Source organism: Rutidosis leptorrhynchoides, chromosome 4 (genome assembly GCF_046630445.1).
Source record: "Rutidosis leptorrhynchoides isolate AG116_Rl617_1_P2 chromosome 4, CSIRO_AGI_Rlap_v1, whole genome shotgun sequence".
Taxonomy (NCBI): domain Eukaryota; kingdom Viridiplantae; phylum Streptophyta; class Magnoliopsida; order Asterales; family Asteraceae; genus Rutidosis; species Rutidosis leptorrhynchoides.
The window spans coordinates 240964443-241108621 of record NC_092336.1 but is presented as its reverse complement, the minus strand read 5'-3'; positions in this window follow the sequence as shown (position 1 = coordinate 241108621).

The following is a 144179-nucleotide window of genomic DNA, read 5'->3' as shown; positions in this document are numbered from 1 at the left end:
TTTTATTTTTAATTGATTTAATTTATAACATTATTTACATGTTTCGGTAAAAATAATAACCGAAGTAAAAAGTAAAAAGTAAAAAAAAAATAAAAAGTAAGAAAAGAATACTTACTGGTAGTAATTCTTCAAAGAGAGAATGAGAGAAATTTTGGTATGAGTTTGAATGAGAAATGAGGGGTATTTATACTTGAAAAAATTAGGTAAAAAGAATAAAATAATTAAAAGAAAAAGAAATATTTAATTCTTAATGGCATTTTAAAATTAAAAAGTATTAAATGTTAGGTCATGGGATAATGCACAAAATAAAATAATAAAAGTAGTTTTTCCATTAAAATTTTTAAATAAAAAGTAATTTATTTATTTATTTATTTATTTATTATTTATTTTAAGGATTTTTTTTATGTAAATAAACAAATTTATTTAATGTTTTTCCAAGAATATTTGTCAATAATATTTTATTTTTATTTTTTTTATTTAATTAATAAATACAAATTTTGCATAAAAATAATAAATAATTCGGTATTTTGTATTTTTAATAATAATTATGATTTTAATTATTAAACTATAGTTTTAGTAAGTTTGTAAATATTATTACATTTATATATAATTGGATTTATTATATAGTTAAATATATAATACATTAACTAAATAATAAAAGTGATACAAAGTTTATATACTTAGGTAAATTATGTCAAATTATATAAATTAATAATATATTATTTATTTAAGCGTACATTGTTGACTAAAAATTACTATTCGGTCAATATTTAATTGTATATAACAACCCTTAATACATATAGTCAGAAATATAACCCTAGGGTTAATTCAGTAATTTAGAAGTCGAAAAGTGAGGGTTGTTACAGTACCTCCCCGTTAATAAAAACTTCGTCCCGAAGTTTTAGGTAGACTTCTCGGATGCATCAGCGGTTGAGAAGAGATGGGGATATTTCTGTTTCATTTGGTCTTCACGTTCCCAGGTATGTTCGGGGCCTTGCGTGTTTTCCAAAGGATAGAATATTGTTTTGTTTCAAGCGTTTAAGTCATACAAACCATAATCTCTATAGGTTTTTCTATGAAGTGCATTTTATCATTAATGCAGAGATCATTAAAAATGATGATGTTATGCAAGTCATTTCAGTAAATTGGATACATGAAATGTGTTATGAATAATATTGAGCTCATTTAAAACCTTGAGCGTTTATGCTGCAATATTAGGCAGACAAAACAGAGAGGAGTTCATGAAAATCATAGTCATGAAATTTGATAGAAATCGTCATTCTTTATAACAAGAATGATGAATTAGAGTTTTATCGACATTAAATAATATGGATAAAGTAATTCGATTATAGAAAGAGTATAAACGAAGCTATCGTAAAAGAGTAAATGAGAAAATTAAATGTTTGCCTTAACTTTTGACGTAGTTACGATTGATTTCCGGATTTCAAGGAATTAAAGAAATCTTCGAAATCTTCGAAATCTTTATAAGATTTGATTTTTCGGTAATTACAGAAATTAGGATTTTCTTTAATTAAAGGCGGTGAATTGCCTCGATTGCTGTGTCTGGAATTTTTGCTATAAATTAGCTTCTTCCGTTTCATTATCTTCACCACTTATATACTTTCTTTCTCAATTCATACTTCCAAAAGTTTTGTTAATATGCTCAATCCAGTTCTTGTCTTTGACATTATATTGGTTATCGCCACAATCATCCTTCTTTTCCAACTCCCACTAGAGGAGTCTGTTTACTTCTACTATGCTCTAGAATTTATTGTGTTTTTAGTTCTCCCGTGTCTTTATATTGCTATACGCATTGATATACACGGTTTGTAATTTCAGTGTTGTTATCGGGATTTATATTTTCCCTTATATGTCGAAGCTTCATGCTTTTGTAAAGCAAGTAACGGTCCAGAATTCGTAGGTATGAAGTTTCGAATGATCATGATATTCAAAGCAGAAGGAAAGGTAATAGCACAATTTGATTTGTCATATTACCAGAATATCCAGAAAAGACCGAATTATCAAGAAAAATATTTTCTTGATATGTTTAGAGTTTAAATAGATAAGAGTCGTGTAACATGGCAAATGATGATTATAAAGTCTATGAATCATCATCTTCCATTAAAAATTTAGCATGACTTACTGTAATATAATCACATTGGCCTGACGTCATTATATTATACTAACTCATGCTTCAATTCCCAACACTACTTCAAATCATTCATAATTTAAACTTGAACTTTACAGAATATAGAAACTAAAACAGTTTCCTTTATGATGTGATAAAGATATCGCAAAGAGATAATTAATTGCTGACAAGAATCGTTATAAAGATATCTTCAGAAATATAGAGGATATTTATAACGAAAGATACAGTGATATCTCAGAATTTCTAAGTTCCAATGACGAGGAAAATTCTTTTGTTTCCTCTGCATTTAATGCTACCATATCTGAATCATTGGTTATCAATCCGAGATGGTTTCAAGAAATTTTATTTTTTTAGATGATTAAACGCTGATTGTAATCGTCAACGGATCTAATGGTTAACGAATAGGCGTTGTTGATGATAATTTTGGTGGTTTGATGTGATAATTCATCATAGAATACGAATGAATATCATTCATGAATGTAGTGATCTTTAGGAAGATAACACCTGCTAAAGCTTTACTTGAATTCTGGTATGTTAATTTCAGAATGTGTAATTAAATTTGTATGAAAATGATTGTGTATCACAGTGAAGGCAGTGAGTATAATTAATGATTTATGAATCGAAATTGAAGAATGTACAGTGTATTTATGTGAGATGTAAATATTTCTCGGGTATTACCTACCCGTTAAAATATTTTCACAATTAACAGTTTTTACAATCTTTATGAAGATATACGTTCATATATGTATTCTTCAGATATAATCATTGATTTAATGAGTTAATATATATTAAACTCATTTGATTTGCGGTTTGGAACGAGAGTAAATAATCTCCAAAATCTTAGAGATTTCATAATTGTTGCGAAATATTTCGCTAATGAAGTTATGAATCAATACATTCATCGTTATACTTGATTTATTATGAAATGGAGTTTATTGTACTGAAGCAGTGATTAACATTTGTTAAGTCATTCGCGAAGGGTGTACATCATAGCATATTAGTGATATGAATTAACCAAGTAGTACATACTAGTTGAGATTCTCACGTAATTGCTTAGTACGACAAGATTTATTATTATTCCAAATCATATATATATAAGGTATACATATATAATTCTTCACGAAGAATGAGTCAATACATCTTAACTCTTTATTGCTAATATTCCTTAGTATCTATGGGGCGTATCATGTTGATGTTTGAGGTACTGAGTGTGTTGTTGAGGCGTAGGATGCGAATGTTGTTGTTGATGAAGCTGATGCTGTTAGTGGTGATGTTGATGGTACTGATGTTACTGGTGGTGATGCTGGTTATGCTGCTGGTGATGCTACTGGTGTTCGTAGGTTTCGCACCAGATTTTCCAGAGCCACTACTCGAGCGCGAAGCTCGTTGACTTCTTCTATTATTCCGGGATGATTGGTGGTTGGAACAAGGGGGTGAATAAGATCTAGAATCTTCGATATTATATATTCGTGATGGGATACCCTGGAAAGAAGAGAGAAAATGGTGTTTCGGACTGGTTCGCCGGTAAGCGCTTCAGGTTCTTCTCCAAGAGGTGAATTCGGTTGGTGGAAGGGATCAGCTTCTTCTTGTCTCCATTGATTGAGTCGGCTACCAACCCATCCCCAATTCATCCAGAATAGATGATGGCTGATTGGTTCGTTTGTTCCGGTTACGCTGCCGTGGGAGCTTGAAGAGTTTGAGAAATTCATATTATATGTTTGGAATAGGGTTTGATATAAAATGGGTATTGAATACCGAATGATATATTCGTCTCCTTGAATACGTATTTATAGCAAAAAGATTTCCGTAATTTACGGAGGAAATTTAGGATAAGTGGTAGACAAAGTTTATAGACATGATAATATATGATAAGATATGATGTGTCATCCATTTATGTAATAATGGTGGTATGACGTGTTGAGATTTGTATCCAGATATTGATTAAAGAATTTCAATTCGTATACTGTGATAACCCAATAATATTTTCCGGTTCGCAAACCGATGCATAAAGGCATAAGATACGTGAGTGTTTGAAGTAGTAGCAGGAGCTTGTGGACGAACCGTTATCTTCAATAACATATAGAAGTTTGATAAACTTGATAGGTCATAAGTTTGAAAAAAAAATTAAGTGGAATAAAGATGAATATGATATAAACGAAACACTTTATTTTATTAAGAACAAGGCTTTAAACAAGCCTTCTTATTACACAATTCGGGGATAGAAATAGTTTAAGGTCTAGCCTTTGCATAGATAGAAAATAACTAGGAAATATTAAGATTGAAGTAGTCTTCATATTTCTTCTTCTCGTCCTCAACCTCCTTCATAAACTTCTCAAACTTGTCGTTCTTCTCCTTTTGTTCCTCATGAAGATACTCGATGTTATCATAAAGATTGGAAACATCATTGTTGATTACATGGTACTTGTGGTCCCTCATAGAAAGTTGATTATTCACGCAATTTTCCTCCATCTTCAATCTAAAGTCAACATCTTCTCTTAGGTAGGAGAGATATTGCTTCCCCCATCGGGCATTTCTTGTAAGGGTGCAAACCAAAGTCCACATCGGTCATGGGATAAAACAAATGTATGTATATAATCTCTTTCTTTAGCTCAGTATTTTCCTCCATGAGCTTCTTGATCGCTAGGTCTTTTTCCTTCATTTGAGTATCGATCCTTGCAATATGGCGAATAAGGTCATCGGTAGTTTTTCGCAGATTCATGAGCTCGTACTTGGCATCAACTTCATCGTAGGAAGGAGATCGGGATCTTTTCTTTGACGGCCCAGTTTCTTCAAGACATTTCCTCTTGTCTTTATTCCTTGGGGTTGGATAGTATTCAGGAGACCCATGTAACTTTAGAGTAGTATTTGGGCTATAATTTGGTGAGGGAGGATCACTAAAGTCATAAGGTGGACTTTGGACTGGTCTTTCTGTGGAAGACCTTTCAGTATCTTTTTCGGTTGGCTTGAAAAGATTCATTTTGGTCGTTTGATGATAATTAGACATCCTAACATTAGGAAGGATATTTTGATTAGAATCTTTAAGCATAATCGTTAAGATTATGGGGCAATCCTAAGTGCTTTAATTCTAAGGCAGGAAAGGTTATAGTTTCCTAGATTGCTAAGGCACCCTAGCTAACAAGTAAGGCACACATAAAAATGCAATCCTGGTTCTCTATAACAGCCTGGTTATGCTCTGATACCAATCTGTAACGTCCTCCCAATAGGGTCTGGAAGGAACGTCACTAATATCAAAACATACCAACATATTATAATAAACGAGAACAATACTAAATGATGAATTTAACTTTAATGAGTACGCAGCGGAAAATGAAATATCGTTACAATGACAGGAATAATAATATCGTAAATGTTCACATGCAGAAGTAATAAATGCGATATCTCTTGATCCTATGTCCAAGTAGCATCACATAAGTAGTAAGTATAAGAGCTTGAATCAAACAGTACCTGAGACAAAACATGCTAAAGTGTCAACCAAAAAGGTTGAGTGAAGTTCATAGGTTTAACAAAAAGTTTGTCATTGTTTTAGACCACAAGATTTAGTTTGTAAAGTTGATCTCCCGCAGGATCAAAAAGTTATGCCAATGCGTGATATTTAGACTAAACGTTCAAGTTTTTGCCCCATGACAAGTTGTGTCTGTCCTTGTCGGTTTAATTTCATTATTAAGTAATACAATGACTTGGTCAAATGTATCGGGGACGTTACTCCCGATAGGCCAACCCCTAATAATTAAGCATGCCGCAGCAATTAAAAATATCACTGTAGGGACTTAGTCGGACATAGCCGGGTATAGCATAGTTTAACAGTTTGGTACTTGTGTCTAACGTGTAAAAAGTAAAAACAGCATGTGTCTCACCCCAAGTAAAAGTAAGTAAGTTTGCTAGCAATAAAGAGGGGCTATGAATTCACCTTAGTAAGTAGAGAGAGAGTTATTCCTCAGAATAAAGAGTTGAACGAGTGAGCAGAAAAGTCAATCTATTGACATTTAAGAGTAGTTAAGTGTTTTGCCCATGTTTAAGTTTAAGTATGTATTTGTTTTACTAAGTTTCTATTCCTAATAAGTTACTATTTTTATAAAGTTTCCATTTTTAGAAAGTTTCTTATTTTACTAAGTTTCTATGACTAGGGAGTTTCTACTTTTATCAGTGTTTTCCATTTTAGGATACTTGCCGTATTAGATAAGCTTCCAATCACCCCTTTCCCTTCGAATGACTAATTTAGATCTAGGGGCTTGAGCCATAGGACCCATTAAATTGGAAATCCAAACCCTCTGTCTAGAATCTCATAGAAACCATTCGTCAAGAAAGTTCGAAGATCTATACATCTCTAATACATATCCCAAAATGTTTTTATGTTACAATATAAGTAGTAGGTTATAGGTGCTAGTAATAGTAATAGTGTATACATGTTATTTATTTTATTTTTAATTGCATATAATTTATAACATTATTTACATGTTTCGGTAAAAATAATAACCGAAGTAAAAAGTAAAAAGTAAAAAGTAAAAAAAATAAAAAGTAAGAAAAGAATACTTACTAGTAGTAATAAATAATTCGGTATTTTGTATTTTTAATAATAATTATGATTTTAATTATTAAACTATAGTTTTAGTAAGTTTGTAAATATTATTACATTTATATATAATTGGATTTATTATATAGTTAAATATATAATACATTAACTAAATAATAAAAGTGATACAAAGTTTATATACTTAGGTAAATTATGTCAAATTATATAAATTAATAATATATTATTTATTTAAGCGTACATTGTTGACTAAAAATTACTATTCGGTCAATATTTAATTGTATATAACAACCCTTAATACATATAGTCAGACATATAACCCTAGGGTTAATTCAGTAATTTAGAAGTTGAAAAGTGAGGGTTGTTACAATGCCACTTGTTGGATTCTGATAAGTCAAAATCCAAATATGAAATTGAATGAAAATGGTTATTCTGTGGTGAACGGATACGTGCATCGGTGGATGTAAGTAGGATAGGAAATGACTGTTGAATCAGATTTGAAAGAATATACAGTGTAACTTATTAATGTGAAATCTAAATATTCCTCAGGTATTACCTACCTGTTAAAATATTTTCACCATTAACAGTTTGTACAAAAGAATTTTTAATTACAATCTTTATGAAAATATATATACATATATATTTTCTTCAGATGTAATTATGGATTTAAGGAGTTAATATGATATTAAACTCATTTGATTTACCGTTAGAACAAGAATATATAATCTCTAAAACATTAGAAATTATATAATCGCCTTGAAGAATGAAGATAATTGATGTAGAACGATACGTAGAACGATGATTATACTCGAGGTACAAAATGAGATGTTGAGGTATGGATTATTGAAGGTACTGGTGCTATTAGTGATGGTACTGTTAGTGCCGGTGATGTTGTTGGAGCTGGTAAATTTTGCACCATATTCTCCAAATTGATTACTCGAGCGCAAAGTTCGTTGACTTCTTCTATTATTCCGGGATGATTGTCGGTCGGAACGAGCGAACGAATAAGATCTAGGATTTGAGATAGTATATAGTCGTGACGAGATACTCTAGAAATGAGAGAGAAAATGGTGTCTCGAACAGGTTCGCCGTAAGTGCTTCAGGTTCTTCGCCAAGAGGGAAATGTGGTGGATAGAAAGGATCGCTTTCTTCTTGTCTCCATCGGTTTAGTCAACTACGAACCCATCAGATGAATTGGGGATGGCTGATTGGTTGATTCATTCTGGTGACGCTGCTTCCGGAGCTTAGGTGAACATCCATGTCGGAATAACTATCAGAATCCGAGGAACTCGAACTGGTTGAGGGATCCATATCGTACGATCAGATAAAGGATTTTTGATAAGAAATAGATTATAGGATGTAGATTAGTACCCTGCAATACATAATTTACATATGCATATATAATACTAAAATCCCATAAGTTACGGAGGAATCTACGAAAGCGGTCAAGCAAAGGTAACAATAACAGATACGCTAAGATATGAATTTATCTATACACTGTATATGCAATAAAGGTAGTAAGACGTGTCTAGACTTTAAAGATGATAAGCAAATAATTTTTGACACTAAATGATAAGCAAAGCTTTTGACATGCATACACAGTCGAAGTCCAGACTCACTAATGCATCCTAACCACTTATCAGTTAGACACAATAATGCAGACCTGGTTCGCTAAGACCACTGCTCTGATACCAACTGTCGTACCCCGTCCTAATCCATCTGGACGAAGTCATCAACATTTGGTCCCATTGCGAGGTACTGTCCTAAGTATGCCATGAGCGACTCCATGTAATGTTTTTAAAATGAGCAAATGCACAGCGGAAGATTTCTTTCATACCTGAGAATAAATATGCTTTCAAGTGTCAACTAAAAGGTTGGCGAGTTCATAGGTTTATCATAAAACAATAAAATTCATCATTTTGATAGACCACAAGATTTAAATGCTGCATGGTACAAATGGGCCCTAATCCTACACCCACCTGTAATGTACATGCGATATCTTTTAAATACAGTACACCTTTCTCTTGTACGAAATCCATTTTTCATAAATCTTAGTAACCGTACACATATCTCGTGCACAAAATTTAATACACATAACCTGTGTATAAAAATCATTCTCTCGATACATAACATTCACATCAATTGGTGGCAATTATCATGTCCACATAATTCAATGGTGGCAATTATCATGTCCACATAATTCATTGGTGGCAATTATCATGTCCATATAATTCAATGGTGGCAATTATCATGTCTACATAATTCAATAATAATCCTCAGAACTTTTGTCTGCATAATTATTTATTCGAGGAATGTTTTACTTGTGTCTATCTCGTCAAATATTTATAAAAGCATTTCATAAATTCGCAGTTCAAAATATATTTCAAAAGCATTTAATAAAGCAGTTGTAAAAACAGCGCATGTATTCTCAGTTCCAAAAATGTAAAGAGTAAAAGAGAGCAAATGAACTCACTATACTGTATTTTGTAGCAAAAATACATATGACGAAACTGAACAATGCAGGGTTGGCCTCGGATTCACGAACCTTAGAAACCCTTTTTAAAAAGAAATTGCACCAAGTAGTGACCCGAACTTTTCCATTTTATATATATTAATTGAGATTGATGTTTACATGATTAAATGTTTCCAACATGTTAAGCAATCAAACTTGTTAAGACTTAATTAATTGAAATAGGTTTCATATAGACAATTGACCACCCAAGTTGACCGGTGATTCACGAACGTTAAAACTTGTAAAAAAACTATATGATGACATATATATGGTTATATATATAGTTAACATGATATTATGATAAGTAAACATATCATTAATTATATTAACAATGAACTACATATGTAAAAACAAGACTACTAACTTAATGATTTTGAAACAAGACATATATGTAACGTTTATCGTTGTAACGACATTTAATGTATATATATCATATTAAGAGATATTCGTACATCATAATATCATGATAATATAATAATTTAAAATCTCTTTTGTTATTATAAACATTGGGTTAACAACATTTAACAAGATCGTTAACCTAAAGGTTTCAAAACAACACTTACATGTAACGACTAACGATGACTTAACGACTCAGTTAAAATGTATATACATGTAGTGTTTTAATATGTATTTATACACTTTTTAAAGACTTCAATACACTTATCAAAATACTTCTACTTAACAAAAATGCTTACAATTACATTCTCGTTCAGTTTCATCAACAATTCTACTCGTATGCACCCGTATTCGTACTCGTACAATACACAGCTTTTAGATGTATGTACTATTGGTATATACACTCCAATGATCAGCTCTTAGCAGCCCATGTGAGTCACCTAACACATGTGGGAACCATCATTTGGCAACTAGCATGAAATATCTCATAAGATTACAAAAATATGAGTAATCATTCATGACTTATTTACATGAAAACAAAATTACATATCCTTTATATCTAATCCATACACCAACGACCAAAAACACCTACAAACACTTTCATTCTTCAATTTTCTTCATCTAATTGAACTCTCTCAAGTTCTATCTTCAAGTTCTAAGTGTTCTTCATAAATTCCAAAAGTTCTAGTTTCATAAAATCAAGAATACTTTCAAGTTTGCTAGCTCACTTCCAATCTTGTAAGGTGATCATCCAACCTCAAGAAATCTTTGTTTCTTACAGTAGGTTATCATTCTAATACAAGGTAATAATCATATTCAAACTTTGGTTCAATTTCTATAACTATAACAATCTTATTTCAAGTGATGATCTTACTTGAACTTGTTTTCGTGTCATGATTTTGCTTCAAGAACTTTGAGCCATCCAAGGATCCATTAAAGCTAGATCCATTTTTCTCTTTTCCAGTAGGTTCTTCCAAGGAACTTAAGGTAGTAATGATGTTCATAACATCATTCGATTCATACATATAAAGCTATCTTATTCGAAGGTTTAAACTTGTAATCACTAGAACATAGTTTAGTTAATTCTAAACTTGCTTGCAAACAAAAGTTAATCCTTCTAACTTGATTTTTAAAATCAACTAAACACATGTTCTATATCTATATGATATGCTAACTTAATGATTTAAAACCTGGAAACCCGAAAAACACCGTAAAACCGGATTTACGCCGTCGTAGTAACACCGCGGGCTGTTTTGGGTTAGTTAATTAAAAACTATGATAAACTTTGATTTAAAAGTTATTATTCTGAGAAAATGATTTTTATTATGAACATGAAACTATATCCAAAAATTATGGTTAAACTCAAAGTGGAAGTATGTTTTCTAAAATGGTCATCTAGACGTCGTTCTTTCGACTGAAATGACTACCTTTACAAAAACGACTTGTAACTTATTTTTCCGACTAGAAACCTATACTTTTTTTGTTTAGATTCATAAAATAGAGTTCAATATGAAACCATAGCAATTTGATTCACTCAAAACGGATTTAAAATGAAGAAGTTATGGGTAAAACAAGATTGGATAATTTTTCTCATTTTAGCTACGTGAAAATTGGTAACAAATCTATTCCAACCATAACTTAATCAACTTGTATTATATATTATGTAATCTTGAGATACCATAGACACGTATACAATGTTTCGACCTATCATGTCGACACATCTATATATATTTCGGAACAACCATAGACACTCTATATGTGAATGTTGGAGTTAGCTATACAGGGTTGAGGTTGATTCCAAAATATATATAGTTTGAGTTGTGATCAATACTGAGATACGTATACACTGGGTCGTGGATTGATTCAAGATAATATTTATCGATTTATTTCTGTACATCTAACTGTGGACAACTAGTTGTAGGTTACTAACGAGGACAGCTGACTTAATAAACTTAAAACATCAAAATATATTAAAAGTGTTGTAAATATATTTTGAACATACTTTGATATATATGTATATATTGTTATAGGTTCGTGAATCAACCAGTGGCCAAGTCTTACTTCCCGACGAAGTAAAAATCTGTGAAAGTGAGTTATAGTCCCACTTTTAAAATCTAATATTTTGGGATGAGAATACATGCAGGTTTTATAAATGATTTACAAAATAGACACAAGTACGTGAAACTACATTCTATGGTTGAATTATCGAAATCGAATATGCCCCTTTTTATTAAGTCTGGTAATCTAAGAATTAGGGAACAGACACCCTAATTGACGCGAATCCTAAAGATAGATCTATTGGGCCTAACAAACCCCATCCAAAGTACCGGATGCTTTAGTACTTCGAAATTTATATCATATCCGAAGGGTGTCCCGGAATGATGGGGATATTCTTATATATGCATCTTGTTATTGTCGGTTACCAGGTGTTCACCATATGAATGATTTTTATCTCTATGTATGGGATGTGTATTGAAATATGAAATCTTGTGGTCTATTGTTACGATTTGATATATATAGGTTAAACCTATAACTCACCAACATTTTTGTTGACGTTTTAAGCATGTTTATTCTCAGGTGATTATTAAGAGCTTCCGCTGTCGCATACTTAAATAAGGACAAGATTTGGAGTCCATGCTTGTATGATATTGTGTAAAAACTGCATTCAAGAAACTTATTTTGTTGTAACATATTTGTATTGTAAACCATTATGTAATGGTCGTGTGTAAACAGGATATTTTAGATTATCATTATTTGATAATCTACGTAAAGCTTTTTAAACCTTTATTGATGAAATAAAGGTTATGGTTTGTTTAAAAATGAATGCAGTCTTTGAAAAACGTCTCATATAGAGGTCAAAACCTCGCAACGAAATCAATTAATATGGAACGTTTTTAATCAATAAGAACGGGACATTTCAGTTGGTATCCGAGCGTTGGTCTTAGAGAACCAGAAAATTTGCATTAGTGTGTCTTATTGAGTTTGTTAGGATGCATTAGTGAGTCTGGAATTCGACCGTGTTTTCTTTAAAAATGATTGCTTAACATTTTTGTTGGAAACTATATATTTTTAACATATGAATATTATGTGATATATTAATCTCTTAACGTGTTTGATATTATGTGATAGATGTCTACCTCTAGAACAAGTCCCATTGACTCACCTAATAATAATGAAGAGTCAAATGTAAATTGGAATGATTTGTGGACTGATTCACAAGTTCCCGAAGAGGAACCGGAAGAAGAGTCGGAACCGGAAGAAGAATCGGAACCGGAAGAAGAATCGGAACCGGATGAAGAAATAGAACCGGTGGGGGAAATAATAAAACGGTTAAGTAAAAGAAAATCCTCAACCAACCGACCAAAGTTAATTATGGTCAATGGTGTTTCCGCCAAGGAAGCAAAATATTGGGAGGATTACCAATTCTCCGATGAATCGGATTCCGACGAGAATTCCGATGATGTTATAGAAATTACCCCAACTGAATTTAAAAAGGCAAAAGAAAATAATAAGGGAAAGGGCATAAAAATAGAGAAATCTAATTCCAACCCCGATGAACTTTATATGTATCGTCAACCCCCGAAGTCCTTAAGTTGTAACAATGACCCGGGAACCTCTAAACCACCAGGTTTTTCTAAACCAATGTGGACAACGACGGCTCGTATTAGGGGAACATCATATATCCCTAGAAACTTGGCAAAACGAACCAAAACCGAAGAAGAAGAAACGAGCGAGTCGGAATAAGATAGTTGTATTCGTGTGGTGTAATATATGGAATATAGTGTTCTTATGCTTTATGATATATGTAAAAATTGCTTGTATTAATAAGTATTTTTTTTATGAATCTAACTCTTGTCTATTTTACAGTTTAAAAACACAAAATGGATAGACAACCCAATATTTTAAGAGACCTACCCGGAGACATGATTGATGAAATCTTGTCTAGAGTCGGCCAGAATTCTTCGGCACAACTATTTAAGGCGAGATCAGTTTGTAAGACATTCGAAGAACGTTCCAAGAATGTCTTGGTTTATAAGAGACTTTCATTTGAAAGATGGGGGATATCACATTGGGAAACCCATAAGTTACGATGTGTTTACTTTGACGCATATATTGCGGGGAACCCAAATGCTATTTTACGCAACGGGTTAAGAAATTATTTTGACTCAATATATCCGAATATTGGACTTCGTGATTTAGAAAAAGCGGCTAACATGCAACATAAAGAAGCATGTTATGCTTACGGATTAGTAATGTTCGCTTCTCACCAAAGTGAGAACAAGAACATCGGGCTACAACTATTAAACAAAACGTTTCCACAAGTGACGGAGTCGGTAATTGGGGTAAGAAATGAGGTTTATAGATTATTACGGGACTGTTGGACATTACGTAACCCTCGTCCCTTTGATGACGTTACAACACGCTGTCTTATCAACGGCCATAACGGTTATGTTGCACAAGACCAAGGATGGGAAGTAGTCCTAGTAAAACCAGAATGCATGACTTGTTTCTGGACGTATGAATTACGTGTCTTTATTGCCTTTGCTGAACGACTTGTGTACTAGCTAGAATTGTCTTCACAACTATCTTGTATCAAAGTTATTGTGTGCTATATTTCATGCTTTATGTAAAATAAGCGGTATTGTAAGTTTATAAAATATTGTATAAAAGTTTGAACGCGAAATATTATTATAATCAGTTTTTCATATAGAATTGTAGTAGTTGAATTGTATATTAGCTACTAAGTATGAACTTAACGGGTAGGTACTACCCGAATTTAAACTTATAAAACGCTAATATGAAGAAAAAGCTTTTATAAATGAGTTCATATTATGCTACGAAATACTATTAACTACTCTTAATATTCTGTATGATTAACTTGTTCCATTTAACTATTTTAAAGGAAATGGCACCGACTACTCGACACACTGTGAATATGAATGAAGAGGAATTCCGTACTTTTCTAGCTTCAAACATAGCCGCAGTACAGGCTGCGCTACATACCAACAATAACCTTGGATCTAGCAGTACAGGAAATCGTGTAGGATGCACCTACAAAGAATTCACTGCCTGCAAACCTTTGGAATTTGATGGAACCGAAGGACCGATCGGATTGAAACGGTGGACCGAGAAGGTTGAATCGGTGTTTGCCATAAGTAAGTGTACTGAAGAGGACAAAGTGAAGTACGCTACGCATACCTTCACAGGTTCTGCGTTAACATGGTGGAATACCTATCTAGAGCAAGTGGGACAAGATGATGCGTACGCACTACCGTGGTCAGCATTCAAGCACTTGATGAACGAGAAGTACCGTCCCAGAACCGAGGTCAATAAGCTCAAGACAGAACTTAGAGGGTTACGAACCCAAGGATTTGATATTACCACGCACGAAAGACGATTCACAGAATTGTGCCTATTGTGTCCGGGAGCATTCGAAGATGAGGAAGAGAAGATCGACGCGTTTGTGAAAGGATTACCGGAAAGAATCCAAGAAGATATAAGTTCACACGAGCCCGCCTCCATACAACAGGCATGTAGAATGGCTCACAAACTAGTGAACCAGATTGAAGAAAGAATTAAAGAACAGACTGCTGAAGAAGCCAATGTGAAGCAAGTCAAAAGAAAGTGGGAGGAAAACGGTGATAAGAATCACCAATACAACAACAACAGCAATTACAACAATTATCCCAACAATCGCAACATCAATCGCAACTACAACAAACGGCCCAACAACAACAACAACAACAACAGCAACTACAACAATCATCCCAACAACAATAATAACCGCAACAACAACAACAATCAGAAGCAACTATGCCAAAGGTGTGAAAAGAATCACTCGGGGTTCTGCACCAAATTTTGCAACAAGTGTAAAAGAAATGGTCATAGCGCGGTGAAGTGTGAGGTCTACGGACCAGGGGTTAATAGAACGAAAGGAACAAATGGTGTCGGAACGAGTAATGGCGGAGCAAGTAGTGTCGGAGCAAGTTATGCCAATGTAGTTTGTTATAAATGTGGAAAACCAGGCCACATTATTAGAAATTGCCCGAACTAGGAGAACACGAATGGACAAGGCCGTGGAAGAGTTTTCAATATTAATGCGGTAGAGGCACAGGAAGACCCGGAGCTTGTTACGGGTACGTTTCTTATTGACAATAAATCTGCTTACGTTTTATTTGATTCGGGTGCGGATAGAAGCTATATGAGTAGAGATTTTTGTGCTAAATTAAGTTGTCCATTGACGCCTTTGGATAGTAAATTTTTACTCGAATTAGCAAATGGTAAATTAATTTCAGCAGATAATATATGTCGGAATCGAGAAATTAAACTGGTTAGCGAAACATTTAAGATTGATTTGATACCAGTAGAGTTAGGGAGTTTTGATGTGATAATCGGTATGGACTGGTTGAAAGAAGTGAAAGCGGAGATCGTTTGTTACAAAAATGCAATTCGCATTATACGAGAAAAAGGAAAACCCTTAATGGTGTACGGAGAAAAGGGCAACACGAAGCTACATCTTATTAGTAATTTGAAGGCACAAAAACTAATAAGAAAAGGATGCTATGCTGTTCTAGCACACGTCGAGAAAGTACAAACTGAAGAAAAGAGCATCAATGACGTTCCCGTCGCAAAAGAATTTCCTGATGTATTTCCGAAAGAATTACCGGGATTACCCCCACATCGATCCGTTGAATTTCAAATAGATCTTGTACCAGGAGCTGCACCAATAGCTCGTGCTCCTTACAGACTCGCACCCAGCGAGATGAAAGAACTACAAAGCCAATTACAAGAACTTTTAGAGCGTGGTTTCATTCGACCAAGCACATCACCGTGGAGAGCTCCTGTTTTGTTTGTCAAGAAGAAAGATGGTACATTCAGGTTGTGTATCGACTACCGAGAGTTGAACAAACTTACCATCAAGAACCGCTACCCACTACCGAGAATCGATGACTTATTTGATCAACTACAAGGCTCGTCTGTTTATTCAAAGATTGACTTACGTTCCGGGTATCATCAAATGCGGGTGAAAGAAGATGATATTCCAAAGACTGCTTTCAGAACACGTTACGGTCATTACGAGTTTATGGTCATGCCGTTTGGTTTAACTAATGCACCAGCTGTGTTCATGGACCTTATGAACCGAGTGTGTGGACCATACCTTGACAAGTTTGTCATTGTTTTCATTGATGACATACTTATTTACTCAAAGAATGACCAAGAACACGGTGAACATTTGAGAAAGGTGTTAGAAGTATTGAGGAAGGAAGAATTGTACGCTAAGTTTTCAAAGTGTGCATTTTGGTTGGAAGAAGTTCAATTCCTCGGTCACATAGTGAACAAAGAAGGTATTAAGGTGGATCCGGCAAAGATAGAAACTGTTGAAAAGTGGGAAACCCTGAAAACTCCGAAACACATACGCCAGTTTTTAGGACTAGCTGGTTACTACAGAAGGTTCATCCAAGACTTTTCCAGAATAGCAAAACCCTTGACTGCATTAACGCATAAAGGGAAGAAATTTGAATGGAATGATGAACAAGAGAAAGCGTTTCAGTTATTGAAGAAAAAGCTAACTACGGCACCTATATTGTCATTGCCTGAAGGGAATGATGATTTTGTGATTTATTGTGACGCATCAAAGCAAGGTCTCGGTTGTGTATTAATGCAACGAACGAAGGTGATTGCTTATGCGTCTAGACAATTGAAGATTCACGAACAAAATTATACGACGCATGATTTGGAATTAGGCGCGGTTGTTTTTGCATTAAAGACTTGGAGGCACTACTTATATGGGGTCAAAAGTATTATATATACCGACCACAAAAGTCTTCAACACATATTTAATCAGAAACAACTGAATATGAGGCAGCGTAGGTGGATTGAATTATTGAATGATTACGATTTTGAGATTCGTTACCACCCGGGGAAGGCAAATGTGGTAGCCGATGCCTTGAGCAGGAAGGACAGAGAACCCATTCGAGTAAAATCTATGAATATAATGATTCATAATAACATTACTACTCAAATAAAGGTGGCGCAACAAGGAGTTTTAAAAGAGGGAAATTTAAAGGATGAAATACCCAAAGGATCGGAGAAGCATCTTAATATTCGGGAAGACGGAACCCGGTATAGGGCTGAAAGGATTTGGGTACCAAAATTTGGAAATATGAGAGAAATGGTACTTAGAGAAGCTCATAAAACCAGATACTCAATACATCCTGGAACGGGGAAGATGTACAAGGATCTCAAGAAACATTTTTGGTGGCCGGGTATGAAAGCCGATGTTGCTAAATACGTAGGAGAATGTTTGACGTGTTCTAAGGTCAAAGCTGAGCATCAGAAACCATCAGGTCTACTTCAACAACCCGAAATCCCGGAATGGAAATGGGAAAACATTACCATGGATTTCATCACTAAATTGCCAAGGACTGCAAGTGGTTTTGATACTATTTGGGTAATAGTTGATCGTCTCACCAAATCAGCACACTTCCTACCAATAAGAGAAGATGACAAGATGGAGAAGTTAGCACGACTGTATTTGAAGGAAGTCGTCTTCAGACATGGAATACCAATCTCTATTATCTCTGATAGGGATGGCAGATTTATTTCAAGATTCTGGCAGACATTACAGCAAGCATTAGGAACTCGTCTAGACATGAGTACTGCCTATCATCCACAAACTGATGGGCAGAGCGAAAGGACGATACAAACGCTTGAAGACATGCTACGAGCATGTGTTATTGATTTCGGAAACAGTTGGGATCGACATCTACCGTTAGCAGAATTTTCCTACAACAACAGCTACCATTCAAGCATTGAGATGGCGCCGTTTGAAGCACTTTATGGTAGAAAGTGCAGGTCTCCGATTTGTTGGAGTGAGGTGGGGGATAGACAGATTACGGGTCCGGAGATTATACAAGAAACTACCGAGAAGATCATCCAAATTCAACAACGGTTGAAAACCGCCCAAAGTCGACAAAAGAGCTACGCTGACATTAAAAGAAAAGATATAGAATTTGAAATTGGAGAGATGGTCATGCTTAAAGTTTCACCTTGGAAAGGCGTTGTTCGATTTGGTAAACGAGGGAAATTAAATCCAAGGTATATTGGACCATTCAAGATTATTGATCGTGTCGGACCAGTAGCTTACCGACTTGAGTTACCTCAACAACTCGCGGCTGTACATAACACTTTCCACGTCTCGAATTTGAAGAAATGTTTTGCTAAAGAAGATCTCACTATTCCGTTAGATGAAATCCAAATCAACGAAAAACTCCAATTCATCGAAGAACCCGTCGAAATAATGGATCGTGAGGTTAAAAGACTTAAGCAAAACAAGATACCAATTGTTAAGGTTCGATGGAATGCTCGTAGAGGACCCGAGTTCACCTGGGAGCGTGAAGATCAGATGAAGAAGAAATACCCGCATCTATTTCCAAAAGATTCGTCAACACCTTCAACAGCTTAAAATTTCGGGACGAAATTTATTTAACGGGTAGGTACTGTAGTGACCCGAACTTTTCCATTTTATATATATTAATTGAGATTGATGTTTACATGATTAAATGTTTCCAACATGTTAAGCAATCAAACTTGTTAAGACTTAATTAATTGAAATAGGTTTCATATAGACAATTGACCACCCAAGTTGACCGGTGATTCACGAACGTTAAAACTTGTAAAAAAACTATATGATGACATATATATGGTTATATATATAGTTAACATGATATTATGATAAGTAAACATATCATTAATTATATTAACAATGAACTACATATGTAAAAACAAGACTACTAACTTAATGATTTTGAAACAAGACATATATGTAACGTTTATCGTTGTAACGACATTTAATGTATATATATCATATTAAGAGATATTCGTACATCATAATATCATGATAATATAATAATTTAAAATCTCTTTTGTTATTATAAACATTGGGTTAACAACATTTAACAAGATCGTTAACCTAAAGGTTTCAAAACAACACTTACATGTAACGACTAACGATGACTTAACGACTCAGTTAAAATGTATATACATGTAGTGTTTTAATATGTATTTATACACTTTTTAAAGACTTCAATACACTTATCAAAATACTTCTACTTAACAAAAATGCTTACAATTACATTCTCGTTCAGTTTCATCAACAATTCTACTCGTATGCACCCGTATTCGTACTCGTACAATACACAGCTTTTAGATGTATGTACTATTGGTATATACACTCCAATGATCAGCTCTTAGCAGCCCATGTGAGTCACCTAACACATGTGGGAACCATCATTTGGCAACTAGCATGAAATATCTCATAAGATTACAAAAATATGAGTAATCATTCATGACTTATTTACATGAAAACAAAATTACATATCCTTTATATCTAATCCATACACCAACGACCAAAAACACCTACAAACACTTTCATTCTTCAATTTTCTTCATCTAATTGAACTCTCTCAAGTTCTATCTTCAAGTTCTAAGTGTTCTTCATAAATTCCAAAAGTTCTAGTTTCATAAAATCAAGAATACTTTCAAGTTTGCTAGCTCACTTCCAATCTTGTAAGGTGATCATCCAACCTCAAGAAATCTTTGTTTCTTACAGTAGGTTATCATTCTAATACAAGGTAATAATCATATTCAAACTTTGGTTCAATTTCTATAACTATAACAATCTTATTTCAAGTGATGATCTTACTTGAACTTGTTTTCGTGTCATGATTTTGCTTCAAGAACTTTGAGCCATCCAAGGATCCATTAAAGCTAGATCCATTTTTCTCTTTTCCAGTAGGTTCATCCAAGGAACTTAAGGTAGTAATGATGTTCATAACATCATTCGATTCATACATATAAAGCTATCTTATTCGAAGGTTTAAACTTGTAATCACTAGAACATAGTTTAGTTAATTCTAAACTTGCTCGCAAACAAAAGTTAATCCTTCTAACTTGATTTTTAAAATCAACTAAACACATGTTCTATATCTATATGATATGCTAACTTAATGATTTAAAACCTGGAAACACGAAAAACACCGTAAAACCGGATTTACGCCGTCGTAGTAACACCGCGGGCTGTTTTGGGTTAGTTAATTAAAAACTATGATAAACTTTGATTTAAAAGTTGTTATTCTGAGAAAATGATTTTTATTATGAACATGAAACTATATCCAAAAATTATGGTTAAACTCAAAGTGGAAGTATGTTTTCTAAAATGGTCATCTAGACGTCGTTCTTTCGACTGAAATGACTACCTTTACAAAAACGACTTGTAACTTATTTTTCCGACTAGAAACCTATACTTTTTTTGTTTAGATTCATAAAATAGAGTTCAATATGAAACCATAGCAATTTGATTCACTCAAAACGGATTTAAAATGAAGAAGTTATGGGTAAAACAAGATTGGATAATTTTTCTCATTTTAGCTACGTGAAAATTGGTAACAAATCTATTCCAACCATAACTTAATCAACTTGTATTATATATTATGTAATCTTGAGATACCATAGACACGTATACAATGTTTCGACCTATCATGTCGACACATCTATATATATTTCGGAACAACCATAGACACTCTATATGTGAATGTTGGAGTTAGCTATACAGGGTTGAGGTTGATTCCAAAATATATATAGTTTGAGTTGTGATCAATACTGAGATACGTATACACTGGGTCGTGGATTGATTCAAGATAATATTTATCGATTTATTTCTGTACATCTAACTGTGGACAACTAGTTGTAGGTTACTAACGAGGACAGCTGACTTAATAAACTTAAAACATCAAAATATATTAAAAGTGTTGTAAATATATTTTGAACATACTTTGATATATATGTATATATTGTTATAGGTTCGTGAATCAACCAGTGGCCAAGTCTTACTTCCCGACGAAGTAAAAATCTGTGAAAGTGAGTTATAGTCCCACTTTTAAAATCTAATATTTTGGGATGAGAATACATGCAGGTTTTATAAATGATTTACAAAATAGACACAAGTACGTGAAACTACATTCTATGGTTGAATTATCGAAATCGAATATGCCCCTTTTTATTAAGTCTGGTAATCTAAGAATTAGGGAACAGACACCCTAATTGACGCGAATCCTAAAGATAGATCTATTGGGCCTAACAAACCCCATCCAAAGTACCGGATGCTTTAGTACTTCGAAATTTATATCATATCCGAAGGGTGTCCCGGAATGATGGGGATATTCTTATATATGCATCTTGTTATTGTCGGTTACCAGGTGTTCACCATATGAATGATTTTTATCTCTATGTATGGGATGTGTATTGAAATATGAAATCTTGTGGTCTATTGTTACGATTTGATATATATAGGTTAAACCTATAACTCACCAACATTTTTGTTGACGTTTTAAGCATGTTTATTCTCAGGTGATTATTAAGAGCTTCCGCTGTCGCATACTTAAATAAGGACAAGATTTGGAGTCCATGCTTGTATGATATTGTGTAAAAACTGCATTCAAGAAACTTATTTTGTTGTAACATATTTGTATTGTAAACCATTATGTAATGGTCGTGTGTAAACAGGATATTTTAGATTATCATTATTTGATAATCTACGTAAAGCTTTTTAAACCTTTATTGATGAAATAAAGGTTATGGTTTGTTTAAAAATGAATGCAGTCTTTGAAAAACATCTCATATAGAGGTCAAAACCTCGCAACGAAATCAATTAATATGGAACGTTTTTAATCAATAAGAACGGGACATTTCAGTAGGGATCGAACCCGAGACCTCTAGCTCACCAACACAACACCAACCATTTTTCTGTTTCTATATTTTTGTCTTAATACACGACATATATCTATATAACCCGTATCATCTCTATAACGTGGCCCAATTTCCCTCGGCCCAACAGCAGTTTAATAAACCCAAATTTGCATAAGCCCAGTTATCAATTAATGGCCCGATCCGATAACAAAACAGTTCACGGCCCACTAGAAGAGAACCATGATGGCCCAACAGTTTCTATTAAAAATAAAATGACGTGGCCTGGTTTCGAACCTAGGACCTCTCGTTAACAGGAAACACTCCACACCACTCCTCTATTTGGTTTTATCTGATTAAATTAGAATCTAATTAAATATAAACCGAAATCTTTTCTGTTCTCTAATATCTTCTTCAAAGGCAACCAAGAACTATTCATTTTTATACATCATCAAATCGTTACGATCATCACCTCCATCATCATCACGATCATATCATCATCATCATGATCATTGTATCATCATCAACATCGTCATCATTCTAATCCCATCATCATCTTATATTGCATTTACATATCAATTATCATCATCATTGCTCAAATTATAGTAGAATAAAAGTCACAGTAGGAATGGAAAAAAATAGCATAGACAGTGGTGTTTAAGTGGCGGCTCACAATGAGTATATATAGAAACAAACAGTTGCAGGTTAGTTGTCTTTGTTGGTGGTTATTTAGTCAAAACAGACACCAATACAGATAGTGGCAGTAGCAGTTTAAGAAACTTCGAATTTCAAAACAGAAAAAGAACACAGGAGGTTTAGGTGATAGTTCACGATGTGGTGAGGATTGGTGACTAGAAGGTGACGTCCGGTGGTTTTATGAAAGTCACGGTGGGAGGTGGTTGTATGGTGATGGTGTACGATGATGCAGGGTAGAGGATGGTGTCATGGCGATGTCTTGTTGTTGAGGATGAAACAAACAACTGGGTTCCGTTTATAATGTATGTATATGTCATATATATTATTTATAGAGAGAGAGTGATAGAGAGAAAGAGAGAGGTGGTGAAGATGGCCGTGGTTGGTTGTTCTATGATGGCGTGGTGGTTTCTGTGGAAGTCGGTGGTGGCCGGGATGAAGCTTGTGATCGAGTTGTTGAAGAGAAAATATGATGGGAGGTGGTGATAACTTAATTCAAGCATGTATATATGTTATATATATATATATATATATATATATATATATATATATATATATATATATATATATATATATATATATATATATATATATATATATATATATAAAGTGATTGTTAGTAATGAATTTCAACATCCAAAAAGTAATTGAAGTAATATCACGTGAATTCATTTGCCTATAAGTTACTTACAGTTTTCGCGAGAAGTGTATCGTGCTCCGTTGTTAATCAGTGGCGGATAAAAGTGTTCAGAAAAATTCCATAATTTTAAATTTAGTATATTTATTTATTTTGATCATTATGGTATAAAATTCGATCATTAACTATTAATTAAAATTTACATTAATTATTCACTCCCAACCCCAAGTAAAATATAAAAGTTTTAAAATTAAAAAAATAGTTTCTAAATACATTTTTAATAAGCCTAAAATTTATATTACTCATTTTCGGATCACAGTTTATTTTGGAATCATATAAGTTTGAATTTTACTTAATATCAATCTGAACATCAAACGAGTATTACAACCATTACTAATCAGGCTCAAAATCATTCATATTCAATATACTATATGTATATATATAAATACATTTTAGTATTAGGTTTTATTACATAAATAAATATTTTAAATATATATACATAAATTTTAAAATATAATCTTATATATATTTACAAGTAGTATATATATATATACATATATATATATATATATATATATATATATATATATATATATATATATATATATATATATATATATATATATATATATATATATATATATATATATTTACATATAATAATATTTCTCATTACATCTTATATTATTTTATTTTGCATATTTATTAAATCTTATTTTATTTCAAATTATATTTAAATTTTTAAAATATATATGTATGTATTTATATATATATATATATATATATATATATATATATATATATATATATATATATATATATATATATATATATATATATATATATATATATATATATATATATATATATATCTATTTACAAATAGTTGTTCGTGAATCGTCGGGAATGGTCGAAGGTCATTTGAATATACAAAACAAATTCAAAATATTCGAGACTAAACATTACAGACTTTGCTTATTGTGTCAAAATAATATAAAGATAAAGTTTAAATTTGGTCAGAAATTTCCGGGTTGTCACACTTCAATCGAGGGTTTGGTATTTTCAGCTAAAGTAACGCGTAACGCCATTTGATTTCTGATTCGTGCTTCCTTGTGTGCTTTAGAGATTATTGCGTCTGGATCAGGTTCAAAAAACAATGGCCCTGGTCTAGATCGGGTTTGGGTCATACACTGGGTACGCCTTTTTGTTTTTAATTTTAAGCAGATAAACTAAATTTCTAAGGTAAACTACGGTAATTCTCATGCAATCTAAGGTAATCTTAATCTAAGGTAGTCTAATTTAAAGTAATCTAATTTAATTTAAGATAATCTAACTATGCTAAGGTTGAATATGTTTTTGGTTCTTACTACTGATTCCCTGGTACTTCGATTCGATAACAGAGCTTCGCAAGAACTATTCAATAAACCAAGTGGCCAGGCTGACTACAGAGAGGTAGGATCCATTTGGTTCCAATATAATTGGAGACTGTTCGAAAAATCCAACAACCAAGTCCGTGGTCTTTCTTAGACACCACTAAATGCTTGTGAATGAGTTTGATAGAAAGCAATATTATTTGATACCAAGTCCCCGGCAGCGGCGCCAAAAATTATACTTCCCCTTGATATGGCCCAAACGGACGGTTTTATTTGTGTGGTTTCGTCAGGTCGCAACACGTCAGAATCAGCCACCAAGAAGGGGGGGAGGGGACTATTTTAAATTTATATTTAGCATGGCCTAAATCATACTACCCCTTATTATGAGTAAGGGAAGTATGACCTAGGGTCGTGTTTTTAAGATATCAGTAGAATCGAACCTATATTTAAAGCTTAAGATAATTATGATGGAGTAGTGGTTACCTAATTTTGGGTTTTTTCTAGTTTATAAGATAGATAAAGTAAATGCAATATTCGTAATTTAGATATGGTTAAAACAAGTGCATACTATGATTTCATCAATTACTCTGCAGGAATTATGGAATGCTGGCTCATGAATAGGTAGAGACCTTGTATTCATTACACTGGTCCTAAACGCCCCTGTCATAAGACATGTCACTGGGTAATGCGATAGGCTTGAAGATTCTGAATAGACAGCAATGTCCCTTACCCCCGACGCCCGTGCAGTCTGACTACAGGCATACACGTTCAGACGGCTCATCCAATTGAGCGACTCGGTTGGGTGAAGTATTAACATTCCGCAAAGGTCTAAACTTTCTTAAGCATAACAGAATACAGGGTTTACCATATCCGAGAGACGTGATGTGTTTCAATACTTTCGTTAATGATTGGGTTTAAAAGATAGTTAGGCCCTTAGAAAGAGTCCAACCATAAAGAACACCATGGCCAAGTCAAGTTGACTTCCATGAACACGTTCGGTTATCCTAACGGTCTAATCCTTTATGTGCTTAAACAAACAGTTCCTTAATTAACCAAGAATCCCTCAAGCGGGGTGCAATGCATGAGACCGCGTTAGGGTGCAGTGTACTAATCAGCACTGACCGGGTTCCATGGTCTTACTTAGCAGAGGTTCAGCTTACAACAACCTTTGTGCTTCAGCATGCACGTATGAAGTTTATATGCTTCGTGACTACACTAGCATGGTCTGGGACTGACAATGTACTAAGGGTCTAGTAAGATGTTTCACTACGAAAGTGTCCTCAGTCGGAGTCCAAAGCTTGATAGACTTACTTCAACCGGTGTGCCTTAGTCGATCTTACGTTGTATCCGATAGACTTATCTTACCAAGGGGTGACACAGATAGTGTACTCTAAATCGGGGTTCGCGACTTCCCAATAACAGAGCCAATAACTACGTTCTATTAGTTGGAAAAGCGATTGAGTTTAAAGCATAATCGGAAAGCATTTTGACAACATACATAAACCATAATATTATTTTGGCATTATAATTGGTTATATCATAGCATACACTAAAGATAACTACTCGCTAATCATGGCAACAACATCACAAAACATAATGATAGAAGACATTATAATAAGATAAAGGATAGAAGTACCAGTAGATTAAATGAGTTCTGAATATAAAAGTGACAACTTCAAACTCCAGACCGCTCCTAATACAATCTTCGGCGTTCTTCTCCGGGTACTAGATTTCTCGCACGGAGCCGAAGACCTTGAAAGTATGACTAATATTGTGCAAGAGAGAGAAAGAAGTGAATTGAAGTGTGTGTTGGAATGAATGATAAATACCCTTTAAATAAGCTTGAAATTTGCTTGTAAATGGCTGGCAGGCCGTTTGCAGTGGCCGTTTGCTAGGCCAGCCCATTTAACGTGCCCGTTTGATCTGGGTGTTGTAACATCCCATTTTCAGTTACGTGTTATTTTAGACACCATTTGAGTTACGAGGTATGTAATTGTATCTTTTGACCCCAAATAAAGTTTAAATTAATGTTTTAGAACCTTACCATTAGAATGTAGACCTTATTACGTTTCCAACGATATTCGATTCATAAAAAAACAGAGCTACGGTTTGAAAGTTACGACCAAAATAAGTGTCAAACAAATACGAAAAATGGACCAGGTGCAATTTACGGTTGGCTGGGGTTCTTCAGCGCCCAAATGGGCGCATTTTGGCGGCCAACTTTTGCGGCCCGGCCGTAATTTGCCGCCAGGAGGCGCAAATTGCAGCTGGAACGTATTTTTGGTAATTTTCTTGATATTTTGAGTTTTAATGAGGGGTATTGTCTTTTCACTTGGGGGTCGGTTTTGAGCCACTAAAACTGATCCAATCTCATTCTTATCCTCATTTCATCTTCTCAAACACTCTCATCCATTTCTAGAGAGGAACCCATTTTAGAGAGAGAGAGAGAGAGAGAGAGAGAGAGAGATAGAGAGAGAGCTTGATTTGAGGAAGAAGAAGAGTGAATCGGGTCAAGTCACGAGACTTAAAGTTGTTCACCTCATTCACTGCTACGTTGTGGTAGTGTTGGTAAGTTCTAAATCCGAATTTCGTTGTTAAGATTCTTGTTTGACTTAGGGTTTGTAGTAGTTAGGGTTATAAACCCCATTTCTCGTGATTTTAGGGATTTTTGGGTAAGATTCATGTAAGTAAGCCTAAATGGGTGACTTAGGGGTTTGATTTGGGTCTTGCATGTGTTGGTTTAAACATTATAACACTTGTGTACTTGTGATTTTGGTGTTGTGTTGACTTGATTTTGGGTGTAAACCCTAATTTGGGTCAAAATGGGTTTTGTGTTGAAATGGGTCAAGTGTTCTTGATTTTTGGTGCCAAATGATTATTTTGAGACATAATCACTAGTTGTTAGTGATTGTAGGTGTTTTGGGTGTAAATTGACAAGTCAAAGTGAGTTAGACCCTAATTTGGGTCAAAATGGGTCAAGTGGGTATTTTAAGTCAAGTAAGCTTGATTTGGTGTCAAACTAAGTTTTGAGTCAAGTTTTGGTAATCAAGTATGTAAATACTTGGTTTAGGTGTTAATTGGTATTTTAAAAATATAATCACTAGCCGTTAGTGATTATGGGTGTTTTTATGAATTGTGTCAAAATGGGTTGACTTTGATTGAGTCGAATTTTGGTAATGACACTAATTTTGAATAAATGGATGTTAAACACTTTTGTTAAGTGTTAAATGACGTTTTTGAACGAAAATAATTGTGGGAAGTGATTTTTGGTTAAAATGGTATTTTAACATATGTCAAACGTGGTCAAGTGCAATATGGGTCAATATTGCACTTGTTGTTGTTTTGGTGTAAATGGCGTTTGAAATGGTCACTACCTAAGTAGTAACCTAGTGTCGGGACCTATGTTGGTCTAATTGGTGTCAGGTATAATTTGAGTTAAATTGTACTTTGTAGAGTGGGTTTGAACTACCAACCGAAGTGGTAATTGGCTTGTGTCCATTAGGTGATTAAATGGGAGGGTTTTGGCGAGCAAGGTGTGATCCCTTGGCTAAGGGATGATTTTGTTGGATTCTCTTTTAGAAAATGTATATTTATGTGCATAGTGTACCTATATGTGTATTATAGGAAAAGGCTTGCTCGGTTGCGCTTGGAGGCAATTTACATACATGACTTGTGCGGGCATTCTAAGGTGAGTGGAATAATTATGCATGTGTGTATGTAATGTATTTACTTGTGTGAAATGCGATGTAGGATTTAAGTTCGGGCGTACGATACCACATCGTGTTGGCATGGGATGAGGGTTTAAAGTTCGGGCGTTCGATGCCTCATCATCATGTGTGGCATGTGATATGGGTTTAAAGTTCGGGCGTTCGATACCATATCATATGCGTGCGTGGGCGTGAAATGTGGGTTTAAAGTTCGGGCGTTCGATACCACATTTCATGTGACGGGTGGGTTTAATGTTCGGGCGTACGATACCACCCAGGGGTTAGTGATATATGTCGTTGTACACTAATGGTTGTTGTGAACACCGATGCTCATTCGTGAGCACCATTCCCTTGTACTATTGGTTAACCATGGTTGTGTGAGTTTTGTATTAGCATATTAAATTGTGAACTATATGCTATTGGTGATGCTAGCTTATTGTGAATTGCGGATATTTAGTTTATGCATTGTGATTGCATGGTTGTTGAATTGCTAATTCGTATGCGGTATTTGTGTAAGTGTTTGCAAGTAAGTAGATTATATATGTATATGTATAATTATTGCATTCACTAAACTTTATGCTTACCCCTCTCGTTGTTTACCTTTTTACAGGTATTGCGCTTATGAATCTAGCTAGTTGTTAAAATAGATGTGTAGGAGCGTTTGGGCTCGATAGGTAGCTTTCGGATATTTGGACGCGGATTGAGGATTTGGTGGTCCCCGGGATTATGCTCTTTGTATCGGGTTGGGTCATTAGTGCGGTTGAGTCATTACTTCAAATGCTTTTGTAATGTGTCATTTGTGTACCAAGGGTCATTATAAATAGTTAAACGTGTCGTTATGATATTATGTTTTAGGTTAAAACATAGTTGGAATTACTCTGTCTTAATGGGACCTAACTTATAATAAAAAAAATAGTGCTTCGTTTTTGGTAAACGGATTCGGGTTGTTTGAGGCGTATGGCAGGCCGTTTGGCAAGCCGTTTGGCTTACTGATTCGCTGGATCGTAACTTGATTTCTTGTCTTTCACCGTTTTCGCTCTAGAATCTTCGTTTTAGCTCAGATTCTCTTGATTCTTTTTGCACCGTCTTCGTAATTACTTGACCTTCAATTTTAACTGACGAAGCAGGTATTTTGCCGATAAAGTTCGAAACTTTCTTGTTTTTGGGCCTTAATACCGGGGTGAAAACATGACTTTTTAGCTGATATCAAGATGCAGAATTGACCCATTTCATCTTTGTAATGGTAATTTTTAATGAACACACAACAACAGTATACATTTTGACCCATATCAGCTATAGAGATGCAGATTGACCCATTTGAATCCTACATTCAATAACAATACATGTAGAAAAGTTGATTTATAACCTTAACTTAATTATGAAAAAGAATAAAAACTAATTAAATTAAAGACATGTTGTCTACATATTTCTTTTTCAGTCAGTAGGCAAATATCTCATTATCATTCTCCACTTTTAACAAAGTATTCGCTAACAGCCATTGTTAATTAGTCTAACATGAATGAATTAAAAAACGATAGTCACACGTCCTACATATTAAACTATTCCAAATTCATAATATAGAATTCTAAATATCTACAACCCGCACTTTGTACCCAAATCATATATTAGTGTTGATGAGCAATGTAGATTAGACAATTGGAAAGCTTAAAAATTTAATAAGGGATTCATTCTACCTGAAGGAACAGTCAGAGGTCGTGCTTGAGGCATCATTCTAACTACAACTGCAATATCAAGAATGCACCTATATTTTTTTCAACAAATAAAGTCAAAAGTACACGTTAACTCACCTGGAGAAGAAGCGAATGGTTGTGCAGGCTGAGGTCAGAATCAACTTAGGGCATTTATGTGATATCTGAAAACTCCGATGAACATGAACAGATATAAATAAACAATATTAAAATGTCAATACCGACTTTGTAATGAACACGATTGTTAAAACTATAATTAAACACACATGTTAAAACTACAATTAAACATGCATGTTTGGAAGTAGCCCAAAATTCCGAGAGCAGGTATACAATGATGTTTGGAAGTAGCCCAAAATTTGAAAGTTCCCCTTTTATTCATTTGGTGCTTGCCACAAATAGTAAAAAGGTACAAAACTATAATTTAAATGGATTCCAAAATATTAAAAATAAAACAAAATTAATCATATAATTCACCAATATGCCATCTTGTATATAAAGCTAAAAACTTTTATGAAAAAAAAAACTCAATAGTCTAACAAATTGACATCATTACCTTTTTTGAATGTCATGATTTTAAAACCTCCCATTTTATTTTCCTAATGTCTTAACTTCTGTCATTGTACTTTCTTCTTACAAAGAAACCTTCATTTTTCTTTCTTGTACTACCACCAACTGCTTTAATGAGTCGAAATTTGCTCTATAATTGATGTTTGTGAGGTGTAATACGAAATAGATTATATTTTACTACGAAATACTATTAAATACGATAGAATTTTACACAAGTTATTTATTTATTTATAGAATGGATATACCTAAACCTTGCTACAACACTTATAGGTAGTGTACCTAATCGTAGAGTAGTGTAGTTTTTAGTAATTCCGGTTCGTTCCACATGGAGCTCACTAAGTTTAACGCTATATTTATTTTAAACTATATTTGTATAAATATATATATAAGTAGTATTATTATTATTATAAAAGGGGGGTTTTACCGTTTAATGACCGATTTGTCGATTTTAAAACTTAAGTCGCAACTAAAACCTAATGTAAAATATTAAATATACAAATGACTTAATTTAAAGTGTAAAGTAAATGACGATAAATAAAAGTGAGATAATTAAAAGTGCGATAATTTAAAGTACGATAAATAAAATGACGGTAAATAAAAGTACGATAAGATATAAATTAAAGGAATTATGCTTATTTAAACTTCCGTAATCATGATGTTCGACGTGTTGATTTTAGTTTATTACTGAGGGTTAATTGTCCTTTGTCCTGGTTTATTTGATACATCCATCTGGTTTTTGTCCATAATGGTCCATCAGTCATAAATATAAAGTGCGAGTGTCCTCGTCAAATTACCTTTGTACCCGAAGTCAAATATTCCAACTAATTGGGGACTTAAACTGTAACAAGGTCTTAATACTTTGTTTAATAATTACACCAGGATATCGACTGCGTGTAACCCAAGGTTTTAATACTTTGTTAACAATTACGCCAAATGTCCTTGTACGTAATCCACCCCTGTTTTAATGAGTCCATTGACTATTAATCCATCCCCGTGTCCGGTTAAACGAACGATTATTAGTATTTATAAATATCCCACCCATCGTGTTCGATCGAGTGTATGTGGTTATTTATAATTATATCAAATTGTAAATCTCTGTATTAAATTAGCGAACTATCATTCAGTTAATCAAATATAAAGCCCATTAATAGTCCATAGTCTAATTTCCACAAGTGTCAGTCTTTTGTCCAAACCCCAATTATGGTCCAAAACCCAATTACACAGTCTTATTATTTAGTCCAACATCACGCTTACTTCGGCTTAAATAAACATAATAATAATTTAGCTACGAGACATTAATTTAAAAAGGTTGAACATAACTTACATTGATTATTTATCGCGTAGTGTTATACGGACAGAATTTCGACTTACAAATTTAAAACATTCGCCACTATAACCTTATTATTATTAACTTAATATTAAAATTATAATTATAATTAAAATATAAATATATATTGAGAGATAGAGAGTAATTGATAAAATTGGTGTACACAAACTCGCAGAAAACGTTCCAATTTATAGGACTTGGGCTGCTACAGTACTCCATGCGATCGCATGGATTTTGGCCTTCCTGGCCATGAGATTGCATGGATCCCTTTTAGAGCTCAGGTACTTTTGTTTTTTTATTTTCCGATGGTTTTTAATATAAATATAATATATAAATAATTTATATAATTATTTATATATTATATTATATTTGTGTGCATATTTGACTTATAATTTTAGCTTCGTTGCGTCGCGCGTTGATAGTTGGTTCATGTTCTGGTTCTGGATTTTCGAACGTCCTTGCGTACTATTTAATATCTTGTATTTTGCGTTTTGCGGCTCGTACTCTTGTAACTTTTAGACGTTTCTCATCAATAAATTGAACCACTTGGATTGTATTTTTTACTTTTGAGCTTTTTGGTCGTTTGCGCCTTCAAATCGTCGAATCTGTCTTTTGTCTTCACCTTTTATTATTTAAACGAATATCACTTGTAAATAGAACAATTGCAACTAAAAGCTTGTCTTTCTTGAAGGATTTTGCTATGAAATATGTGTTCGTTTTTAGCATTATCAAATATTCCCACACTTGAGCGTTGCTTGTCCTCAAGCAATATAGAACTTGAATACAGCTTTACTAGAATCACTTCTTTATTCTTCATACTATGTACATCAGTGATTTTGATACGGCGGTATGAACAATGATAGTAACGATGTAGTTTACAGTCCCACATGACTATAAAAATTTAGATCCTTTAGGAAATTGGATCTTTATGAAAACATTTGATCTTTTGAAAATTCAATCTATCTTTTACTCTAGATTAGTTTTCCAAAATAACCCTTCACCGGTGTTTGCAAAATGTTTTTGTGGGTTTTGTGGGTTTCAGATTTGAGAATTTTAGCTCAAAACTTATGGTTTTGTGTCACCCACTTGCTAACCTTGTATTGGGAAAGCAACACGTCCAGTGTACTTACTCCTTATATTATCTTTCGGTAAACTACCGTCCGGTTGTAAAGGAAAGTGTTGAACAAGCAACTGTTAAGGCAATGTCTAATGACATGCTTTTGATTATGGTCTATATCGTGTCGGATGCAATTACCATCCTTTGTAGGGGCAATAGTAAAGATCACCTTGTAGTTTTTCGGTCTGGCACAAGGTCCTATCTTCGACCAAGCTATGAAACCACCGTTCTTACGGTTGACACCCAATTTGGTTCAGGTGACCTAATGAATTCCAGTGAATTCTCATGATTTTACGTCCAATGGTAATGAACGCATTGAAAATGGGTTTTTCAGAAAATAAATCGGTTTTAATTTTGATCAAAATATTTTCTTGTTCAAGCTCGAGTTTAGATATCATCGAATTTCATGAGTTTGTAATTCTCAATCTTTAAGGTCAATCTCAAGGATTGAGTAATATCAGGCTTAAATGCTGATTTTTGATCTTTTAAGGAGATTATCCTTTCTGGGGGTCTGATTCATTAGTCTTATAAGCTAATTTGCACGGTGCCCCCCATTGTACGAGACAGATCCTCTCATGGATAGGATAAGTCTGACCACTTGGCGACCCTGTTTGATGCTGAGGTCCGTGGATTTCCAGCTGATTTTCGAGAAAACTTTTCAAGGTTTTTCGTAGTCTCTACAACTGGTCTTGACGACAACTTCCTGACCTAAATCAAGAAGCGCGTGACTTTTTCTCGAAAGATTGTAGTTCCTTTTAAATTCTATTTATATTACAATAAACTGGGTAGAACTGATTAATATTGTCCAAAACAAAAGTATCTTCAATTATTTGTACAAAAATATGTGATATATGTTCTAAATAACTTGGTAAATTTTTCTCACACTTGGCTTTTATTTTTCTTTCTTTGCCTTTTTATTCTCTTCTATTCCATTTTAAATGAATTCAAGCGTTTTGGGTTGTTTCTCAATTTATGTCCTTTCCGAGGTAACAATAATTTCGGTGTTAACACCTAGTTTTATCGTTCATAAATACGTATAAACATGATTTTGAGTTCATTTAGTTAAAAAATTTTAAAATTTTTACTAGAAGTGGGTAGTCAGTATATAAGAGTAGGGATGTTCTTTATTATCAGAGAGCACTAGATTCTAAAACAACTACTGCGTTACTAGTAAAGTTTAACGATGGCTATTAAACCAAGTGTATAAGTCAAATTATTAAAACTGAAAGAATTTAATCCCTTCCCACACTTAAGATCTTGCAATGCCCTCATTTGCAAGAAATCAGTAACAATTTAAATTATTGAGGGTGATTAGCGTAGAAAAATGATTAAATTTTACCAAATTTTCCAAACATATTGTTGTTTGTTTGAATGATAAATGGTGCTCATCATTTGTTTATTCCTACAGTTGTTATATCACATTTATTTTGCATCTTTTGGTCAAAATTAGTTGCTTTTGCTGAACTTAATGTCAGTCTTTGAAAATGCGTTGTTTTACCCTGTTGTGTACATGAGATAAAATACATACAATACAAATATAAACATGCATGGTAATTTGAAATGGGACTTAATATCCCACTTTCAAATTACAAAAATGAAATATTAGTACAAAATAATAAAAATGTTAAACATTACATAAAAGTATTAAAATGTTAAATGTTTAACATAAATAGATAAAAATAATAAAAGATAAGAAATCACCAATGGAACACTATTGATTTGGATAGGGATTCCAGTTCATATCATCGCTCGGGTTCCATGGTTGGTGATAGGTGTCCTGGTAGTCTTGGTTGGGGTCTTACAGGTCAAAGGGTGGTCGTATATCGGCTGATGTGGTGGATAGTAAGCAGGTCGAGTCGGGATGTAGTTATTTGGTACCTGATATGATAGCTGGCTCATAATTTGGTGCTGATGAACTTGCCAGCTATCGTGTTGGCGTCGCTTGGAAGTCTCATACGCATTCGCGGCTTGCCACTGCTCATACTGACGATGCCTATCCTCATTACTCATTTTCACCTCATCTATACGCTGGAAAACGTCAGTAAAACTATCCCTAATGACATCCCTGATGTCATCTGCTTCCTCCATCTCCTCATCTGAACCCCTCTCTACCTGTGGATGGGTGCCATGATATGGTATTGGCATATTGTGCCTCCGTTTTAGTACATTTGCACCCTGATAAACCTGCAAACCTATAGTATCAGTTTGTTCCTCAACTACCATCATTGGACCCCCGTGTTCCCTATCCACACCTAAATACTCTCCAATGAGAGTAACAAAAATGCCTCCTCCTATTAGTCCCCCGTCCTGTATTCCTTCCACAACTTTAGACAAATAAAAACCAACACAGTAGGGAATATTAACAAAGCCTCTAGTGTCTCGAATGCACTTAAGGTAAAATAAATCGTTTAGAGTCATTTTCTCCTTGTTTTTACCTCTTTGTGTAATCGAGTTAGCTAAAAATCTATGTATTATATGAAGCTCTGCTTTGTTAATTTCTAAATATGAGTGTCTTCCACCCCGCGTAAACACATTAAAATTTGACATACGCCTCCATACGGCGTTAGCGTCAAAATCTCTATCTACCCTCTCACCTTGATAAATTAAAGCTGTATAATCAGGTGATAATAATTCAGCGGGGGTGTAAATCTGTAAAGCTCTAGCCATGTTGTAACATCCCATTTTTCCCGTACGTATCGAAAGGTACATACTTAATCATTTGTACGTTTGTAACTCATTGTTTATTCGTAATTGTGTAGATACATATATATATGTACTTGTTAATGTGTGCGTATATAAGTTTGTAAATGAGTCTAGGTTAGCCTTAAGTCTTGTGAGGCTTAGATACGATGTCTAGACGTGTATTGGAAGCTAGAACGACTTGAATGTTGTGTAAAATGATTTTTGTGTTTAAGGTTGTCGAGCTGGCCAGATAGTGCCTTAGGCCGCGCCGCGATAAACGGGTCCGCGCCGCGGCATATCAAGCAAACCAGGGACAGAACATGGGTTAAGAAAGGGTGATTTTCCCTTTGTTCGTCGCGCCGCGATGATTTGAGCCGCGCCGCGGCATTACTGCCAGACTGGTGTCGGACTTAGCTATTTATAAGTGATTTTAAGGGGTAATTTGGTAAATTGGTGTATGGATCAGATTGGAGCATTAAATCTGCACCACTAGTTCATTTAATTCATTTCCTTTTTCTATTTTCTTTCATTTTCTCTCCCAAAACTTAAAATCCATTTGAATTAAAAGTGAGATTTGAGAGTGAAGGATTGAGGGTTGATCTTTGGAGCCAGAATTAAAGTTGGTCCTTGTATCTCTAGCTACGCGTTGAAAGTCTCGATAAGTTCTAACTCTAAGTTTTGAGTTTTAATTGGTTAATGGCTAGGGTTTTGGTTACTAGAGACTTGTTTGACCCATTTGAGGGTAAAATGGGCGAATTTGGGTTATGTAGTCGTAATGAAACCCTAATATCCACAAGCTAGGGTTTGGTCTAATGAAAATAGGATTTGTAAGTGTTGATGGTGTTGTTAAGCGTTAAACACTTGTTAAAATGTTGTTGAAATGGTAAATAGGTCATGTTTGACAAGTTTGGTAGTGTAAGAGTTAAAATGGGTCAAAAGAGTAATGTTGACCTAGTTTGGGTGAATTGGGTATGAATTATCCTAAGTTGGTGCTAGTTGAAGTTACTAGACTTTAATTCACTAGCTTTAGTGATTAAAGTCGAGTCTTGGCCATTAAAGGGGCTGTTGTGGTGTGTTTGAGTCATTTAATGCGAGTTGGGTCATTAAATGCTCAAGTAGGTGTAATTTGGTTAATTCCACTAGTTGTGTATTGAAATTGTACTTAATGTATTAGGTACTTTGCTTTGAATCTCGGAAGTGCATAATCATCACCGAAGTGTTAAGGTGAGTGGAATAATTATATGCGTGCATATATGATGTATTTATTTGTGTAGTTGAGTTGTGAAGTGTCAACGTGTTAAGACACCACTCCTCACTTGGCGAGTGAAGTGTCGATGTGTTAAGACACCACTCGGGAGTGAAGTATCGATGTGTTAAGATGCCACTCCGAGAGATGTAATGAGTAAAGTGTTGATGTGCTAAGACACCACTCGGGGTGAGGTGTCGAAGTGTTAAGGCACCACCCGGGGTGAAGTATCGACGTGTTAAGATGCCACCCGTGGGGTTAGTGTATGAAGTGTTAAGTGCACTAATGGTTGTTATGAACTCCGACGGTCTTTAAACACCGTTCCCTCGTTCGTTTGGTTAACCATGGTTGTGTGTGTGGATTGTAGCATATTATATTGTTTAAACTATATGCTATTGTTATGCTAGCTCGTATGGTGGAAGGTTTAGTGTTATACTTGTAATGGTATGATTACTTATAATGCTAGCATGTATGCGGTAAATGCGTAAGTGATTGCAAGTAAGTAGGTTGTATATGTAAACGTATAATTGTTGCACTCACTAAGCATTAGCTTACCCCTCTCGTTGTTTATCTTTTTAGATGCAGGTGTGGACAAGGGCAAGGGGGTTGTTGGGCACTAGGTGTCCCTTGATGATGTTATGTTGGAGCTTTTGGAAGTTGGCCTAGGGTGCGTTTGTTTGCCTCTTAATGGAATGGTTCAGCACTGAATGCTGAACCATTCAGCATTCAGTGCGTTTGTTTCTGACCCCTAAATGACATATGGTGCTGAATGGTTCAGAATTCAGCTCTGAACCATTCAGAGATGAAACACTCTCTTAACCATTAAGAGCCTAAATTATCTATAATATTCTCCTCAAATCATATCTTGATCACCTAACTAACAAGTATATTGAATTTTTTATTCATGTCACACGTTAATAAGGTAGTTTTAGTCAGTTCATATCGTTCATTCTAAATGATTATCAAACAGATTATTTTCATTCAGAGCAAACCTTATTCAGAGGCTCTGGACCATTCAGATTCTGAATCATTCAGCACTAAATCATTCAGTTTTATCAAACGCACCCCTAGCGTTTTGGGTAGTTTAGTCCCAAACCATGCTCGATGTGTTGTTTGGATTAAAACTATCATTTTTGTATTGGTCAAACTTGTATCACATTCGTTAATGGCCTTTGTGCCTTTTGTAAACACTAAACTCGTTGTATGTTAAAACGAAATGTGTGGAATGGTTTACATATTTAATTGGCGCGTAAATGTGTATTATTTTAAAAAAAAATATTATCGTATGGAATACGGGTTGGGTTGTTTCAAGTGGTATCAGAGCATGGTCTAAGGGATTTAGGCGACTTGAGATAGGTGCCTAGACTTAGACTTTATTGTGCATGCGCTTTTATGCGGGACTTGTAGGACTTTGGGTCTAATCGGGAATTGTTAGTGCTTTGGTCATGTGAACTAACCTCGTGTTAATTGATTTGTGTTGTGTTTAACAATCATCAAGCGAGATGGATGTTGTACTAGCAAGTTAATGCGACGTGCTCGCGAAACAATGATTAGCTACCCTTGTTACGGGTGCAAATCGTGTCAAACAAGTAATGTACGACGATTGTTGAGTAAGATGGAGTAGTGTGGGGTATACGTATGTGCATACGTGTTACGTCCTTTTGTTTCGTTCGTTGTTTAATCTTTTCCGTTTTATAGAATGAAGATAAGAAACGGACACGACACCGAAAATGGGGGCACTAGTGAGGACCCCGAATTCACGGCTAAAGTCGAGGCCATTTTGAAAAGTCATCATGCGTCTTTCCTTGAAGTTGTTAAGAAAATGTTTCTAGATACGATTGACGAGCAATTAGTCAATGTAGTAAAGGAGCAAATTTAAGTTGTCCTTCAAGGGGACAATGTCGGGAGACGAGACTTTTTCTATAAGAATTTTAAAGATGCTCAACCTCCTACTTTTGAGGGCGAAAGAGACCCGTTAAAGAGTGCCCGGTGGATCTCCGATATGGAGGGGGCCTTTCGAACTTGTGAATGCCCGATTGATAAAAAGACAAGGTATGGTTGTAGCATGCTAAGAGGTAATGCGAAGCTATAGTGGGATGCAAAAATCCAAGTTTATGGCGAAGAACAATGCATGGATTTTACTTGGGATGAGTTCAAAATGGATTTCTTCCAAGAGTACCGAACTTCGGCCGATCTTACTAGGCTTAAGGACGAGTTGCGTTCCTTGAGGCAAGGGTCGATGGATTTGAATACTCTTAAATCCGTTTACTTGTCGAAAACTCAATTTTGCCCGGAGTATGTCGGGAATGATAAAATGTTGAAGGAAGACTTTTACCGAATCTTGAATGATAATTATCAAGAGAAGATAAGCATGAATGTGGTGAAGAGTTTTGATGAGTTGTTTGATATGGCCAAAGGGTTTGAGTCGCTCAACTTGAGAAAGAGTGGCTTTACCTTCTGCAAAAAGAAGTTTGAAGCTATTAGTCATTCGAACTTTTCTAACAAGAAGCACAAGAAGGGCTTCGAGGGTGTTGGTAGTGTTAAGAAGGGTGCTTCCGGTGATTTTACTTATGCTTGATACAATTGTGGGCAAAGGGGGCACATGGCTCGTGAGTGCCCAAAACAACCATCCACAACCAAGCTCACTTGTTTTAACTACGGTAAAGAAGAGCATAAGAAGCCGGAGTGTCCCGACTTGTGGCGTGATCATGTTAGGAGGTTAGAGAAGGCGGCGGGCACGGCTAAGGGGCGAAATTATTTGATGACCAATGATGAGGCCAAACATTCCAATGAAGTTGTCTCAGGTACTTTCATGGTTAACTCTAATCCGGCAAAGATATTATTTGATAGCGGTGCTAATTTGTCTTTTGTATCACCTCAATTTGTGTCTAAGCTTAACAAACCGCTAGCTAAGTTAAGTCATCCGGTAGAAGTTGAAATAGCGGATGGTAAGACGGTGCTGGGGTCGATGTGTGTAAAGATTGTAATGTTATGTTTGGTACCGAAACGTTTAAAATCGATCTCATTCCAATGACTTTGGGTGAGTTTGATATTGTTGTTGGCATGGATTGGCTCGATCATTATAGAGCCGATATTGCATGCCATGATAAGTTCATTCGTGTGAGGACCCCAAGTGGGGCAGAGTTGATTATTCATGGTGATAAACGAAGAAGACCCGTACCATTATGCACTTATGCACGGGCACGACGTTTTCTCAAGAGTGGTGGTGTATGTTATCTCGCTCATGTAGTTGATACTCGTGATGAGCCACCACCCATTCGTAAAATTCCGGTGGTTAATGAGTTTGAAGACGTTTTTCCGGATGAGTTACCGGGTGTTCCGACGGAAAGACAAGTAGAATTTCGCATTGAGTTGGTTCCGGGAGCTACTCCCATTGCTAAAACTCCTTATCGTTTAGCGCCGACGGAAATGCAAGAGTTGTTAAATCAAACCCAAGAGTTGCTTGAAAAGGGTTTCATTCGACCGAGCTCCTCGCCATGGGGTGCTCCGGTTTTGTTTGTGAAAAAGAAAGATGAAAGTATGCGGATGTGCATCGATTATAGGGAGTTGATTAAAAGTGACGATCAAGAATCGTTATCCATTGCCTCGGATTGACGATTTGTTTGACCAACTCCAAGGTGCAACGTATTTTTCTAAGATTGACTTACGGTCCGGCTATCATCAAGTGCGGGTCCGTGAGGAAGACATAGAGAAAACGGATTTTCAAACTCGTTATGGCCATTATGAGTTTGTAGTTATGCCTTTTGGTCTTACGAATGCACCGGCGGCATTCATGGATCTTATGAACCGAGTGTGCCAACCTATGTTGGACAAGTCGGTAATTGTGTTCATCGACGACATACTTGTTTATTCTAAGAGTATGAAGGAACATGAGCACCATTTGCATGAAGTGTTGAAGACATTGCGGAAGGAGAAGTTGTATGCAAAATTCTCCAAATGTGAATTTTGGCTAAGGGAAGTCCAATTCCTTGGCCATATTGTGAATCAAGAAGGTATTCAAGTAGATCCGGGGAAGATAAAAACGGTGAAGAGTTGGGAACAACCGACTACGCCTACGGAGATCCGAAGTTTTCTCGGATTGGCCGGTTATTATCGTCGGTTCATCCAAGACTTTTCTAAGATTGCTTCTCCTTTGACTAAATTGACGAGGAAGAACGTAAGGTTCAATTGGGAGAACGAGCAAGAAATTGCTTTTCAATTGTTAAAAGAGAAATTGTGTCAAGCTCCGGTGTTAGTGTTGCCGGAAGGGGTAGAAGACATGACCGTTTATTGTGATGCTTCTTTAAATGGGCTCGGGTGTGTTTTGATGCATAGAGGTAAAGTCATCGCTTACGCCTCTTGACAATTAAAGGAACACGAAAAGAGATAACCGACTCATTATCTTGAATTGGCGGCGGTGGTTCATGCGTTGAAAATTTGGTGCCACTACTTGTATGGTGTCAAGTGTACGATTTATTCGGACCATAAGAGTTTGAAACATCTCTTTACTCAACGAGATTTGAATTATCGTCAACGTAGGTGGATGGATGTGGTAAAGGATTATGATTGTGAGATACTTTACCATCCGGGAAAGGCGAACGTGGTCGCGGATGCGTTGAGTCGAAAGAGTCAACATCCGGCGATACGAGTAGGATCATTACACATGATTATCACTAACGATTTTCTTGTAAAGCTTGGTGAGATTCAAATAGAAGCATATGTTCACAACAAGCATGAAGAGCGGATTGTGGGGCAAACAGAGTTCATTACTATGGGCTCACGTGGTTTGTTGTCGTTTCAAGGAAGAGTGTGGGTACCTAAGATGGGTGGTAACTGACAAGTGCTACTAGATGAAGCACATAAGTCAAGGTATTCCATTCACCCGGGTGCAACAAAGATGTACTATGACTTGAAGAAAGATTATTGGTGGCCCGGTATGAAACGTGATGTGGTTAAGTAAGTTGAACAATGCGTCACGTGTTTGCAAGTTAAAGCCGAACACCAAAAGCCGTACGGTAAGTTACAACCCTTGGAAGTCCCGAAATGGAAATGGGAGCACATTACCATGGACTTCATTACTAAGTTACCGAAGACGGCGAGAACCCAATATGATACGATTTGGGTGATAGTTGATCGATTGACGAAAAGTGCTTTGTTTCTTCCCATTCGGGAAACGATATCATCGGAGACTTTATCCAAGTTGTTTATTAAGGAGGTGATATCGAGACATGGGGTTCCTATATCTATTGTTTCGAATTGAGATACTCGTTTTACTTCCCGGTTTTGGAACAAGTTTCATGAAGATATGTGTACTCATTTGAAAATGAGCACGGTGTATCATCCTCAAACGGATGATCAAACCGAGCGTACGAACCAAACATTGTAGGATATGTTAAGGGCGTGTATTATTGATTTTGGTGGAAGTTGGGATGGGCACTTGCCATTGGTGGAATTCTCGTACAATAATAGTTACCACACTAGTATTGGAATGCCACCGTATGAGATGCTTTATGGGCGTAGGTGTCGAACTCCCATTTGTTAGGGAGAAGTGGGTCAAAGAGAGATCGGGAGTTCCGATTTGGTTTTGGAGACGAATAATAAAATTGAGATGATTCGGGCTCGACTTAAAGCGGCGCAAGATAGACAAAAGTCTTATGCCGATAAAGGTAGGAGAACGATAGAGTTTCAAGAAGGTGACATGGTGATGCTTAAGGTTTCTCCATGGAAGGGTGTTATTCTTTTTCGAAAGCGAGGAAAGTTAGCTCCTCGGTTTATTGGTCCTTTCAAGGTTTTGGCATGTGTTGGTGAGGTTGCTTATCGACTAGAGTTACCCGAAGAACTTGCGGGAATCCATAACATGTTTCATGTTTCCCATCTTCGTAAGTGTCTTGCGGATGACTTGACTTGGGTGCCTTTAGATGAGATTACGTTGAATAACAAGCTAGAGTATGCGGAAGAACTGGTTGCAATCTTTGATGAGAAGGTTAAGATGTTGTGGAACAAGGAAGTTAGAACTTTCAAGGTGCAATGGCGACATCGAAAGGGTTCCGAGTTTACATGGGAATTCGAAGAGTTTTTCTTGGTCTATCTTCCTGCTTGTCATGCGGCTTGGATCGCGAGGACGCGCTCTGATCCAAGTGGGGAAGAGTTGTAACATCTCGTTTTTTCCCGTACGTATCGAAAGGTACATAATTAATCATTTGTACGTTTGTAACTCGTTGTTTATTCGTAATTGTGTAGATACATATATATATGTACTTGTTAATGTGTGCGTATATAAGTTTGTAAATGAGTCTAGGTTAGCGTTAAGTCTTGTGAGGCTTAGATATGATGTTTAGACGTGTATTGGAAGCTTGAACGACTTGAATGTTGTGTAAAACGATTTTTGTGTTTAAGGTTGTCGAGCTGGCCAGATAGTGCCTTAGGCCGCGCTGCGACAAACGGGTCCGCGCCGCGGCATATCAAGCAAACCAGGGAGAGAACATGGGTTAAGAAAGGGTGATTTTCCCTTTGTTCATCGCGCCGCGACGATTTGAGCCACGCCGCGGTATTACTGCCAGACTGGTGTCGGACTTAGCTCTTTATAAGTGATTTTAAGAGGCAATTTGGTAAATTGGCGTATGGATCAGATTGGAGCATTAAATCTGCACCACTAGTTCATTTAATTCATTTCCTTTTTCTATTTTCTTTCATTTTCTCTCCCAAAACTTAAAACCCATTTGAATTAAAAGTGAGATTTGAGAGTGAAGGATTGAGGGTTGATCTTTGGAGCAAGAATTAAAGTTGTTCCTTGTATCTCTAGCTACGCGTTGAAAGTCTCAGTAAGTTCTAACTCTAAGTTTTGAGTTTTAATTGGTTAATGGCTAGGGTTTTGGTTACTAGAGACTTGTTTGACCCATTTGAGGGTAAAATGGGCGAATTTGGGTTATGTAGTCGTAATGAAACCCTAATAGCCACAAGCTAGGGTTTGGTCTAATGAAAATAAGATTTGTAAGTGTTGATGGTGTTGTTAAGCGTTAAACACTTGTTAAAATGTTGTTGAAATGGTAAATAGGTCATGTTTGACAAGTTTGGTAGTGTAAGAGTTAAAATGGGTCAAAAGAGTAATATTGACCTAGTTTGGGTGAATTGGGTATGAATTACCCTAAGTTGGTGCTAGTTGAAGTTACTAGACTTTAATTCACTAGCTTTAGTTATTAAAGTTGAGTCTTGGCCATTAAAGGGGCGGTTATGGTGTGTTTGAGTCATTTAATGCGAGTTGGGTCATTAAATGCTCAAGTAGGTGTAATGTGGTTAATTCCACTAGTTGTGTATTGAAATTTTACTTAATGTATTAGGTACTTTGCTTTGAAGCTCGGAAGTGCATAATCATCACCGAAGTGTTAAGGTGAGTGGAATAATTATATGCGTGCATATATGATGTATTTATTTGTGTAGTTGAGTTGTGAAGTGTCGACGTGTTAAGACACCACTCCTCACGTGGCGAGTGAAGTGTCGATGTGTTAAGACACCACTCGGGACTGAAGTATCGATGTGTTAAGATGCCACTCTGAGAGATGTAACGAGTGAAGTGTCGATGTGCTAAGACACCACTCAGGGTTAAGTGTCGAAGTGTTAAGGCACCACCTGGGGTGAATTATCGACGTGTTAAGATGCCACCCGTGGGGTTAGTGTACGAAGTGTTAAGTGCACTAATGGTTGTTATGAACTCCGACGGTCTTTAAACACCGTTCCCTCGTTCGTTTGGTTAACCATGGTTGTGTGTGTGGATTGTAGCATATTATATTGTTTAAACTATATGCTATTGTTATGCTAGCTCGTATGGTGGAACGTTTAGTGTTATACTTGTGATGGTATGATTACTTATAATGCTAGCATGTATGCGGTAAATGCGTAAGTGATTGCAAGTAAGTAGGTTGTATATGTAAATGTATAATTGTTGCACTCACTAAGCATTAGCTTACCCCTCTCGTTGTTTATCTTTTTAGATGCAGGTGTGGACAAGGGCAAGGGGGTTGTTGGGCACTAGGTGTCCCTTGATGATGTTATGTTGGAGCTTTTAGAAGTTGGCCTAGCGTTTTGGGTAGTTTAATCCCAAACCATGCTCGATGTGTTGTTTGGTTTAAAACTATCATTTTTGTATTGGTCAAACTTCACATTTGTTAATGGCCTTTGTGCCTTTTGTAAACACTAAACTCGTTGTATGTTTTAACGAAATGTGTGGAATGGTTTACATATTTAATTGGCGCGTAAATGTGTATTATTTAAAAAAAAAAATTTATCGTATGGAATACGGGTTGGGTTGTTTCACATGTCTATCATAGACATCCTGTACATCCTACCTCCAAGTAAAAATCTAAGAAAAGTCTTATCGTCTAACCTATCTACATCCTTATTTAAGGCTATAGTACTCATTAACTCAACACACCACTCCTTATATACAGGCCTACTATAACGACCCGTCATAATCCATCTGGACGAGTACATTACATTTGGTTACATTGCGAGGTACTTGACCTCTATATGATACATTTTACAAACATTGCATTCGTTTTTATATAACAAACTTTCATTACATCGAAAGTTGACGGCATGCATACCATTTCATAAAATATCCAACTATAATTGACTTAACAATAATCTTGATGAAATCAACGACTCGAATGCAACGTCTTTTAAAATATGTCATGAATGACTCCAAGTAATATCTCTAATATGAGCAAATGCACAGCGAAAGATTTCTTTCATACTTGAGAATAAACATGCTTTCAAGTGTCAACCAAAAGGTTGGTGAGTTCATTAGTTTATCGTAATCAATCATTTCCATAATTTTAATAGACCACAAGATTTTATTTATTCAATAATCATACACTCGCAAGTGTTTAAAATTCATTCATATGGATTGAACACCTGGTAACCGACATTAACAAAATGCATCTAGAATATCCCCAAATAAATAAACATCGAAGTACTAAAGCAGTTCAAATTCTCTAATTGGGGCGTGTCAAAGCCCATAGATCTATCTTTAGGATTCACGTCAATTGGTGGCAATTATAATAAACACCAATTCTTAGGCTATCAAGTTCAACAAGGGCGATATCCGGTATAACAATTCAACCATAGAATGTAGTTTCGATTACTTGTGTCTATTTCGTAAAACATTTATAAAAGCAGCGCATGTATTCTAAGTCCCAAAATTATATATTGCAAAAGCATTTAAAAAGGGAGCAAATGAAACTCACTATACGATATTTTGTAGTAAAAACATTCATACGACGATACTGAACAATGCAAGGTTGGCCTCGGATTCATGAACCTATATCAGTTATATATGTTAAAACATATACTCCCTCCGTCCCAATTTAATAGTCCACAGACAAAAGGGCACACAGTTTTAGGAAATCCCACTAAATTCATTTATCCACCAATAAAATATTTTCACTCTCCAGATCCACCAATCAAATATCCTCTTTCCTTTCTATTTATGGAAGTGGACTATTAATTTCGGACATCCCAAAATGGAAAAACAGGACTATCTAATTGGGACGGAGGTAGTAATTAACATGTAATAATAATCAAACCAGTTTATCTATATATCATTTATTTAGTTTAGTCATATATTTGTTATTTTAAAAGTTATATATATTTATTTTGTATTTTAATATTTATACATATAGTTATATTAATATATATATATATATATATATATATATATATATATATATATATATACATATATATATATATATATATATATATATATATATATATATTGTAAATCAATAATTTGTTATATAAAAATAATACAAATTATGATAAAGATCATGATAATTTTAATAATAATAATAATAATAATAATAATAATGATAATAATAATAATAATAATAATAATAATAATAATAATAATAATAATAATAATAATAATAATAATAATAATAATAATAATAATAATAATAATAATAATGTTAATAAAAATGAAAATACTTTTAATATTAATAATACTAAAAATAAAAAGTCATATGTTAATAATAATAATAATATTTGTGATAATAATAATGTTAATGACATTAACAATAATAATAATACTTTTTCTAATAATAATAATAATAATAAGAATGATAAATAAACTACCTTAAAAGCTTTTCCTAAAAAAATGCCTCAGACCAGGCTCGAACCTGCGACCTCACGCTAACCCAAACACCCTATCAACCATTGCACTATTTCTGTTTTTCTGATTAATTCAGACACCAAATATATATAACCCGTAATTAATCTGTTTCCTATTTTCTTCTCTTTCTTTTTCTAAAAAGAATGCCACCGCACAGGCTCGAACCCGAGACCTCTCGCTCCCTGACAATACCCCAGACCATTGCTCTGCTATTACTGTTTCTGTAATAATTTGGATTTTAAATCTACTTAACTCGTATTTCAGTCTTCATCTCCTTTAAACATCATCATAAATAATTCGTATATCATTATCTAACCATGACCATCATAATAAGTTATCATCTTAATTTTCATCATAATCATCTTCATCTTAGTATCACCATCTACATCATCATTAATATCATCATTAACAACAATCCTCCATCATTCATAATCATAATCATCATCGTGATGATCTTCATCCTGCTCGCATCATAACATCGTCATCGTTATCATCTACGTCGCCATCATGATTACAACCTCATCATCATTATTGCTATCCCAACTATTTCATCATCATGATCATGCTCGATCACCATCATCATATATCCATAATCAGAAGCCCAAGTCAGGCCCACTAAGATTAAGTTGTTACTAGTCCATTTAGATATTAATGGCCCAAGTGAAAATTTGCATTGTTTAATTTAAATAAAAAAAACAGATGAACGTGGGATTTGGGATCCAAGAATTTTGTCCCCATCGTGATCCTTCCAAACTTCTTTCATCAATATTCAAACATCATTTTAACATGTATTATTCGCATCATCATTGTTTGAGAGAAAAATAATATACAAAATAGTAGCAACAATAGTTCCGAACAGAAGTAGTCTGTAGGTTATGATGTCGATGTAGTGACCCGAACTTTTCCATGTTTATATATATTAATTGAGATTGATATTTACATGATTAAATGTTTCCAACATGTTAAGCAATCAAACTTGTTAAGACTTGATTAATTGAAATATGTTTCATATAGACAATTGACCACCCAAGTTGACCGGTGATTCACGAACGTTAAAACTTGTAAAAACTATATGATGACATATATATTGATATATATATATATTTAACATGATACTATGATAAGTAAACATATCATTAAGTATATTAACAATGAACTACATATGTAAAAACAAGACTACTAACTTAATGATTTTTAAACGAGACATATATGTAACGATTATCGTTGTAAAGACATTTAATGGATATATATATCATATTAAGAGATATTCATACATGATAATATCATGATAATATAATAATTTAAAATCTCATTTGATATTATAAACATTGGGTTAACAACATTTAACAAGATCGTTAACCTAAAGATTTCAAAACAACACTTACATGTAACGACTAACGATGACTTAACGACTCAGTTAAAATGTATATACATGTAGTGTTTTAATATGTATTTATACACTTTTGAAAGACTTCAATACACTTATCAAAATACTTCTACTTAACAAAAATGCTTACAATTACATCCTCGTTCAGTTTCATCAACAATTCTACTCGTATGCACCCGTATTCGTACTCGTACAATACACAGCTTTTAGATGTATGTACTATTGGTATATACACTCCAATGATCAGCTCTTAGCAGCCCATGTGAGTTACCTAACATATGTGGGAACCATCATTTGGCAACTAGCATGAAATATCTCATAAAATTACAAAAATATGAGTAATCATTCATGACTTATTTACATGAAAACAAAATTACATATCCTTTATATCTAATCCATACACCAACGACCAAAAACACCTACAAACACTTTCATTCTTCAATTTTCTTCATCTAATTGATCTCTCTCAAGTTCTATCTTCAAGTTCTAAGTATTCTTCATATATTCTACAAGTTCTAGTTACATAAAATCAAGAATACTTTCAAGTTTGCTAGCTCACTTCCAATCTTGTAAGGTGATCATCCAACCTCAAGAAATCTTTGTTTCTTACAGTAGGTTATCATTCTAATACAAGGTAATAATCATATTCAAACTTTGGTTCAATTTCTATAACTATAACAATCTTATTTCAAGTGATGATCTTACTTGAACTTGTTTTCGTGTCATGATTCTGCTTCAAGAACTTCGAGCCATCCAAGGATCCTTTGAAGCTAGATCCATTTTTCTCTTTTCCAGTAGGTTTATCCAAGGAACTTAAGGTAGTAATGATGTTCATAACATCATTCGATTCATACATATAAAGCTATCTTATTCGAAGGTTTAAACTTGTAATCACTAGAACATAGTTTAGTTAATTCTAAACTTGTTCGCAAACAAAAGTTAATCCTTCTAACTTGACTTTTAAAATCAACTAAACACATGTTCTATATCTATATGATATGCTAACTTAATGATTTAAAACCTGGAAACACGAAAAACACCGTAAAACCGGATTTACGCCGTCGTAGTAACACCGCGGGCTGTTTTGGGTTAGTTAATTAAAAACTATGATAAACTTTGATTTAAAAGTTGTTATTCTGAGAAAATGATTGTTATAATGAACATGAAACTATATCCAAAAATTATGGTAAAACTCAAAGTGGAGGTATGTTTTCTAAAATGGTCATCTAGACGTCGTTCTTTCGACTGAAATGACTACCTTTACAAAAACGACTTGTAACTTATTTTTCCGACTATAAACCTATACTTTTTCTGTTTATATTCATAAAATAGAGTTCAATATGAAACCATAGAAATTTGATTCACTCAAAACGGATTTAAAATGAAGAAGTTATGGGTAAAACAAGATTGGATAATTTTTCTCATTTTAGCTACGTGAAAATTGGTAACAAATCTATTCCAACCATAACTTAATAAACTTGTATTGTATATTATGTAATCTTGAGATACCATAGACACGTATACAATGTTTCGACCTATCATGTCGACACATCTATATATATTTCGGAACAGCCATAGACACTCTATATGTGAATGTTGGAGTTAGCTATACAGGGTTGAGGTTGATTCCAAAATATATATAGTTTGAGTTGTGATCAATGCTGAGATACGTATACACTGGGTCGTGGATTGATTCAAGATAATATTTATCGATTTATTTCTGTACATCTAACTGTGGACAACTAGTTGTAGGTTACTAACAAGGACAGCTGACTTAATAAACTTAAAACATCAAAATATATTAAAAGTGTTGTAAATATATTTTGAACATACTTTGATATATATGTATATATTGTTATAGGTTCGTGCATCAACCAGTGGCCAAGTCTTACTTCCCGACGAAGTAAAAATCTGTGAAAGTGAGTTATAGTCCACTTTTAAAATCTAATATTTTTGGGATGAGAATATATGCAGGTTTTATAAATGATTTACAAAATAGACACAAGTACGTGAAACTACATTCTATGGTTGAATTATCGAAATCGAATATGCCCCTTTTTATTAAGTCTGGTAATCTAAGAATTAGGAAACAGACACCCTAATTGACGCGAATCCTAAAGATAGATCTATTGGGCCTAACAAACCCCATCTAAAGTACCGGATGCTTTAGTACTTCGAAATCTATATCATATCCGAAGGGTGTCCCGGAATGATGGGGATATTCTTATATATGCATCTTGTTAATGTCGGTTACCAGGTGTTCACCATATGAATGATTTTTATCTCTATGTATGGGATGTGTATTGAAATATGAAATCTTGTGGTCTATTGTTATGATTTGATATATATAGGTTAAACCTATAACTCACCAACATTTTTGTTGACGTTTAAAGCATGTTTATTCTCAGGTGAATATTAAGAGCTTCCGCTGTTGCATACTTAAATAAGGACGAGATTTGGAGTCCATGCTTGTATGATATTGTGTAAAAACTGCATTCAAGAAACTTATTTTGTTGTAACATATTTGTATTGTAAACCATTATGTAATGGTCGTGTGTAAACAGGATATTTTAGATTATCATTATTTGATAATCTACGTAAAGCTTTTTAAACCTTTATTGATGAAATAAAGGTTATGGTTTGTTTTAAAAATGAATGCAGTCTTTGAAAAACGTCTCATATAGAGGTCAAAACCTCGCAACGAAATCAATTAATATGGAACGTTTTTAATCAATAAGAACGGGACATTTCAGTTGGTATCAGAGCGTTGGTCTTAGAGAACCAGAATTTTGCATTAGTGTGTCTTATCGAGTTTGTTAGGATGCATTAGTGAGTCTGGACTTCGACCGTGTTTACTTGAAAAATGATTGCTTAACAAATTTTGTTGGAAACTATATATTTTTAACATGTGAATATTATGTGATATATTAATCTCTTAACGCGTTTGATATTATGTGATAGATGTCTACCTCTAGAACAAGTCTCATTGACTCACCTAATAATAATGAAGAGTCAAATGTAAATTGGAATGATTCGTGGACCTATTCACAAGTTCCCGAAGAGGAACCGGAAGAAGAGTCGGAACCAGAAGAAGAATCGGAACCGGAAGAAGAATCGGAACCGGATGAAGAAATAGAACCGGTGGGGGAAATAATAAAACAGTTAAGTAAAACAAAATCCTCAACCAACCGACCAAGGTTAATTATGGTCAATGGTGTTTCCGCTAAGGAAGCAAAATATTGGGAGGATTACCAATTCTCCGATGAATCGGATTCCGACGAGAATTCCGATGATGTTATAGAAATTACCCCAACTGAATTTAAAAAGGCAAAAGAAAATGATAAGGGAAAGGGCATAAAAATAGAGAAATCTAATTCCAACCCCGATGAACTTTATATGTATCGTCAACCCCCGAAGTCCTTAAGTTGTAATAATGACCCGGGAACCTCTAAACCACCAGGTTTTTCTAAACCAATGTGGATAACGACGGCTCGTATTAGGGGAACATCATATATCCCTAGAAACTTGGCAAAACGAACCAAACCCAAAGAAGAAGAAACAAGCGAGTCGGAATAAGATATTTGTATTCGTGTGGTGTAATATATGTAATATAGTGTGCTTATGCTTTATGATATATGTAAAAATTGCTTGTATTAATAAGTATTTTTTTTTTATGAATCTAACTCTTGTCTATTTTACAGTATAAAAACACAAAATGGATAGACAACCCAATATTTTAAGAGACCTACCCGGAGACATGATTGATGAAATCTTGTCTAGAGTCGGTCAGAATTCTTCGGCACAACTATTTAAGGCGAGATCAGTTTGTAAGACATTCGAAGAACATTCCAAGAATGCCTTGATTTATAAAAGGCTTTCGTTCGAAAGATGGGGGATATCACATTGGAAAATCCATAAGTTACGATGTGTTTACTTTGACGCATATATTGCGGGGAACCCAAATGCTATTTTACGCAATGGGTTAAGAAATTATTTTGACTCAATATATCCGAATATTGGACTTCGTGATTTAGAAAAAGCGGCTAACATGCAACATAAAGAAGCATGTTATGCCTACGGATTAGTAATGTTCGCTTCTCACCAAAGTGATAAAAAGAACATCGGGCTACAGCTATTAAACAAAACGTTCCCACAAGTGACGGAGTCGGTAATTGGGGTAAGAAATGAGGTTTTTAGATTGTTACGGGACTGTTGGACATTACGTAACCCTCGTCCCTTTGACGACGTTACAACACGCTGTCTTATCAACGGCCATAACAGTTATGTTCCACAAGACCAAGGATGGGAAGTAATCCTAGTAAAACCAGAATGCATGACTTGTTTCTGGACGTATGAATTACGTGTCTTTATTGCTTTTGCTGAACGACTTGTGTACTAGCTAGAATTATCTTCACAACCATCTTGTATCAAATTTATTGTGTGCTATATTTCATGCTATATGTAAAATAAGCGGTATTGTAAGTTTGTAAAATATTGTGTAAAAGTTTGAACGCGAAATATTATTATAATCAGTTTTTCATATAGAATTGTAGTAGTTGAATTGTATATTAGCTACTAAGTATGAACTTAACGGGTAGGTACTACCCGAATTTAAACTTATAAAACGGTAATATGAAGAAAAAGCTTTTATAAATGAGTTCATATTATGCTACGAAATACTATTAACTACTCTTAATATTCTGTATGATTAACTTGTTCCATTTGACTATTTTGAAGGAAATGGCACCGACTACTCGACACACCGTGAATATGAATGAAGAGGAATTCCGTACTTTTCTAGCTTCAAACATAGCCGCAGTACAGGCTGCGCTACATACCAACAATAACCTTGGATCTAGCAGTACAGGAAATCGTGTAGGATGCACCTACAAAGAATTCACTGCCTGCAAACCTTTGGAATTTGATGGAACCGAAGGACCGATCGGATTGAAACGGTGGACCGAGAAGGTCGAATCGGTGTTTGCCATAAGTAAGTGTACTGAAGAGGACAAAGTGAAGTACGCTACGCATACCTTCACAGGTTCTGCGTTAACATGGTGGAATACCTATCTAGAGCAAGTGGGACAAGACGATGCGTACGCACTACCGTGGTCAGCATTCAAGCACTTGATGAACGAGAAGTACCGTCCCAGAACCGAGGTCAATAAACTCAAGACAGAACTTAGAGGGTTACGAACCCAAGGATTTGATATTACCACGTACGAAAGACGATTCACAGAATTGTGCCTATTGTGTCCGGGAGCATTCGAAGATGAGGAAGAGAAGATCGACGCGTTTGTGAAAGGATTACCGGAAAGAATCCAAGAAGATATAAGTTCACACGTGCCCGCCTCCATACAACAGGCATGTAGAATGGCTCACAAACTAGTGAACCAGATTGAAGAAAGGATTAAAGAACAGACTGCTGAAGAGGCCAATGTGAAGCAAGTCAAAAGAAAGTGGGAGGAAAACGGTGATAAGAATCACCAATACAACAACAACAGCAATTACAACAATAATCGCAACAATTATCCCAACAATCGCAACATCAATCGCAACTACAACAAACGGCCCAACAACAACAACAACAACAACAACAACAACAACAACAACAACAACAGCAACTACAACAATCATCCCAATAACAATAATAACCGCAACAACAACAACAACAACAATCAGAAGCAGCTATGCCAAAGGTGTGAAAAGTATCACTCGGGGTTCTGCACCAAATTTTGCAACAAGTGTAAAAGAAATGGTCATAGCGCGGCGAAGTGTGAGGTCTACGGACCAGGGGTTAATAGAACGAAAGGAACAAATGGTGTCGGAATGAGTAATGGCAGAGCAAGTAGTGTCGGAGCAAGTTATGCCAATGTAGTTTGTTATAAATGTGGAAAACCGGGCCACATTATTAGAAATTGCCCGAACCAGGAGAACACGAATGGACAAGGCCGCGGAAGAGTTTTCAATATTAATGCGGCAGAGTCACAGGAAGACCCGGAGCTTGTTACGGGTATGTTTCTTATTGACAATAAATCTGCTTACGTTTTATTTGATTCGGGTGCGGATAGAAGCTATATGAGTAGAGATTTTTGTGCTAAATTAAGTTGTCCATTGACGCCTTTGGATAGTAAATTTTTACTCGAATTAGCAAATGGTAAATTAATTTCAGCAGATAATATATGTCGGAATCGAGAAATTAAACTAGTTAGCGAAACATTTAAGTTTGATTTGATACCAGTAGAGTTAGGGAGTTTTGATGTGATAATCGGTATGGACTGGTTGAAAGAAGTGAAAGCAGAGATCGTTTGTTACAAAAATGCAATTCGCATTATACGAGAAAAAGGAAAACCCTTAATGGTGTACGGAGAAAAGGGCAACACGAAGCTACATCTTATTAGTAATTTGAAGGCACAAAAACTAATAAGAAAAGGTTGCTATGCTATTCTAGCACACGTCGAGAAAGTACAAACTGAAGAAAAGAGCATCAATGATGTTCCCGTTGCAAAAGAATTTCCCGATGTATTTCCGAAAGAATTACCGGGATTACCCCCACATCGATCCGTTGAATTTCAAATAGATCTTGTACCAGGAGCTGCACCAATAGCTCGTGCTCCTTACAGAATCGCACCCAGCGAGATGAAAGAACTGCAAAGCCAATTACAAGAACTTTTAGAGCGTGGTTTCATTCGATCAAGCACATCACCGTGGGGAGCTCCTGTTTTGTTTGTCAAGAAGAAAGATGGTACATTCAGGTTGTGTATCGACTACCGAGAGTTGAACAAACTTACCATCAAGAACCGCTACCCACTACCGAGAATCGACGACTTATTTGATCAACTACAAGGCTCGTCTGTTTATTCAAAGATTGACTTACGTTTCGGGTATCATCAAATGCGGGTGAAAGAAGATGATATTCCAAAGACTGCTTTCAGAACACGTTACGGTCATTACGAGTTTATGGTCATGCCGTTTGGTTTAACTAATGCACCAGCTATGTTCATGGACCTTATGAACCGAGTGTGTGGACCATACCTTGACAAGTTTGTCATTGTTTTCATTGATGACATACTTATTTACTCAAAGAATGACCAAGAACACGGTGAACATTTGAGAAAGGTGTTAGAAGTATTGAGGAAGGAAGAATTGTACGCTAAGTTTTCAAAGTGTGCATTTTGGTTGGAAGAAGTTCAATTCCTCGGTCACATAGTGAACAAAGAAGGTATTAAGGTGGATCCGGCAAAGATAGAAACTGTTGAAAAGTGGGAAACCCCGAAAACTCCGAAACACATACGCCAGTTTTTAGGACTAGCTGGTTACTACAGAAGGTTCATCCAAGACTTTTCCAGAATAGCAAAACCCTTGACTGCATTAACGCATAAAGGGAAGAAATTTGAATGGAATGATGAACAAGAGAAAGCGTTTCAGTTATTGAAGAAAAAGCTAACTACGGCACCTATATTGTCATTGCCTGAAGGGAATGATGATTTTGTGATTTATTGTGACGCATCAAAGCAAGGTCTCGGTTGTGTATTAATGCAACGAACGAAGGTGATTGCTTATGCGTCTAGACAATTGAAGATTCACGAGCAAAATTATACGACGCATGATTTGGAATTAGGTGCGGTTGTTTTTGCATTAAAGACTTGGAGGCACTACTTATATGGGGTCAAAAGTATTATATATACCGACCACAAAAGTCTTCAACACATATTTAATCAGAAACAACTGAATATGAGGCAGCGTAGGTGGATTGAATTGTTGAATGATTACGACTTTAAGATTCGTTACCACCCGGGGAAGGCAAATGTGGTAGCCAATGCCTTAAGCAGGAAGGACAGAGAACCCATTCGAGTAAAATCTATGAATATAATGATTCATAATAACCTTACTACTCAAATAAAGGAGGCGCAACAAGGAGTTTTAAAAGAGGGAAATTTAAAGGATGAAATACCCAAAGGATCGGAGAAGCATCTTAATATTCGGGAAGACGGAACCCGGTATAGGGCTGAAAGGATTTGGGTACCAAAATTTGGAGATATAAGAGAAATGGTACTTAGAGAAGCTCATAAAACCAGATACTCAATACATCCTGGAACGGGAAAGATGTACAAGGATCTCAAGAAACATTTTTGGTGGCTGGGTATGAAAGCCGATGTTGCTAAATACGTAGGAGAATGTTTGACGTGTTCTAAGGTCAAAGCTGAGCATCAGAAACCATCAGGTCTACTTCAACAACCCGAAATCCCAGAATGGAAATGGGAAAACATTACCATGGATTTCATCACTAAATTGCCAAGGACTGCAAGTGGTTTTGATACTATTTGGGTAATAGTTGATCGTCTCACCAAATCAGCACATTTCCTGTCAATAAGAGAAGATGACAAGATGGAGAAGTTAGCACGACTGTATTTGAAGGAAGTCATCTCCAGACATGGAATACCAATCTCTATTATCTCTGATAGGGATGGCAGATTTATTTCAAGATTCTGGCAGACATTACAGCAAGCATTAGGAACTCGTCTAGACATGAGTACTGCCTATCATCCACAAACTGATGGGCAGAGCGAAAGGACGATACAAATGCTTGAAGACATGCTACGAGCATGTGTTATTGATTTCGGAAACAGTTGGGATCGACATCTACCGTTAGCAGAATTTTCCTACAACAACAGCTACCATTCAAGCATTGAGATGGCACCGTTTGAAGCACTTTATGGTAGAAAGTGCAGGTCTCCGATTTGTTGGAGTGAAGTGGGGGATAGACAGATTACGGGTCCGGAGATTATACAAGAAACTACCGAGAAGATCATCCAAATTCAACAACGGTTGAAAACTGCCCAAAGTCGACAAAAGAGCTACGCTGACATTAAAAGAAAAGATATAGAATTTGAAATTGGAGAGATGGTCATACTTAAAGTTGCACCTTGGAAAGGCGTTGTTCGATTTGGTAAACGAGGGAAATTAAATCCAAGGTATATTGGACCATTCAAGATTATTGATCGTGTCGGACCAGTAGCTTACCGACTTGAGTTACCTCAACAACTCGCGGCTGTACATAACACTTTCCACGTCTCGAATTTGAAGAAATGTTTTGCTAAAGAAGATCTCACTATTCCGTTAGATGAAATCCAAATCAACGAAAAACTCCAATTCATCGAAGAACCCGTCGAAATAATGGATCGTGAGGTTAAAAGACTTAAGCAAAACAAGATACCAATTGTTAAGGTTTGATGGAATGCTCGTAGAGGACCCGAGTTCACCTGGGAGCGTGAAGATCAGATGAAGAAGAAATACCCACATCTATTTCCAGAAGATTCGTCAACACCTTCAACAGCTTAAAATTTCGGGACGAAATTTATTTAACGGGTAGGTACTGTAGTGACCCGAACTTTTCCATGTTTATATATATTAATTGAGATTGATATTTACATGATTAAATGTTTCCAACATGTTAAGCAATCAAACTTGTTAAGACTTGATTAATTGAAATATGTTTCATATAGACAATTGACCACCCAAGTTGACCGGTGATTCACGAACGTTAAAACTTGTAAAAACTATATGATGACATATATATGGATATATATATATATTTAACATGATACTATGATAAGTAAACATATAATTAAGTATATTAACAATGAACTACATATGTAAAAACAAGACTACTAACTTAATGATTTTTAAACGAGACATATATGTAACGATTATCGTTGTAAAGACATTTAATGGATATATATCATATTAAGAGATATTCATACATGATAATATCATGATAATATAATAATTTAAAATCTCATTTGATATTATAAACATTGGGTTAACAACATTTAACAAGATCGTTAACCTAAAGGTTTCAAAACAACACTTACATGTAACGACTAACGATGACTTAACGACTCAGTTAAAATGTATATACATGTAGTGTTTTAATATGTATTTATACACTTTTGAAAGACTTCAATACACTTATCAAAATACTTCTACTTAACAAAAATGCTTACAATTACATCCTCGTTCAGTTTCATCAACAATTCTACTCGTATGCACCCGTATTCGTACTCGTACAATACACAGCTTTTAGATGTATGTACTATTGGTATATACACTCCAATGATCAGCTCTTAGCAGCCCATGTGAGTTACCTAACATATGTGGGAACCATCATTTGGCAACTAGCATGAAATATCTCATAAAATTACAAAAATATGAGTAATCATTCATGACTTATTTACATGAAAACAAAATTACATATCCTTTATATCTAATCCATACACCAACGACCAAAAACACCTACAAACACTTTCATTCTTCAATTTTCTTCATCTAATTGATCTCTCGCAAGTTCTATCTTCAAGTTCTAAGTGTTCTTCATATATTCTACAAGTTCTAGTTACATAAAATCAAGAATACTTTCAAGTTTGCTAGCTCACTTCCAATCTTGTAAGGTGATCATCCAACCTCAAGAAATTTTTTTTTGTTACAGTAGGTTATCATTCTAATACAAGGTAATAATCATATTCAAACTTTGGTTCAATTTCTATAACTATAACAATCTTATTTCAAGTGATGATCTTACTTGAACTTGTTTTCGTGTCATGATTCTGCTTCAAGAACTTCGAGCCATCCAAGGATCCTTTGAAGCTAGATCCATTTTTCTCTTTTCCAGTAGGTTTATCCAAGGAACTTAAGGTAGTAATGATGTTCATAACATCATTCGATTCATACATATAAAGCTATCTTATTCGAAGGTTTAAACTTGTAATCACTAGAACATAGTTTAGTTAATTCTAAACTTGTTCGCAAACAAAAGTTAATCCTTCTAACTTGACTTTTAAAATCAACTAAACACATGTTCTATATCTATATGATATGCTAACTTAATGATTTAAAACCTGGAAACACGAAAAACACCGTAAAACCGGATTTACGCTGTCGTAGTAACACCGCGGGCTGTTTTGGGTTAGTTAATTAAAAACTATGATAAACTTTGATTTAAAAGTTTTTATTCTGAGAAAATGATTGTTATAATGAACATGAAACTATATCCAAAAATTATGGTAAAACTCAAAGTGGAGGTATGTTTTCTAAAATGGTCATCTAGACGTCGTTCTTTCGACTGAAATGACTACCTTTACAAAAACGACTTGTAACTTATTTTTCCGACTATAAACCTATACTTTTTCTGTTTATATTCATAAAATAGAGTTCAATATGAAACCATAGCAATTTGATTCACTCAAAACGGATTTAAAATGAAGAAGTTATGGGTAAAACAAGATTGGATAATTTTTCTCATTTTAGCTACGTGAAAATTGGTAACAAATCTATTCCAACCATAACTTAATAAACTTGTATTGTATATTATGTAATCTTGAGATACCATAGACACTTATACAATGTTCCGACCTATCATGTCGACACATCTATATATATTTCGGAACAGCCATAGACACTATATATGTGAATGTTGGAGTTAGCTATACAGGGTTGAGGTTGATTCCAAAATATATATAGTTTGAGTTGTGATCAATACTGAGATACGTATACACTGGGTCGTGGATTGATTCAAGATAATATTTATCGATTTATTTCTGTACATCTAACTGTGGACAACTAGTTGTAGGTTACTAACAAGGACAACTGACTTAATAAACTTAAAACATCAAAATATATTAAAAGTGTTGTAAATATATTTTGAACATACTTTGATATATATGTATATATTGTTATAGGTTCGTGCATCAACCAGTGGCCAAGTCTTACTTCCCGACGAAGTAAATATCTGTGAAAGTGAGTTATAGTCCCACTTTTAAAATCTAATATTTTTGGGATGAGAATATATGCAGGTTTTATAAATGATTTTCAAAATAGACACAAGTACGTGAAACTACATTCTATGGTTGAATTATCGAAATCGAATATGCCCCTTTTTATTAAGTCTGGTAATCTAAGATTTAGGAAACAGACACCCTAATTGACGCGAATCCTAAAGATAGATCTATTGGGCCTAACAAACCCCATCCAAAGTACCGGATGCTTTAGTACTTCGAAATCTATATCATATCCGAAGGGTGTCCCGGAATGATGGGGATATTCTTATATATGCATCTTGTTAATGTCGGTTACCAGGTGTTCACCATATGAATGATTTTTATCTCTATGTATGGGATGTGTATTGAAATATGAAATCTTGTGGTCTATTGTTACGATTTGATATATATAGGTTAAACCTATAACTCACCAACATTTTTGTTGACGTTTAAAGCATGTTTATTCTCAGGTAAATATTAAGAGCTTCCGCTGTTGCATACTTAAATAAGGACGAGATTTAGAGTCCATGCTTGTATGATATTGTGTAAAAACTGCATTCAAGAAACTTATTTTGTTGTAACATATTTGTATTGTAAACCATTATGTAATGGTCGTGTGTAAACAGGATATTTTAGATTATCATTATTTGATAATCTTCGTAAAGCTTTTTAAACCTTTATTGATGAAATAAAGGTTATGGTTTGTTTTAAAAATGAATGCAGTCTTTGAAAAATGTCTCATATAGAGGTCAAAACCTCGCAACGAAATCAATTAATATGGAACGTTTTTAATCAATAAGAACGGGACATTTCAGTTGGTATCAGAGCGTTGGTCTTAGAGAACCAGAATTTTGCATTAGTGTGTCTTATCGAGTTTGTTAGGATGCATTAGTGAGTCTGGACTTCGACCGTGTTTACTTGAAAAATGATTGCTTAACAAATTTTGTTGGAAACTATATATTTTTAACATGTGAATATTATGTGATATATTAATCTCTTAACGCGTTTGATATTATGTGATAGATGTCTACCTCTAGAACAAGTCTCATTGACTCACCTAATAATAATGAAGAGTCAAATGTAAATTGGAATGATTCGTGGACTGATTCACAAGTTCCCGAAGAGGAACCGGAAGAAGAGTCGGAACCAGAAGAAGAATCGGAACCGGAAGAAGAATCGGAACCGGATGAAGAAATAGAACCGGTGGGGGAAATAATAAAACGGTTAAGTAAAAGAAAATCCTCAACCAACCGACCAAGGTTAATTATGGTCAATGGTGTTTCCGCTAAGGAAGCAAAATATTGGGAGGATTACCAATTCTCCGATGAATCGGATTCCGACGAGAATTCCGATGATGTTATAGAAATTACCCCAACTGAATTTAAAAAGGCAAAAGAAAATAATAAGGGAAAGGGCATAAAAATAGAGAAATCTAATTCCAACCCCGATGAACTTTATATGTATCGTCAACCCCCGAAGTCCTTAAGTTGTAATAATGACCCGGGAACCTCTAAACCACCAGGTTTTTCTAAACCAATGTGGATAACGACGGCTCGTATTAGGGGAACATCATATATCCCTAGAAACTTGGCAAAACGAACCAAAACCAAAGAAGAAGAAACAAGCGAGTCGGAATAAGATATTTGTATTCGTGTGGTGTAATATATGTAATATAGTGTGCTTATGCTTTATGATATATGTAAAAATTGCTTGTATTAATAAGTATTTTTTTTTATGAATCTAACTCTTGTCTATTTTACAGAATAAAAACACAAAATGGATAGACAACCCAATATTTTAAGAGACCTACCCGGAGACATGATTGATGAAATCTTGTCTAGAGTCGGTCAGAATTCTTCGGCACAACTATTTAAGGTGAGATCAGTTTGTAAGACATTCGAAGAACGTTCCAAGAATGCCTTGATTTATAAAAGGCTTTCGTTCGAAAGATGGGGGATATCACATTGGGAAATCCATAAGTTACGATGTGTTTACTTTGACGCATATATTGCGGGGAACCCAAATGCTATTTTACGCAATGGGTTAAGAAATTATTTTGACTCAATATATTCGAATATTGGACTTCGTGATTTAGAAAAAGCGGCTAACATGCAACATAAAGAAGCATGTTATGCTTACGGATTAGTAATGTTCGCTTCTCACCAAAGTGAGAAAAAGAACATCGGGCTACAGCTATTAAACAAAACGTTCCCACAAGTGACGGAGTCGGTAATTGGGGTAAGAAATGAGGTTTTTAGATTGTTACGGGACTGTTGGACATTACGTAACCCTCGTCCCTTTGACGACGTTACAACACGCTGTCTTATCAACGGCCATAACAGTTCTGTTCCACAAGACCAAGGATGGGAAGTAATCCTAGTAAAACCAGAATGCATGACTTGTTTCTGGACGTATGAATTACGTGTCTTTATTGCCTTTGCTGAACGACTTGTGTACTAGCTAGAATTATCTTCACAACCATCTTGTATCAAATTTATTGTGTGCTATATTTCATGCTATATGTAAAATAAGCGGTATTGTAAGTTTGTAAAATATTGTGTAAAAGTTTGAACGCGAAATATTATTATAATCAGTTTTTCATATAGAATTGTAGTAGTTGAATTGTATATTAGCTACTAAGTATGAACTTAACGGGTAGGTACTACCCGAATTTAAACTTATAAAACGCTAATATGAAGAAAAAGCTTTTATAAATGAGTTCATATTATGCTACGAAATACTATTAACTACTCTTAATATTCTGTATGATTAACTTGTTCCATTTGACTATTTTGAAGGAAATGGCACCGACTACTCGACACACCGTGAATATGAATGAAGAGGAATTCCGTACTTTTCTAGCTTCAAACATAGCCGCAGTACAGGCTGCGCTACATACCAACAATAACCTTGGATCTAGCAGTACATGAAATCGTGTAGGATGCACCTACAAAGAATTCACTGCCTGCAAACCTTTGGAATTTGATGGAACCGAAGGACCGATCGGATTGAAACAGATGAACGTGGGATTTGGGATCCAAGAATTTTGTCCCCATCGTGATCCTTCCAAACTTCTTTCATCAATATTCAAACATCATTTTAACATGTATTATTCGCATCATCATTGTTTGAGAGAAAAATAATATACAAAACAGTAGCAACAATAGTTCCGAACAGAAGTAGTCTGTAGGTTATGATGTCGATGTAGTGACCCGAACTTTTCCATGTTTATATATATTAATTGAGATTGATATTTACATGATTAAATGTTTCCAACATGTTAAGCAATCAAACTTGTTAAGACTTGATTAATTGAAATATGTTTCATATAGACAATTGACCACCCAAGTTGACCGGTGATTCACGAACGTTAAAACTTGTAAAAACTATATGATGACATATATATGGATATATATATATTTAACATGATACTATGATAAGTAAACATATCATTAAGTATATTAACAATGAACTACATATGTAAAAACAAGGCTACTAACTTAATGATTTTTAAACGAGACATATATGTAACGATTATCGTTGTAAAGACATTTAATGGATATATATCATATTAAGAGATATTCATACATGATAATATCATGATAATATAATAATTTAAAATCTCATTTGATATTATAAACATTGGGTTAACAACATTTAACAAGATCGTTAACCTAAAGGTTTCAAAACAACACTTACATGTAACGACTAACGATGACTTAACGACTCAGTTAAAATGTATATACATGTAGTGTTTTAATATGTATTTATACACTTTTGAAAGACTTCAATACACTTATCAAAATACTTTTACTTAACAAAAATGCTTACAATTACATCCTCGTTCAGTTTCATCAACAATTCTACTCGTATGCACCCGTATTCGTACTCGTACAATACACAGCTTTTAGATGTATGTACTATTGGTATATACACTCCAATGATCAGCTCTTAGCAGCCCATGTGAGTCACCTAACACATGTGGGAACCATCATTTGGCAACTAGCATGAAATATCTCATAAAATTACAAAAAATATGAGTAATCATTCATGACTTATTTACATGAAAACAAAATTACATATCCTTTATATCTAATCCATACACCAACGACCAAAAACACCTACAAACACTTTCATTATTCAATTTTCTTCATCTAATTGATCTCTCTCAAGTTCTATCTTCAAGTTCTAAGTGTTCTTCATATATTCTACAAGTTCTAGTTACATAAAATCAAGAATACTTTCAAGTTTGCTAGCTCACTTCCAATCTTGTAAGGTGATCATCCAACCTCAAGAAATCTTTGTTTCTTACAGTAGGTTATCATTCTAATACAAGGTAAAAATCATATTCAAACTTTGGTTCAATTTCTATAACTATAACAATCTTATTTCAAGTGATGATCTTACTTGAACTTGTTTTCGTGTCATGATTCTGCTTCAAGAACTTCGAGCCATCCAAGGATCCTTTGAAGCTAGTGAAGGTTTTTCGTATGCCCGAGAGACATATTAAATTAATGTGGCTAATGTGTTATGATCCAAGTCGGGTCATACCCAATAACAAACTTACCGACATCTTATAAGTATTTAATCTTAACGATTGGATCATTAAATAAATACGCGACACTTGAACTTTAGAAAATCGGTTTTCTAAAATATTATCACTTGAGATAAATTATTTGGATAATTTATATTTAATTATTTATAGGTTTAAATAATTATGTTATGTTATATTTTATAAATTGGTTTATAAAATGTAAGTAACTTAAATGCATGGTTTTATATATATCAAGTTTGATATCTTTACAAGACTAATTTTAATAAGTTTTATAAAAATATGAATCTTGATAGTATACACCCATATGGGACGGTTTTGTGGATACCAAGGGAGTCCTCACCATGCTTGTTTGTTACTTTTAATATGCACAAGTCCTTAAGTGTTTTTACTTGACCAAAAAATAGAAATGGACACATGCATTAAAACATAAAAGATAATAGAAAAACTCTCCCTTTTCTGCTATATTCTGGCCGAGATTTTTCAAGAAAAAGGAGGGTTCTTGAGCTTGGTTTAAAGCCTATTTTAAGTGTCAAACAAATCCTAACCAAAGGCTAGGGTGTTGGTGTCAAGTTTGGGGTATAATCACTTGAGGTCTCATCCTTTTGAGGCTTGCATTCATCATTATCTTCTTCAGGCTGCTGGCTGATTTCTTGGGTACAAAAGAGTGGGTTTCGAGCTTGGTTAACTAGCTCATTAAGGTTCTAAGGTCTAACCAAGTCAAGGGTGTGTTGGTGCATTATTTCATCATCTTCATCATCATCTTTCTTGAACCAAAACAGCCCTCAATTGCTAATTGAGGAGGTATAAACACTCTTCCTCTCTTGTTAATTAGTAAGCATTATTTCACAACTTGATCCAAGACGGGATTTAGCTTTAATTGGTTTAATGATAACAAGTAAAATTGGTAATTTCACGCTTCCGTTTTATAATGATACTTAAATGGTTTTAAGAGTTTCAAACTTGTTAAATCCCAACAATGGTATCTAGAGCCGAGGTTGTTGAAATATGCTTCGTAATGTTGTTTTAAACCCACTATATTTGCAATCTATGAACATGCATGAATGTAGATTGCAAAAATCAATGGGTTTGGGTGGGTTTATGTGTTAGGCCGAATTGTTTGGGTTCCAAAAGTGGGTTTTGGGCTCTTTCATTTGGTCATATTTGGTTGCATGTTCATGTTCACAATCATAGCCTTGACCTTGTGTTGAATGCATGTTATGGTTGTATGTTTGGTTAATTTGTAATATTCATTTGGTATGTAATATTAATTCATTCAATTGGATGTAATATTTATTTTGGCTATGTAATTTGTTTTACATTTGGTATGTAAAATAGAATAGGTTGTATTTTCATTTTCTAGATAAAAATGTATTAGGATACATATTTTGTAAAATGAAGATACAAGATGATGAAGACTTGAAGAACACAAGGAACATATGGATGCAAGGTTAAGTGGGAGATTTGAAATCTCCTACTTTGTATTATTACCCCTTAACCCGGTGACATTTGTTTTCGGCTAAACAAATGTCCACCTAAATGGCTAGATTGTGAACATACTTGTTTTGCATGTGTGGTTGTTTGTTTGTTTATTGTATTGTATGTTTGGTTGATACAATTAATCACAAGATAACAACAAGCAAAACGACAATTTAATTGGTTAAATTAGACGTATTAATAACATGCAAGACGACAATTTAATTGGTTAAATTAAAAGCAACTAAAGACCTTAATAAATGGTTATTAAGAACAAGAAAAGGATCATATATATATATATATATATATATATATATATAAAATGGTTTATATCAAGTAATTGGCAAATTACAAGACTTGAAAATGGATTTCAAATGAACCATACACTAAATGCATGTTGGTGTATGGCATAAATGTTTTCTTAAACTAGAATTAACGAAAACTTAAAATCCCTTAATCGACAAGGTAAACAAGTTTAACGCCATCCTTTTGTGGAAACACTTAAAAATATTAGGGAACTCTTAATGGGATAAAGGTCACCTAACCGTTATGAGCAAACTAATATGATTGAGGTGAATTTCGCATACTTGTGGGATAAAGGTCACCTAACCACTAGTATGTTGAATTTACACGTTAGCACAAGTAGGACGACTTGATTTGGGAATCATGAACTTAGGGTCACCGAAGCATGATGAACAAATAGGCGTTGATGGGATAATATGCCATGCAAAAGGATTGCCTGATCCCATAACTTAGAAGTTGCAAAAGGATTGCAATTGTCATATAATGACTACCTAGCTGAATCAAATAACGGGATAAAGGTCACCTAACCGAAATTTGATTTACCATTGGATTCTAATATTTAATAAGTCAATTAATATTTAAAGGGTATTGTTTATTAAATTTAAAACGATACTTAAATGAACTTTGTTAAATTTTGTAGATGGCCGCCAATAACAACAACATGCAAAACGCACCCATTAACTTGAACAACCTATCATTAAGGTCTCTCCTCGAGAAAGACAAACTCAACCATACGAACTTTATAGATTGGTTCCGCAATCTTAGAATTGTCCTCAAACTTGAGGATAAGGCGTATGTGTTGGAAGACCCCATTCCCGATCAACCCGACGAGGATGATACGGAAGGCATGGCTTATTGGGATAAGTATTGCGCCGATTCGGTGCAAGTCGCCTGCCTAATGCTTGGGACTATGATACCCGAACTCCAAAAGGATTTTGAGCATCATACTGCATACGACATGATCACGCAATTGAAGGAGATGTTCCTTCAACAAGCACATGTCGAGCGCTTCGAGACCGTTCGAGCGCTTCATGCATGTCGTATGGACGACTCCCAATCCGTTTCATCTTATGTCCTTAAGATGAAAAGCCTCATTGATCGCGCAAACCGTCTTAATCTCAACATATCTAATGAGCTAGCCACGGATCTTATCCTAAACTCCTTGTCAAAGAGGTTTGACCAATTTGTAATTAATTACAATATGAATGGGATGGATAAGACCATTGGCAAACTTCATGGCATGCTCAGGACAGCAGAAACTAGCATGGGTAAGAGGACTTCACCCGTGCTAATGATCAATGATGGTGGGTCCAAAGGTAATAACACCTCTAAGCCAAAGGCGGCTAAGAGGAAAGGACCCGCCCATCAAGGCAAGGGAAAGGGGGGGATGGTTACCCCAACCAAAAACAAGAACAAGAAGCAAAAGGTTGCCGGACAAGCAAACCCCAAGGAAGACCCGTGCTTCGGTTGCGGTGAAATGGGTCACTGGAAACGCAACTGCCCGGTCTACCTTAAGGAGTTGAAGGAGAAGAGGGATGCGGGGCAAACCTCAGGTAATATATATATGGTATATATAGAGCTTAGTATTACTTCTTCTGATACATGGGTATTAGACACTGGATGTGGAACTCACATTTGCAATTCTTTGCAGGGGTTCAAAAGAAGTAGCAAGCAAGCGGGAACATCAAGTCTCTTTATGGGTAATGGAGCTAAAGTGCAAGTGAAGGCTCAAGGAGACTTTGTATTAAAGCTTCCAAGTGGTTTGGAACTTATTTTGAACAATGTTTTGTATGCACCGGATTTATGTCGAAACATTATTTCAGTTTCTCGTTTAAAACAATGTGGTTTTTATCTTAATTTTGTTAATGATGATATCCACGTTTATTTAGATAATGTATTCTATTTTAAGGCTTCGCCTTCAAATGGAATTTATGAATTGATTCATAATGATACATCATCTAGTAGCTCAATATACCATACTAGCACCAAGAAACTCAAAAGGGATTTGAGTGATTCCTACTTATGGTATTGTCGCCTTGGTCACATAAACAAGAATCAAATGCGTACACTTCAAAAGAATGGACTTTTGAAATCAAATGAGATGGACTCGTTTGATGTATGTGAATCTTGTTTACAAGGCAAAATGACTAAATCACCTTTCAAAGGGACCTATGAAAGGGCTAAAGATTTATTGGGATTAATACATTCGGATGTATGTGGACCCTTTAAACCCACGACTAGGAATGGTGAAAGATACTTTGTTACTTTCATTGATGACTTTAGTCGTTTCGGATATGTCTACTTATTAAGACACAAGGACGAAACCTTTGAAGCATTCAAAGAATATCAAAACGAAGTACAAAATCAACTCAACAAGACAATAAAGGTACTTCGTACCGATAGAGGAGGTGAATACCCAGTGATGCTTTCCAAGATCATCTTAGAAGTTGTGAGATTATCTCGCAACTTACTCCACCCGGGACACCACAGCTTAATGGTGTATCCGAAAGGAGGAACCGAATCCTAATGGATATGGTTAGATCTATGATGGCTAGAAGCTCGTTACCTCTATCATTCTGGGGTTATTGTCTATGCTCCGCGGCTCGTATTTTAAATATGGCCCCAACCAAGAAAGTGGAACGAACTCCTCATGAGATATGGTTTGGAAAACCTCCATCTCTATCATACTTAAAGGTATGGGGATGTGAAGCTTATCCTAAGCGTTACGTCCCTAATAAGTTGAATGCTCGATCCACGAAGTGTATCTTCATAGGATATCCCAAGGATGATATGGGATACTATTTCTATGATCCAACCGAGCAAAATGTATTTGTTGCTCAAAAGGCTGAATTCATTGAAACTAAGTTCCTAATGGAAGGCAAAAGTGAAAGGAAGATAGATCTTGAAGAGGTTCAAGATCAAGTAGATGATACACAATTGGCTGACACTAGCACTCAACATGAAAATGTTGAGAGTGATCAGATGGATGATCAAAATACACAAGACGTTCGCAGATCTGGTAGGATTAGTAATCCTCCTAAGAGATATGGGTTTCTCATGGATGGTTGCTATGTGGTTGATTTGGATGAACCAATAAACTACCAAGATGCTTTATCAAGGATTGATAAAGATAAATGGCAGGAAGCCATGAACGCTGAGATGCAATCCATGTATGACAACCAAGTTTGGGAACTTGTTGCGCAACCTCCTGGCTCTAGGCTAGTTGATTGTAAATGGCTGTTCAAAATGAAAACCGACATACATGGAAACTTGGATACATATAAAGCTAGACTTGTAGCAAAAGGTTTCACTCAAACTCAAGGGGTTGACTATGATGAAACTTTTTCGCCTGTGGCGATGCTAAAGTCTATTAGGATATTACTTGCCATTGCTGCTCATTATGATTATGAAATATGGCAGATGGATGTCAAGACCGCTTTCCTAAATAGACATCTTGAGGAAGATGTCTATATGGTTCAACCTGAGGGTTTTGTTGACCCGAAATATCCTAAAAAGGTATGCAAGTTAAAGAAGTCAATCTACGGATTGAAACAAGCATCTAGAATGTGGAATCATCGTTTTAATGAGGAGGCCAAGAAATTTGGCTTCATTAAAAATGGTGATGAAGCTTGTGTATACAAGAAAGCTAGTGGGAGCACTATCATGTTCCTTGTACTATATGTGGATGATATATTGTTATTTGGAAATGATATTCCGGCAATGCAAGTGTTAAAACTTGGTTAAGCAAATGCTTCTCCATTAAGGATCTTGGAGAAGCACAATACGTTTTGGGGATTGGGATCTACAGGGATAGATCCAAGAAACTGATAGGTTTAAATCAAAGTGCATACATTGAAAAGATCTTGAAAAGGTTCAAGATGGAGAACTCTAAGAAAGGTTTGGTACCTATTCAAAAGGGAACACTTCTCAGTTCATCTCAGTGGCCCACCACGAAAGATGAACAGGAGAGAATGAAGAAAGTCCCATATGCTTCTGCCATTGGGTCAATCATGTATGCAATGATATGCACTAGACCGGATGTGTCATGCGCTCTTAGCTTGACAAGTAGATACCAGAATAACCCAGGAAACAGTCATTGGATTGCTGTTAAAAGTATATTGAAATACCTTAGGAGGACTAAGGATATGTTTCTGATATATGGGTCTGGTGAGGAGGAACTCGCTGTAAAAGGTTACGTGGACGCGAGTTTCCAAACTGATCGTGATGATTCTCGATCACAATCCGGTTATGTCTTCACATTAAATGGAGGTGCGGTCTCTTGGAAGAGTTCAAAACAGGATGTTGTTGCTCTATCCACTACAGAGTCGAAGTACATCGCCGCATCATTGGCAGCTCAGGAAGCTGCATGGATGAAGAAATTCATCGACGACTTAGGAGTAGTCCCTTCCATTCAGGACCCTCTTGAGATCTTTTGTGACAACGAGGGTGCGATTGCTCAAATCAAGGAACCTCGTGCTCATCAAAAGACCCGTCACATTGAGCGGAGATTCAACTACATAAGGGATGAAGTTGAAAAGGGAAAGATATGTATTCGCAAAGTTCACACAGATCTTAATATAGCGGATCCTCTCACGAAGCTCTTACATGGATCAAAACATGCAGGACATGTTTGTGCATTAGGGCTTCGACATTCTAGTGATTGGTCATGATCTATTTTAAGTATTGTAACGGAACGAAATTGTTCAAACTCACTAATATAATTATGGTATTAATTTATTTTGAGTCATGTTCCTATTTTGCATATTTTATCCATGAATAAGTAATTATTCTAAATTCTGTAGTCGATCACATTCGTGGGAACAAGTGTGAGGTTTAGACTATTATGAACTTGGATTGGTATACATTCACGGACTGAATATGGGGCAAGGTTGCTACCAAGGTTCATAGATATTTGTGGGATGAAAATATTGGAAGACCCGCATCAAGATTTACTAAATGGAGCTTTTGTAGTTGATCACATGTAATCTTGAGTAAAGGCGAATATCATTGTATCCTCTGACCTGAGGTACATATTGGGTTCGGATATTTACCAAGTGTTGTGCCTTGATTCTTTCCTTCGCTATTCTGAAATATGGTAGTTCATAAGGAAGAGCTCAGGTACAATGCAAGGTATATATTTAGGACGTATGTAGTCAAGATAGAATTTGTCCCTCTTATTCGTTGAGAGTCAGATGTTTAAGGCCTGATAAAGTTAAATCTAAAAGAGAGTGATCACTCTGTGTCTCTTGGATTTAACATGACATCTAGGACAAAAGGATGTGATGAAAAATTCACCTATTCATATTCGAGATGGGAACTCGAAAGGGATGATGTTATTGAATGGCACTAAGTCATAACATATTGGGGGTGATGGACGGTCGTTAGGTGGTATCCATCACTTGCATTAATTTCTTATATTTCTCGTGCAAGTGGGAGATTGAAGGTTTTTCGTATGCCCGAGAGACATATTAAATTAATGTGGCTAATGTGTTATGATCCAAGTCGGGTCATACCCAATAACAAACTTACCGACACCTTATAAGTATTTAATCTTAACGATTGGATCATTAAATAAATACGCGACACTTGAACTTTAGAAAATCGGTTTTCTAAAATATTATCACTTGAGATAAATTATTTGGATAATTTATATTTAATTCTTTATAGGTTTAAATAATTATGTTATGTTATATTTTATAAATTGGTTTATAAAATGTAAGTATCTTAAATGCATGGTTTTATATATATCAAGTTGGATATCTTTACAAGACTAATTTTAACAAGTTTTATAAAAATATGAATCTTGATAGTATACACCCATATGGGACGGTTTTGTGGATACCAAGGGAGTCCTCACCATGCTTGTTTGTTACTTTTAATATGCACAAGTCCTTAAGTGTTTTTGCTTGACCAAAAAATAGAAATGGACACATGCATTAAAACATAAAAGATACTAGAAAAACTCTCCCTTTTCTGCTGTATTCTGGCCGAGATTTTTCAAGAAAAAGGAGGGTTCTTGAGCTTGTTTTAAAGCCTATTTTAAGTGTCAAACAAATCCTAACCAAAGGCTAGGGTGTTGGTGTCAAGTTTGGGGTATAATCACTTGAGGTCTCATCCTTTTGAGGCTTGCATTCATCATTATCTTCTTCAGGCTGCTGGCTGATTTCTTGGGTACAAAAGAGTGGGTTTCGAGCTTGGTTAACTAGCTCATTAAGGTTCTAAGGTCTAACCAAGTCAAGGGTGTGTTGGTGCATTATTTCATCATCTTCATCATCATCCTTCTTGAACCAAAACAGCCCTCAATTGCTAATTGAGGAGGTATAAACACTCTTCCTCTCTTGTTAATTAGTAAGCATTATTTCACAACTTGATCCAAGACGGGATTTAGCTTTAATTGGTTTAATGATAACAAGTAAAATTGGTAATTTCACGCTTCCGTTTTATAATGATACTTAAATGGTTTTAAGAGTTTCAAACTTGTTAAATCCCAACAGCTAGATCCATTTTTCTCTTTTCCAGTAGGTTTATCCAAGGAACTTAAGGTAGTAATGATGTTCATAACATCATTCGATTCATACATATAAAGCTATCTTATTCGAAGGTTTAAACTTGTAATCACTATAACATAGTTTAGTTAATTTTAAACTTGTTCGCAAACAAAAGTTAATCCTTCTAACTTGACTTTTAAAATCAACTAAATACATGTTCTATATCTATATGATATGCTAACTAAATGATTTAAAACCTGGAAACACGAAAAACACCGTAAAACCGGATTTACGCCGTCGTAGTAACACCGCGGGCTGTTTTGGGTTAGTTAATTAAAAACTATGATAAACTTTGATTTAAAAGTTGTTATTCTGAGAAAATGATTGTTATAATGAACATGAAACTATATCCAAAAATTATGGTTAAACTCAAAGTGGAAGTATGTTTTCTAAAATGGTCATCTAGACGTCGTTCTTTCGACTGAAATGACTACCTTTACAAAAACGACTTGTAACTTATTTTTCTGACTATAAACCTATACTTTTTCTGTTTAGATTCATAAAATAGAGTTCAATATGAAACCATAGCAATTTGATTCACTCAAAACGGATTTAAAATGAAGAAGTTATGGGTAAAACAAGATTGGATAATTTTTCTCATTTTAGCTACGTGAAAATTGGTAACAAATCTATTCCAACCATAACTTAATAAACTTGTATTGTATATTATATAATCTTGAGATACCATAGACACATATACAATGTTTCGACCTATCATGTCGACACATCTATATATATTTCGGAACAGCCATAGACACTCTATATGTGAATGTTGGAGTTAGCTATACAGGGTTGAGGTTGATTCCAAAATATATATAGTTTGAGTTGTGATCAATACTGAGATACGTATACACTGGGTCGTGGATTGATTCAAGATAATATTTATCGATTTATTTCTGTACATCTAATTGTGGACAACTAGTTGTAGGTTACTAACAAGGACAGCTGACTTAATAAACTTAAAACATCAAAATATATTAAAAGTGTTGTAAATATATTTTGAACATACTTTGATATATATCTATATATTGTTATAGGTTCGTGAATCAACCAGTGGCCAAGTCTTACTTCCCGACGAAGTAAAAATCTATGAAAGTGAGTTATAGTCCCACTTTTAAAATCTAATATTTTTGGGATGAGAATACATGCAGGTTTTATAAATGATTTACAAAATAGACACAAGTACGTGAAACTACATTCTATGGTTGAATTATCGAAATCGAATATGCCCCTTTTTATTAAGTCTGGTAATCTAAGAATTAGGAAACATACACCCTAATTGACGCGAATCCTAAAGATAGATCTATTGGGCCTAACAAACCCCATCCAAAGTACCGGATGCTTTAGTACTTCGAAATCTATATCATATCCGAAGGGTGTCCCGGAATGATTGGGATATTCTTATATATGCATCTTGTTAATGTCGGTTACCAGGTGTTCACCATATGAATGATTTTTATCTCTATGTATGGGATGTGTATTGAAATATGAAATCTTGTGGTCTATTGTTACGATTTGATATATATAGGTTAAACCTATAACTCACCAACATTTTTGTTGACGTTTAAAGCATATTTATTCTCAGGTGAATATTAAGAGCTTCCGTTGTTGCATACTTAAATAAGGACGAGATTTGGAGTCCATGCTTGTATGATATTGTGTAAAAACTGCATTCAAGAAATTTATTTTGTTGTAACATATTTGTATTGTAAACCATTATGTAATGGTCGTGTGTAAATAGGATATTTTAGATTATCATTATTTGATAATCTACGTAAAGCTTTTTAAACCTTTATTGATGAAATAAAGGTTATGGTTTGTTTTAAAAATGAATGCAGTCTTTGAAAAACGTCTCATATAGAGGTCAAAACCTCGCAACGAAATCAATTAATATGGAACGTTTTTAATCAATAAGAACGGGACATTTCAGTCGATGTGTGTTAGAAAACAGAAAACAGAAGCATCAACAGCAGCGGTTTGCGACGTATTTGCAGGTCGGAGGTTGTTTTGGGACGGTGTAAAACTGAAACAAAACAGATGTAGCAGCTGCGTGCTACAGAAACAGTGAATGAAGAATGAGAAAAATGGTGGTGACGTGGGGGTTTCGAGTAGGACAGAACTAAACAGCAAGTTAGTAGCAGTAGAATAGTGGCACATAATAGTGTTGGGTTCCATGGTGGTGTGTTTAGTCAATATATAATAGTAGTTATCGTAACGGTAGCAAACGATTATGGTTGTTCGAAAATGGTAGTGGCAACTAAACCGAATAGTAGCAAGTTTGAACAAAGTGGTGTTTTAATCGAAGATGAAGTGGGTTTTGAGGTTGATTAGGAGAATAAAATAGAAACACGTATCGTTTGTTCAGGTTGGAATTAGAAACATAAATATATAGAGTAACAGTAATATTAGTATCCCAAGTGGGTTTCAATGTTGAAGGTGGTGGCGGTTTATGATGACTTGCGATGGTCGAAACATAACAATATCAGCAAAGTAAATGACTTATTGTGGCTGTAAATATGCAGCCTTTTACTCTCATTAACTCGAACGGAAGAAGAAAAGATATGAAGATGATGATAGTTGTTTGGGTGATTGAGCCAAAAGAGAAAAAATGCAACGGGTTGTGTACTCTAAAGCATATCTATTTGTATATTATATATAATATACAAATCTAGTTGGTGGAGATTTGAGAAAAGAAAAAAAAAAGTGCCACAAATTATTCAATCACAAGTCACGGGTTTAATTAAGAATTATACTACCAACACTTTTAATTGGATATAATATCGTTCTCCGTTGATAATTAGTGGGGGATAAAAGTACACAGAAAAATCCCATATTTTTAAATTAACTATATTAATTTATTTTGGTCATTATGGTATAAAATTCGATTATTAATTTATCAAATAAAAATTACCTCAACTGTCCCTCTCATTTATGTGTGAAATATAAAAAGTGTTAAAACTTAATAAATAGTTCCTAAATACATTTTTAATAAGCCTAAAATTTATAGAACTCATTTTCGTATCACCGATTATTTTAAAACAACATAAGTTTGAATTTAACTTGCTTAATATCAATCGAAACATCAAACGAGTATTACAATCATTTAATATTTATTTTTAATATACTATATTTATATATAGAGATATATTTTAAATAATAATTATTATAATATCCTATTTTTATTTTAATTTACATAATTAAATTTTAGTAACAACAACATACAATATTTAAAATTATGTTTCCAATTATTTTTTATATATGTGTGTATATATATATATATATATATATATATATATATATATATATATATATATATATATATATATATATATATATATATATACACACACACCCCTATCAAGTTATAATTAATTGTTCGTGAATCGTCGAAACTGGTCGAAGATCAAATGATTTCATGAACACAGTTCAAAACTTTTGAGACTCAACATTATAGACCTTGCTTATCGTGTCGAAATCATATAAAGATCAAGTTTAAATTTGGTCAGAAATTTCCGGGTCATCACAGTACCTACCCGTTAAAGATATTTCGTCCCGAAATTTAATCGGAAGGTTCGTGGTTGACATTAAGTATGTTTTCATGACTCATATGAGCTGGAATTTAGAGTTTTATCATCAGTGAGTGATATGGATAAAACAAATCATTTATACGAAGAATACGAGTGAAGCTATTACAAAATAGTGGAATGAGGAAAATAAGCTTTGTCGTAATTTTTGACATAGTCATGGTTGAATTTAGAAAATAAGGTGCGTCTTAACTTTTGACGTTGTCTTGGTTGAATTCCGGAATTCAAGGGATTTAAAGAAAATCTTCGAAATCTAAAAGATTTGATTCTTCAGCGAATAAGTAAATTAGGATCTCTATAATTAAATACGATGATATGCCTCGATTACTTTGTCTGATATTTCCATTATAAATTAAATTCTTCCATTCCATTAGTTTTCACCACTTCTATACTCAATTCCCAAATTCAAAAGATTGTGAAAATGCTTAATCCAGTTCTGATCCTTGTCTTTATCCTGACTATCGCAACAATCATTCTCCTTTTCCAACTTCCACCAGAAGAATCTGTTTTCTTCTACTTCGCCCTTGGGGTTATAGTGTTTTTAATTCTCCCGTGTCTTTATGTTGCGATAAACATTGATATCCACGGTTTGTAATTTATTTGTTGTTATCGGGCTTTATATTCTCCCCTATATATTGGAGCTTCATGCTCTTGTTTTCTCTTCCCGACTTTAAATCAAACAAATAATGGTCCAGAATTTGTAGGTATGGAGTTTCGAATAATCCTAATGTTCTAAGTAGAAAGAAATATAGTAGCACTATCTTGCTTGGTTAAATTACCAGATTTCAAGAGAAATAATAGAATTATCAAGAATTTAAGTTCTTGATATGTTTAGAGATTAGGTAGAATGTAAGAGTCGTGTAACATGGCACATAATGACGGTATAGTTTGTGAATCATCACATTCCATTAGAAACTCAGCATGACTTACTGTAATATAATCACGTTAATCAAGTGTCATTATACTAACTCGTACTTCAGTTCCCAACTCTTCTTCAAAAATATTCATAATTTAAATTCGAAGGCTTACAGAATACAGAAACTATACAGTTTCCTTTATGATGTAATACTGATAACGCGAGAAAATAGATGATTTCGGATAAGAATATTTATGAAGATATCTTCAGAAATATTGAAGATATTAATATTGAAAGATACGATAATATCTTAGAATTTAAGAATCAAATTGTGATGAAGAAATTCATTCACGATGATTTAGAGCGATTAAGGAGCAAGGTATTCGCTAAAGATTTCATCAGAAACAGAATCATCAGGATTCTTTATGTACAAGTTTAGTCCTTGTGTTGTTCAGAGTTTCAGAATGAGAGATCATAATTCTAAGAGATAAATGTTATATGTATATATAACTTTTGATGTAGAAATGCTACGAGATTCAAAATACTGATTGCTGATTTCCCGATACTTGGTATGACAATTCTTGTTACAAGATGCCGATGAGTTCATGATAAGACTTCAATAGATAAATATAGTGTTTTGTCGAAGAGATTTAAGCCAAGGAGCAACGATGTTGCTGGTACGTCTTCTGGTAATATGATGGAATATAAAAAGTTCCCTGGTAACAATAAAAGAGCACACACATATATATCAAGGTTATAATAAGGTTGTTTCGAACAAAAAATTGAAGTTGACTTGTTGGAGCTGTGACAAAATTGGCTAATTTGGAAAGAGATTGCAAAGTTATTTTCGGTAATAATAACGCTAAAGGAATTAGCACAGCTACGCGTTAAACGTTTACTCAGTTTTCGAAAGTTTTCAGGTGCATAACTATATGCATCGATATTTTCTTCCGTAGATGAAGTGCGGTTGGTTCATCCTCTCGATTGAAGTGTTTTCAAGAATTATGAAAGGTTTGAAAGCAGATTGTAACCGTCAAAATACCAATGAGGTTTAAGATGAAATCAAGTGGCAAACTTGAAGAAATGTTTAGTTTCATATGTTATAATCAATATTTTAATTCATTTTAATTGTCCAATGTTATTAGTCCACAATTAACAGTCCAATAATTCATATATAGTTTAATTTATAATATTCGAATTAATTAATATGTATCGTGACCCGTGTACATGTCTCAGACTCGATCACAACTTAAAGTATATATATTATTGTAGAATCAACCTCAACCCTGTATAGCTAACTCCAGCATTACTGCATATAGAGTGTCTATGGTTATTCCAAATAATATATATAGATGCGTCGATATGATATGTCAAAACCTTGTATATGTGTCCCGATATTTAAAGTGCGTAAAACAAAATAACAGAAATTAAATGACGATAAATAAAATTGCAAGAATATAAACTGTGATAATTAAATTGCGATAAATAAAATGTAATCAGTTAGCTAGGAACAGTTAGCGTGGATTCTTAACAAAATTTCTCATAGTTAATTTGTCTGTTTCTAACAAATTTTATTTTGTCATATGTTTTCTTCATTATGCCACTTGTTGGATTCTGATAGGTCAAAATCCAAATATGAAATTGTATGAAAATGGTTATTCTGCGGTAAACGGATTCGTATCTTTGTAGATGTAAGTAGGATAGTAAATGAATGTTGAATCAGATTTGAAGAATGTACAGTGTAACTTATTAATGCGAAATCTAAATATTTCTCGGGTATTACCTTCCCGTTAAAATATTTTCACCATTAACATTTTGTACAAAGGAATTTTTCAATTACAACCTTTATGAAAATATATATACATATACATTTTCTTCAGGTGTAATCATGGATGTAATAAGTTAATATGATATTAAACTCATTTGATTTACCGTTAAAACAAGAATATATAATCTCTAAAACATTAGAGATTACATAATCGCCATTTCGAACGAAGATAAATAATGTAGAACGTCATGTAGAACGATGATTATACTCGAGGTACAAAATGAGATGTTGAGGCGTGGATTGTTGATGGTACTGGTGCTGTTATTGATGCTACTGTTGATTCTGGTGATGCTGATGGCGCTTGTAAGTTGTGTACCGTGCTCTCTAAAGTTAACACTAGAGCTCGGAGTTCTTTAACTTCTTCTACTAACCCTGGTTGGTTATCAGTGTGAGGTAGAGGTCGGATATCCTCTCTAGTTCCGTTAATGGTAGCCTCAAGACGAAAAATTCTCGCAAAAAGGGTATAAACAGTGTTGCAAACAGGTTCGCCGGTGAGCGGGTCGAGTACTCCAATGTTAGGTGGTAGATTCGGTTCATGATATAGTATACCTTCTTCCCTTCTCCATAGGGTGAGTATGTCGCGAACCCACCCCCATTTTCTCCAGTAATCACAGTAGTTGATTGGTTGGTGTGCTCCCGTCACGCTGTCTTTGGAGTCAGAGGAACTTGGTCGATTCGTAGAGGCCATCTTACGCGATTACAGAAAAGATTTCTTGTATGAAAGGATTAGTGATATCAAGTGATAGTTGGATAGTATTCTCAATGCATAACATGCATAGATATATATACTACTGGATCCCTTAAATTAAGGAGAAATTTTTGGAAGATGTCAGGCAAAGTCTATAGTAACAGATACGCTAAGATATGAATTATCAGATATGCTAAGATATAAATTTTGTCTATGCACTATTCATGCAGTCAATGCAGTAAAATGTGTCTAGACTTTATGGATGATAAGCAAATAATTTTCGATACGAAAGGATAAGCAAAACTTTTGACATGCAGACACGGTCGAAGTCCAGACCCACTAATGCATCTAAACAACTATCAGTTAGACACACTAATGCAAGACCTGGTTCGCTAACACCACCGCTCTGATACCACCTATAACGACCCGTCATAATCCATCTGGATGAATACATTACATTTGGTTACATTGCTAGGTACTTGACCTCTATATGATACATTTTACAAACATTGCATTCGTTTTTAAAAGACAAACTTTCATTACATCGAAAGTTGACGGCATGCATACCATTTCATAAAATATCCAACTATAATTGACTTAATAATAATCTTGGTGAACTTAACGACTCGAATATAACGTCTTTTAAAATATGTCATGAATGACTTCAAGTAATATCTCTAATATGAGCAAATGCACAGCGGAAGATTTCTTTCATACCTGAGAATAAACATGCTTTCAAGTGTCAACCAAAAGGTTGGTGAGTTCATTAGTTTATCGTAATCAATCATTTCCATAATTTTAATAGACCACAAAATTTTATTTATTCAATAATCATACACTCACAAGTGTTTAAAATTCATTCATATGGATTGAACACCTGATAATCGACATTAACAAAATGCATCTAGACTATCCCCAAATAAATAAACATTGAAGTACTAAAGCAGTTCAAATTCTCTAACTGAGGCGTGTCAAAGCCCATAGATCTATCTTTAGGATTCGCGTCAATTGGTGGCAATTATAATAAACACCAATTCTTAGGCTACCAAGTTCAACAAGGGCGATATCCGGTATAACAATTCAACCATAGAATGTAGTTTTGATTGCTTGTGTCTATTTCGTAAAACATTTATAAAAGCAGCGCATGTATTCTCAGTCCCAAAAATATATATTGCAAAAGCATTTAAAAAGGGAGCAAATGAAACTCACTATACGATATTTTGTAGTAAAAAATAGATAGATGGAAGATAGAAAACTAGAAGAGAAAAAAACTATTATATATATATAGAAATATCTCTCCGAGATTCACTAATTATTTGACTGTTGGCGGGTCTCTTTGTATGTATTGTCCGGAAAGAGTCCATACGACGATACTGAACAATGCAAGGTTGGCCTCGGATTCACGAACCTATCTCAGTTATATATGTTAAAACATATAATTAACATGTAATAATAATCAAACCAGTTTATCTATATATCATTTATTTAGTTTAGTCATATATTTGTTATTTTAAAAGTTATATATATTTATTTTGTATTTTAATATTTATACCTATATATATATATATATATATATATATATATATATATATATATATATATATATATATATATATATATATATATATATATATATATAGGTATATTGTAAATCAATAATTTGTTATATAAAAATAATACAAATTATGATAAAGATCATGATAATTCTAATAATAATAATAATAATAATAATAATAATAATAATAATAATAATGATAATAATAATAATAATAATAATAATAATAATAATAATAATAATAATAATAATAATAATAAAAATAATAATAATAATAATAATAATAATAATAATAATAATAATAATAATAATAATAATAATAATAATGTTAATAAAAATGAAATACTTTTAATATTAATAATAAAGATAATACTACTAAAAATAAAAAGTCATATGTTAATAATAATAATAATAGTATTTGTGATAATAATAATAATGTTAATGACATTAACAATAATAAAAATACTTTTTCTAATAATAATAATATAATAATGAAAATAATAATAATAATAATAATAATAATAATAATAATAATAAGAATGATAAATAAACTACCTTAAAAGCTTTTCCTAAAAAAATGCCTCAGACCAGGCTCGAACCTGCGACCTCACGCTAACCCAAACACCCTATCAACCATTGCACTATTTCTGTTTTTCTGATTATTTCATACACCAAATATATATAACCCGTAATTAATCTGTTTCCTATTTTCTTCTCTTTCTTTTTCTAAAAAGAATGCCACCGCACAGGCTCGAACCCGAGACCTCTCGCTCCCTGACAATACCCCAGACCATTGCTCTGCTATTACTGTTTCTGTAATAATTTGGATTTTAAATCTACTTAACTCGTATTTCAGTCTTCATCTCCTTTAAACATCATCATCAATAATTCGTATATCATTATCTAACCATGACAATCATCATAAGTTATCATCTTAAATTTCATCATAATCATCTTCATCTTAGTATCACCATCTACATCATCATTAACATCATCATTAACAACAATCCTCCATCATTCATAATCATAATCATCATCGTGATGATCTTCATCCTGCTCACATCATAACATCGTCATCGTTATCATCTACGTCGCCATCATGATTACAACCTCATCATCATTATCGTATCCCAACTATTTCATCATCATGATCATGCTCGATCACCATCATCATATATCCATAATCAGAAGCCCAAGTCAGGCCCACTAAGATTAAGTTGTTACTAGTCCATTTAGATATTAATGGCCTAAGTGAAAATTTGCATTGTTTAATTTAAATTTAAAAAAACAGATGAACGTGGGATTTGGGATCCAAGAATTTTGTCCCCATCGTGACCCTTCCAAACTTCTTTCATCAATATTCAAACATCACTTTAACATGTATTATTCCCATCATCATTGTTTGAGAGGAAAATAATATACAAAACAGTAGCAACAATAGTTCTGAACAGAAGTAATCTGTAGGTTATGATGTCAATGTGTGTTTAAAAACAGAAAACAGAAGCATCAACAGCAGCGGTTTGTGACGTATTTGTAGGTCGGTGGTTGTTTTGGGACGGTACAAAACTGAAACAAAACAGATGTAGCATCTGCGGTGCTACAGAAACAGTGAATGAAGAATGAGAAAAATGGTGGTGACGTGGGGGTTTCGAGTAAGACAAAACTAAACAGCAAGTTAGTAGCAGTAGAATAATGGCACGTAATAGTGTTGGGTTCCATGGTGGTGTGTTTAGTCAATATATAATAGCAGTTATCGTAACGGTAGAAAACGATTATGGTTGTTCGAAAATGGTAGTGGCAACTAAACCGAATAGTAGCAAGTTTGAACAAAGTGGTGTTTTAATCGAAGATGAAGTGGGTTTTGAGGTTGATTAGGAGAATAAAATAGAAACACGTACCATTTGTTTGGGTTGGAATTAGAAACATAAATATATAGAGTAACAGTAATATTAGTATCCCAAGTGGGTTTCAATGTTGACGGTGGTGGCGGTTTATGATGACTTGCGATGGTCGAAACACAACTATATCAGCAAAGCAAATGACTTATTGTGGCTGTAAATATGTAGCCTTTTACTCTCATTAACTCGAACAAAAGAAGGAAAGATATGAAGATGATGATAGTTGTTTGGGTGATTGAGCCAAAAGAGAAAAAATGCAACGAGTTGTGTACTCTAAAGCATATCTATATGTATATTATATATAATATACAAATCTAGTTGGTGGAAATTTGAGAAAAGAAAAAAAAGCAGTGCCACAAATTATTCAATCACAAGTCACGGGTTTAATTAAGAATTATACTGCCGATACTTTTAATTGGATATAATATCGTGCTCCGTTGATAATTAGCGGGGGATAAAAGTACACAGAAAAATCCTATATTTTTAAATTTACTATATTTATTTATTTTGGTCATTATAGTATAAAATTCGATCATTAATTTATCAAATAAAAATTAACTCAACTGTACCTCTCATTTATCGATGAAATATAAAAAGTTTTAAAACTTAATAAATAGATCCTGAATACATTTTTAATAAGCCTAAAATTTATAGAACTCATTTTCGTATCACCGTTTATTTTAAAACTACATAAGTTTGAATTTAACTTGTTTAATATCAATCGAAACATCAAACGAGTATTACAATCATTTAATATTTATTTTTAATATACTATATTTATATATAGAGATATATTTTAAATAATAATTATTATAATATCCTATTTTTATTTTAATTTACATAATTAAATTTTAGTAACAACAACATACAATATTTAAAATTATGTTTCCAATTATATATATATATATATATATATATATATATATATATATATATATATATATATATATATATATATATATATATATATATATATATATATATATACACACCTATCAAGTTACAATTTTTTGTTCGTGAATCGTCGAAACTGGTCGAAGATCAAATGATTTCATGAACACAGTTCAAAACTTGTGAGACTCAACTTTACAGACCTTGCTTATCGTGTCGAAATCATATAAAGATCAAGTTTAAATTTGGTTGAAAATTTCCGGGTCGTCACACCTACAAGTGGTAAATAAACGTTCCCAATCGGGAAAAGAAGAGCTGTCATACCTTTAGATTAGATGCTGCCTAACTGAGTTAGCTAGGTTGACCCTTACCAAAGGCTCCCAATCTATTACCCTTGGTATTTCTACATTTTTGGTCCAAAGCTTAAATTTGTTACTTTGGTACATCGGGTAATCTCTCCAACTTCTATCAAACCTTAGATTGGGGTGTAACTCCTGTTCATGAATTCTTGAGTGTTCTATTACATGATGAACGGGAAATATTACGTAGGCGGTAAAAAATTGTGGCTCCGGCTCATAGTATGGCACGTGTTGATCATAATGTTGTTGTTGTTCAGGTTATGGTTCCGGTTCGTGATATTGCATCTCTGGCTGTGGTTCCGGATCAGGTGGCCTAGACGATGATGATGCACCATCAGTATCGGTGTTTCTCTACAAAACACATTAAACACAAAATTTGTGCATCCAAATATGCATTAGTGTTAGCAAAATAATAAATTAAAACAATTACAATAACATGTTTAATCCATATTAAACTTATACTCATTTTCATATTTTTATCAATTCTACAATTTTTCAAATAAGCATATATGAAAATATATACAAAGTTCATAAGCATTCATGAAACGACCCGTCCATATTACTATAAACGCAGTACATTCTCAATGGTCCCATAGCGAGGTATTTGACCTCTATATGATACGTTTTAGAAAATATTGCATTCGTTTCATAAAAAGCACATCATTATTATACATAATGCATGTTTTAAACAAGTGGGCGATTATTTAAGAAATAATTCCCAAAATACATCGGTTTCCAAATACTACACACGTAACGTAACAGTCGAATATAATACATGACAAAGGTTTTATTGAATGCAACACTTTATTTAAATAAAAGTATGAGACTCCATGCACAGCTTGCTCAGATAATGCAACAGCGGAAGACTTTCTTAAGGACCTGAGAATAAACATGTGTAAACAGTCAACACAAAGGTTGGTGAGATATATAGGTTTATCATCGATATAAATATAGACCACAAGATTCCATAGTTATAAATATATGTACACTCGCAAGTGTATAAAAGTATTCTATAAGTTGTTGAGCGCTTCGGTAACCATACTTAACCATTAATGTGGCATATTCCCGTTATTATGAAATCTCCCTACACTGTACCAAGTGTAGTAAAAACGAAGTACTATGCAACCGTTTATGATACTAGAGCGACTAGCCCGGTTGGGGTTGTCAAACCCGATTGATCTATCAATAGGATTCGCGTATACATGTTCTTGCAACATGTGAGTATTAGTTACCAAGCTATTAGGGAAGATATGCAAAGTGGTACAACTCAACGTAGAATATATTTTAAGTACTTGCATCTATGGCGTAAAACATAAAATGCATGTATTCTCATCCCAAAATATTTGTAGAGTTTAAAAATGGGACTATATACTCACAGTAGTAAAAGTATATTAATAATAAGTTTTCAACTTATTAAAAATATGACCGTCGTCCTTGGATTCACGAACCTATAACAATAATAACGATTTAGATAATAATACGACATATGAATAAAATAAAGCAAGTTCATAGAATACTTATATAATAATTTTTAACATTTTATGTTAGTAGTCCATTGTTAGTAGTCCTTTGTTAGTAGTCCAAAATAGTCCGAAAAGTCCAACAGTCCAATAATCGGTATATATATAAATATAATCTTAGAATTACCCTATGAAGTATTGTATACGTATTGTCTTTGCATCAACCCAGAGACGTATTGTATACGTATTGTATAACTAAGATGTATTGTGTACGTATTGTCTTAGGATTTATCAAAACGTATTGTATACTTATTGTGTTAGGACGTACCAAGAATATTATTATACATATATACAATCACAGAATTAACCAAGATTGTTACACTACTGATAACATGTCCAAATATATATAGGATATAGGAAAAGTTAATAAGGATATGGTTAATATAGTTTTTATAATATAAATTTAGTCCATACAACGTTAATTTTAGCAGATTTTGTTTTGCTCGCCAAATATTCATTACAACTCCGTTTAAAGTGAATCAAATTGCTATGGATTCATTAAGAAGTAAATTTTACAAAACCAATTCGAAAAGTTCATCCCAAGTAGTAATTTTTAGAGCTTTACCCTCTTTTTGTGTCGGTGGACAGATTTGGAAAAATCCCGGCATCCACCCAATATATGATTTTTGATAAAATACTTCCACTTTGTCTAAAATCATGAAAAAAAAATACTGGAAGTCTTATTTACATATATTAACATATTTCCAAAGTCTTAGCCTCGAACTCAAAGTCTAAGATAGGTTTTTAATTCCCAACCCAAAACAGCCCGCTTTTTACCGAATGGAGATTAAAGGATATATGTTAAGTTTCAAGGTGTTCTTCATATGTACAAGTTATAAGTTCTTATATTAACTTAATATAACATCATAATACATATAAATAAGTGTTATTAGAGTTAATTTAGAAAGATTAGATTAGTTTTTCAAACAAGCTTGGTGTTCACCAAAACAAGTTCTAGTTTTTACAAGTTTTATAAATATAATAAGATAGCAACTATACAAGGAATTGAATAAGGATTTTGAGAATTATTTTACCTTAATTATGAAGAGGAAAGTTTCGGAGATTAAATTATGATATGAGAGCATTCAAGTGTGTGTTTTTTTGTTTAAGAAAATGTGGAGTAAAAATGAGTTAAAATGGTCCTTATTTATAAGCTTATACTTTTGGCTTTTAGTGAAAATATCTAAGATAAGTTAAATTGTATTAAGTCATGCATGACATATTAAATTGATTAGGTCATGGATGATATATTACACAAATAATTGCAGATTTCTATTGGTATATACCAATAGTAAATACTTCTAAAAGCTGTGTATAATACGGGTAAAAATACCGTATGAATGCGAGTAGAATTCTTGAGGAAATTGAATGAAAATACGAGTATAGCTATCTTTTATATGTATTGGTATATTATAAAGTGTATTCAATACTTGTAAGGATGTATTTACACTCCTAATACATTATATGTAAATACATTTTAACATAAGTTAATTACGTCGTTTAAATAGTAATATATATATTGTTTGAAAACTCTTTAAATTAGTAGTATGAAAATATATATAAAATACTTTGTTAATATACTTAATGAGATATTTAATTATCATATTTTCAAGTTAAATATATATATCCATATATATACACAATAATTAAACAATTAAATCACTAAATCAAGTTATGACGTTCGTGAATCGTCGGAATAAAAGGGTGACCAAAAGCTTGTGTAAAACTCTTTTCGGAGGTTCAAGATTTATTAAAATTCATTGCTTATCAAGTCAAAATTATATAAAGATTAAGTTTAAATTTGGTCGAAAATTTCCGGGTCGTCACAGTACCTACCCGTTAAAGAAATTTCGTCCCAAAATTTGATCGAGGTCGTCATGGCTAACAATAAGAATGAACATATGACGAATATAAGTTGATTCATAGGGTTTTATCATGATTGAGAAATATGAATAAAATAATTCGATTACTCGAAATGTATGAGTGAAGCTATCGTAAAATAGTGAAATGAGAAAATAGGGATTCGTCTTATCTTTTGACGTCATCACGGTTGATCTTCGGATTAAAGAAAATCTTTGTAATCTATATAAGATTAATTCTTCGGCGATTAAGGAAATTATTGTAAGACCCGAATATTTTATTGTACATATGTGTGTATAAGTTATTCAAGTTGTGGGGTTTAGATTGTATTTAATTAAAAGGCAAAAGAAGCTGAACTGGGCATTTGGCGCGCCGTGCCATTACGGGCTGACAGCTCACTTTGTTTTTAATCAAGATATTTTGAGGGCATTTTGGTAAAACCACTTAAGGTCCGACTTTAAGGCTTGGGATCAGTTTTGGTGAGCCCCATTACTCCATTTTCACCCACTTTATCATCATCCATTAATTCTAGTGAGAGAGAGTGATTCAAGAGTGAGAAAGCTCCATTTAAGGAAGAAGAAGCTCATTTCGGGTTAGAGCTCGGGTATTAAAGTTGTTCATCTCCTCTTTTGCTACGTTTTGATAGTTGTACTAAGCCCTAAACCTAACTTCCTTATTTTAATTGTATAAGAGTTAGGGTTTGTGTAAGTGATGAACATTAAAACCCATTTGCTAGTAATTTGGGGGTTTTGGGTGAATTTGGGTCATGTAGACCCAAAGATGAATAATTAGATTTTCAAAGTATCAAATTATGTTTATGAGCCTAAATTAGTTAGTAAAATTGCTAGCACACCTATATATATGTAAATGAGTGTTGTGTGGGTTAGTGGATGACCCGAAATGGGTGTGTTGACCTTAAAATTGGTCAAATGGGTCAAGGTGGACCTAAGTTAGTTAATGTTTGTGATTAAGGCCTAAACCTTGTTGTGAAATGTGTTTTAAACCCATCTTGGTTAATGAATAGGGTTTTGGTGTGTGTTGACCCGAAATTAGGGTTAAGGGTGCCAATGGGTCGAAAATTGCACCTTGGGTCAAAATGACTTTAGAATGGAAAGAATTGGTTGACCGAATTGAGTTTGCAATTGATAATATGTATAATATGATAGGTACGTTACTTTGAGGTTTCGCAAGTTCGGGTACCTTTTCACAAGAGATTTTGAGGTGAGTGGAATAATTATATGCGTAGGTATATAATGTATCTATTTGTTGTAGCGTGAAATGTGAAGTGTCGAGGTGCTAAGACACCACGTTTCATGTGATGAGTGAAGCATCGAGGTGTTAAGATTCCACTCGGGGTGAAGCATCGAGGTGTTAAGATGCCACCTAGGAGTGTAGTGTCGAGGTGTTAAGACACCACTCCGTAAAATAATGAGTGAAGCATCGAGGTGTTAAGATGCCACTCGGGGTGAAGTGCCGAGGTGTTAAGGTGCCACCCTATGGGTTAGTGGTACGAGGTGTTAAGTACCCTAACAGATGTTATGAACACCGATGGCGTTTTCACGAGCGCCGTTCCCTGGTACGATTGGTTAACCATGGTCGTTTGTGTTGTAAGCATTTTATATTATTCGAGTTATATTTATATGCGATTGCTATGCTAGCTCGTGGTATGGGAAGTTACTAGCTTGGTATTTGAGACGTTAAGCTAATTATGTTTGCTAGCATGATTGCGGTATATGTGTAAGTACATGCAAGTAGGTATAATTATATATGTATTCGTATAATTATTGCATTCACTAAGCGTTGCTTACCCTCTCGTTGTTTACCATTTTTATATGTTCGGTTGTGGACAAGGGTAAGGGTATTGTCTTAGATTAGAGTTTTCATCGTTGATTAGGGGACGCTTTTTGGATGCGTTTGCTTTTTGGAGTTTGACCAAGACTTGGGTAGTTTAATCCCAAACGCCATGCTCATAGTGTAGTTTGGAACTTAAACTTTTTGGTGGTCGAAACTCAGAATTTGTATTAAATGCGTAACTCGGGTTAATGTGGGCCCCGCTTTGTAAAACTCATTTTTATGTTTGAATTGTGTTAGTTTTACATATTTGAATATGTTGTTAAAAGCGTTTTGTCTAATTATGTCGGGAAGTGGCCAATCTTTTTAGCATTTCAAGACTTTTTGGACAGACCAGAATGGCGCGCCGCGCGACCTTCTGGCGCGCCGCGCCATATGCTGTTCCAGCAAAAAAAAATTGTTTGCTATTTTCACGCGGGTTGTTCATGGTTTGGTTTGGGTTGTTACAAGTGGTATCAGAGCATGGTCTAAGGGATTTAGGTGACTTGAGATAGGCGCCTAGACTTAGACTTTTGTGTGCGCGTTATGCGGGACTTGTAGGACTTTGGGTCGGATCGGGTTTTGGTTAGTGCATAGGTTTAGGTGAACTAATCATGCGCTATTTTTTTGTGTGGTATTTGAAATCGTCAAGCGAGATAGACGTGGTACTAGTGAGTTAATACGATGTGCTCGCGTAACAATGATTAGCTACCATTGTTACGGGTTCAAATCGTGTCAAACAAGCGATGTACGACGATTGTTGAGCAAGACAGGGTAGTGTGGTGTATATGTGTATACATATGGATTAAGTCCTTTCGTTTTGTTGCTTAATTTACTTCATTTTATAGAATGAAGATGAGAAATGGACACGACACCAATGACGGAGGTACGAGTGAGGACGTTGAACTCACGGCCAAGGTTGAAGCCATCTTTAAATGGCTAAAGAGGGATTTTCTTGACGACGTTCGAAAGGTCTTCCAAGAGTCGGTCGATGGACAAGTGACCGAAATGATCAATGATCGAATGAAAGCAGCAATAGAGGAGGCTTTAGAGGCTAGAAACATTTATCCTCGAGGCGAAAGGGGTGAAGGTGATGGTGAGGGTGGAAGGCGGGACTTCCACTACAAAAATTTCAAGGATACTCAACCTCCGATGTTTAATGGGGTGCGAGATCCGTTGAAAAGCACGTGTTGGATTTCCAATATCGAGGGGGCTTTTCGTACCGCGGAGTGTCCTCCCGAAAGGAAGGCGAGGTATGGTTCTAGTATGTTGAGGGAAGAAGCCAAGTTGTGGTGGGACAACAAAATCAACTTATATGGTGAAGAGCAATGCATGAACTTGACATGGGAGGAGTTTAAGAAGGAATTCTTCAAAGAATACCGAACTTCTTCCGATCTTGATAGAATCCGGGACGAGTTGCACCATTTGCAACAAGGTTCAATGGACTTGGTCACACTCAAGTCTACCTTTTTGGTAAAAACTCGTTTTTGTCCGGAATATGTGGGTGACGATCACAAGCTAATGAAAGATTTCTACCGTACTTTGAATGATGAGTTCAAGGGCAAGATTAGTCGGGGTATGGCTAAGTCTTTTGAGGAGTTATTTGAATTGGCCCGGGGTTTTGAGTCGGATGTTCCAAGAAAAAGCGATTTCACGTTTTTCAAAAGAAAGTTTGAAGGTTCTAGTCATTCTAACTTTTCAAACAAGAAGAACAAGAACAAGAAGGGTTCTGAGAGTGTTAATAGCGTAAAGAAGGGCGCTTCCGGGGGTTTTTCTTATACGTGCTACAATTGTGGGCAACCGGGTCATATGGCTCGTGAATGTCCTAAACCATCTTTCGGAAACAAGGTCACTTGTTTTAATTGCGGAAAAGAAGGGCATAAGAAGCCGGAGTGTCCCGATTTGTGAAACGATAATGTGAAGCGACTAGAGAAGGCGGTGGGTACGGCTAGGGGTCACAACTATTTAATGACCAATGATGAAGCCAAACAATCGAACGAAGTTGTCTCAGGTACTTTCATGGTTAATTCTAATCCGGCAAGGATTCTTTTCGATAGCGGTGCAAATCTGTCGTTTGTGTCTCCTAAATTTGTGCCTAAACTTAATAGACAGTAAGCTAAGTTAAGTCGTCCGGTAGAAGTCGAAATAGCGGACGGCAAGACGGTGCTAGTGGTCGACGTGTGTAAAAATTATGATGTGGTGTTTGGTGCCGAAAACTTTAAGATAGATCTCATTCCAATGACTTTGGGCGACTTTGATATTGTTGTGGGTATGGATTGGCTCGATCGTAATAGAGCCGATATTGCATGTCATGAAAAATTTATTCGTGTGAAGACCCCAAGTGAGGTAGAGTTAATTATTCACGGTGATAAGCGTAGAAGACTTGTGCCGATATACACTTTTGCACGGGCATGTCATCTCCTCGATAGTGGTGGCATGGCCTTTCTTGCCCATGTTGTTGATACTCGTGATGAGCCACCACCCATTCCTGAAATTCTGGTGGTTAGTAAATTCGAAGACGTTTTTCCGGACGAGTTACCGGGTGTTCCGGCGGAAAGATAAGTTGAATTTCGCATTGAGTTGGTTCCGGGGGCTACCCCCATTGCTAAAACTCCTTATCGTTTAGCGTCGACGAAAATGCAAGAATTGTTAAATCAAACCCAAGAGTTGTTTGAGAAGGGTTTTGTTTGACCGAGTGCTTCTGCATGGGGCGCTCTGGTTTTATTTGTGAAGAAGAAGGATGGTAGTATGCGGATGTGCATCGATTATCGGGAGTTAAATAAAGTGACGATCAAGAATCGTTATCCATTACCTCGGATTGACGATTTGTTTGACCAACTCCAAGGTGCAACGTATTTCTCTAAAATTGACCTACGATCCGGCTATCACCAAATGCGGGTCCGTGAGGAAGATATCGAGAAAACGGCTTTTCGCACGCGTTATGGGCATTTTGAGTTTGTGGTAATGCCTTTTGGTCTCACGAATGCACCGGCGGCATTCATGGATCTTATGAACTTAGTGTTCCAACCTATGTTGGACAAGTCGGTAATTGTGTTCATTGACGACATACTAGTCTACTCGAAAAGTATGAACGAACATGAACGTCATTTGCGTGGAGTATTGAAGACGTTACGAAAGGAGAAGTTGTATGCTAAGTTCTCCAAATGCGAATTTTGGCTAAGGGAGGTTCAATTCCTTGGCCACATTGTGAACAAAGATGGCATTCAAGTAGATCCGGGGAAGATAGAGACGGTGAAGAGTTGGAGACAACCGACTACGCCTACGGAAGTCCAAAGTTTTCTCGGATTGGCTGGTTATTATTGACGGTTTATCCAAGACTTTTCTAAGATCGCTTCTTCATTGACAAAATTGACGAGAAAGAACGCGAGATTTACTTGGGAGAACGAGCAAGAAATTTCTTTTCAATTGTTAAAAGAGAAGTTGTGTCAAGCTCCGGTGTTAGTGTTGCCGGAAGGAGTGGAAGACATGACGGTTTATTGTGATGCTTCGTTAAATGGGCTCGGGTGTGTTCTAATGCAAAGGGGTAAAGTCATCGCTTATGCCTCTCGACAATGAAAGGAACACGAGACGAGATATCCGACTCATGATCTTGAGTTGGCGGCGGTTGTACATGCGTTGAAAATTTGGCGCCATTACTTGTATGGTGTTAAGAGTACGATTTATTCAGATCATAAGAGCTTGAAACATCTCTTTAATCAATGAGATTTAAATTATCGCCAACGTAGGTGGATGGATGTGGTAAAAGATTATGATTGTGAAATACTTTATCATCCGGGCAAGGCGAATGTGGTCGCAGATGCGTTAAGTCGAAAGAGTCATCACCCGGCATTACGATTGGGATTGTTACGTATGATTATTACTAACGATTTTCTTGAAAAACTTGGTGTGATTCAAATAGAAGCTTACGTTCACAACAAGCATGCGGAGCGAATTGTGGGGCAATCGGAATTCATTACTATGGGTTCGCGTGGTTTGTTGTCCTTTCAAGGAAGAGTGTGGGTACCAAAGATGCGTGAGTATCGACAAGTGCTACTTGATGAAGCACATAAGTCAAAGTATTCCATTCATCTGGGCGCAACGAAGATGTATCTTAACTTGAGGAAGGATTATTGGTGGCCGGGCATGAAACGTGATGTTGTAAAGTACGTTGAGCAATGTGTCACGTGTTTGCAAGTTAAGGCCGAGCACCAAAAGCCGTATGGTAAGTTACAACCGTTAGAAATCCCGAAATGGAAATGGGAGCACATTACCATGGATTTCATCACAAAGTTACCTAAAATGGCGAGAACCCAATTTGATTCGATTTGGGTTCTAGTTGATCGATTGACGAAAAGTGCTTTGTTTCTTCCCATTCGGGAAGCGATATCGTCGGAGACATTGGCTAAGTTGTTTATCAAGGAAGTCATCTCGCGACACGGAGTTCCTATATCGATTATTTCGAATCGAGATACTCGTTTTACATCTCGGTTTTGGGAAAAGTTTCATGAAGATATGGGCACACAATTGAAATTGAGCACGGCGTATCATCCTCAAACGGACGGTCAAACCGAACGTACGAATCAAACTTTGGAGGATATGTTACGGGCGTGTATTATTGATTTTGGTGGTAGTTGGGAAGAGCACTTACCTTTGGTGGAATTCTTGTACAATAATAGTTATCATACTAGTATCGGGATGCCACCTTACGAGATGCTATATGGACGAAGGTGTCGAACTCCAATTTGTTGGGGTGAAGTGGGTCAAAGGGAAATCGGGAGTACCGATTTAGTTTTGGAGACGAATAACAAGATTGATATTATTCGGGATCATTTGAAGAAGGCTCAAGATAGACAAAAGTCGTATGCCGATAAACGTAGACGAACGATCAAATTTCAAGAAGGCGACATGGTAATGCTTAAGGTTTCGCCATGGAAGGGTATTATTCGATTTCGAAAACGGGGAAAGTTAGCTCCTCGGTTTATTGGGCCATTCAAAGTTTTAGCTCTTGTTGGTGAAGTTGCATATCGATTGGAATTACCTGAAGAACTTGCGGGGATCCATAACACATTTCATGTTTCCCACCTCTGTAAGTGTCTTGCGGATGATTCTTCATGGATGCATTTAGACGAAATTGAGCTAAACAATAAGTTAGAATATGTTGAAGAGCCTATTGCGATACTTGATGAGAAGGTGAAAATGTTGCGTAACAAGGAGGTGAGAACTTTTAAGGTTCAATGGCGTCGGAGTAAAGGTTCCGAGTTTACATGGGAACCCGAAGAATTCGTGTTGGTTTATCTTCCTTCTTGTCATGCGGCTTGGATCGCGAGGACGCGCTCCGAATTAAGTGGGGGAGAGTTGTAAGACCCGAATATTTTATTATACATATGTGTGTATAAGTTATTCAAGTTGTGGGGTTTAGATTGTATTTAATTAAAAGGAAAAAGAAGCTGAACTGGGCATTTGGCGCGCCGCGCGGCCTTATGGCGCGCCGCGCCATTACGGGCTGACAGCTCACTTTATTTTTAATCAAGATATTTTGAGGGCATTTTGGTAAAACCACTTAAGGTCTGACTTTAAGGCTTGGGATCAGTTTTGGTGAGCCCCATTACTCCATTTTCACCCACTTTATCATCATCCATTAATTCTAGTGAGAGGGAGTGATTCAAGAGTGAGAAAGCTCCATTTAAGGAAGAAGCAGCTCATTTCGGGTTAGAGCTCGGGTATTAAAGTTGTTCATCTCCTCTTTTGCTACGTTTTGATAGTTGCGGTAAGCCCTAAACCTAACTTCCTTATTTTAATTGTATAAGAGTTAGGATTTGTGTAAGTGATGAACATTAAAACCCATTTGCTAGTAATTTGGGGGTTTTGGGTGAATTTGGGTCATGTAGACCCAAAGATGAATAATTAGGGTTTTCAAAGTATCAAATTATGTTTATGAGCCTAAATTAGTTAGTAAAATTGCTAGCACACCTATATATATGTAAATGAGTGTTGTGTGGGTTAGTGGATGACCCGAAATGGGTGTGTTGACCTTAAAATTGGTCAAATGGGTCAAGGTGGACCTAAGTTAGTTAATGTTTGTGATTAAGGCCTAAACCTTGTTTTGAAATGTGTTTTAAACCCATCTTGGTTAATGATTAGGGTTTTGGTGTGTGTTGACCTGAAATTAGGGTTAAGGGTGCCAATGGGTCGAAAATTGCACCTTGGGTCAAAATGACTTTAGAATGGAAAGAATTGGTTGACCGAATTGAGTTTGCAATTGATAATATGTATAATGTGATAGGTACGTTACTTTGAGGTTTCGCAAGCTCGGGTACCTTTTCACAAGAGATTTTGAGGTGAGTGGAATAATTATATGCGTAGGTATATAATGTATCTATTTGTTGTAGCGTAAAATGTGAAGTGTCGAGGTGCTAAGACACCACGTTTCACGTGATGAGTGAAGCATCGAGGTGTTAAGATGCCACTCGGGGTGAAACATCGAGGTGTTAAGATGCCACCTAAGAGTGTAGTGTCGAGGTGTTAAGACACCACTCCGTAAAATAATGAGTGAAGCATCGAGGTGTTAAGATGCCACTCGGGGTGAAGTGCTGAGGTGTTAAGGTGCCGCCCTAGGGATTAGTGGTACGAGGTGTTAAGTACCCTAACGGATGTTGTGAACACCAATGGCGTTTTCGCAAGCGCCGTTCCCTTGTACGATTGGTTAACAATGGTCGTTTGTGTTGTAAGCATTTTATATTATTCGAGTTATATTTATATGCGATTGCTATGCTAGCTCGTGGTATGGGAAGTTACTAGCTTGGTATTTGAGACGTTAAGCTAATTATGTTTGCTAGCATGATTGTGGTATATGTGTAAGTTTATGTAAGTAGGTATAATTATATATGTATTCATATAATTATTGCATTCACTAAGCGTTGCTTACCCTCTCGTTGTTTACCATTTTTATAGGTTCGGTTGTGGACAAGGGTAAGGGCATTGTCTTGGATTAGAGTTTTCGTCGTTGATTAGGGGTCGCTTTTTGGATGCGTTGGCTTTTTAGAGTTTGACCAAGACTTGGGTAGTTTAATCCCAAACGCCATGCTCATAGTGTAGTTTGAAACTTCAACTTTTTGGTGGTCGAAACTCAGGATTTGTATTAAACGCGTAACTCGGGTCGATGTGGGTCCCGCTTTGTAAAACTCATTTTTATGTTTGAATTGTGTTAGTTTTACATATTTGAATATGTTGTTAAAAGCGTTTTGTCTAATTATATCGGGAAGTGGCCAATCTTTTTAGCATTTCAAGACTTTTTGGACAGACCAGAATGGCGCGCGCGGCCTTCTGGCGCGCCGCGCCATATGCTGTTCCAGCAAAAAAAAAAAATTTTCTATTTTAACGCGGGTTGTTCGTGGTTTGGTTTGGGTTGTTACAATTATGATCCTCTTCGATTTAATGCAATAATCTGTCTCGATTTCTTTGTCGGATATTTTACTATAAATCAACCTCCTACGTTTCCTTATTTCCACATCTCCCATCTTTTATACTTTCTTCCTTTCTTCGTACTTCCAAAACATTCGTCAATATGCTCCATCCAGTTTTAATTCTTGATATATTCTTGACTATCACATCTGTCATTCTTCTTTTTCATCTTCCACCGGAGGAATCCGTTAATTTCTACTATGATCTTGGGTTTATAGTGTTCTTAGTTTTCCCGTGTCTTTATATTGCTATACGCATCGATATACACGGTTTGTAATTTCTGAATTGTCTTCGTGCTTATATTTTTCCTTATATTTTGGAGTTTCATGCTACCGTCTTCTTTTCCCGACTTCAAGTCAAGCAAATAATGGTCTAGAATTCATAGATATGAAATTTGGAATGAATATAGCTAATGCTCTAAGAGAGAAATTGTAATAGTACAATTTGACTTGTGAAATTACCATAATCCAAAGGAAAAGATAGAACTATCAATAGAATATGTTCTTGATATGTTTAGAGATTAGATTGAATGTAAGAGTCATGTAACATGGCACATGATGACGTTATGGTCTGTGAATCATTACGTACCATTTAGAAACTCAGCATGACTTACTGTAATATAATCACGTTGATCAAGTGTCATTATATTATACTAACTCATGCTTCAGTTCCCAACATTACTTCAAAAATATTCACACTTTACACTCAGAAGTTTTAGTTGTTTAGAAACTAAAACAGTTTTCTTTATGATGTGATACAGATAACGCGAAGGAATAAATGATTTCAGATAAGAATGGTTATGAAAATATCTTTAGAAATATGAAGGATATTTATAATGGAAGATACGATAATATCTTAGAATATTTAAGATAAGAGGATGATGAAGAATATTGTCCGCAAGGGTTTTAGAGTAAGGAGCAAGGTATTTGCTAAGGATTTTAGCAGACACCGAATTATTTGGATTCTTTGAAGGTAGATTTCGTCCTTGTAATTTGTCCACAGCCTCCTTCAGGGTTTGCTCAATCCGTTTTCCAGTTCCAAACCTTCTCTTTTTATGTGCTTTGCTAACACAATATTCTTTATCATCAACTTTTGACTGTTACGGTTGTCTACAGTTTCTGCTGCTTCATTCAGCTTTTTCAAAACTTCATAGTACTGATTCATAGGCTGAAGTGCTATTCCGGATTTTAGAATTATAATTCCAGGAAATAACATTATATGTATATGCAGAAATGATGTGAGATTCAAGAATAATTATTGATGCTTCCTGGGGATTGGTATGACAATTATTATTACAAGATGTAGATGGGTACATGACAAGGTTTTATAGTGATCTTTCAGAGAGATTTAAATCAAAGAGCAATAAAGTTGCTGGTAAGATTACTACTAATGTGGTGGAATATAAAAGGTTCCCCAGTAAAGATGGCAAAAAGACAACGTATATATCATGGTTATAATAAGGCTACTCCGGATGAAAAGTCGAAGTTGTCTTTTTGGAGCTGTGATAAAATTCGCTATTTTGAAAAGGGATTGTAAAGTTATTTTGGGTAATAATAATGCTAAAGGATCTGACACGGATACGTGTTGAACCTTTGCATAGGTTCAAGTTTCCTCGGAATGCATATCTATATGCATATATTCTTCGTATGTATCGTGTGATTGGTTCATTCTCTCGATTGTTCCTTAGTTGAGATGTTTTCAAGAATTTTGAAGGGTTTAGATGCAGGTTGTCATCGTCAATATCCGTATAATGAATTCGTCATGAATCTTGAATGATACGAATATATTTATGAGTTCTGTGAATGAAAGTGATGTTCTAGTATAGTTTGAATTTAAAGTATGATTTTGAAGGATGTAGGAATTTAAGATTGATGGCACTTCTTAAATCTTGACTTGGATTTTGATCTGTCAAAATCAGAATATGTAATTGAATTGGTATGGAAAATGGTTGTCTTGAATTTTGTGAAATGATGTATATTGCTGTGAAAGGAGAGAGTATAATTAACGATTATCGAAACATCATTGAAAATGTACAGTGTAACATATTAATGTGAACTTAAGTATTTCTCGGGTATTACCTACCCCTTAAAATAAAATTTCACAAGTTATATTTTGTACAAAAGAATTTTTATGACAGTCATTATGAAAATATATGTATGTATATTTTCTTCAGATGTAATATGGATTTAATGAGTTAATATTATATTAATCTCATTTGGTTTACGGTTGGAACTATAAATGAATAATCCCTAAAACTTTAGAGATTACATAATCGTCGCGGAATATTTCTTCAACATAAATGAAATAATGAATTAATACTTCATCACTCATTATTGTTGGTATCCCTCAGTGCCTGCGGTGCGTATGATGTTGATGCTCGTAATGCGACTTGCGATGTTGAGGCTTGTGATGTTGTTGGTAATGCTGCTGCTGGTGCTGGTAGTGGTTTGATGTGAGTATAGATGATGAGAATTTGTTTTGTTTTGTATTGTGAAAGAAGATGTTTAAAGTTTCTTGAATAAAAAGAGAGGTCAAGAGCTTTATAAAGGGAATGAAATGATGTAGGATGCACTTGCTAATGAAGTTTTGTTTTTCATGACAGTAAATTTTTTTTTTTACTAAATAATTCACCATGCAAGATACGGAGTAAAGGTCGGATAGCCTCAATAATATTAGTAATATTATACTCGTTGCGGCATATCCTGGAAAGGAGAGATAAAATGGTGTTACGAACGGGTTCGCCGGTAAGTGCCTCATGTTCTTCACCAAGAGAGCAATGTGGTGCATGGAAGGGATCACCTTCTTCTTGTCTCCAATGATTAAGTAGACTACGAACCCATCCCCAATTCATCCAAAATAGATGATGGCTAATTGGTTGATCCATTCGGGTCACACTGCTTTAGGAGCTCGAGTGAAATTCCATATCGGAATTCGATGGACTTGAACTAGTGGAAAGTTCCATTTCGTACGATTGAATAAAGGATTTTTTTATATGAAATGATTTTCGGCTATCGGATGGTATTCTAATTACATAGAATATCTATATATATAGAGCAAAAGATTTCATAGATTACGGAGGAATTTACGGAATATGTTAGGCAAAGTTTACAGTAACAGATACGCTAAGATATGAATTAGCATATACGCTAAAATATTAACTTTGTCTATACACTATTTATGCAATCAATGCAGTAAGATATGTCTAGACTAAGAATGATAAGCATGTAATTTTCTAAGGGTGATAAGCAGATGATTTCCGACTAGAAATGATAAGCAAAACTTTTGACATGCAGTTAAGGTCGAAGTCCAGACTCACTAATGCATCTTAATAACTATCTGATAATGCTAAAAACGAACATATATTTCATAGCATTATCCCTCAAGAAAGACAAGCTTTTAGATGCAATTGTTCTATTTAAAAGTGATATTCGTTTAAATAATAAAAGGTGAAGACAAAAGACAGATTCGACGAATTGAAGACGCAAACGACCAAAAAGCTCAAAAGTACAAAGTACAATCAAAGAGGTTCCAATTATTGATGAGAAACATCTCAAAATTACAAGAGTACAAGACGCGAAACGCAAAGTACAAGATATTAAATTATACGCAAGGACGTTCGAAAATCCGGAACCGGGACCAGAGTCAACTCTCAACGCTCGATGCAACGGACTAAAAATTACAAGTCAACTATGCACATAAATATAATATAATATTTAAATAATTCTTATAATTATTTATATATTATATTTATTTAATTAAAACGTCGACAAACAAGAAAACAAGGAACTTTGAGCTGTCACCGACGGCCATGCGATCGTATGGCCTGGAGGAAGAAATCCCATGCGATCGCATGGCTAACTTTTCCAGCCCACATGCCTATAAAAATCGCGTTTTTGGTGAACATCAAACACATCTTTTTCTCTTCATTCATCAACGTATATGTATATATATTTATATTATAATTTTAATTTTAATTTTAATTTTAATTCTAATAATAAGGGTATGTTAGCGAATGTTGTAAGGGTGTAAGTCGAAATTCTGTCCGTGTAACGCTACGCTATTTTTAATCATTGTAAGTTATGTTCTACCTTTTTACATTAATGTCTCGTAGCTAAGTTATTATTATGCTTATTTAAAACGAAGTAATCATGATGTTGGGCTAAATATTTAAATTTGGGTAATTGGGCTTTGTACCATAATTGGGGTTTGGACAAAAGAACGACACTTGTGGAAATTAGACTATGGGCTATTAATGGGCTTTATATTTGTTTAACTAAATGATAGTTTGTTAATTTTAATATAAAGATTACAATTGGACATACCTATAAATAACCATATACACTCAATCAGGCACGATGGGCGAGATATTTATATGTACGAATAATCGTTCATTTAACCGGACACGGAAATGAATTAATAGTCTATGGAATTATTAAAACAGGGGTGAAATTATGTACAAGGATACTTGGCATAATTGATAACAAAGTATTAAAACCTTGGGTTACATGCAGTCGATATCCTGTTGTAATTATTAAACAAAGTATTAAGACCTTGTTACAGTTTAAGTCCCCAATTAGTTGGAATATTTGACTTCGGGTATAAGGATAATTTGACGAGGATACTCGCACTTTATATTTATGACTGATGGACTGTTATGGACAAAAACCAGACGGACAAACTGAATAATCCAGGACAAAGAACAATTAACCCATGGGTATAAAACTAAAATCAACGCGTCAAACATCATGATTACGGAAGTTTAAATAAGCATAATTCCTTTATTTTCATATTTAATTGCACTTCTAATTATCACATTTTTATTTATTGTCATTGTATTTAATTGCACTTTTAATTATCGCACTTTTTAATTATCGTAATTTTATTTTATCGCACTTTTATTATTCGCAATTTCATTATCGTTATTTACTTTACGCTTTAAATTAAGTCTTTTATTTATTTAATATTTTACATTAGGTTTTAACTGCGACTAAAGTTTTAAAAATCGACAAACCGGTCATTAAACGGTAAAAACCCCTTTTTATAATAATAATATTACTTATATATATATTTGTATTTTTATAAATTAAAACTAATATAGCGTTAAGCTTTGTTTAAAAGATTTCCCTGTGGAACGAACCGGACTTACTAAAAACTACACTACTGTACGATTAGGTACACTGCCTATAAGTGTTGTAGCAAGGTTTAGGTATACCCATTCTATAAATAAATAAATTTCTTGTGTAAAATTGTATCATATTTAATAGTATTTCCTAGTAAAATATAAGCTATTTCATAAACACCTCTACGCACATCAAGTATTTTTGGCGCCACTGTCGGGGATCAGCTAAAACTTCTTTATATAAATATATAAAACAGAAAAAAAAATCACTCGAGGCCCGTACTGTTACAGCCCGTAACATGGCCCAAAACCTTAGCTCATGCGATCGCATGAGCCCGAAGGCAAAATCTCATGCGATCGCATGAGAGTGTCTGACACGCCACAGGAAACCCTAGTTCAGCATTAATTACGGTAATTATTATTATTATTTATTATTATAACCCTAATTAGGGTTTAGTATTTAATTAGTTAATTTAGTCTTATTATTTATTTTGTATTTTTAGTTTATTTAGTTTTAATTAAATTATAAAATTAATAGTTTTATAAAATAAATAATATAAAAATAATATTTTTATAAAAATTATACTTTTTACAACTTTAAGTATATTTTTATATTTTTTATCTTTTTAATTATTTTAGCATAATATTTGTATTTTTCGCTCGTATTTAGTTTTAAGTCATAGTTTTTGCCATAGTATTTTTATTTCTAGATTTTTAAGATTTTCCGTAAAATCCCTTAAGTGCTTTTTCTTTAGACTAAGATTTAGGTGCTTTAGAATTTTGCGACGCTGCATTTTATATTTTAGTACCTTTTTAAGTTATTGTCATTTTGAGATATAGAATTCCTTTTAAGCTTTATAATTTTAAGACGCAACTTTTAATTCTTAGTTTTTAGTTCCTTTTAAAGTTTCGACGCGCTACTTTCTTATTTTTATTTTTCAACGCCTATTATTTTTCGCCTTTTATTTTTTTGACGTTTTTCGACGCGCTCTTTTTCTTTCTTATTTCTCGACATTCTAGTTTTAGGACTTAGATTTTATTTTCTACTTCTTCTCTAAATTTCTTTAATTTACGAAAATTTATTTTAAGCGGTTAAATTGATAGACATCAAAATTTTCTGGTTCGTAGTAATAGTTGGATTTGTACGTGGACCGGGTTATTAGAGCCAAACAGTACTCAATTATATTGAGACCAAACGAATCCTGCCCCTCTGCTGCATCTTTTGGCTATTCGAAACGTGGGCAAAATCAGAAAAGTCTATTAATTTGATAACTTATATAATTTTTCTTCCTTTTTAAAAACTAATAGGATATTCAGTGAATGCACCGAGCAAAACGTTCACCACCTTTTGTACGTTCACCACCTGTAACTCGATCAAGACATCTTGCAAATATTGTCGCCGTTGATTTTTCTTTAGAATCGTCATCCAGTCGACCAAGTACTCCAATTCAAATTTCCGATAATCCATTTTTTGAACCCGACCTCACAATTGAGAATCCGGAGAATATTCAGGGACAATTTATAGATCCTGAACCATTAAACTTTCCTCCGGAACCACCAATCATTCAAACAGAGATTGTTGAGGAACCAACCATTAAATCAGAATCCTATAGTGATTCAGATTCAACAAATTCAATTATAGAGAATCTAGAACCTCTAAGTATGGAAGACTGAATGCGAGCTAAACGCACTGGCCAAGGTCACGCAATTACTCAACCTGACATTAATGCGCCAGATTATGAAATCAAAGGACAAATTCTACACATGGTGACTAATCAATGCCAATTTAGTGGTGCACCGAAGGAAGATCCAAATGAACATCTTCGTACCTTTAATAGGATCTGTACTTTATTTAAAATAAGAGAAGTTGAGGATGAACAGATATATCTCATGTTATTTCCCTGGACTTTAAAAGGAGAAGCCAAAGATTGGTAAGAATCGTTACCTGAAGGGGCGATTGATACATGGGACGTTTTAGTTGAAAATTTTCTTAAACAATTCTTTCCGGCATCTAAAGCCGTAAGACTTCAAGGAGAAATTGTTACGTTCACACAGAAACCAAATGAAACTCTATATGAGGCATGGACCAGATTTGGAAAGTTATTGAGAGGATGTCCGCAACATGGTTTAGACACCTGTCAAATAGTACAAATATTCTACCAAGGATGCGACATCACTACAAGGAAAGACATAGACATAGCAGCTGGTGGTTCTATTATGAAGAAAACAGAAATTGATGCTTACAAAATTATTGATAACACTGCTTCCCACTCACATGAGTGGCATCAAGAAAAAGATATCGTTAGATCATCTAAAGCAGCTAGAGCCAATTCTAGCCATGACTTAGATTCCATTTCTGCAAAGATAGATGCTGTCGAGAGACGAATGGAAAAGATGACTAAGGATATTCACTCAATATGAATTAGTTGTGAGCAGTGTGGAGGACCACATTTGACAAAAGATTGTCTCAGTATTGAACTAACAATGGAACAAAGAGAGAATGTTTCATACATAAACCAAAGGCCTGGAAATAATTATCAGAATAATTATCAACCGCCAAGACCAATTTACAATCAAAACCAGAATTATAACCGAAATGTTCCATACAACAACCAACAAGGACCTAGCAATCAACAAGTATCCAATAATACTTACAACCAGCAAAGACCTAATTTTCAAAACAAACCACCACAAATCGATGATAAAAAACCAAATTTAGAAGATATGATGACGAAGCTAGTTGAATCTCAAACACAGTTTTTCACATCTCAGAAACAAACCAATGAACAAAATGCTCAAGCATTTAGAAATCAACAAGCTTCTATTCAAAATTTGGAACAGGAAGTAAGTAACCTAGCAAGGTTGATAGGTGAAAGAAAACCGGGAAGTCTACCTAGTGATACAAATGCTAACCCCCGGAATGAAACAGCTAAAGCCATTACCACAAGAAGTGGTATTACACTTAAACCACCTGAAATACCTGTAATTTCTGATGAAGCTATTCCTACTCCACAAGAACCACAACCTGATCAAGATAAGGAAAAAGAACTGATAGTTGAAAAGGTTAATGAAGATAACACAGTTAAAGCTAAACCTTATGTTAAACCATACCAACCACCACTTCCTTACCCAAGTAAAATGAGAAAAGAGAGACTTGAAGCCGAGCAATCAAAATTCTTGGATATGTTTAAACAGATAAATGTAAATCTTCCTTTCATTGATGTGATTTCAGGAATGCCTAGATATGCTAAGTTTCTGAAAGATCTAATCACGAATAGAAAGAAAATGGAAGAACTCTCGGCTGTTACTATGAATGCTAATTGTTCTGCAGTGCTGTTGAATAAAATACCAGAAAAACTATCTGATCCAGGAAGTTTCACAATTCCATATTTTCTGGGAAGTCTTAGTTCAATAGAAGCATTGGCAGATTTAGGTGCTAGTATAAATTTAATGTCGTATTCACTATACACTAAACTAGACCTTGGAGAATTGAAACCAACAAGAATAAGCATACAACTAGCTGATAGATCAGTAAAATATCCTAGAGGGATAATGGAGAACATGCTAGTTAAAGTTGGTACTTTAGTATTTCCAGTAGATTTTGTTGTTCTGGACATGGAAGAAGATTCTCAAGTTCCTCTCATATTAGGAAGACCATTCTTAAACACGGCTAAAGCAATGATAGACGTGTTTGGTAAGAAACTAACCCTAAGTATAGAGGACGAGAGTGTTACCTTTTCAGTTGATAGAGCAATGCAACAACCGCAATCTGCAGATGATACATGTTATTGATGTGTCAAGATGTAACCTTTAAAATGTATACAATATGCTTAATAATTAACACATAATACAGGCAACTAAAACCTGATCATGTAGTAACTAGCAAGTAAATTGACCAGTTCGATCCACAGGGAGAAGTTTGTTTAAATGATTTTACCACAATTAATTATTCTAAAAAGGGGTTTATATTTAAAGTTGTGTTTTTGTTTAACGAAACAGTAAATAAAAATAATAATTAACAAGAATGAGAATGCGGTGTTTACTTCTATGCTTGATAGATGACAGGGATTGTTCTTTTATAATTAAAACCGTTATGCGATAGTTACAATAGAGTAGTTTATATCAATTTTACAATATCTATAAACTTAAGAACTATGTTTAATCAACAGGATTCTTTCTTGGTTAAATTCACATAAAACCTAGTTTACTAAGATCACTCTAAGTAAACTACATGATTGTAAAACCTAAATATCATCCAATTACAATCCTATATTCACATATAGGTGTCTAGATCACTAGGTGTTGAAGTACAAATTATAGCCTTTGATAAATTCACATAAATCAAGTCATAACTCGTATAATTGAACTAGAATATAAAGATAGTTACAACAATGGATTTCTTGAAAGAACATGGTGATTTAGATTGATTAACGAACTAGATTCAACCCGGTTAAACTCACGTGAAACCTTAATTACAACAATCACTTGAGGTAATTTCATAACTATGTTGCTTTGGAACTTATTCAATTACCGAATTAAACACATAACAAAATCACTTAAGTGTATGTATCTAATCGTCTAGATTACTAGATGTATTAAAGTATAGATTGTTTTCCTAGTTAACTCACATTAATAGGTTACAATCTATATAATTGAAGTAATGATCTAAACATGCATAACAATGGTTCTTACGGTTGAACTAGATAATTAAATCAATCAAACATATGTATAACTAGCATAACATCAAAGTATAGAACAATCCCAAGCCATAAATCTTACATTGAAGCAAACACACAAGGCTTTTAGCCTAACATAATCATAGTAGAACTAATGAAACAGTAAATACAAGTTGAATTCATGTTAAAAAGATATAGAACAATAGTACCAATTGCGATAAATGATCCTAGCTTAATATTGATGTTGAAAGAGTGGAGATTAACTTGCAGCCTTCGTTGGACCTTGAAAATCATCTTAAAACTGGGGGAGAATGTAGTAGTGAAGGTCTCTCAAGTAAGTAACCATTTGCTTCATTAAATAGCCTCAAAAGTTAGGTATTTTGGCCAGAAAGTGACCAGATGCGCCGCATCTCTTTGGAATGCGCCGCATCTCTTTACGTTTAGTAGATTCCAGCTCGATTACGCACTCAGGACTGTCGGCAGGGGGTCAGATGCGCCGCATCTGGGATAGATGCGCCGCATCTAGCTTGGATGCGCCGCATCCATCTCAGATGCGCCGCATCTGTTGCTATTTTGGCCCAGAAGTCTTCATGCTCCGCATCTGAAACTGTCGGGAGTTATTTGGTGTAAAGATGCGCCGCATCTAAGAGAGATGCGCCGCATTTGGACCTGTTTCAGTGGTTTCGTGCTGTTTTACACATTCGATCTTCGTTTTAACTCTGTTTTCGCTGTTGGTCTTCATTTATTCATTCACAAAGGACTTTTTACAAATGTACATGAATTACAATACATACGTATAACAATTACATACAAATGGAACAACATTGGATCGAAATAACGACAATAAACATGTATAATTTTGGCGTTATCAAAATCCCCACACTTAAACCTTGCTTGTCCTCAAGCAAGACTTACAAGAAATCGAAATTTACTACAGTAAACACACTTATTTAAGTAAGAACACAAAAAATGGGACTCACACTCACTCGATATAATACACAAGACACACAAGTTATTTAGTAACACAATAACTCACGTTATATGGAAATCACACACACACTCACACTATTATATCACACACAAATCAAACTCACGCGTTTGGAGTATACACACACCTTTGGAGTACACACGCGAAATGAAATCACGCCAAAGTCGAAAGGTGGGCTTTAAAGTCCACATTTCTTGAAAATTTGGATCCTTAGGGAAATTAGGACCTTTGCTAAAAACCTTTTATGTTTTGAAAATTATTCATGTTAGTTTTTACACTAATCAGGTTTTCCGGTTTTAACCTCAAAGTCCGGTTGAGGGTAACTGAAAACCGAAGCCTCAGTCGGCGTTTAGCAAGCTACTCGCCCCCATGATTGAAGTATCATGGAACTTGAAACCGGATGTCCTAAAAATGGTTTTACACAATATAGTTCATAAAATAGCATAAGTTTTAGAAGAAACTATATCATGTCCAAATATCATCGGTGAACCATGTAACGTCCTCCCAACAGGGTCCGGAAGAAACGTTACTAATATCAAATAAACCAACATATTATAATACCAGAACAATACTAAATGAGAAAATTTAACTTTATTGAGTACGCAGCGGAAAATGAAATGTCGTTACAATAATGGAAATAACGATAAAGTAATTGTTCATATGCAGAAGTAATAAATGCGATATCTCTTGATCCTAAGTCCAAGTAGCATCACATAAGTAGTAGATAAGAAAGCTTGAATCAAACAGCACCTGAGACAAAACATGCTAAAGTGTCAACCAAAAAGGTTGAGTGAAGTTCATAGGTTTAACAAAAGTAGTTATCGTTGTTTTTAGACCACAAGATTTAGTTGTAAAGTTGATCTCCCGCAGGATCAAAAAGTAGATCTCGCAGATCCAAAAGTTATGCCAGTGCGTGATATTTAGACTAAACGTTCAAGTTTGCCCCATGACAAGTTGTGTCTGTCCTTGTCGGTTTAAATTTCATTATCAAGTAATACAAAGACTGAGTCAAATGTATCGGGGACGTTACTCCCGATAGGCCTACCCCCAATAAATAAGCATGCCGCAGCACTTAAAAATATCACTGTAGGGACTTAGTCGGACGTAGCCGGGTATAGCATAGTTTTAGCAGTTGGTACTTGTGTCTAAATTGTAAATAGTAAAAGCAGCATGTGTCTCACCCCAAATAAGTTAAATAAGTTTGCTAGCAATAAAGAGTAGGGCTATGAATTCACCTTAGTAAGTAGAGAGAGAGTTATTCCTCGGAATAAAGAGTTGAACGAGTGAGCAGGAAAATCAACCTATTGACATTTAAGAGTAGTTAAGTGTTTTGCCCATGTTTAAGTTTAAGTATGTGTTTAAGTATAGTTTGTTTTATTAAGTTTCTATTCCTAGTAAGTTACTATTTTTATAAAGTTTCCATTTTTAGAAAGTTTCTTATTTTACTAAGTTTCTATGACTAGAGAGTTTCTACTTTTATGAGTGTTTTCCATTTTAGGATACTTTTCGTATTAGATAAGCTTCCAATCACCTCTTTCCCTTCGAATGGCTAATTTAGATCTAGGGGCTTGAGCCATAGGACCCTTTAAATCGGAAATCCAAACCCTCTGCCTAGAATCTCGTAGAAACCATTCGTCAAGAAAGTTCGAAGATCTATACATCTCTAATACATATCCCAAAATGTTTTTGTGCTACAATATAAGTTGTAGGTTATAGGTGCTAGTAATAGTAATAGTGTATACATGTTAAGTACTAGTATAAGTAGTATTAGGGTTTAAGGTTTTAATATGTATATGTATATATAATTCGTATATATATGTATATATATAAAAATATATATTTTTTTACATGTATATATGTATATATAAATGTAGGTGTGTTTATGTATATACTTATGAATAACAAGTTTATAATATGAATATGAATTAACAAAGATTAAAGTTTATGTAAATAGTTTAGGGTTTATGTTATACCTTTGAAGATTCAAGATAATTAACAAAGAAAAGATGAACACGATGAAGATGGAAGATCAAAGCCTTGAAAATCTTGAAGAACTCCTTGAAGATTCTTGAAGAACACGAAGAACAAGCTTGAAGATCCGAATACCACAAGAGAGGGAGAGGGAGAGATTGTTTTTGAGAGAGGATTTTGGTGTGATTTGTGAATGAGAAACTAGGTGTTTATATAGTGCAAGTATTAGAGTGTTAGTCAACATAAGGATGTTCTAATTAATGATTTTATTTTGTTTTATAATTTTTAGTCAACAATAGGTGGTACTAGTTTATAATTAGTCAACATAAGGATGTACTAGTTTACACTTTATTTTTAGTCAACATAAGGATGTAAGATTTTTTTAGTCTCATTATTATTACTATTATTATTATTATTATTTTTACATTTACTACATGATAAGTATTATTTTCTTTTTACTAATTCATGACTTGTATATATTTAGTTCCCAATTGTTTTATTATTTATATAAATGTCACTTTTTATTTATTACTTATAGGTTATTAGTTATAATATTACATAAATGCATAAATTTTAATTAGCAGTGAGTGTCGACTAACAGTTTATTATTTTCATCTTTTATTAACTTGTCAATTTTTGTACAAAGTTAATTAATATGTTTTCTAACTCTTAACACTTAACAATTGTTGATTAAAGTTTAATCATTAAGTTTTAATTATATTGTTTGGGCTTTTAATATTGGAAAAATATAGAATGGAAAAAATGAGGGTCGTTATAGTACCTCCCCGTTATTGAAAACTTCGTCCCGAAGTTTTTAGGTAGTTTCCTCGTTTGCATCAGCAGTTGAGAAGAGATGGGGATATTTCCGTTTCATATGGTCTTTGCGTTCCCAGGTATATTCGGGGCCTCTACGCAAATTCCAACGGACTTTAACGATAGGTATATTGCTTTTACGCGTTTGTTTGACCTCTCCTTCCATGATTTCTATAGGTTATTCAACGAAGTGCATTTTATCATTAATGCGAATATCATTCAAAATGATGATGTTATACAAGTCATTTCAGTAAATTGGATACATGAAATGTGTTATGAATAGTACTGAGCTCATTTAAAACCTTGAGCATTTTATGCCACAATATTAGGGCAGACAAACAAAGAGGAGTTCGTGAAAATCACAGTCATGAAATTTGATAGAGATCTTCATTGTTTACAACAAAAATATTTTAATGATGAATATAAGTTGAAAAATAAAGTTTTATCACTATTGAATAATATGGATAAAACGATTCGTTTATAGGAAGAGTATAAATGAAGCTATCATAAAAGAGTGAAATGAGAAAATTAAATGTTCGCCTTAACTTTTGACGTAGTCACGATTGATTTCCGGAATTCAAGGAATTAAAGGAAATCTTCGTAATCTATAAGATTTGATTCTCCGGTATTTACGAAATTTTGAGATTTGTTTGATTAAATGCGGTGATTTGCCTCGATTGATGTGTTTGGAATTTTGCTATAAATTAGCTTCTTTCGTTTCATTATCTTCACCACTTCTATACTTTCTTTCTCAATTCAAACTTCCAAAAGATTAAGAAAATGCTTAATCCAGTTCTGATCCTGGTTATTATATTGACCATCTATGCAGTCATTCTTCTTTTTCTTTTACCGCCAGAGGAATCTGTTTACTTCTACTATGCTCTTGGGGTTATAGTGTTTTTAATTATCCCGTGTCTTTATATTGCTATACGCATTGATATACACGGTTTGTAATTTCGGAGTCGTTATCGGGCTTTATATTTTCCCTTATATGTCGGAGCTTTATGCTTTTGTTTCTTCTTCCCGACTTCAAGTCAAGCGAGTAATGGTCCAGAATTCATAGGTATGAAGTTTCGAATGATCATAATATATAAAGTAGAAAGGAAATGTAATAGCACGATTTGATTTGTCATATTACCAGAATATCCGGAAAAGACCGAATCATCAAGAAAAATATGTTCTTGATATATTTAGAGGTTAAATAGAATGTAAGAGTCGTGTAACATGGAAAATGATGATTATAAAATCTATGAATCATCATCTTCCATTAAAAACTTAGCATGACTTACTGTAATATAATCACGTTGGCCTGACGTCATTATATTATACTAACTCATGCTTCAATTCCCAACACTTCTTCAAAGCATTTATAATTTAAACTCGAATTTTACAGAATATAGAAACTAAAACAATTTCCTTTATAAAGATATCGCAAAGAGATACTTAATTGCGGACATGAATCGTTATGAAGATATCTTTCGAAATATAGAGGATATTTATGATGATATTTTGGAATTTCTAAGTTCGAAAGTTGATGAAGAAAAATTTTCCGCAAGCTTTTAACATGACTTCGGAGCAAGATATTCTCTAAAGATTTCACCGGATCCAAAATTACCTGGATTCTTTGAATATAGGGTTTGACCCTTGTGTTTGTCCTTGGTCTCCTCCATGGTTAGCTCAATCCGTTTTTCAGTTCCAAATTTTCTTTTGAGCTTTTCCAACGTACCATTCTTTATTATCAAACTGTTGGCCCTTAAGACCATCTACAATTTTTCTGTTTCCTCTGCATTTAATGCAGCCATATTTGAATCATCGGTTATCAATCCGAAATGGTTTCAAGAAATTTCATTTTTAGATGATTAAACGCTGATTGCGATCGTCAAGATTCAAAGGATGTTTTCAAGAATTTTAAATTTGAAGTGCTTAAGCGTAAGATGCATCCATCAATGGATCTAACGGTTGACGAAGAAATGTTGTGATTTTCAAAAGTAAGGAATGGTAAGTTCGGTGGTTTGATTTGATAATTCATCATAGAATACGAATGAATATAATTCATGAATGTAGTGATCTTTAGGAAGATAACACTTGCTAAAGCTTTACTTAAGTTTCGATATGTCAAAATCAGAGTATGTAACTGAATTTGTATGAAAATGGTTTTTCTTTGGTGAACATATACATATATCATGTGAATGTAAGTAGTATAGTTAACAACTGCTGAATCAGAATGGAAGAATGTACAATGTAACATATTTATATGAGATATGAATATCTCTCGGGTTTTACCTACCCGTTAAAATATTTTTTACAATTAACAGTTTGTACAAAAGAGAAGATATACGTTCATATATGTATTCTTCAGATGTAATCATGGTTTTAATGAGCTAATATAATATTAAACTCATTTGATTTGCTGTTGAAACGAGAATAAATAATCTCCAAAACCTTAGAGATTTCATAATTATCGTGAAATATTTCGCTAATGAAGTTATGAATTAATACTTCATCGTTCATTGTTATTGATATACTTCGGTATATGATGTTGGTGCTCTTGGAATTCTTGTGAAATTCATAAGGCACTAATGATATTTTCTAGAAAGTTTCGAGTACATCGAAAATTAAAGTATACAATCAATCATATATTTGAGTAATACACTTGGTTTATTACGAAATGGAGTTTATTATATTGAAGCAATGATTAACGATTGTTAAGTTATTAACAAAAGATGTACATCATAGCATATTGTGATATGAATTAACCATGTAGTACATACTAGTTAAGATTCACACGTAATAGCTTAGTACGAAAAGATTTATTATTGTTCCAATCCATATATATAAAGTATACATATGTAATTCTTCAGGAAGAATGAGTCAATACATCTTAACTCATTATTAATAATATTCCTTGGTATCTATGGGGCGTATGATGTTGATGTTTGAGGTACTGAGTGCGATGTTGAGGCGTGGAATGCGGATGTTGTCGTTGGTGAAGCTGGTGATGTTGGTGGTGATGTTGGTGGTGATGCTGATGGTACTGGTGGTACTGGTTATGCTGCTGGTGCTGCTGCTGGTGTTCGTAGGTTTCGCACCATATTCTCCAGAGCCACTACTCGAGCGCGAAGCTCGTTGACTTCTTCTATTATTCCGGGATGATTGGCGGTTCGGACAAGTGGATGAATAAGATCTAAAATTTTAGATATTATATATTCGTGACTGGATATCCTGGAAATGAGGGTGAAAATAGTGTTCCGAACGGGTTCGCCAGTAAGTGCTTCAGGTTCTTCACCAAGAGGTGAATTCGGTTGGTGGAAGGGATCACCTTCTTCTTGTCTCCATTGATTAAGTTTACTACGAACCCATCCCCAATTCATCCAAAATAGATGATGGCTGATTGGTTGGTTCATTCCGGTTACGCTGCCATTGGAGCTCGAAGAGTTCGAGGAATCCATATTATGTGTTTGGAATTAGGGTTTTTGATATGAGATTAGTGTTGAATACTGGATGATATATTCGTCTCCTCGAATACGTGTATATAGCAAAAAGATTTCCGTAATTTACGGAGGGAATTTAGGAAAAGTGTTAGACAAAATCTATTGGGATAGATACGATAAGATATAATAAGATATGATGTGTCTATACTTTAATAATGGCAGTATGACGTGTCGAGATCATAAAGTGATAAGTATGTAATCTAATAATCTTTTGATTAAAGACTTTCAATTCGTATACTGTGATAACCCAATGACATTTTTCGATTCATAAACCGATGCATAAAGGCATAAGGCATATAGGTACGTGATATAACAGGGAGTTATATACGTTTGTGTGTGAGTAGTAACAATTATAAGAGTTTCAAAATCATGGATAATATTTCATGTAATACATATGTAATACACATAACCATGATAGATGACTTATGAATGTCAAGAATTTCTGAAATCATTGTGTCGCATTTAGATGCGGTGGTGTAATTGGATAGTACTCAGGAAAGTGAGCAGAGTTCTTAGATTAGCTCGTCATTCTAAGATAAGTAAAGTTTATAAAGTATAGTGTAGCATTTAACAGTTAAAGGCAACAATTAAAGGCACTATAGTCAAGAAAAGTTGTAGTCCTACATTAGGAAAGAGACTTTGATTAGAATCTTTAAGTCAAGTTTGGTAAAGCATGATTGTTAAGATTATAAGGCAATCCTAAGTGCTTTAAGTGTAAGGCAGGAAAGGTTATAGTTTCCTAGATTGCTAAGGCACCCTAGCTAGCAAGTAAGGCACACATAAAATTGCAATCCTGGTTCTCTATAACAGCCTGGTTATGCTCTGATACCAATCTGTAACGTCCTCCCAATAGGGTCTGGAAGAAACGTTACTAATATCAAATAAACCAACATATTATAATACGAGAACAATACTAAATGAGAAAATTTAACTTTATTGAGTACGCAGCGGAAAATGAAATGTCGTTACAATAATAGAAATAACGATAAAGTAATTGTTCATATGCAGAAGTAATAAATGCGATATCTCTTGATCCTAAGTCCAAGTAGCATCACATAAGTAGTAGATAAGAAAGCTTGAATCAAACAGCACCTGAGACAAAACATGCTAAAGTGTCAACCAAAAAGGTTGAGTGAAGTTCATAGGTTTAACAAAAGTAGTTATCGTTGTTTTTAGACCACAAGATTTAGTTGTAAAGTTGATCTCCCGCAGGATCAAAAAGTAGATCTCGCAGATCCAAAAGTTATGCCAGTGCGTGATATTTAGACTAAACGTTCAAGTTTGCCCCATGACAAGTTGTGTCTGTCCTTGTCGGTTTAAATTTCATTATCAAGTAATACAAAGACTGAGTCAAATGTATCGGGGACGTTACTCCCGATAGGCCTACCCCCAATAAATAAGCATGCCACAGCACTTAAAAATATCACTGTAGGGACTTAGTCGGACGTAGCCGGGTATAGCATAGTTTTAGCAGTTGGTACTTGTGTCTAAATTGTAAATAGTAAAAGCAGCATGTGTCTCACCCCAAATAAGTTAAATAAGTTTGCTAGCAATAAAGAGTGGGGCTATGAATTCACCTTAGTAAGTAGAGAGAGAGTTATTCCTCGGAATAAAGAGTTGAACGAGTGAGCAGGAAAATCAACCTATTGACATTTAAGAGTAGTTAAGTGTTTTGCCCATGTTTAAGTTTAAGTATGTGTTTAAGTATAGTTTGTTTTATTAAGTTTCTATTCCTAGTAAGTTACTATTTTTATAAAGTTTCCATTTTTAGAAAGTTTCTTATTTTACTAAGTTTCTATGACTAGAGAGTTTCTACTTTTATGAGTGTTTTCCATTTTAGGATACTTTTCGTATTAGATAAGCTTCCAATCACCCCTTTCCCTTCGAATGGCTAATTTAGATCTAGGGGCTTGAGCCATAGGACCCTTTAAATCGGAAATTCAAACCCTCTGCCTAGAATCTCGTAGAAACCATTCGTCAAGAAAGTTCGAAGATCTATACATCTCTAATACATATCCCAAAATGTTTTTGTGCTACAATATAAGTTGTAGGTTATAGGTGCTAGTAATAGTAATAGTGTATACATGTTAAGTACTAGTATAAGTAGTATTAGGGTTTAAGGTTTTAATATGTATATGTATATATAATTCGTATATATATGTATATATATAAAAATATATATTTTTTTACATGTATATATGTATATATAAATGTAGGTGTGTTTATGTATATACTTATGAATAACAAGTTTATAATATGAATATGAATTAACAAAGATTAAAGTTTATGTAAATAGTTTAGGGTTTATGTTATACCTTTGAAGATTCAAGATAATTAACAAAGAAAAGATGAACACGATGAAGATGGAAGATCAAAGCCTTGAAAATCTTGAAGAACTCCTTGAAGATTCTTGAAGAACACGAAGAACAAGCTTGAAGATCCGAATACCACAAGAGAGGGAGAGGGAGAGATTGTTTTTGAGAGAGGATTTTGGTGTGATTTGTGAATGAGAAACTAGGTGTTTATATAGTGCAAGTATTAGAGTGTTAGTCAACATAAGGATGTTCTAATTAATGATTTTATTTTGTTTTATAATTTTTAGTCAACAATAGGTAGTACTAGTTTATAATTAGTCAACATAAGGATGTACTAGTTTACACTTTATTTTTAGTCAACATAAGGATGTAAGATTTTTTTAGTCTCATTATTATTACTATTATTATTATTATTATTATTATTTTTACATTTACTACATGATAAGTATTATTTTCTTTTTACTAATTCATGACTTGTATATATTTAGTTCCCAATTGTTTTATTATTTATATAAATGTCACTTTTTATTTATTACTTATAGGTTATTAGTTATAATATTACATAAATGCATAAATTTTAATTAGCAGTGAGTGTCGACTAACAGTTTATTATTTTCATCTTTTATTAACTTGTCAATTTTTGTACAAAGTTAATTAATATGTTTTCTAACTCTTAACACTTAACAATTGTTGATTAAAGTTTAATCATTAAGTTTTAATTATATTGTTTGGGCTTTTAATATTGGAAAAATATAGAATGGAAAAAATGAGGGTCGTTATAAACCATGAGTTTGCACACCTCAATTTTTTATGGCATATGTATGTTAACCGCGGTCAACATAGATGCGGTTGATCTTTACGGAGATCATCCATCGGGGGATTAGATTCATTAGTCTTAAAAGCTAATTTGCACTGTGCCCCCCATTGTACGAGACAGATCCATCTCATGGTTAGGATAAGTCTGACCACTAAAAACCCTATTTGATGCTGAGGTGAGGTGGATTTCCAGCCGATGATAGAGATGACTTTTCAAGATTTTTCGTCAACCTACAGCTGTTTTGGACTACGACTTCTAACATAAGTTAGCAAGTGTGTCATATTGGAAGACTTGACTTCCATCACAATTATTACATGGATGAGCATTGGATTAGATTGTTAGAACAACAAATTACTTGATGACTTTCATTTCATCCAGAATGTGGTATAGCATGATGATTATATCTTTTATATGACAAACTCAATCATTTGGTTGTTTCTTAATTTGTTTTGTGATAATAATTTCGGTGTATACACCTAGTTTTAAAATCTACAAATTTTTTAAAAAAAATTGAATTTATGAAGATAAAAGTTTAAAAATTTTCACCATTTTAGGCCTTTTTAACTAAAATCAAAAACCCGAAAGAATTTATAACTTCCTCCCCACACTTGAGTTCATCTATCGTCCTCGTTACATGAAATCAGAAAAATTTAAATTCAAGAGTGTCAAAGAGTGTAAGAGAGTTTATTACTTTCAAGGTTTAAAACCGAAGTTCACGGGATGATGGCGTTGAACTGAATGCCAATATAAGAACATCATCCGCTTCTTGCAACCACAAAACAATCACCAATCAAGTATGTGCTGAACTTACTGCCAGTCTTTGTAAAAATGCAGCATATAGCACAATGCTCACCTGTAGCAATTCAAACAAAGGTACCATACGATTCACACAAATAAATGGGGGTGTACTCCATGTACTAAAAACCCCACTTACAATTATCTAAATTATTCAAATCACAATTATCCAAAATATTATCTAGTTATTACACACCAAACTTGAAAAGAAATTGTTTTTGAAATAAACCAACATCAACCAAACCTGTCACACATCAGGAAAAATTACGTCATCTTCAGAAAAATCCCCAAAATGAGTTACTTGGGCCAGCTCCACCTTCGCTTTGATTTCCCGCGTCATCGTCCTGAAATATTGAGGGGTTGTACCCCTGATAAGTTCCTTGAGCAGGGAAGACCGCAGTGTCTTCAGTAGGCGGGTTAGGAGGAGGAGGATAAGGCGCAGGATATGGATCACCCATTCGAACCCAAGGATCGTATGCAGGCCAAGGAGAGGGGGTATAGTTAGCGGGATCTGCAGCGTATGACACTGTCTGTTCATGTATCCAATTAAGCTGATTTTGCTGCCCCGCTTGAGTATACCATGTTCGATCATTCCCAACATCAATGTAATGTTGCATCTCCCTGTTACCTGCATCGTAGTGATCAATTACCTTTTGGGTGTTTTGATCACTATGGAGTCGCATATCTGAAAACTGGCGCGCCATGTAAGCCTCCCAATCATTTCCCGGACCCGAACTACTTCCAACATTCGGCTGTGGATCTGGTTGCTGTTGGGGTTGTTCTGGTTGCCTGTTCACGGGATCCTCATACCTAGTTCGAAGGCCGTTCGACCCCCTCATCAAAATGTTTTCCCTTGTATAACTCACTCTATCAAAGGCAATCATATGTTTCTCCTCTAACCTACTTGTGTGGATTCGAAAATGTTCGGCAATCCTGGTTACAAAATGGCCGCCCATGATTGGTGTAATCTTTTTCCTTTCTTCGAGGAGGAAAGTGAGAATCATTCGTGGGATATGAACATGGGAGTGATCCATTATCGCGTGAATGTACCATATATCCAAGTTGGTGACTTTTTCACTACTGTCTTTTAGACAGTTTATGGTACTTGAAATGAATCGTTGGACGCATCGGTGCTCATAGGTACGTAGCTTGCTACAAGTCTGCTTGCTTGCACTATATGCGGTATTGCTCATGTCCACCCATGCTGCTGAATGATTAAAAGAAGAAACATAGTATATACATTGATTAAAGTAATTTTGCATCAGTTGATGTGGCAACCCTTCATAAATATCCAACGCCTTCACAAATTACAGCAGCGTTAATGTCCTGTCTTGCCCTCCAAGACGAAATCTCATAAATGTACCCGATGTTGGTGACGTGTAATCAACCCTAAGTGAACCAACGAATTCTTTGACTAAAAGTGGATACACTCTTTCTTGCATTCTGAACAGGTTTTCCCAAGCATATATTCGATGGCCGTGATACGTTACTCGGAAAAGGTTGCGAAAATTTTGATATTCGCCGGCTTCCTCTAATGGTGTCCAATCGATATATTTCCCCAGATATACGTCTTTGTGTAGAAGTGCCTTCATCCGTTCATGGTATTCCGGATGCCTCAAAACTGCATTGATCCATGGATCCTGAGTGGTTAATCCACGGACATTTAACTGCCGGTTGTCAATATCCATTTCTTCCTCTTCAGCAGCATGTTCTTCTTCACTTGTATCCTCATCTACAATTGCTGGGGCTTTTTGCTTCTTTGATTTTGGGTTTGATGATGATGCTCTAGTCTACAAAAACACAACAAAACCAAAAAAACAAAAAAAACAAACCAAGTTGATTAGTGTTAAAGAATTTCAAAACATCTTTCATATTGTACCTAGCGAAAACCATGTGGATATGTTAAGTTCCAATTAAATCTCAATGTTTATGTTAACCAATATCTTAACATGGTATGAACTATTTTCACTCTTAACAAACATGAACTAGTATGCCAATTGATTCAAATCACTTTACAAGTATAATCATACATAGCATGCTTCATTTCACCAAACACTTGCAATGTCATAACATATGGAACCATAGGCATTCATCAAAAAGCATGTTAAACAATATGCAATCAATGGTTTTCATACATTTAGAATATTAAATTCATCTCAAGTCAACAACTTCATCAAAATGCTTAATCATATAGTCCTTAACTTATATAATAATTACTTTCAAATCGAAATAACACCAAGTTAAGGTTCACATGTGTTTACCATAAGTAATGATTTGCATAACTTCAACTTAGAACACTTACTAGTTAACAAAAGTCAAAATCCCTAATTCAAGAACCCTAAAATTCAATAATTTGTGTATTCGTGTAATTCGACAAAGGTTCATGCGATTTTGTTAATGTATACTAGTAATCAAACTTCAAAATATCTCAATTGAATAATTTAATGGCCAAAAGTCCGAAACCCCTAAATTCATGAAGAACCCTAATTTCCAAAGTAAAGATTGAAGCAAATAATCATGAAATTAGAGCATGAATAAGGATTAGTAGCAACAATTTAAGCATATAATGACCAAAACAAGAACATTCAAACATCCTCACACTAAGAACAAGCTAAATCTGATTTTTAGATTGAAGAACGCAAGAATCATGAAGTGTTTAGGATTAATCTTACCTTTCTCATGTTGATATTCGGATTTGATGCTCAAAGATGGGATTAATCGGCTCAATTAGTAAGTAGAGATTGAAATTTTGAGAGAGAATGAGATGGGATTCGGAGTAGTAGGTGAAAAAATGATAAACTCCCGTATTTGTGCAAAAAAATTGGGCAGAATCCAACATACAGACACAGATGCGGCGCATCTGTAGCAGATGCGGCGCATCTGTCTCAGATTCGGTGCATCTGAAGTAGATGCGGCGCATCAGATGGTCCAAACGCGGCGCATGACCCTTTTTCGGCGCATTCAAAATTCACGGGATTTTTCTTGTCTGCAGATGCGGCGCATCCATCACAGATGCGGCGCATCTGCCCCTGTTGCACCAGCTTTTGACGTTTTTTCGCGTTTTAAACATTTCGGAAGGTCCCTAAACAACTTGGTTCGTATAATAACTTAGAAATCACTCAAAACACTCAAATTTATTAAAATACATACACGAGTGGGACTATATACATGTTGTGAAGTTTAACGAGTCGTTCACGCGACTCCGTCCCAAGCTAATTAGCGTTGGGGAATAGGGTGATGTCATCTCGAACCGTGGTGTCCACTCCATCGAAATAGAGTTTCAAGCGATGACCATTCACCTTGAAGGTATTTCCGTTTCCAAACAACTCAACATATCCCGATGGGAATGCTTGTTTCACCAAATAAGGTCCCGTCCATCGGGACTTCAACTTTCCGGGAGAAAATTTAAACCGTGAGTTAAAAACCAAAACCTTATCACCGGTTTTAAACTCTTTCACTTCTTTCAATCGGGCATCATGCCACCTTTTCGTTTTCTCCTTATACGAGCTCGAATTCTCGTACGCTTCTAACCTCAACTCTTCCAATTCATGCAATTGCATGAATCGGTTTTCACCAGCCTTTTCCATGTTTAAATTACAAAGTTTTAATACCCAGTACGCTCTATGTTCCACTTCAACCGGAAGATGGCATGCTTTACCGTATACAAGTCTAAATGGTGTGGTACCGATTGGTGTTTTAAAAGCAGTCCTAAAGGCCCACAGCGCATCATCTAACTTGCGTTGCCAAATCTTAGGGTTGTTATCAACCGTCTTCTCAAGTATGCGTTTCAAGGCACAATTTGTGTTCTCCACTTGACCACTCGTTTGCGGGTGGTACGGAGTAGAGAAACGATGAGTTACGCCATACTTCTTCAACACCTTTTCAAGAAGGTTGTTGGCAAAATGAGTTCCTCGATCGGATATGAGCGCTTTTGGGATTCCAAAGCGCGAGAAGAGATTTTTCAAGAAGTTCACCACCACCCTAGCATCATTCGTAGGTAAAGCTTTTGCTTCAGCCCACTTAGATACATAGTCAATGGCTACTAGGATGTATTTGCACTTATGGGAACTTGGAAATGGTCCCATGAAATTGATTCCCCAAATATCAAAGATTTCACAAACTTGGATGCCGGTTTGAGGCATCTCATCCTTTTTCGTGATGTTACCCATTCGTTGGCATGCATTGCAAGTCCGAACAAAATTATGGGCATCTTTAAAGATCGTGGGCCAATAAAAGCCCGAGTCAAGGATTTTTCTTGCGGTGTGGTTTGGTCCGAAATGACCGCCGGTGGGCCCTTGATGACAATGCTCGAGAATTTGTTGAGCCTCTTTTCCGTACACACAACGGCGAATCATTTGATCTGCACCAACACGGAATAGGTCGGGATGTTCCCAGAAATAGGACTTCAAAACCGCAAAGAATTTCTTCTTTTGTTGATAAGAAAGTCCTTTTTGAAGAATGCTTGAAGCAAGATAGTTTGCAAAATGGGCAAACCATGGGATTTCAGATTCCTTGTCAACCCTCATTAGAGATTCATCAGGAAATGTCAAACTCTTGAAGTAGATTCATCAGGGTTTTCAAGTCGGGATAAATGATAGGCGGCTAGATTCTCGGCTCCTTTCTTATCACGTATCTCAATGTCAAACTCTTGAAGTAGAAGAACCCAACGTATGAGACGATGTTTTGCATCTAGTTTCGAGAATAAGTACCTAAGAGCTGAATGATCCGTGTAAACAATGGTTTTGGACAACACCAAATATGACCGAAATTTATCAAACTCATAAACAACCGCTAGGAGCTCTTTTTCCGTGGTGGTGTAATTAATTTGAGCTCCCGTTAGCATTTTGCTCGCATAATAAATTGGACGAAAATGATTATCGGGTCGTTGTCCTAAGACAGCTCCTAAGGCATAGTCGCTCGCGTCACACATTAACTCAAAAGGCATACTCCAATCCGGAGACACGATAATGGGAGCTTGTGTAAGTTTTGACTTTAGAATGGAGAATGCATTCTCACAATTGGAATCGAAGTCAAATGGAGCATCCTTTTCAAGAAGTTTGGTCATTGGACGGGCAATTTTAGAGAAATCTTTGATAAATCGCCTATAAAATCCCGCGTGACCAAGAAAGCTTCTAATTGCCTTGACATTCGTCGGTATAGGTAGCTTAGAGATAACTTCAATTTTAGCTTTATCTACCTCTATTCCCGCACGAGATATTTTGTGACCAAGTACAATGCCCTCCTTCACCATGAAGTGGCATTTTTCCTAATTCAGGACCAAATTTGCTTTCTCACATCGGATAAGCATACGTTCAAGGTTAAAAAGACACGATTCAAAGGAGTCTCCAAACACGGAAAAGTCATCCATGAAGACTTCCATACAATCCTCTACCATATCATCAAAAATTGCCATCATGCACCTTTGAAACGTTCCGGGTGCATTGCATAAACCAAATGGCATGCGGCGATAGGAAAAGGTCCCAAAAGGACAAGTGAATGTGGTCATTTCTTGGTCGTTGGGATCAATTGGAATTTGGAAGTAACCGGAGAAACCATCTAGAAAGCAATAGTATTCTTTCCCCGCTAATCGTTCAATCATTTGATCAATAAAAGGTAACGGGAAATGATCTTTTCTAGTGGCATCATTGAGACGCCTAATCAATACAGACTCTCCAGCCGGTAACCGTTCTAGTTGGAACGAGTTCGTCTTTTTCATTTACAATAACGGTTGTACCCCCCTTTTTGGGTACTACTTGTACTGGACTAACCCAAGGACTATCGGAGATGGGGTAGATTAACCCGGTGTCAAGAAGCTTGACTACCTCTTTTTTAACAACCTCTTTCATGTTGGGATTTAGCCTGCGTTGTCTTTGTACTACTGGTTTGAAGTCATTTTCAAGGAGAATTTTATGTGTACAATAAGACGGGTTTATCCCTGGAATGTCGGTCGTTTTCCAGGCTATAGCCTTTTTATGGGTTTTCAAAGCAGAGATTAACCTTTTCTTCTCGTTACCAGAAAGATGTGAAGCAATAATTACTGGCAATTGAGATGTATCTTCGAGGTAAGCATACTCCAAGTGTTTGGGTAGCTCCTTAAGCTCTAGTACGGGTGGTTCTTCCAAGGAATTCTTTATTCAGAATCTATCTTTATTTCCGATATCTTCAAATGATTCTTCTTCCTTAGGAAATTCTTCTTTCATGGTCTCATCATCCGTGACCACTTTCATCAACTCATCAAAATCCTCATCAATATTGAAATATTCACTTTCACTCACCGGGGCAAACCCCGAGGTATCAATTTCAAGTAGCTCCTGTAATTCATTCTCAACACAAATGTTTATAACATCAATTTGAAAACAAGAGTCATCGGTGGAAGTGGGTCTTTTCATGGCTTTGTCAATATTACAAACTATTCTCTCGTCTCCCACACCTAGACTTAATTGTTCTTTTTGGACATTAATGATAGCATCTGCAGTGTTAAGGAAAGGACGTCCTAAAATGATAGGAACTTTTGTGTCCTCTTGCATTTGTAGAATAACAAAGTCGACGGGAAAGACAAGTGAGCCAACTTTTACAAGAATATCCTCGGCTATACCTATGGGAGTATCAAATGATTGGTTTGCTAATCGAATACCCATCCGGGTTGGTTTCAAATCTCCTAAGTCAAGTTTCAAGTATAACGAGTAAGGCATTAGGTTAACACTTGCCCCTAGGTCGGCTAGTGCATCATACACTACCGAATCACCCATCATACATGGTATGATAAAACTACCCGGATCTCCCAATTTTAGAGGTACATTTTGCTTTTTCAAGATGGCCGAACACTCCTCATGGAGGAATGTGGCAGATACTTCTTGGTATTTTCCTTTCGAGGATATGAGATCTTTCAAAAAACTTCCCGTAATGGGGCATACCCTTAAGAACCTCCGCGAGTGGCATGTTAATGCTGATTTGCTTGATCATATCCGTAAATTTCTGATATTGGCTCGCGAGTCTGTCTTTCTTCAACGCTTTTGGGTATGGAATAGGTGCCTTGTACACCTTCACTGGTGGTTCTTCACTTTTCTTCGATATGACCTCCGGTGGATCACCTTTCTCTTGCTCTTTTTCAACATGCTCATCTACATCAACAGGCACCTGCAAAATAGAAGGAAACAAGGGAACTTCTGGGGACTTAAGGGTCTCCAGGTTAGTAGTTAAACCGCTTCTAGTGGTTATAGCATTTACATGCTCATTCCTTGTTTGATTGTTACTAGGATTTACTTGAGTATTTGAGGGGAGAGCACCAGGTGGTCTCTCTGCTAGTAACTATGAGATCCTTCCAACATCCCTTTCTAAGTTTTGAATCATAGCTTGTTGATTGCGAATTTTCTGAGTTTGAATTTCTGCATTTTGTTCGTGTTTAACCATAAAATCTCTCAACAGATCTTCTAAACCGGATTTCTTCTCAGGTTGTGGTTGTATAAGTGCTTGTGGTTGTGCTTGTGGTTGATTGTGTTGGAAATTATTTTGGTAATTTCGTGGGGGTTGATTACGATTGTTTAGATGATTGTAACCCGGTGGTGTATTTCTTTGATTTTGATTCTGGAAATTTCGGTTATTTTGGTAACCTGCATTTCCTCCGTGGTAGTTGTTGTTTGAACTTGAAGGTCCTCCTATTTGATAACTGTTGACAGGAGGATATTTTCGATTATTTGCTTCAACCGCCGGAAAGTCGTCAAAATTCATCTCACCTTTTCGCATGTAACCTAGGAAATTTGCTTGCTCTTCCATCGTCGTTTGGTCGCAATCTCGCGTGAGATGGGGACCTTGGCACAACTCGCACCCTACCCTGATAGCGTGCATTTCTTTGGTTACCTTCTCGATTTGCCTTGCTTGATTTGCCAATTGAACTTTTAATGCAGCGATTTCATCATTGCTTTCGACATTAGCAACTGTTGACGATCTAGAGAATTCCATCTCCTGATGCCAATTATGAGAATGGGCTGCTATATCGGCAATTATCGTGTGAGCATCTTCGGGCATTTTTTTCATGATTGATCCTCCTGCTGCAACATCTATATCCTTCCGGGTAGCCACATTGACTCCTTTATAGAAAATTTGGACTTTTTGGAATGTATTCAACCCGTGTTGAGGACATACCCTAAGAATTTTATTAAATCGGGTCCAAGCTTCATAAAGAGTCTCGTTAGACTTTTGCTTGAAGTGATTTATGTCACTTTGCAATTTTGCTGCTTTCGAAGCGGGGAAGAATTCTGACAAAAATTTGTGCATCATATCATTCCAGTTTTCAATATAACCTTCCGGTAATGAGTCTAGCCAATCTCTTGCATCATCCTTTAGGGACCATGGAAAGATTTTTAGACATGCAACTTCATCGGAGACATCTTTGATTTTGAAAAGCTTGCAAATGCTTACAAACTTACGAAGATGCTCGTTAGCATCTTCATTTGGGGCCCCACCAAATTCGCATGCATTAGTCACCATGTGGAGAAATTGCCCCTTTATTTCAAAACCATCAGTCATCGTAGGTTGAACAATTGCGTGGCCTTATCCTGTCCTTGTTGCCTTCATCAAAGCATCCATCGTTTGATTTGTAGCAGTCATCTCTTCCTCTTCTTTAATGACTGGCTCGATGATTGGTTGAACAATTGGTTCAGAGTTAGAATCTAACGAAAGTGACTCTAAACCTTGAGCAAGAGATTCTACTTCTTGAGCTCTTAAGCGTTCGTGAAGTTCTCTTTCAGGTTCAGGATATGAAGGAATTAAATTAGAGTTGGAAGAACGTAGATTCATGCACTAATACCTATCCTGCAATCACAACACCACAAACAAACCAATTGCAAAAATACAAGCTTACAATAAAAAGTAACTTTTCTAGGAATTGAATTCCTACAAAAGGATCGAATAATTCAAAGTTTATTAAAATCTTTTAACAAAACCACTCCCCGGCAGCGGCGCCAAAAAGTTGATGTGTCAAGACGTAACCTTTAAAATGTAGACAATATGCTTAATAATTAACACATAATACAGGCAACTAAAACCCGATCATGTAGTAACTAGCAAGTAAATTGACCAGTTCGATCCACAGGGAGAAGTTTGTTTAAATGGTTTTACCACAATTAATTATTCTAAAAAGGGGGTTTATATTTAAAGTTGTGTTTTTGTTTAACGAAACAGTAAATAAAAATAATAATTAACAAGAATGAGAATGCGGTGTTTACTTCTATGCTTGATAGATGACAGGGATTGTTCTTTTATAATTAAAACCGTTATGCGATAGTTACAATAGAGTAGTTTATATCAATTTCACAATATCTATAAACTTAAGAACTATGTTTAATCAACAGGATTCTTTCTTGGTTAAATTCACATAAAACCTAGTTTACTAAGATCACTCTAAGTAAACTACATGATTGTAAAACCTAAATATCATCCAATTACCATCCTATATTCACATATAGGTGTCTAGATCACTAGGTGTTGAAGTACAAATTATAGCCTTTGATAAATTCACATAAATCAAGTCATAACTCGTATAATTGAACTAGAATATAAAGATAGTTACAACAATGGATTTCTTGAAAGAACATGGTGATTTAGATTGATTAACTAACTAGATTCAACCCGGTTAAACTCACGTGAAACCTTAATTACAACAATCACTTGAGGTAATTTCATAACTATGTTGCTTTGGAACTTATTCAATTACCGAATTAAACACATAACAAAATCACTTAAGTGTATGTATCAAATCGTCTAGATTACTAGATGTATTGAAGTATAGATTGTTTTCCTAGTTAACTCACATTAATAGGTTGCAATCTATATAATTGAAGTAATGATCTAAACATGCATAACAATGGTTCTTACGGTTGAACTAGATAATTAAATCAATCAAACATATGTATAACTAGCATAACATCAAAGTATAGAACAATCCCAAACCATAAATCTTACATTGAAGCAAACACACAAGGCTTTTAGCCTAACATAATCATAGTAGAACTAATGAAACAGTAAATACAAGTTGAATTCATGTTAAAAAGATATAGAACAATATTGATGTTGAAAGAGTGGAGATTAACTTGCAGCCTTCCTTGGACCTTGAAAATCGTCTTAAAACTGGGGGAGAACGTAGTAGTGAAGGTCTCTCAAGTAAGTAACCATTTGCTTCATTAAATAGCCTCAAAAGTTAGGTATCTTAGCCAGAAAGTGACCAGATGCGCCGCATCTCTTTGGGATGCGCCGCATCTCTTTACGTTTAGTAGATTCCAGCTCGATTCTGCACTCAGGACTGTCGACAGGGGGTCAGATGCGCCGCATCTGGGACAGATGCACCGCATCTGGCTTGGATGCGCCGCATCCATCTCAGATGCGCCGCATCTGTTGCTATTTTGGCCCAGAAGTCTTCATGCTCCGCATCTGAAACTGTCGGGAGTTATTTGGTGTAAAGATGCGCCGCATCTAAGAGAGATGCGCCGCATTTGGACCTGTTTCAGTGGTTTCGGGCTGTTTTACGCATTTGATCTTCGTTTTAACTCTGTTTTCGCTGTTGGTCTTCATTTATTCATTCACAAAGGACTTTTTACAAATGTACATGAATTACAATATATACGTATAACAATTACATACAAATGGAACAACATTGGATCGAAATAACGACAATAAACATGTATAATTTTGGCGTTATCAGTTATTATATTCAAACTATAGAATCACATGCAGAATTGTTAGAAGAATTTCCAGAATTACAAGGAACAGGAGAATGTTCTTTAGGAGAAGGTACTGAACCAATTGATGAAACTGAAATGTTAGTTACACTTATGGCTAATGGATATGAACCAACAATAGAAGGAAATTCAAATGCTAAAAGAAGAAGACAGATATCGATATAAATCATCAATAGAAGAACCACCGACATTAGAGTTAAAGCCACTTCCAAACCATTTGGAATACGCTTATTTACATGGTGAATCTGAATTACCTGTAATAATATCATCTTCTCTTACTGAAAATGAAAAATCTCAACTCATTTCTGTGTTGAAAGCTCATAAACCAGCTATTGCATGGAAGATTCATGATATTAAAGGAATAAGTCCTTCGTATTGCACACATAAAATCCTTATGGAAGAAGGTCATAAAACGTATGTGCAACGCCAACGAAGACTAAATCCGAATATGCAAGATGTTGTTAAGAAAGAAATTATTAAACTGCTTGATGCAGGTTTAATTTATCTAATTTCTGATAGTCCATGGGTAAGCCCAGTTCAATGCGTACCTAAGAAGGGTGGCATGACTGTCATCACAAATGAGAAAAATGAACTTATTCCTACTAGGACTGTAACAGGATGGCGTGTATGTATTGATTATAGAAAATTAAATGACGCCACCAGAAAAGATCACTTTCCCTTACCTTTTATTGATCAAATGTTGGAAAGATTAGCCGAAAATAGTTACTATTGTTTTCTTGATGGTTTTTTCAGATATTTTCAAATTCCAATAGCACCCGAGGATCAAGAGAAAACCACATTTACGTGCCCTTATGGTACTTTTGCTTACAAACGCATGCCATTTGGACTTTGCAACGCCCCTGCAACCTTTCAAAGGTGCATGATGGCAATTTTTCACGACATGATAGAAGAATGCATGGAAGTTTTCATGGATGAATTTTCAGTCTTCGGTGATACTTTTGAATCATGTCTAGTTAATCTTGAAGGAATGCTTATTAGATGTGAACAATCAAATCTAGTTCTTAATTGGGAGAAATGCCATTTCATGGTTAAAGAAGGCATCGTTCTTGGACATAAAATTTCAAAGGAAGGAATTGAAGTAGATAGAGCTAAAGTAGATGTAATTGCTAAACTTCCACATCCCACCAATGTTAGAGGAGTTAGGAGTTTTCTAGGGCATGCCAGTTTTTACCGACGTTTTATAAAAGATTTTTCTAAAATTGCCACTCCTATGAATAAACTCCTAGAAAAGGATGCTCCATTCATCTTTTCAGATGAATGCATCAAATCTTTTAATATAATTAAAGAAAAACTCACTAATGCGCCGATCATGATAACACCAAATTGGAATTTACCGTTTGAACTTATGTACGATGCAAGTGATTTTGCAATGGGAGCCGTTTTAGGACAAAGGATTGAAAAAAAAATTAAACCTATATATTATGCTAGTAAGACGTTACAAGGAGCACAAACAAATTACACAACTACTGAAAAAGAACTCCTTGCTATTGTCTTTGCTTTTGACAAATTTCGATCATATCTCGTTCTAGCTAAAACGGTGGTCTATACTGACCATTCTGCTCTTAGATATCTATTTTCGAAACAAGATGCCAAACCACGATTAATCCGTTGGATCTTACTCTTACAAGAGTTTGATATTAAAATCCGAGATAAAAGAGGAACAGAAAATCTCGCCGCTGATCATCTTTCTCGTCTTGAAAATCCCGAATTAGAAGTTCTAAATGAATCAGCCATACAAGACAACTTTTCTGATGAATATCTATTGAAGATAGATCATAATGAAATTCCATGGTTTGCAAACTATGCAAACTACTTAGTATGTAGATTCCTTGAAAAAGGATTATCGTACCAAAAACGAAAGAAATTCTTTAGTGATATAAAACACTATTTTTTGGAAGATCCACATTTGTTTAAAAGTTGTCCCGATGGAATAATACGCCGATGTGTATTCGGAGATGAAGCTAGTCAAATCTTAAACCATTGTCACATAGGACCAACAGGAGGCCATTATGGGCCTCAACTCACAGCAAGAAAAATTTATGATGCTGGATTCTATTGGCCTACAATTTTCAAAGACGCACACCTTCTTTGCAAATCCTGTGATGCATGTCAAAGGGCCGGAAAAATAAGTCAACGTGATGAAATGCCACAAAATGTCATTCAAGTATGTGAAGTATTTTACATTTGGGGTATTGACTTTATGGGTCCATTTTCAAAATCTCATAATAATCTATATATTCTCGTTGCCATTGATTATGTATCTAAATGGGCGGAAGCACAAGCTCTCCCAACTAACGATGCACGAGTTGTAGTCAACTTTTTAAAACGTCTTTTTGCTAGGTTTGAAACACCTAAAGCTTTAATAAGTGATCGGGGAACTCATTTCTGTAATAATCAACTTGAGAAAGTTCTTAAAAGATATGAAGTAACTCATAAAATATCCACTGCTTATCATCCACAAACAAGTGGACAAGTTGAAAATACCAACCGAGCTTTAAAACGTATTCTAGAGAAAACCATAGGATCAAATCCGAAGGAATGGTCCATAAAATTGGAGGATGCACTCTGGGCTTTTAGAACAGCCTACAAAACTCTAATTGGAACCACACCTTTTAAACTCGTTTACGGAAAAGCATGTCATCTTCCAGTAGAAATTGAACACAAAGCATTCTGGGCTTTGAAGACATGTAATCTTGATTTACATGAAGCTGGACATCTACGGTTAAGTCAATTAAACAAATTAGAAGAATTGAGACATGAAGCATACGAAAATTCGTTGATCTATAAAGAAAGAACGAAGAAATGGCATGATAAAAGAATCAGAAGTTCAAAAGAATTTAAAGAAGGAGACAGAGTTCTTCTTTTCAATTCACGATTCAAGCTATTTCCGGGAAAATTGAAATCAAGATGGTCTGGACCATTCATAGTCAAAAGAGTTTTCTCGTATGGAACGGTAGAATTAATAAATTCAAATGGGATTGAATTTAAGGTTAATGGTCACAGAGTTAAACATTACATAGATAGTCCGATGGAAGTTGACAACGAAGTTAATCACAATTTCGACACCACAGCTAACTAAGTGTGGGGAGAATCAAGTCTTTAAAGGATAATATGTATTTCTGTTAGAGTTAGATTTTCTGTTTTCGTGTAGTTCTCGAAAATGGAACTCGAATGGTCTTTCCCTAGCAGACCCTAAAGAACTAGTCTTCTCCCCCCATTCTGAATTTTTATTTTTTTTAGGTTTTATGAAATGAAGACTTCCTGTGAACTAAACCATGGTCTAATGCCACATGCTTTAATCACTAAACGTAATAATGACACCCTTCCAAGTGAAATAGTATCATTAATCAGAGGTAAATTGGACGGAGTAAGAAAAGAATCCAGATGCGAAAATAATAAGTTACAATTTGGTAAAGGAAAATCAAAATCCACAGCGAAAAGAAGAGCACGACACCTTGAAAGACGTCACAAATGCGGAAAATGGTCACACGAAGGAAAATGCTCAACGAATCAGACATATTCCAATACCGAATTTGTTACTCTATGCAGAGATGGACCGTTCATATGTTTAGAAGAAAAACACTGAATGCTCGAGGTTACGCTTATGTAGCCATGGAAAATCAATTAGTCTGACTATCTTATGAGTGGGCTAGAGCATGTCACTAAGAAATCTATTTCACAGGTAAGTATGTACAGTTTTTATTTTTATTTTTATTTTTAACCTTTTGATAATAAACGCTAATTTGTTCGCTATAAAGTATTAAATTGGTATTCGATAAAATTAGGTCTTGCGACCGAAATTATTGATATCATACAAAAATTTATTACATCACTGCGAAATTTACCGTTTATTCTTAAGGTATAAATATCTTTAATCATTCAACTAAAATATTTCAAAAATTCGTCATGAGTTAAATTAGGTCGTTGAACCGAAATTACTTTACCGAAAAGAGAGGCGTATATTTTTGATAATATTTGATTGATTAAAGTGGGATAAAAGCCAAAAAGATTTTTAATTTTATTTTTACCATGTTTTTAAAATTAATATATAAATATTAAATTAATATTGTGAATTTTTTTTAAAATCAATATATTTAAGTTTGTAAATATTTGAAAATTTTAATATTTTTAATATAAGTTTGTATGTATAAAAACAAAAATATAATATAAGTTTGGTGTGAATTTTTAATTATTAATATGAATTTTCAATTTTATGCATTTTAAATTTAAGTTTGGTGTGAATTTAAAAACAAAAATTTACTTTATTTCGCTAAGTTAAAAATATGATTTTTAAAATTCGTCGTGAGTTGAAGACTAGGTCGTTGAACCGAAATTGCTTTACCCGAGGGAGGGACGAGAAATTTTATTATCATTAATTTTAATCTTATTGAATTAAAGTATGCCAAAAACATTAAAAACCCAAAAATCTTTACTTTTAAAACCGCGATTTAAAAAGTGACAAATTTTAAAATTTTGTCGGGGGACGGACTAGGACATCGATCCGAAACGCCCTCATCCTAAAAAGAAACAAATTTTTAAAATTTTATTAATTTTATGTTTTATAAAGTGTAAGGTTTTATAAAATAAAAAAAAAGCCAAAACACTGTTCCCGGACACCCATACGATCGCATGGGAATTGAACTCCAACTCCATGCGATCGCATGGAGCTGGAAAACAGGCCAGATAGAAAAGGCAGTCTGTTCTGCTCTTCACCACAATATACACACACATACACGAAAATCTCTCAAAACCTCACCAAATTTCATCATTTTTCCACCGTAATTCATCAAATTTTTCGCTCTAATCATGAAATTGTTCAGAATCTTTTCAAAGAAGGTAAAAATTACACCCCTAAACTCATAAATTTTCTAGTTTTTGTGATAATTACCAATATTTTACCTAATGCAATTTTGTTAATTTCTAGTGTAATTAGTGTTAAATTGTTAGTATTTTATGCATGTATAACCTAGATTGATGCTATTTAACATGATTTGAAGCCAAAAACTTCAAAAATTTTAGGAATCTAGGGTTTGTGTTCTTGAGCAATTTGGGACTTTTTGATATAAACAGGTTATGGCCGATTTTTGTCATGAATTATTGCTTAATTGAGTAGTGTAACATGTTTAGGTAGTTAAATGATCCAAACATTGATCCTAGACATGATTTTTAAAGATTAAAGTGGACTTTTTAGGCGAAAATTCATGAACTTGATTAATTTGATATATTTGCCATTTGAGACTTGTTTAATTATTAGTAATGACTATTTTGACATGTTATTTGAGTTAAATGCTTATGAACTTTGTCTACATTTTCATATGTGCTCATTTGAAAAAGTATAGAATTGTAAAAAATGTGAAAATGTGTATAAGTTTAATTTTGATTTAACATATTATTGTGATTGTTTTAAGTTGTTATTTTGCTAACACTAATGCATATTTGGATGCACAAATTTTGTGTTTAATGTGTTTTGCAGAAAGCCGATACTGGAGGTTCAGGATCATCATCATCTAGACGACCTGCTCCAGCTCCAGAACCAGAACCAGAAATGCAATACGAGCCAGAACCTGAACAAGTACCACAACAGGAACCACAACAACAGCCTGATCAGCACGTACCCTACTATGATCCGCTACAGTTACCTAATGAATTCATAGTGTTTCCCCCGCATCCGCCTGTAGAATACCCAATAATTCCAGAACACACATTGCATCCTAATTTGAGATTCGATAGACGATGGAGAGATTACCCATCATATCAAAGTAATAAATTCAAATTAGTAACAAAAGAGGTAGAGGTGCCGAGGGTAATTGATTGGAATCCTTTGGAAACGGTCCATATAGCTGACCGTGTTAGACGGCATTTGGTTCAAAGGTATGGCAGTTCTTCTTTTACATATTGGGAACGTCTTTTCACCATTCGTAGACCTGTATATAAGGAATGATGTGTTGAGCTGATGAGTACTATAGCGTTAAATGTAGATGTAGATAGGTTAGATGATAGAAGTTTTCTTAGATTTATCCTTGGCGGTAGGATGTACAGAATGTCCATGATGGACATGGCCAGGGCATTACAGATTTACACTCCTAGTGAATTGCTACTACCCGATTGTATGAGTTTGATTTATCGTGGTGAAAAGGTAGATAGGAACTTTGACGCGAACGCCGTTTGGAGGCGTATGTCAAACTATAATGTTTTTACACTGGGAGGAAAACACTCCTACTTACATATTAACAAAGACGAGCTTTGTGTAATTCATAGATTTTTGGCTAACTCGATTACACAGAGAGGTCACAATAAGGAGAAAATGACCTTACATGATTTATTTTACCTAAAGTGTATTCGAGACCCGAGAAGCTTTGTTAATATCCCTTACTGTGTTGGTTTTTATTTATCTAAAATGGTAGAAGGAATGCAGGACGGGAGTATAATAGGAGGAGGTATTTTTGTTACTCTCATTGGAGAGTATTTAGGTATTGATAGGAACCAAGGGGGTCCATTACAGATTTGTAGAGAACAGGATGAGACCATAGGATTGCGGGTTTATGTGGGTGCTAAGGTATTGAATAGTAGACGCAACCAGGCATTGCCCTATGAAGGCAATCATCCTCAGGTAGAGAGAGGGTCAGACGAGGAAATGGAGGAAGTGGAAGACATTAGGGATGTCTTTCGAGATGCTATTCTTGACGTCCACGTTCGTATAGATGACGAAGCAATGACGAGCGCGGCCAGACATAGTATTTACGAGCAGTGGAACTCCGAGCGAGTATACGAGGATTATAGGTGACACCAACACGATAGCTGGTTAGTTCATCAGCACCAAATCATGAGCCAGCTATCATATCAGGTACCAAATAATTACGTGCCTACTCGACCTGCTCATTTTCCGCCACACAACCCCGACATCCGACCACCCTTTAACCGGTATGACTATAACCAAGCCTATCAAAACACCTATAACCAACAATGGAACCCACCTGACGAGATGAACTGGAACCGCTATCCAGACTGATTTAGTTCCATTGGTTATTTTTATGATTTTTATGTTTTTATCTTTTTACTTTTTCATGTTTAAACTTATGTTATTGGATATATTTATGTAATTTTTATCATTTTTATTAATATTGTGTACTAATATTTCACATTTAGGATTTGAAAGTGGGATTTTAAGTCCCATTTCAAATTGCCATGCATGTTTATATGTGTATTGTATGTATATTATCGATTGTACAAAACAGGGTAAAACAGCGCATTTTCAAAGACTGGCATTAAGTTCAGCAAAAGCTAGTACTTTTGACGACAAGATGAAAAATAAATGTGATGTAACAACAAAAAGGAATGAACAAATGATGTGCACCATTTATCATTCAGCAAACAAACGCCAATATGTTTGGAAACTTTGGTAAAATTTAATCATTTTTCTACCCTAATCACCCTCAATAATTTAAATTGTTACTGATTTCTTGCAAATGAGGGCATTGCAAGATCTTAAGTGTGGGAAGGGGTTAAATTCTTTTGGATTTTAAAAATTTTATGAATTTAAACACTTGGTTACCAATAAAAATACTAGTAACGCAGTAGTTGTATTAGAATCTAGTGCTCTCTGATAATAAAGAACAGCCCTAGTCTTATATACTGACTACCCAATTCTAGTAAAATTTTTCAAAATTTTCAATTAAATGAACTCAAAATCATGTTTATACATATTTATGAACGATAAAACTAGGTGTTAACACCGAAATTATTGTTACCTCGGAAAGGACATAAATTGAGAAACAAACCAAAATGTTAGAATTCATTTAAAATGGAATAGAGGACAATAAAATGGCAAATAAAAGAAAATAAAAGCCAAGTGTGGAAAAATTTACCAAGTTATTTAAAACATAAGTCACATATTTTTGTAATAAATAACTGAAGATACTTTTGTTTTGGACGATTTTAATCAGTTTTACCCGATTTACTGTAATATATTTGAAAGAAAGATGGATCTACACGATGAATCAATTCCATCATTAAAAGGAAGTAAAGTCTTCCAAAAAAGAAACGCGCTTCTTGATTTAGATCATGAAGTTGTCGTCCAGACCAGCTGTAGGTTGACGAAAAACCTAGAAAAGTCATCTCTAAAATCAGCAGGAAATCCATGGACCTCAGCATAAAATAGGGTCACCAAGTGGTCAGAATTATCCTAACCATGAGAGGATCTGTCTTGTAAAATGGGGAGGACGCCGTGCAAATTAGCTGGATAAGACTAATGAATCAGATCCCCAGAAAGGATAATCTCCTTTAAAGATCAAAAATCAGCTTTTAAGACTGATATTACTCAATCCTTGAGATTGACCTTAAAGATTGAGAATTACAAACTCATGGAATTCAATGATATCTAAACTCGAGCTTGAACGAGAAAATATTTTGATCAAAATTTCAAACCGATTTGTTTTCTGAAAACCCATTTTTCAATGCGTTCATTACCATTGAACGTAAAATCCTAGGAATTCACCTGGAATTCATTAGGTCACCTGAACCAAATAGGGTGTCAACCGTAAGAACGGTGGTTGCATAGCATGGTCAAAGACAGGACCTTGTGCCAGACCGAAAAATTATAAGGGTGAGCTTTACTATTGCTCCTACAAAGGATAGTAATTGCATCCGACACGTTATAGACCATAATTAAAAGCAGGTCAGGGGACACTGCCTTAACAGTTGCTTGTTCAACGCTTTCCTTTACAACCGGACGGTAGTTTACCGAAAGGTAATATACGAAACAAGTATACTGGACGTGTTGCTTTCCCAATACAAGGTTAGCAAGTGGGTGACACAAAACCGCAAGTTTTGAACTAAAATTTTCAAATCTAAAACCCACCAAACCCACAAAAATAATTTGCAAACACCGGTGATGGGTTATCCCAGAAAACTTATCTAGGGTAAAAGCTAGATTTAATTTTCAAAAGATCAAATGTTTTCATAAAGATCCAATTTCCTTAAAGGATCTAAAAGTTTTATAGTCATGTGGGACTGTAAACCACATCGTTACTACCATTGTTTATACCGCAGTATAGAAATCACTGATGTACAAAGTGTGAAGAATAAAGAAGTGATTCTAGTATTTCAAGACTATATTGCTTGAGGACAAGCAACGCTCAAGTGTGGGAATATTTGATAATGCTAAAACCGAACATATATTTCATAGCATTATCCCTCAAGAAAGACAAGCTTTTAGTTGCAATTGTTCTATTTACAAGTGATATTCGTTTAAATAATAAAAGGTGAAGACAAAAGATAGATTCGACGAATTGAAGACGCAAACGACCAAAAAGCTCAAAAGTACAAAGTACAATCAAAGAGGTTCCAATTATTGATGAGAAACGTCTCAAAATTACAAGAGTACAAGACGCGAAACGCAAAGTACAAGATATTAAATTATACGCAAGGACGTTCGAAAATCCGAAACCGGGACCAGAGTCAACTCTCAACGCTCGACGCAACGGACTAAAAATTACAAGTCAACTATGCACATAAATATAATATAATATTTAAATAATTCTTATAATTATTTATATATTATATTTATTTAATTAAAACGTCGACAAACAAGAAAACAAGGAACTTTGAGCTGTCACCGACGGCCATGCGATCGCATGGCCTAGAGGAAGAAATCCCATGCGATCGCATGGCTAACTTTTCCAGCCCACATGCCTATAAAAATCGCGTTTTTGGTGAACATCAAACACATCTTTTTCTCTTCATTCATCAACGTATATGTATATATATATTTATATTATAATTTTAATTTTAATTCTAATAATAAGGGTATGTTAGCGAATGTTGTAAGGGTGTAAGTCGAAATTCTGTCCGTGTAACGCTACGCTATTTTTAATCATTGTAAGTTATGTTCAACCTTTTTACATTAATATCTCGTAGCTAAGTTATTATTATGCTTATTTAAAATGAAGTAATCATGATATTGGGCTAAATATTTAAATTTGAGTAATTGGGCTTTGTACCATAATTGGGGTTTGGACAAAAGAACGACACTTGTGAAAATTAGACTATGGGCTATTAATGGGCTTTATATTTGTTTAACTAAATGATAGTTTGTTAATTTTAATATAAAGATTACAATTGGACATACCTATAAATAACCATATACACTCAATCGGACACGATGGGCGGGATATTTATATGTACGAATAATCGTTCATTTAACCGGACACGGAAATGGATTAATAGTCTATGGAATTATTAAAACAGGGGTGAAATTATGTACAAGGATACTTGGCATAATTGATAACAAAGTATTAAAACCTTGGGTTACACGCAGTCGATATCCTGGTGTAATTATTAAACAAAGTATTAAGACCTTGTTACATTTTAAGTCCCCAATTAGTTGGAATATTTGACTTCGGGTATAAGGATAATTTGACGAGGATACTCGCACTTTATATTTATGACCGATGGACTGTTATGGATAAAAACTAGACGGACAAATTGAATAATCCAGGACAAAGAACAATTAACCCATGGGTATAAAACTAAAATCAACGCGTCAAACATCATAATTACGGAAGTTTAAATAAGCATAATTCCTTTATTTTCATATTTAATTGCACTTCTAATTATCACATTTTTATTTATTGTCATTGTATTTAATTGCACTTTTAATTATCGCACTTTTTAATTATCGTAATTTTATTTTATCGCACTTTTATTATTCGCAATTTCATTATCGTTATTTACTTTACGCTTTAAATTAAGTCTTTTATTTATTTAATATTTTACATTAGGTTTTAACTGCGACTAAAGTTTTAAAAATTGACAAACCGGTCATTAAACGGTAAAAACCCCTTTTTATAATAATAATATTACTTATATATATATATTTGTATTTTTATAAATTAAAACTAATATAGCGTTAAGCTTTGTTTAAAAGATTTCCCTGTGGAACGAACCGGACTTACTAAAAACTACACTACTGTACGATTAGGTACACTGCCTATAAGTGTTGTAGCAAGGTTTAGGTATATCCATTCTATAAATAAATAAATATCTTGTGTAAAATTGTATCATATTTAATAGTATTTTCTAGTAAAATATAAGCTACTTCATATACACCTCTACGCACATCAAGTATTTTTGGCGCCACTGCCGGGGATCAACCCAGAGACGTATTGTATACGTATTGTCTTTGCATCAACCCAGAAACGTATTGTATACGTATTGTCTTAGAATTAACTAAGACGTATTGTGTACGTATTGTCTTAGGATTTATCAAAACGTATTGTATACTTATTGTGTTAGGACGTACCAAGAATATTATTATACATATATACAATCACAGAATTAACCAAGATTATAATATTTTTGTTACACTACTGATAACATGTCCAAATATATATAGGATATAGGAAAAGTTAACAAGGATATGGTTAATAAAGTTTTTATAATATAAATTTCGTCCATACAACGTTAATTTTAGCAGATTTTGTTTTACTCGCCAAATATTCATTACAACTTCGTTTAAAGTGAATCAAATTGCTATGGATTCATTAAGAAGTAAATTTTACAAAAACAATTCGAAAAGTTCATCCCAAGTAGTAATTTTTAGAGCTTTACCCTCTTTTTTTGTCGGTGGAAAGATTTGGAAAAATCCCGGCATCCACCCAATATATGATTTTTGATAAAATACTTCCACTTTGTCTAAAATCATGAAAAAAATACTGGAAGTTTTATTTACATATATTAACATATTTCCAAAGTCTTAGCCTCAAACTCAAAGTCTAAGATAGGTTTTTAATTCCCAACCCAAAACAGCCCGCTTTTTACCGAATGGAGATTAAAGGATATATATTAAGTTTCAAGGTGTTCTTCATATGTACAAGTTATAAGTTCTTATATTAACTTAATATAACATCATAATACATATAAATAAGTGTTATTAGAGTTAATTTAGAAAGATTAGATTAGTTTTTCAAACAAGCTTGGTGTTCACCAAAACAAGTTCTAGTTTTTACAAGTTTTATAAATATAATAAGATAGCAACTATACAAGGAATTGAACAAGAATTTTGAGAAGTATTTTACCTTGATTATGAGGAGGAAATTTGCTTAGATTAAAGTATGATTTGAGAGCATTCAAGTGTGTGTTTTTAGTTTAAGAAAATGTGGAGTAAAAATGAGTTAAAATGGTCCTTATTTATAAGCTTATAATTTTAGCTTTTAGTGAAAATATCTAAGATAAGTTAAATTGTATTAAGTCATGCATGACATATTAAATTAATTAGGTCATGGATGACATATTACACAAATAATTGCAGATTTCTATTGGTATATACCAATAGTAAATACTTCTAGAAGCTGTGTATAATACGGGTAAAAATACAGTATGAATGCGAGTAGAATTCTTGAGGAAATTGAACGAAAATACGAGTATAGCTATCCTTTATATATATTGGTATATTATAAAGTGTATTCAATACTTGTAAGGATGTATTTACACTCGTAATACATTATATGTAAATACATTTTAACATAAGTTAATTACGTCGTTTAAATAGTAATATATATATTGTTTGAAAACTCTTTAAATTAGTAGTATGAAAATATATATATAATACTTTGTTAATATACTTAATGAGATATTTAATTATCATATTTTCAAGTTAAATATATATAAATCCATATATATACACAATAATTAAACAATTAAACAATTAAATCAAGTTATGACGTTCGTGAATCGTCGGAATAAAAGGGTGACCAAAAGCTTGTGTAAAACTCTTTTTGGAGGTTCAAGATTTATTAAAATTCATTGCTTATCAAGTCGGAATTATATAAATATTAAGTTTAAATTTGGTCAGAAATTTTCGGGTCATCACAATTCAACTCAAATAACATGTCAAAATAATCATTACTAGCAATTAAACAAGTTTCAAATGGCAATTACATCAATTTAATCAAGTTCATGAATTTTAGACTTAAAAAGTTCACTTTGATGCTCAAAAATCATGTTTAGGATCAAAGTTTGAATCATTTAGCAACCTAAACATGTTACACTACTTAATTTAGCAATAATTCATAACAAAAATCGGCCATAACCTGTTTATATCAAAAAGCCCCGAATTGTTCAAGAACACAAACACTAGATTTCTAAAAAATTTGAAGTTTAAGGCTTCAAATCATGATAAATAGCATCAATCTAGGTTATACAAGCATAATATACTAACAATTTAACTCTAATTAAGCTAGAAATCATCAAAATCAAATTAGGTAAATTTTAGCTCAAGAACACTAAAATTCGAATTTAAAGAGTTTTAGGGGTGAAATCGTTATCTTCTTTGAAAAAATTCTGAACAAACGCATGATTAGAGCGGATTATAGCAAGAAATTTGATGAATTTTGGTTAAAAATTGGTGATTTTGGGTGAATTTATGTGTATATGTTCGTGTATGTGTGTGTTCTTTGTGAGAAGGCAGAGAGCTCGCTGGCCTTTTGTTCCTGACTAGATATTCAGCTACACGCGATCGCATGGTGGTGAAGTGTAAATCCCATGCGATCGCATGGGGTCCAGGTATTTTTTTTTATACGAACCTTTTACTTATAAAACAAAAACTTATTAAATTTTAAAAATTTGTTTACATTGAGGGCCTTTCGGTACGTTGACCTAGTTCGTCCCTCGACAAAATTTTAAAAATTTGTCTTTTTAAAGTGTTGTTTTAAAAGCTAAGATTTTCGAATTTTTTTAATGTTTGTGGCATACTTTAGATTAATAAAATTAAAAATAGTGATAATAAAATTTCTCGTCCCGCCCTTGGGTAAAGCAATTTCGGTTTAACGACCTAGTTTTCAACTTACGACGAATTTTAAATATCAAATTTTGTAACTTAATGAAATAAAGTAAATTTTTATTTTTAAATTCACACCAAACTTAAATTTAAAATGCATAAAATAAAATTTCATTAAAATACTAATATTTTTACAACTTAGATTTGAAAATATAGTTATATATTAATTTTTTTTAAACAAGATAAAAATAAAAATAAAAATCTTTTTGGTCTTTTATCCCACTTTAATCAATCAAATATTAACAAAAATATACGTCTCGCTTTTTTGGTAAAGTAATTTCGGCTATATTACATAGTTTTACTCCTGACGAATTTCTGAAATATTTTGAATTGATTGATTAAAGATATTTATACCTTATGAATAAACGATAAATTTCGCAGTAATGAATTAAATTTTTGTATGATATCAATAATTTCGGTTTCGCATACCTAATTTTATTGAATATCAATTTAATACTTTATAGCGAACGATTCAGCGTTTATTATCAAAAGGTTAAAAGCAATAAAATAAAAATTAAATTGTACATACTTACCTGTGAGATAGAATTCTCAGAGACCTGCTTTATTCGACTCATAGGAGAGTCGTGTGATTTAATTTTCCATAGTTACATAAGCGTA